Source organism: Bos javanicus, chromosome 21 (genome assembly GCF_032452875.1).
Source record: "Bos javanicus breed banteng chromosome 21, ARS-OSU_banteng_1.0, whole genome shotgun sequence".
Classification (NCBI taxonomy): domain Eukaryota; kingdom Metazoa; phylum Chordata; class Mammalia; order Artiodactyla; family Bovidae; genus Bos; species Bos javanicus.
Genome location: NC_083888.1, coordinates 20,829,068 through 20,957,528, shown reverse-complemented (window position 1 = coordinate 20,957,528; position 128,461 = coordinate 20,829,068). Strand labels below are relative to the sequence as shown.

The following is a 128,461-nucleotide window of genomic DNA, read 5'->3' as shown; positions in this document are numbered from 1 at the left end:
CTAAATCCAGCTTGAACATCTGGAAGTTCACGGTTCATGTATTGCTGAAGCCTGGCTTGGAGAATTTTGAGCATTTCTTTGCTAGTGTGTGAGATGAGTGCAATTGTGCGGTAGTTTGAGCATTGTTTGGCATTGCCTTTCTTTGGGATTGGAATGAAAACTGACCTTTTCCAGTCCTGTGGCCACTGCTGAGTTTTCCAAATTTGCTGGCATATTGAGTGCAGAACTTTCACAGCATCGTCTTTCAGGATTTGAAAAAGCTCAACTGGAATTCCATCACCTCCACTAGCTTTGTTCATAGTGATGCTTCCTAAGGCCCACTTAACTTCACATTCCAGGATGTCTGGCTCTAGGTGAGTGATCACACCATCGTGATTATCTGGGTTGTGAAGATCTTTTTTGTACAGTTCTTCTGTATTCTTGCCACCTCTTCTTAATATCTTCTGCTTCTGTTAGGTCCATACCATTTCTGTCCTTTATCGAGCCCATCTTTGCATGAAATGTTCCCTTGGTATCTCTAATTTTCTTGAAGAGATCTCTAGTCTTTCCCATTCTGTTGTTTTCCTCTATTTCTTTGCATTGATCACTGAGGAAGGCTTTCTTATCTCTCCTTGCTATTCTTTGGAACTCTGCATTCAGATGCTTATATCTTCCTTTTCTCCTTTGCTTTTCATTTCTCTTCTTTTCACAGCTGTTTGTAAGGCCTCCTCAGACAGCCATTTTGCCTTTTTGCATTTCTATTTCTTGGGGATGGTCTTGATCCCTGTCTCCTACACAATGTCACGAACCTCCATCCATAGTTCATCAGGCACTCTATCTATCAGATCTAGTCCCTTAAATCTATTTCTCACTTCCACTGTGTAATTGTAAGAGATTTGATTTAGGTCATACCTGAATGGTCTAGTGGTTTTCCCTACTTTCTTCAACTTAAGTCTGAATTTGGCAATAAGGAGTTCATGATCTGAGCCACAGTTCAGCTTCTGGTCTTGTTTTTGCTGACTGTATAGGGCTTCTCCATCTTTGGCTGCAAAGAATATAATCAATCTGATTTCGGTGTTGACCATCTGGTGATGTCCATGTGTAGAGTCTTCTCTTGTGTTGTTGGAAGAGGGAGTTTGCTATGACCAGTGTGTTCTCTTGGCAAAACTCTATTAGCCTTTGCCCTGCTTCATTCCATATTCCAAGGCCAAATTTGCCTGTTACTCCAGGTGTTTCTTGACTTCCCACTTTTGCATTCCAATCCCCTATAATGAAAAGGACATCTTTTTTGGGTGTTAGTTCTAAAAGGTCTTGTAGGTCTTCATAGAACTGTTCAACTTCAGCTTCTTCAGCGTTACTGGTTGGGGCATAGACTTGGATTACTGTGATATTGAATGGTTTGCCTTGGAAATGAACAGAGATCATCCTGTCGTTTTTGAGATTGCATCAAGTACTGCATTTCGGACTCTTTTGTTGACCAGCTATATAGTACTGTACTTTAATAGGGTTATAACAATTTTCACAGACCTTACAAAGGACTGGGAAAAGACTCTTGGAGGGCACAAATAGAACCCTGTGTGCACCAGGACCCAGGAGAAAGGAGCAGTGACCCCACAAGAGACTGACCCAGACTTGCCCATGTGTGTCCAGGAGTCTCCAGTGGAGGCTTGGGTCGGTGGTGGCCTGCTGCAGGGTTGGGAGCAGTGAGTGTAGCAGTGCATGCATGGGATCTTTTGAAGGAGGTTGCCATTATCTTCATTACCTTCTCCATAGTTTGGCCCCAGGTAAATAGCAGGGAGGGAACACAGCCCCACCCGTCAGCAGAAATTTGGATTAAAGATTTACTGAGCATGGCCCTGCCCATCAGAACCAGACCCAGTTTCCCCCTCAGTCAGTCTCTCCCATCAGGAGGCTTCCATAAGCCTCTTATCCTTCTCCATCAGAGAGCAGACAAACTGAAATCCACAATCACAGAAAACTAGCCAATCTAATCACATGGACCACAGCCTTGTCTAACTCAATGAAACTATGAGCCATGCCTTTGTACGGCCACCCAAGATGGACAGGTCATGGTGGAGAGTCCTGACAAAATGTGGTCCACTGGAGAAGGGAATGGCAACCTACTTCAGTATTCTTGCCTTGAGAACCCCATGAACAGTATGAAAAGGCAAAAAGATAGGACACTGAAAGATGAACTCCCCAGGTCAGTAAGTACCCAATATGCTACTGGAGATCAGTGGAGAAATAACTCCAGAAAGAATGAAGAGACGGAGTCAAAGCAAAAACAACACCCAGTTGTGGATGTGAATGGTGATGGAAGCAAGGTCCGATGCTGTAAAGAGATATATTGCATAGGAACCTGGAATGTTAGGTCCATGAATCAAGGCAAATTGGAAGTGGTCAAACGAGATGGCAAGAGTGAGCATCGACATTTTAGGAATCAGCTAACTAAAATGGACTGGAATGGGTAAATTTAACTCAGATGACTATTATATTTACTACTGTGAGCAGGAATCCCTTAGAAGAAATGGAGTAGCCATCATGGTCAAGAAAAAAGTCCAAACTGTAGTACTTTATGCAATCTCAAAAATGACAGAATGATCTCTGTTCGTTTCCAAGGCAAACCATTCAATATCACGATAATATAAGTCTATGCCCCGACCAGTAACTCTGAAGAAGCTGAAGTTGAATGGTTCTATGAAGACCTACAAGACCTTTTAGAACTAACACCCAAGAAAGATGTCCTTTTCATTATAGGGGACTGGAATGCAAAAGTGGGAAGTCAAGAAACACCTGGAGTAACAGGCAAGTTTGGCCTTGGAGTACAGAATGAAGCAGGGCAAAGGCTAATAGAGTTTTGCCAAGAGAACGCACTGGTCATAGCAAACACCCTCTTCAGACAACACAAGAGAAGACTGCACATGGATATCACCAGATGGTCAACACTGAAATCATATTGATTATATTCTTTGAGCCAAAAATGGAGAAGCTCTATACAGTCAGCAAAATCAAGACCGGGAGCTGACTGTGGCTCAGATAATGAACCCTTGATTGCCAAATTCAGACTTAAGTTGAAGAAAGTAGGGAAAACCACTAGACCATTCAGGTATGACCTAAATCAAATCTCTTACAATTACACAGTGGAAGTGAGAAATAGATATAAGGGACTAGATTTGGTAGACAGAGTGCCTGATGAACTATGGATGGAGGTTCGTGACATTGTGTAGGAGACAAGGATCAAGACCATCCCCAAGAAATAGAAATGCAAAAAGGCAAAATGGCTGTCTGAGGAGGCCTTACAAATAGCTGTGAAAAGAAGAGAAGTGAAAAGCAAAAGAGGAAAGGAAAGATATAAGCTTCTGAATGCAGAGTTCCAAAGAATAGCAAGGAGAGATAAGAAAGCCTTCCTCAGCGATCAATGCAAAGAAATAGAGGAAAACAACAGAATGGGAAAGACTAGAGATCTCTTCAAGAAAATTAGAGATACCAAGGGAACATTTCATGCAAAGATGGGCTCGATAAAGGACAGAAATGGTATGGACCTAACAGAAGCAGAAGATATTAAGAAGAGGTGGCAAGAATACACAGAAAAACTATAGAAAAAAATCTTCATGACCCAGATAATCACGATGGTGTGGTCACTCACCTAGAGCCAGACATCCTGGAATGTGAAGTTAAGTGGGCCTTAGGAAGCATCACTATGAACAAAGCTAGTGGAGGTGATGGAATTCCAGTTGAGCTATTTCAAATCCCGAAAGATGATGCTGTGAAAGTTCTGCACTCAATATGCCAGCAAATTTGGAAAACTCAGCAGTGGCCACAGGACTGGAAAAGGTCAGTTTTCATTCCAATCCCAAAGAAAAGCAATGCCAAAGAATGCTCAAACTACTGCAAAATTGCATTCATCTCACACGCTAGTAAAGTAATGCTCAAAATTCTCCAAGCCAGGCTTCAGCAATACGTGAGCCGTGAACTTCCAGATGTTCAAGCTGGATTTAGAAAAGGCAGAGGAACCAGAGATCAAATTGCCAACATCTGCTGGATTATTGAAAAAGCAAGAGAGTTCCAGGAAAACATCTATTTCTGCTTTATTGACTATGCCAAAGCCTTTGACTATGTGGATCATCACAAACTGTGGAAAATTCTGAAAGAGATGGGAATACCAAACCACCTGACCTGCCTCTTGAGAAACCTGTATACAGGTCAGGAAGCAACAGTTAGAACTGGACATGGAACAACAGACTGGTTCCAAACAGGAAAAGGAGTACGTCAAGGCTGTATATTGTCACCCTGCATATTTAACTTATATGCAGAGTACATCATGAGAAACGCTGGGCTAGAAGAAGCACAAGCTGGAATCAAGATTGCCAGGAGAAATATCAATAACCTCAGATATGCAGATAACACCACTCTTATGGCAGAAAGTGAAGAGGAATTAAAGAGCCTCTTGATGAAAGTGAAAGAGGAGAGTGAAAAAGTTGGCTTGAAGCTCAACATTCAGAAAAGTAAGATCATGGCATCCGGTCCCATCACTTCATGGTAAATAGATGGAGAACAGTGGAAACAGTTTCAGACTGTATTTTTTTGGGCTCCAGAATCACTGCAGATGGTGACTGCAGCTTTCAGTCAGCAACCAAGCATTAAAAATGCTTGCTCCTTGGAAGAAAAGTTATGACTAACCTAGACAACATATTAAAAAGCAGAGACATTACTTTGCCAACCAAGGTCCATCTAGTCAAGGCTATGGTTTTTCCAGTGGTCATGTATGGATGAGAGAATTGGACTATAAAGAAAGCTGAGCACTGAAGAATTGATGCTTTTGAACTGTGGTGTTGGAGAAGACTCTTGTGAGTCCCTTGGACTGCAAGGAGATCAAATGAATCCATCCTAAGGAAATCAACCCTGAATATTCATTGGAAGGACTGATGCCGAAGCTGAAACTCCAATACTTTGGCCACCTGATGCGAAGAACTGACTCATCTGAAAAGACCCTGATGCTGGGAAAGATTGAATGCAGGAAGAGAAGGGGTCGGCAGAGGATGAGATGGGTGGATAGCATCACCGACTCAACATACATGATTTTGAGCAAACTGGAGATAATGAAGGACAGCGAAGCTTGGCATGCTGCAGTCCACGGAGTTACAAAGAGTTGGACACAGCTGAGTGACTGAACATAGAAAACAAACTCAAAAGATAAAGAAAACGTTTTGTTTTTTATTTTTTTAAAATGTTTATTTTTGTCTGCAGCAGTCTTCACTGCGGTGGGCAGGCTTTCTCTAGTTGCAGTGGCCAGGCTTCTCATTGTCGTGGCCCTTTTGTTGAGGAGCACAGGTTCTGGAGCGCAGACTCAGTAGTTGTGGTGCACAGGCTTAGTTGCTCCAAGACTCGTGGGGTCTTCCTAGACCAGGGACTGAACCCGAGTCCCCTGCACTGGCAGGCAGAGTCTTAACCACTGGACTACCAGAGAAGTCCAAGAAAACATTTTCAATCTTACAGTTTAGTAAGTAACCTTACAGTACAAGTAAGTAACCTTGAAAGTACAGTAGAGTACCAGCTACATCAGTACCACAACCGCTCTTTTTGGACATCCTGGGCTTGAAATAATGATGCTGTACTACTATACGCTATACAGTACTGTAAAGTGCACAAAATCACAGTCACTTACAAAGCATGCAGGCACGTGACAACGTATGCCAGATACTTGAACTATTAGACATGTGGACTATCTTATGTGATCAGACATGGCACATTCAAATCTTTGAAAGTTCAAAGAAACTTGAAGGTTCATACATAGGGGACTTACTGTATGTGTAATAAAAAATACAACAAAGGAATAAATATAAAAAAAAAGTGAAGCAGAGTCATAGATATAGAGAAATAACTAGTGGTCCCAGTGGGGAGAGGGAAGGGGGACAGTGACATAGGGTTAGAGGATTAAGAGGTACAAACTACGGAGTATAAAATAAGCTACAAGGATATATTGTATAGCACAGGGAATATAGTCAATCTTTTATACTAAGTATAAATGGAGTATAACCTTTAGGAACTGGGAATTACTCTACCATACACTTGTAACACATAATATTGTACATCAACTATACATCAATAAGGAATTCCCTGGTGGTCCACTGGTTGGGATTCTGCGCTTTCACTGAGCCCAGATTTTATCCCTGGTCAGAGAACTGGGATCCCATAGGCTGTGTGCGGCACACCAAAAGAACAAAATAGAACAACGACAGCCATTTCCAACTAAAAAGAAAAAAGCAGGGTAAAAAAATGAAAGCAGCTCTTTACCAAAAGACTACTTGGAGCCCTTAATTTGTCATTTTGTGTTTGGATTCTCTAACCTGGGTATGCTATAGAGAATTTCTTAAACTTATTTGATCAAAGAATGAAGGTTCTAAGGAAGATGACTTGGAGAAGTATTGCTGTAGGCATTGGGCAACCCTGAAAGGTTTTGAGGGGTATAAAGCCATGGGGTCAGATTTATGTTTTCTTATTTCTTAAATAATTAATTACTCAGTTGGCTGTGCCGGGTCTTAGCTGCTGCTCATGGGATTTTTTTGGCTATGACATGTGGGATCTAGTTCCCTAATCAGGGTGAACCTGGTGCCTGGCATTGGGAGCTCAGAGTCTTAGTCACAACCACTAGGAAGTCCCCAGATTTCTGTTTTAGGCCAAGAAATTCTGTGGCCCAATTGCCAGTGGGGGAAGAAGCATAGGGAAAGGAGAAGAAGGCAAATATACAATCCACCAGCTTCATGAAAACAGAGGCTCGCATGCCTGTCAGAGAACTGACTTCAGCCACTGACTGACACGGGGAGCACTGAGCTTAGGCTTGGCTTGGTTGCTGTCTCCATACATCTAGAGGGTCTGGCAGGGGAGATGCTGAGTGCTAGAGATGGGTTTCAGGCATCCGGTGTCTGTGATAAATAAGGGGAGCCTGGCGGCTTTCTCCTCTACATACTTCCTCTGCAGGCCGGGGCCTCTCACGTTCACTGTCCAGCCTCTCAGGCCCTCCCCGCCCCCCGCCCCCCGCCCCCACCCCTGGACACTTCCTGCCCAGCTGCAGTCGGACCATCCTGCTTTCCTCTCCTCCCTTGGATTCCATGTGTGAGTCCAAAATGGCCTAAGTCGCTGTGGAGCTGCAGATTCACCTCAGTCTTCCTTGTACACCTGTAAAAATCAGATATAAGAACGTTCTCCTTGACACACCTCTATCAAGAAAAAACAACAACAACCCATAATATATGAAGAGACATTCAGCCTAACAAAGCCCTGCCGTCAACCCCCTGAGCCCTTGGAAGCGCTCAGAAGCCCCTTGAGTTCCCCACTGGAGTCTCCATCTGCTAGATGATTCTCATTAATTAAGCTTGCTTTTTCTCAAGCACCAGCTCTTCTAATAAATCAAGTCCAGGTTTCAGATCCAAAATCTTTTTTATATGTCATCCGCGGTTGTAAATTTTGCTTTCTAATTTTTACTGCAAATATCCAAGCACTTCCTCTATATAATGGATTAAATAAAAATTTCCCTGCTAGCCTGGGAACTTGATAATTAGAAATCTCTCCTCTCCTCTCTTCACCCGAGTAAAAATGTGTCTGTTGTGGAGTGTGACACTGATTTACAAAAGACCTTTTCCAGCATAACCTATCTGGGAGCTCTTAGGCACTTTCCCTAATCATATAATTGTGTATTTCCTTGTGCATTTGGTCACCCCAGGTGAACTTTCACCTTACTCTTTCTCGATCTTTCTGACATCTAACACCCGCCTCTCCTGCTTCTTAAAATGTGTCCCAATATGGCTTCGAGGGCTTGACCCCAAGGGACTCTAAGTCTGTGCTATTGGGTGGGTGTTGACTCCACCCTCGAAGGCCCAGCCAATCAACACATCCCATTTCTGTGCGTCAGTGTAGAGCCAAGTCAGGCCTGCTAGAGTCAGTGAAACTCAACTAGTTACTTGACTTACTGGGTTTCCTGTTCCTTTTTCCTGATCGGCTGTTAAGGATGGGTGCCATGGCTGCCATCTTGCTGTTTCAGTAAAGTGAGGCCAACGTGAAGGAGAGCAGAGCTGAGAAACGGGACTTAGGATTAACCGTCCTTTGATCCTCTGATCCAGCTGCACCTGAAGCTCCACCTACACTGAGGTTTTAGTTCTATGCATCAATAAATACACTTTGGTTAAATCAGTTTGGGTAGGTCTTCTGTCACTGGGGAACCAAGAGTCCTCTCTCTAATACCCGTTTGCTTCTGCATTAGTGAACCCCAAGGCAGACTCTGGGATCCTGCACTGTTGATTCAAACACCCCACTCCTCTCCCTGTCTTTGGAGGCTCAGCACTGCGTACACGTCTTGCTGAAAAAACGGGAACAATTTTTAAACAGTGTGAGCTCCAGTCTCCTCTGTACCTCCAAATAGGCAAGTCACATATGTTCCTAGGGCTCCAGCAGACACTCTGGTTGATATCTGGCAGCGGTCCTGAAACCCAGAGCAGTTTTCCTGCAGGGAGAGACAGCCAGCCTCAGGCAGAAATAGGGTGTCAGGGAGCTCAGGGTGCTCTGAGTCTCCTCATGGGCTAACTGAACAAGTTTTCCTCTTCCTGGCCCATCTCCAGAGGCAGAGAGAATTCATGCCGTGTTTGGAAGAACTGTCAATATTGTGGGCAAGGTAAGGAGAGGTTAAAGGTAAGGGCTCAGGCATCAGCCAGATCTGGGTCCAAATCCTCATCTTAGGACACACAAGCTGTGTGCCAGTGGCAAGTAACTGAGCCCCTGAGCCTCAGTGTTCTCATCTGTAAAATAGGGATAACAGGATCCTAGGGCTTCCTAGGTGGCTCAGTGGTAAAGAATCTTCCTGCCAAGCAGGATACACGGGTTCAATCTCTGGGTCAGAAAGGTCCCCTGGAGCAAGAAATGTTAATCCACTCCAGTATTCTTGCCTGGAGAATTCCGTGGACAGTGGAGCCTGGTGGACTGCAGTCTATGGAGTCACAAAGAGTTGGACACTTAGCGACTAAACTACAACAGCAACAAAAACAGTATCCACCTCAAAAGTATTGATGGGAACTGAATGACAGTAAAAGACAAAGCCTGAAGGCAATACCCACTATATGGGAAAAAAATTTATTATTTTCATCTCCAAGCTTGGCCTAACCTCTGCTGCTGCTGCTAAGTCACTTCAGTTGTGTCCGACTCTGTGCAACCCCATAGATGGCAGCCTACCAGGCTCCCCCGTCCCTGGGATTCTCCAGGCAAGAACACTGGTGTGGGTTGCCATTTCTTCTTCCAACCTCTAAGCATGCTAAAACATTCTGTTAACCGGAAGAGTTCAAAAGACAGAAAAAGGGACCTCCCTGGTGGTCCAATGGCTAAGACTCCAAGCTGCCAATGCAGGGTGCCCAGGTTCGATCCCTGGTCAGGGAACTAGATCCCGCATGCCACAAGGAAGATGGACGATTTGGCATGCTGCAACTAAGACCTAGTACAGCCAAATACATAAATAATTTTTTTTTAAGATTTAAAATATATAGGAAAGGCCAAATCTGGCTACAGTTTGGTTACCATTCAATAGGAACCATGGGATGAAGAATATGGACTTTAGCTTCGGGTAGACCTAGGTTCAAGTTGGGCTCTGTCACATACAGTTGTGTGACCTTGAACAAGTCATGAGTGACCATTCTGAGCCTCCACTGCTTCATCTGTAAAATGGGCAAATGAAAACCTACTTCAGAAACTTGTGGTGAGGATGTAATGAGCACCTGTTTGGCACATTGTTCAAACCTCCGTAACGGTGGGTATACCTCAGCTGTGTCTATGGGCAGGCTATGCAAGCGATGATCCTTATTTACATGAAGAGAGGAGTGAGGCTGCTGTAACTTTATTCAAGCAGCATTAATTATTCCTTAGACAAGGGCTGTGATTTATGATGAGAGAAGAGGAAGAGAAGAAAAAAGAAGAGGAGAGAACAGCCTGTGCTGGGGATGAAGAGCTCGGTGGAGAGATGTTATCATGAGACCATTATGCAGACTGCTGTTCCTGGAGCTGATGGCAGGAGTGCTGATCCAGGTTTCCTGAGACCTGCGTTCTAGCCAGTGCCTCTCCAGCCAGATACTCAGACCCCTTCAGTCCTGGCTGAGGCGCCTTCCTTAACTGTGTGACCTTGGAAGGGCACAGCCTCTCTCAGCCTCTTGTCCTATCAATAAGATGGGGCTGTGAACACTGGTCTCTTTCACAGGATGGCTGTGGGCATTGAACGAAATGTGGAAACACTTTAAAAACTCCAGAATCCTCTTATTGCCCCCAGTGGCCCTCATATTCTATGGTTTAGGTTCTGCCATTTTCCAGTGTATGTTACACAGTGTAAAAACACACCTTTTCGGGACTTCCTTGGCCATCCAGCAGTTAAGACTCTCTGCTTCCACAGCAAGGGTCACGGGTCTGGGAATTAAGGATCCCGCCTGCCATGTGGCAGCAGCTAAAAAAACAAAGTACAAAAACATTCATGCTTTTTCTATATCTGTTTCATGCCTTGGAGGGTGGACACCGTGGGGACCTGGGTGGGGCAGCAACAAAGAATGTGGGCTCCCTGATGGAGGAGGTGGTTAGGGTGGGGCTGTTAAAGAGGCAGTGGCTGAAGGGGTGGAATGGAGACAGGCTAATCCACTTAGGTGTCAGACAGACCTGAATCTGAATCTTGGCCCCCAGCTGGAGACCTTGGGCAGATCACTTATGAACTTTCCAGCTTCCCTTTATTCATGGGGATGAGAGAGCTCCAAGGACTAAAAGAGAAACATGTTTGAAGCACTTAGTATGATCCGTTGCTTGTTTTTGTTTTTGTTGTTCACTCAGCTGTGTCTGACTCTTTGTAACCCCATGAACTGCAGCATGCCAGGCTTCCCTGTCCTTCACTATCTCCCAGAGTTTACTCAAACTCATGTCTATTGAGTCAGTGATGCCATCCAACTATCTTATCCTCTGTCACCCCTTTCTCCTCTTACCCTCAATCTTTCCTAGCATCAAGGTCTTTTCCAATGAGTTGGCTCTTCACATCAGGTGGCCAAAATATTGTAGCTTCAGCTTAAACATCAGTCCTTCCAATGAATATTCAGGGTTGATTTCCCTTAGGATTGACTGGTTTGATCTCCTTGCAGCCCAAGGAACTCTCAAGAGTCTCCTCCAAAGACACAGTTTTTGTGCTTAGTCACTCAGTTGTGTCCGACTCTTTGCAACCCCATGGACTATAGCCCACAAGGCTCCTCTGTCCACGGGATTCTCCAGGCAAGAATACTGGAGTGGGTTGCCATGCCCTCCTTCAGGGGATCTTCCCAACCCAGGGATCAAACATAGGTCTCCCGCATTGCAGGTGGATTCTTTACTGTCTGAGCCACCAGGGACTCTTTGTAACCCCATGGACTGCAGCACACCAGTTTTTTGGTCTCCATTAATTCAGAAACAAACCCTCCCAGGGTTGAAACCACACACACAGATTGGGACTCGAACTCAGTTGCACCTCAGATGGCATTTGAGCCCAGCTAAAACTCAGACTGGGACTTGAACCCATGGGCTGGAACTTAAACCCGCTTGACTTACTGACAATCAGGTTCTTTATGTCTTAGCACAGAAAGAATTCATCAGGAGGCAAAGTGATAGGTAAAAAGTAGATTTATTAATATAGGATGCTTCTGAGGAATATGAGTAGGTAATCAAGGAGGGCTCTGCCTGGGGAACTAAGTGGGAAAGTAGGTTTATTCAGAGAGACACACATTCCATGGGCAGAATGTGGTCCATTTCAAAAAGTTGGAGCAGGCCCAAAATACAGAGTGGTTCGTTTTTACAGGCTGGGTAATTTCATAGGCTAACAAGCAGGAGGATTATTCCAACAATCTTGGAAAAGGGGCAGGCGTTTCTAGGAACTGGTTCACCCACCCAATTTTTGGCTGTTTTTGGTCAGTTAGAACTGCCACAGTGCCTGTGGGCCTATCGTTTTGCATAGGCTAATGTATCCCAGTGAGGCTCATGGTCTACTGGAAGTCGAATCTTCTGCCTTCTTGGGCTAATCATTTCTAACCAGTTTCTGTTGTATCCTCAGGGGCTATATCATTCCTTAAGGGTTGAACCATCCCCTCCCCACTTCTGTTTCAAGATGAGTCTGAGATTTTCAAATATACTTGGCTTCCTTCATTTAATACTATTTGATTGACTTAGAATGGTGAAGTGTGGACTTTTATGGTTGGAAGGGATATTAGTCAGGGCTTAATAGCTGTGGCCTCAGGAATCCTGGGCTCTGCAGAGCTGCCTCAGAGTCAGGAAGGCCCAGCAGGCAGGGTTCCAGGACTTGGTGGCTAAAAGAAGTTTGAAAACCCCATAGTCCAATGCCTGGATCCATTATGCTGTTCTTAGTGTGAGGCTGAGGAGTAATTCTATAGCAGTAGAATTCACTATCTTTCTTTACTGGAGAATTGAGTGTCCTGTCATGGTCATCTGTGTCCAGCTTTTATTTTTATTTATCTGTCTATTTTTATTTATTTATTTGTCTGTGCCATGCATCTGGCAGGGATCTCAGTTCCCCGACAAGGAATTGAACCCACACCCTTGGTGGTGACAGGAAAGCCTGGTGTGCTGCAAAGGGTCGCAAAGAGTCAGACACGACTTAGCAATTGAACAACAATCTGAGCAGTGAAAACATGGAGTTCTAACCACCGGACTGCCAGGGAATTTCCTGTGTCCAGCTTTTAGATCAGAGCTCTAGAATTCTCTATCGTTAAAAAGCAGCTTCCAGCATAACCCACTAGGAGCCCCAGGGTTCTGCCTGATTGGTCCTCCTGAGAACAGGCTGGAGGGCTGAAGCCTCATGTTGAGGAGCAAAAAGAGGAAGGAGTCCAGAATTCTGGAGAAGTCAATCCTTTTGGGGGGAGATGTGGTCCTGGAGGCCAGATGCCTCTGGGACAGAGAACTCCATCCTCTATGAAACCTCATGTTGTTATACAAAAGGCTGTAATTAATACCACCAAGGCTCCGAAAAGACATCTTGTCTTTCTAATAAAAAATGAAAGCTACTGGGCCCAATGCCCAAAGCGTGCAACCATTGCCAGCCCAGAAGCCTCCAGCAGAGGGCGTTCACAGGGACCGAGGTGTCCTCATGTCAACCACCCAAACTGCAGGAGAATGGAGCCGTGCCCTACCTAGTTCTGCTCAGCCAGAGCAGGGCAGGTACCAGGAGACCTGAGGCCCAGGGGATATGAGTCATTCAGTGAGGAAGCCTTGGAGTGTCGGGGGAGGCGGGAGATGGAGAACACGTATCAGGGTTGATTTCCTTTGACCTCCAAATTGCACATCAATTTGTCACCCATTTTGCACTGAACAGGCTTTCCACCCTGGCGCAGAGCACAGGGGCTCAGCCAGGACCTCCCCACACACTGCTTGCTCACCTGCTGAAAGCGCCCCTGGAATATATCATGTAAAAGCTCCCCATTCCATGGTATCATGTAAATGTCTCTGCCCGTTGTCAAGGCCTTTGACTATCTGCCTCTACAGTCTGCCTCATCTCTACATATGCTGTTTGCTTCGGGCAGACTGGTCCCCTGGACGGCTGCCCCACACTGCCATCCACTTTCCCTTTTGCAAAATGTCACTAGCAGGGCCCACTTCATAGTTGCTGTTGTGAGGATTAAGTGAGAGACCACATGTGAATCGCAAAGCTGGAGCATGATGGATACTTAGCATAAATGTTTGTGATGATGATAATTGTGGGCTTTTAAATATTTATTTATACATTTGGCTGCACTGGGGCTTAGTTGTCACATGTGGGATATTTAGTTAGCAGCATTTGAACTCTTAGGGCAGTGGCAACCCACTCCAGTGTTCTTGCCTGGGAAACCCATGGACAGAGGAGCCTGGTGGGCTACAGTCCATGGGGTCTCGGAAAGAGTCGGATGCAACTGAAGACTCAGGCCTGTGCTTTTGGTGTCACATCCAAGAAGTTATTGCAAAATCCAGTGTCATGGAGCATTTCTTCTCTGTTTTCTTCAAGTTTGGGGCCTTATGTTTAGATCTGAATCCATTTTGAATTAATGTTTGCATATGCTATAAAATAAGGGTCCAGTTTTATTATTTTGCACGTGGATGTCCAATTTTCCCGGCAGCATTTGTTAAAGAACAGTTCTTTCCCCACGGAGTGGTCTTGGCACCCATCATTTTGTAAGGGTTCATTTCTGGGCTCTCTAATCCACTGATTGTGTCTATAGTATCACAACATTTTGATTGCTGTATCTTTGTAAAACGTATAGAGATTGACATGTGAGACTTCCAACTTTCTTCTTTTTTTTCAAGACTTTTTTTTTTTTCAGTTCAGATTCCTTTGAGGTTCCATGTGAATTTTAGGATAATTTTTTTTTCTTAATTTCTGCAAAAAAGTCGTTGGAATTTTGATAGAAATTGCGTTGAATTTGTAGATCACTTTGGGTAATAATGACTTATATTAAGTCTTTCAGTCCATTAACATGGCATGTATTTCCATTTATTTGTGTCTTCTTTAATTCTTTCAGCAGTGTTTTGTAGTTTTCATTGTACAAGTGTTTTTTTTTTTTTTTTTGATTGTTCTTTGTTAGTGTGTAGAAATGCAACTGATTTTTATGTGTTGATTTTGTATCCTTCAACTTTGCTGAATTTGTTTATTCTAACACTTTTTGGTGTTCGGAGTCTTTAGGGTTTTCTATATATAAGATTATGTCATCTCTGAACAGAGATAATTTTACTTCTTCCTTTCCAGTTTGGACCCATTTAATTTCTTTATTTCTTATATAATTGCTCTGGCTAGAACTTCAGTACTGTGTTGAATAGAAGTCGTGAGAGTGGGTATTCTTGTCTTGTTCCTGACCTTCAGTTCAGTTCAGTTCAGATGCTCAGTCATGTCTGACTCTTTGCGACCCCATGAATCGCAGCATGCCAGGCCTCCCTGTCCATCACCAACTTCCGGAGTTCACTCAGACTCACGTCCATCGAGTCAGTGATGCCATCCAGCCATCTCATCCTCTGTCGCCCCCTTCTCCTCCTGCCCCCAATCCCTCCCAGCATCAGAGTCTTTTCCAATGAGTCAACTCTTCGCATGAGGTGGCCAAAGTACTGGAGTTTCAGCTTTAGCATCATTCCTTCCAAAGAAATCCCAGGGCTGATCTCCTTCAGAATGGACTGGTTGGATCTCCTTGCAGTCCAAGGAACTCTCAAGAGTCTTCTCCAACACCACAGTTCAAAAGCATCCATTCTTCAGCGCTCAGCTTTCTTCACAGTCCAACTCTCACATCCATACATGACCAACTGGAAAAATCACAGCCTTGACTAGATGGACATTTGTTGGCAAAGTAATGTCTCTGTTCCTGACCTTAGAGGAAAAGTTTTCACTCTTTCACCATTGAGTATGATGTTAGCTGTGGGCTTAACATACATGACCTTTGTAATGTTGAGGTTATTTCTGTCTAGTCCTAGTTTGTTGAAAGTTTTTATCATAAAATTTTGTTAAATTTTGTCTAAAGCTCTCTCTGCATCAATTGAGATGGTCAACTGGTTTTTGCCCTTCGTTCTGTTAATGTGTGATCTTTGAATGTTAGATCATCCTTTCATCCCAGGAACGAGCTCTACTTGGTCATGGTACTTAATCTGTTTTTTTTTTTTTTTGGCTGCGCTGGGTCATCATTGCTTTAAGAGGGCTTTCTCTAGTTGTGGTGAGCTGGGGCTACTCTCCGCTGCAGTCCTCGGGCTTCTCAACACGGTGGCTTCTCTTGCTGCAGAGCACAGCCTCTAGGGGACGGGCCCAGTAGTTGTGGCACACGGGCTTAGCGGATCAGGGATCGAACCATGTCCCCTGCTTTGGCAGGCAGATTCTTATCCACTGCACTACCAGGTAAGTATGGTACATAATCTTTTTAAGGTTCTGTTGAATTCAGTCTGCTGATATTTTGTTGAGGATTTTTGCATCAGCCTTCATTTGGGGTATTGACCTATGGTTTTCTTTTATTGCAGTGTCTTTGGCTTTAATATGAGGGTAATGCTGGCCTCATAGAATGAGTTTGGGAGTGTTTCTTCCTCTTCACATCCTATTGAAAGATGATGCCTAAAGCTCAATTTCTCTGTACGCTGGCACCAATTCAAATCTTGGAGACAGCGTTTTGGATAAAGTAGAAAAGAGTAGCTTTATAGCTTTGCCAGGCAAAGGGGAGTGTAGTGGGCTAAGGCCCTCAAAACCAAGTATCCCAGCTTGGGGAAGACAGTGACAGGTTTTATAGTAATTGTTCAAAGACAGCATGATCAGCTTATGGACATTCTTCTGATGGATTGGTGGTGAGGTAAGTAGGAGCCCACATCATCAACCATCAGGTCCAACTGGTCTGGCGTCTACATGTTATGGCCTACTATAATTAATTGTTACTTCTTCCTCCTGGAGATGGTTTCAATATCTGCAGAATAGCTCAAAGATATTGTTGTGTGTATCTGTTAAGGGGGCAACAGGACTTTGCCCTAAGGCTGCTCTTGACTGTTTCTCCCTGGTCTCACATCCCCTCCCTTCCCTAACCAACAACTGCTTGAATCTGCCCACTGGAACCCAGGAAAGGTCATGGAGGATGAATGAGTGTTGTTTCCTATAGTCAAAGAAATGGGGGACACAGAAAGGCCTTGTGCCCAGGAGCCCCACAGGATGCTGCATGGTATCAAAGAGTTTGATGAGGATTGGTTCTAGTTCTCTAAATATCTGATGGAATTCTCCAGTGAAGCCATCTGGTCCTGGGCTTTTCTTGGGAGGTTTTGGGAAGTTTTGTTTACTAATTCAATCTTACAATAGTTATATGTCTGTTCAGATTTCCTATTTCTTCATGACCCAAGTGTGTATTTCTAGGAATTTATCTGTTTTTTTTTCTAGGTTATCCAATTGTCGGTGTACAACTGTTCATAATATTCTCTTATAATCATTTTTATTTCTACTGAGTCTGCGGGCTCTAGAGCCCATGTTCCAGAGCCCATGGAACTGGAGAAAGCCCTCATGCTGCAACGAAGACCCAGTGCAGCCAAAATAAAAATAAATAGTAAAAAGAAATTTAAAAAAGAAAAACAATAGAAAAGAATCAACATAATTAAGAGTTGGTTTTTGAAAAGATCAACAAACCCTTAGCTAGATTCACAAGAAAAAAAGAGAGAAGACTCAAAAAACCGAAATCAGAAATGAAAGAGGAGACATTAGAAACTTGGTAACCAGTTTGATGAAAAAGTGAAAGAGAGGCATCTTAGTATATTGTTCAGTCTGTATGCTAGTGAAACAATCCCTATTAAAAAGCCTCTATACAGAGACTTCCCCGGTGGTCCAGCAGTTAAGAATTCACTTTGCAATGCAAGGGATCTGGGTTCGAACCCTGATTGGAGAACTAAGATGCCACCTGCTACTGGGCAACTAAGCCTATGCTTCGTAACAAGAACCTGTATGAAGAGCCTGTGCATTGCAACAGGAGCCTGTGCGTGCGTGTGTGCTCAGTCATATCTGCCTCTTTGTGACCCCATGGACTGTCGTCTGCCAGGCTCCTCTGTTTTGGGGATTTTCCAGGCAAGAATACTGAAGGGGGTTGCTATTTCCTCCTCCAGGGGATCTTTCAGACCCAGGGATGGAACCCAAGTCTCTTGCATCTTCTGCATTGGCAGGCAGATTCTTTACCACTAGCGCCACCAGGCAAGCCCCTAATGAAGGCCCAGCACAACCAAAATAACAGTAGAATAAAATAAAATCACAACCCTCCCCACAGCACTTCCCATTACTCGTAAAAAAAAAAGGGTGTGGGGGAGAGAGAGAAGCCTTTAGGCAGAAAAAGATGTTGATTCCAGTGTTACTTTTGACAGAAAAAAAAAATTGGGGAGCATCCTGAACTGTTTTGAGATGTGTTTCCTGGGGTAAATCCTGGAGATCTGTGGGACTAATTTATCTTAGCAGAAGCCTGACATGGGGAGGCCACAGTTACCAGCTTCTGATGGGAGAAAAGCCGTCTGAGGAAGATGGTACAAGGAGTGTAAGATCTTTGAGGACCAGAGACAGGCTTACTTCAGGAGGCCCCATCCCACATCACATGAAGCATATTAAAATGCATCCTTTGCTAAGTCACTTCAGTCGTGTCCAACTCTGTGCGACCCCATAGACGGCAGTCCACCAGGCTCCCCTGTCCCTGGGATTCTCCAGGCAAGAACACTGGAGTGGGTTGCCATTTCCTTTTCCAATGAATGAAAGTGAAAAGTGAAAGTGAAGTCGCTCAGTCGTGTCTGACTCTTAGCGATCCCATGGACTGCAGCCTACCAGGCTCCTCCATCCATGGGATATTCCAGGCAAGAGTACTGGAGTGGGGTGCCATTGCCTTCTCCAAAATGCATCTGTATCCATAATTAAATATAATTTATGTCTAACCCCTCTGTAAGAATTGCATTACAGTATTCTGCTTGACAAATATTACATTTTGTAGACAGTTAAACATTTATCATTCATGACTACCATTTAAGGTTTTGGAGTCCATCCTTTTCGTTTGCTTGTTGTTCGTGTTTTAGGTTGCAAACATTTGACTGGGCCTCAACTCTGTGCCACAGGATCCGGTGGGTGCAGCAGCGTGGGGCATGCCAAGGCCAGTGAGTGACAGTTTCAGGAGCCTGGACAGGCTCTACAGAAGGAGCTCTCTACCCATGAGAGAGCTGCCTCCACCAGAAGAGTTTCCTGTTCCTCGAAATAATTTTCTTTTAGGACAACTAAGGTCTATTTAGCACCTAGGACATGCCAGGGACTGTCCTGCTATCAGAAATGCTGCAGGGAGGATTTCTGGCTTTAATAGGAAGCAGGGAATCATGGTTTCTGGAGTCTCTTCCCAGTTTAATGATTTCATGGGCATGAAGTCCTGGCTAGCAGCTGCCACTCATTCTGAGATTTCTGGACCAGCAGCATCAGTCCGGAGCTTGTTAGAAATGTTAATCTCAGGCCTACCAATTCAGAATGTGCATTTTCACAAAATCCCAGGTGATTCCCATATACATTGCCTTTTTAAAACTCTGACTAACCTGTGTCACAATGTTTGACTACGTGGGCTGGGAGCTGAGGCTCACATGGGTGAGATGACTTGCCCATGCTTCACAGAGGGCTGCCCTGCACTCCTGACCTGAGAATGCCAACGGCCAGGGCCTGGAAGCCCTCAGGGTGATGTGGAGCAAGCGACAGGGGTGTGATGGATCTAGCAGGGACTGAAGCCAGTGGGCGTTCAACACTGGCCCTCGTGGAGCTGGCAGTCCTGGGAGTGTTAGACAAATGCCCATGTGACTCTGAGATAAGCTGGAAGATCTGGAAAGCCCCCTTGGCTGCTGGGTGGCCATGAAGTTGGCAAAGGTTGTGTCATCTCCTGGTAGGGAAGTTTTGCCATTGTAAGGATGCTCCAGGTCTCTGGCCTGCAGGACCTCTGTAAGGACTCACCCCTGATCTGCTTTATAGTGGCTTCTTTTCAGCGTTTCTGGCTATTGATTTTTACATATTTTTAATCTTTTATTCATTTATTTGGCCGCATGAGGTCTTAGTGGTAGCATGAGGGATCTTTAGTTGTGGCATGTGAGATCTAGTTCCCTGTGTGCACGCTTAGTCATGTCCAACTCTTTGTGACCCCATGGACTGTAGCCCACCAGGCTCCTCTGTCCATGGAATTCTCCAGGCAAGAATACTGGAGTGGGTTGCCATTTCCTTCTCCAGGGGATCTTCCTGACCCAGGGATCGAACCTGGGTCTCCTACATTGGCAGGGGGATTCCTTACCACTGTGCCACCTGACCAGGGGTCACACCTGGGCCCCCTGCATTGGGAGCTCAGGTCCTAGTCACTGCACCACCAGTGAAGTCCTTCGACACTGACTTTTAGTATATTAGCTTGTTATTTTGTCTTATTTTAGTGCACATCTATTTTAATTCGTTCATTCTTTAGTGTATATACTTTATTGTTTTGGTTTGTATTATTCCCCATTATTTTTCCTTTCTAAATGATCTCATTGTACCTTCCATCCTTTCAAACCTTTTATGCCTCCTGGTTTCCTTTCAGATCTTCTCTTTAATTATCTGTGTTTATTGTTATATTTCCCTTCAATTTAAAAAATCATATTTTTCTGACTCAAAAAGCATCATGCATTTTTATTGCTAAATGTTGGGAAAATATAGGAAAGGGTATAAAGAAGAAAATTAAAATATCCCATTAAGCTCTTCTCTAGGGATAACCACTGTTGTTTTATTTTATTCTTTTCAACTACTTTTTCTGTTCATAAACACATAGACATTGCTTTAACCCTTTGTCTCTGATATGTGTTGTAAATATTGTTCGTTATTTGATGTTTGTTGAAAAAAGTCTTCATTTTTTAAACAGCAAAAGTGGCATATGTTTGATGTGAAAATATCAGACAATACTAATAGGTCTACAGGAGAAATGCAGTACCTTCCTCCCCCCATGTCTGGGAAACCAGCCTGAGACAACCACCAAGAAACTGTTAGGCAGTCATCCTTCTGCTGCTGCTGCTGCTGCTAAGTTGCTTCAGTCATGTCTGACTCTGTGTGACCCCCGAGACGGCAGCCCACCAGGCTCCTCCGTCCCTGGGATTCTCCAGGCAAGAACACTGGAGTGGGTTGCCATTTCCTTCTCCAGTGCATGAAAGTGAAAAGTGAAAGTGAAGTCGCTCAGTCGTGTCAGACTCCCAGCGACACCATGGACTGCAGCCCACCAGGCTCCTCCATCCATGGGATTTTTCAGGCAAGAGTACTGGAGTGGGGTGCTATCGCCTTCTCCGAGTCATCCTTCTAGACTCTGAAAATGCCTTTTCATGTTCAGGTATTTTTCTCTCTCTTTTTTTTTTTTGCTAAGCTGCATGGCGTATGCGGGCTTCCCTGGTGGCTCAGTGGTAAAGAATCTGCCTGCCGAGCAGGAGACGGAGGGCTCCATCCCTGGGTCAGGAAGATCCCCTGGCGGAGGAAATGTTAACCCACTCCAATATTCTTGCCTGGGAAATCCCATGGACAGAGGAGCCTGGCAGGCTATAGTTCATGGGGTTGCAAAAAGTTGGACACAACTGAGTAACTAAACAACTATGGCATATGGGATCTTAGTTCTCTTACCAAGGATTGAACCTCTGCCTCCTGCAGTGAAAGCACAGAGGCTTAACCCCTTGACCATTAGGGAAGCCCCTTGTGTGCAATATTTGTACTAGACATACTGTTCCACCTTTTGCTTTTCCACTCAAAGGCACATGAAGGGCATCTTTCAACATCAGCCCTGAGCAGTGTGGAGGTGGGGTTTTGAAGGGACCACAGCCAGGACACCCTGGACGGCTGTACTTGCCAATCACTCGAAAGGTTCCCAAAGTAGTTTGCATACAAGAATCAGCAGCAGGATAAGGATCAAAGTGCCATTCATGTCATTGTTAGCTGAGCAAATGCCTGACACCAGAGAGGGCTGGGTCTGAGAAACCACACAAAATGTGTGCCCTGATGCTTCCGCCTTGTGTAGCAATTCTTCTGTACTGCAATTAGCACACGGCAGGTGACTTTCAGCCCCATGACTAGGTTTCACCCCCATGGGCTGGGAGTTTGAGAAGGTGACTTCCCCTGTCTCCTGGTTCTTCCTCAGGAGAGGTACTAGTGCAGGCAGCTGTCGAGGGTGGGGCTCTGCCTGCCTGAGCAGAAGTTTTCTGGGTCTCTTGGATTTCACTGTAATGATAATAACATCCAACAGACTTCTAAGTATGCTTCACATACACTAAACTTGGTTATTCTTCATGCATTCTAAGTCATGTCCAACTGTTAGCGACCCCATGTACTACAGCACGCCAGGCTTCCCTGTTCTTCACTATCTCCCTGAGTTTGCTCAAACTCATGTCTATTGACTCAGAGATGCCATCCAACCATCTCATTCTCTGTCGCTCTCTTCTCCTGCCCTCAATCTTTCCCAGAATCAGGGTCTTTTCCAGTGAATCTCCATTCTCTTCACATCAGATGGCCAAACTATTGGAGTTTCAGCTTCAGCATCAGTCCTTCCAATGAATATTCAGGGTTGATTTCCTTTAGGATTGACTGCTTTGATCTCCTTGCTGTCCAAGGAACTATTTTTGGATAATAATATTTTACAGAGGAGAAAACGGAGGTACAGTGTGGTTAACTAACTTTGTCAAAGGTCACAGGGCTAGCTAGATGTCAAACCTGGATTTGAAAGCAGGCAGTCTAAAACCTGTGTTCTTAACTAATATGCTACTCTACTTCACGTCCTAGTTCCTAGTGGCTTCTGGTTATTTGAGACTTCCCTGGTTGCTCAGACGGTAAAGGAATCTGCCTGCAATGCAGGAGACCTGGGTTTGATCCCTGGGTTGGGAAGATCCCCTGCAGAAGGGAATGTCTACCCACTCCAGTATTCTGGCCTGGAGAATTCCATGGACTGTATAGTCTGTGGGGTCAAAAAGAGTCTTGGACATGACCGAGCGACTTTCACTTTCACTTTCTAGTATTCTTGTCTGGAGAACCCCATGGACAGAGGAGCCTGGCAGGCTCCAGTCCATGGGGTCACAAAGAGTTGGACACGACTGAGGGGCTAACAATTTCACTTTACTTTCCGGTTGTTTACATCGTCCAGATCTAGCATCGGGGTTCACGGGATCACTTCTTCCTTCGCAGGACACCATATTGCTACAGTGTCCTCTGGTTATAAAGCAATGACTAAACATTGCCTGGGCATCCCAGGTGGCACTAGCGGTAAAGAATCCGCCTGCCAGTGCAGGAGACTTAAGAGACTTGGATTCCATCCCAAGGTCGGGAAGATGCCCTGGAGGAGAAAATGGCAACCCACTCCAGTGTTCTTGCCTGGAGAATCCCAAGGACGTAGGAGCCGACATAGGCAGACTGCAGTCCCTGGGGTCACAAAGAGCCGGACATGACTGAGCAGCAGCAGTGTGTTGTGGACGCTGTCTGTCGCAGCCACGCTGTAACCATGAGAGCATCTCATCTGCCTTCTGGGTCAGGAGGCCGAGGACAGTGGGACTAGCAGGCCTGGCCATGCTTGGCACAGTGTCTCTCGGGACTCGGCGGCAGATACCTGAAAGGGAAAGTAAGGGAATCTGAAGCCTAAGGGGATCTGAAGAAGATCAACTATTCTTTCATCTATCTAATTAATCTATTTTTAAATTCATTCAAAATATACTCATTGAGCTCAAACTCTATATCACGCAAAATTCTAGATGTCTCAAATACATCATTCAACAAAAGTGCTAGATTTACTGGAACATATTCTGGTAGAAGACACAAAATTTAAAAACTAAACATTAATTAATATATTCTTAATGTGATATGTTAGTTATAAAAGCAATGAAAAATGGGAAAGAGATGGTGAGTAAGAAGTGAGGAGAGAAACATATATTTATATATTTAATAGCAGGGAACAAAAGCTACCTTTCACATATTAATGTTGCTGAATCTCAGACAATTAATATTAAGCTGCAAAAACATGATGCAATATGATACCATATCCAAAATTCAACATAAGTTATGAAAAAAAGGATATTTATCTTGATAAAAGATTTGTTGTAAAAGTATTAGGAAAGCATGAAATGAAAATAATTGTGGTGAGTGAGAGAATTAGAAGGAACTTCCAGTGAATATCAGTAATATGCTTTCTTGATTTGTGTGGTAAACTAATGAATTCTCATTTTATTGTTGTTTTTAGAAATTATATGTCATTTTTGATAATTCCCGAAAGCACATTCTTTTAAACCATGGCACATCATGCAATCAGAAGGAGTAATTCATGAATATCTAGGTTCTCTCCTCTTTCTGTCTCCTTTCAAAGATAAAGATGGAGCGCCTAAATTCCTGTCCCTCACCAAGCTCTCCGTTTCCCAGGCTGTGGTTCGTGTCTTCCAATGAAGTTATTAGGCATTCCACATTTCCTGTTAAATTTATGCCTAGGTATTTTACAGCTGTTATCACTGTGAGCTCATGGTGTTTAAAATATAGTGCTTACAGTTTTGTGTTTTTATCTTGTCAAATCTGTCAACCTGTTCCTTTGTGCTTGCCTACTTTGATACTAGTCTTAGAAAAGCCTTCTCCACTCCAAGACTATGGAACTGTTTGCTTATATTTTCTTTCAAACCATTATGCTTTTACTTAGTGTGATTAAAAGTTTTTTGTTCACATTTAAATCCTGTAAGGGTTTATTTAGCACCTGATATGAGGTAGTGCTCAACTTTAGATTCCAAATGGTTAGCCGGTTGAACTGATGCACTGTATTGAATCACCCATCTTTCCCCCATTGATTTGAAATTCCACATTTATCACACATGCAGTTCTTATATTTATTGAATCTCTTTTTCAGTTTTCTCTTCTGTTCTATTGATCTGCTATTCCCCAACCAATACTACAAAATGACTTTATTTCTTATTAGAAAAGCAATAAAGGCTTATTACAGAAAGATCAGAAAATACACAGACATGAAGAAACAAAAAAACACCTGTGACTGTATCCAGGGAACTACCATTTTACTTGGTGTTTATCATTCCAAAGCATTTAATTTATATAAATATATATTCATAAAGTAAAACTAAGACCATGTCATATACTTAGTTTTGTAAACTTTTTCAATTTATGATGCTCCAGGAATGTTTCTTTGCCAGCAAGTACTCTTCTTTTTTAAACTTAAAAATATATATATTCATTATTTATTTGGCTACTCCAGCTCTTCATTACAGCATGCAGGATCTTTAGCTGTGGTGTAAGGAATCTAGTTCCATGACCAGGGGTTGAACCCAGGCCCCTGTATTGGGAGTATGGAGTTTGTTTTTTTTTTACCTAGTGGATAATTGTTTACAACATTGTGTTGGTTTCTGCTGTACAACAATGTGAATTAGCTGTAAGTATTTATATGTATATATCTCCTCCGTCTTGAGCCTCCCTCCCACCCCCAGGAGTCCGGAGTCTTAGCCACTGGACCATCAGGGAAGTCCCTTTTTAAAACTTTTTTTTTTTTTTCCTGTAAAATATAACGTTTGTACAAAGAGTACACAAAGTGAATGTTTTTAGCTCAGTGATTTATCATGAAATAAACACTCACGTAACCGCTACTCAAGTTAAAAAACGCATGTCAGCACCCTGGAAGCCCATCTTGTTTGCTGTTAATCACTGCTTCCTTCCTCACAAAGATAACTTCTAACCTCCTTGCTTTTCTTCCCCTAGAACTTTACCACGTGAACTTTAATTACCAAACAATATAGTTTTGTTTTGTTTCTGTTTGTTTTTGGCTGCATGATTGTGGGCTCTTAGTTCCCTGAGCAGGGATGGAACCTGTGCTGCCTGCAGTGGAAACCCAAAGTCCTAACCACTGCACTGCCAGAGAATTCTCCAGCATATAGTTTAGTCTTAGCTAATTTTTGGACTCTATAGAAATGGAATTATGCAGTCTATGAGCTCATTTGTGGCTGGCTTCTTTCACTCAGTGTTATTTTTGTAGTAGCCCTGCATGTTGTAGCAGCAGTTCATTCATTTTTACAGATGTATAATATTCCACTATACAACCGTATGACAATTTATTTATAAATTCTACTTTCTATGCAAATTTGGACCGTTCCAAGTTTTGAACTATTACAAACAGAGCCACAATCATTTTTTGTGTTGTATATCTTTTGGTGTATGTGTGTACATTTTTCTGTTGGTTGTATGCCTGGGAGTGGAACAACTAGTCATCGGGGTTACTTACGTTCAGCTTTCATACATACTGAAACAGTTTTTCAAATGATTGTACCTTCTCGTCCACTGAGAATTTTAGTGGCTTTATGACTTTAAGGTTTTTTAATTAAAAAATTTTCAGCTTTATTAGTTGACCCAAAGTATTTATATTTAAGGTGTACAATTTGATGTTTTGTTTTTTTATTTATTTATTTATTTTTTATTTGATGTTTTAATATGTTTACATTATGAAATGATCATCACGTCAAGCTCATTAACCTATCCATCACCTCACATACTATAATGTGGGAAGAGGAAAAATATTTTTTTCATCCCCTAAAGTTTTGATGACCATGAAAGAACAGAAAAGTTTGGGATACCCTACTCATTCTGGAAACTACTAATGAGATCCTGGGACAACAGGTAAAAGCTGGCAAAAAGGTAAGAATTCTTACCATGCCAGCCTTCTGCATTTCTATCTGTAGTGTCTGGTTGAGAAAGGAAGGCAAGAATTTTTCTTTGTCTTCTTTCTCTCTAAACACAGATTAATAGGAGAAAACATTTGTGTAGACCACTTCTTTGGGTTTGGGCAGCTTTGATTATTTGTTATCAATCCAATTCTCTCCCAAGGGAGGATTTAATTTTTTTTTTGTCTTTGTCTTTTGTGTTATTTGTCATAATGAAAAGAATCATAAGATAAAACATAAACGTAGGTCCTAGAAGCCTGCCGCCTGAGCTGGCCTCAAAAACAGGTGAGTTTAATTTTCACTGGACTGTCCTCTGTTGGGATGACCTATGTGGGGAGTCATCAACTTTTTAAAATATTTATTTATTTGGCTAAACTGGGTCTTAGTTGTGGCATGCGGAATCTTTCAGCGGCTGTGAACTCTAAGTTGTGGAATATAAGATATCGAGTTCCCTGACCAGGGAATGAACCTGGGCTTCCTGCATTGGGAACACAGAATCTTAGCCACTAGACCACCAGGGAAGTCCCTTATCATGCCTAATTAACCTGCTGCTGCTGCTGCTGCTAAGTCGCTTCAGTTGTGTCTGACTCGGTGTGACCCCATAGACGGCAGCCCACCTGGCTCCCCTGTCCCTGGGATTCTCCAGGCAAGAACACTGGAGTGGGTTGCCATTTCCTTCTCCAATGCAAGAAAGTGAAAAGTGAAAGTGAAGTCGCTCAGTCGTGTCCGACTCTTTGAGATCCCATGGACTGCAGCCTACCAGGCTCCTCCGTCCATGGGATTTTCCAGGCAAGAGTACTGGAGTGGGGTGCCATCGCCTTCTCCGCCTAATTAACCTAGGAGAAGGGAAATACCCAAATTTAGCAGGCTCTAGCCTTCCACCTGGGAGAAGTGAAATCCCTAACTCCTGTGCATTCTAGCCATCCTGTCCCAGGTAAGGAGGGTGTGGAGATGAAGAAGCACTTATGTATGAAGTTTATAGTTCAGACGCGCTGGCTCACTAAAACACTCAGACTTAATCATAAGACTATAGAACGCTTCTCCTCCCCTCAGGATTTAAACATTACTTAAGGCCTATTTGCAGCAGTTATTTTTAACTAAGACATCTTGCCCAGCACCAATAAAAAATCACAAGAAAAAAAGCAAAACACACAGTTGGAAGAGAGAGAGGGGAAACTTCAGAACCAGGCTCAGATATGACAGGGATGTTGAAATGATCACACTGGAAATTTAAGACCACTATGATTAATAGGCTAAGGGCTCTAATGGATAGAGTAAACAGCATGCAAGAACAGATGAGTAATATGAGCTGCTGCTGCTGCTAAGTCGCTTCAGTCGTGTCCGACTCTGTGCGACCCCATAGACGGCAACCCACCAGGCTCCCTGGTCCCTGGGATTCTCCAGGCAGGAACACTGGAGTGGGTTGCCATTTCCTTCTCCAATGCATGAAAGTGAAAAGTGAAAGGGAAGTCGCTCAGTCATGTCCGACTCTAGCAACCCCGTGGACTGAAGCCTACCAGGCTCCTCCGTCCATGGGATTTTCCAGGCAAAAGTACTGGAGTGGGGGTGCCATTGCCTTCTCTGGAGTAATATGAGCAGAGAGATGGAAATTCTAAGGAAGAATCAAAAGAAATGCTAGAGATCCAAAACACTACAATAGAAATGAAGAATGCTCTTGATGGACTTAGTGAACTAGAGACAGCTGATGAAACAATCTCTAAGCTTGAGGATCTCTCAATAGAAACCTCTAGAAGGTAATGTTAGCAAGCTGGCAGAATAGGAAGTTACCAGCCCTTGTCCTCCCACAAAAACAGTGATTTGGGGCTTCCCTGGTGGCTCAGAGGTAAGAATCCACCTGCCAATGCAGAAGACACCTTTCCATCCCTGGTCTGGGAAGATTCCACATGCCGCCAGACAGCTAAGCCCGTGTGCCACAACTACAGAACCTGTACTCTACAGCCTGGGAGCTACAACTACCGAAGCCCAAACACTGAAGAGCCTGTGCTCCACAACAAGAGAAGCTGCTGCAATGAGAAGCTGGTGCGCTGCAACTAGACAGGAGCCCCCACTCACCACAACTAGAGAAAAGCCTGAGCAGCAACGAAGACCCAGTACGGCCGAATAAATGAGAAGTTAAAAAAACAAAAAAAGCCCCAAACCAATGATTTGGTGGCCATCACAGATAACAGTGCCTTTGTGGGAGCTTTGGGATCCAGGTAGGAGTTTGTAAACCCCTAGTTGAGCCCAAGACTGAGGAGGGCCTCTTTGAGAAGGCAGATCCTGCATCCCAGTGGCCGGGCCATGGACCTTGGCCACAGCGGCAGGCCTGGAAGAGCCCTCTACCCCTGTGGACTCGGCTCCAAGCCTGCTTATCTATGGTCATGATATGGTTCTCAGCAGGGGAACTAGAGAGTGTCACACTTGTCACGCTGCTGGAATGACCCACAGACTGGAGAGCTAACTGAACGCCTGCGAGCAGGCCCTTCCGCTTTGCTCTCCCGCAGTCCTGATCACCCAGGGGCCCTGGGTGAGCCATGCCAGCCGGCACCTCTAGCAACAGGTGTGTCGACTGCAGACTTGACTGTGGGCAGCCCCACGACCCAGCTCTGGCCCCGTTCTATGACAGTCCAGAGGTAGTTGTGCCAGTCCAGGGGTCCAGCAGGGGCCTGCCCAGGCTAACCCCATTCATGCCCCAGGTAATAGGCCTGTCACCTGTGGGCCGGACTGTGGACCTGGGAGTGGCCGTGAGCCCTGGCCTCAGTCCACCTCAACCCTGGTCCCAGAGGCATTTCCCTTAAGTCTTGGGATCTTCGAGGAACCACTCCTGCCCGTGCCACTGGTAACAAGCCCACTATGTATGCATTTATGCTCGGTTGTTTCAGTTGTGTACAGCTCTTTGTGACCTCATGGACTGTAGCCCACCAGGTTCCTCTGTCCATGGGATTCTCCAGGAAAGAATACTGGAGTGGGTTGACATGCCCTCTTCCAGGGGATCTTCCTGACCTAGGGATGGAACACGAGCCTCCTGTTGTCTCCTGCACTGCAGGTGGGCTCCTTTACCTCTGAGCCACTGGGGGAAGCCCAGTAAGCCCCCTAACCAGGCCCAATTGTAGACCCAGTAACAATTCCATGACCCAGCTCCACCCTGGCTTTACCACCACCCTGGAGGCAGTCTTGTTGTCCCAGGGACCCAGCAGGAGAAAACAAGGAGAAAGACCTGCCAAAACCAGTCTGTAGAGACTAGGAGAGGTATCTGTTCCTTCAAATGCACAGACACCAGTGTAAGTCTACAAGTATCACACACACACACAAAAATCAGTTAATCATGATAAAACAAAAGGAAACTAAAGAATGCAAAAAGTGAAGAATACATTCAGGACTTACCAGTATACCATCAAATGAGATAACATACACACTGTGGAAGCTCCAGGGAAGAAGAAAGAGAGACAGAAAAGGGCAGAAGGCGTATTTAAAGAAATAATGGCTGAAAAAGCAAAGTGGAAGTATAAGTTACTCATTTGCGTCCAACTCTTTTCAAGTCCATGGTCTGTAGCCCACCAGGCTCCTCTGTCCATGGGATTCTCCAGGCAAGAATACTGAAGTGGGCAGTCATTCCCTTCTCCAGGGGATCTTCCTGACCCAGGCATTAAATCCAGGTCTCCTGCATTTCAGGTAGATTCTTTACCATCTGAGCCATCAGGGAAGCCCTACCAGGGATCAAACCTGGGCCCCCTGCATTGGCAGCTTGGAGTCTTAATCACCAGACCATGAGGGAAGTTCTCTTATTAATCTGTCTTTGTCAGTTTAATTTTCAAATCCAGCCAGGGACCCTAAGAGGGTTGAGGAGTACCTTTTATTCCCCAATAAATATGTACTTCTAAATGAAAGAAGCCAATCTGAAAAGGCTATAGACTGAATGATTCCAACTATATATCATTCTGGAAAAGGCAAAACTATGGAGACAGTAAAAAGATCAGTGGTTGCCAGGGATTTGGAAGGAGGGATGAATGCGTAGAACACAAAGGATTCTGGGGGGCAGTGAAACTATTCTGATGTAGTGGTGGATACATGTCATTATCCATGTGTCCCCACGCATAGAATGTGCAGCACCAAAGTGAATTTGAATGCAAACCATGGACGCTGGATGACAATGATGTGTAGGTTCATTAATTATAACAGATGCATCACTCAGGTGGGGTGTTGATAGTGGAGGAAGCTATGCCTGTGTGTGTACAGGAGGTATGTTGGAAACCTCTGTACTTTCCACCGAATTTTGCTGTGAATCGAAAACTGCCCCAAGAATAAAGTCCATAATTTTTTTTTAATGATTCAGTGTCTTTGCCAACCACAGAATCATTCTTATTTACCTCAGGACACTTTCAGATTCTGTAAAAAGTCAGGACATTGCGAAAATAATTGTCCTATAATTAAGAAGAAAGGAAGGGGGAATTTAATAGTGATTGCCCTAGATTTCTGATAATGGGCAAATAGGCCCCTTGAATTCCTCTTTAGAGGAAATCTACATCTTTTCTCTGTCTCCTTGAGATATACATCTTACTGAATCTTTGAAATATAAACATCCAAGGAGATAACTCTCAGCTAGCAGAGCCATCTGAGACTAAAAGGAATAAAAGGGGGAAAAGAGGCTCTTTGGAAACAAATTGAGACTTGCTTTTTCTATAGCGTTGCTGGCCCTAAATTTAGTCCACATTCTTCATAATAGTATATATCAGGACAAATAAAAATTCTTACAATTTTTCTCCAGAAAAATTGGTAAAAAGCTTTAGCCTTCATGAGCAGGTAATTTTAGCTGTTCTACTTGCTGGAAACATAATTCGGATTAAGAAAAAAAAAATAAGGCAAGCATGAGAATCAACTAACAAAAATTAGTGAAATATATGTTTTCTGTGTTTATACCTAACTGGTGGCCAAAAGAGAGAGAGGGAGGGAGGGAAGGAGAGAGGGAGAGGGAGAGAGGGAGAGGGAGAAATCTCTCGGGGGTCAAGCCAGCTAAACTGAATAGTTTTATTATAAGGATTAAACGAACTTTAATATCAATAGTGTACAAATGCAAAAGCAGATTTTTGTTTTCTTTCTGTTACAAGGATAAAATTTTCTTGGATTATTGGTCTGCTCTTAATGAGAGATTGTAAAAAGGGTGCTGTTTTTGTATTTTTAAGTACGATGAATAATTTTCCTAGGAAATACAGATTTGATGGCTTATCAAAATATAATTTCCTGTGCTTCTTGTTGACTTCATTAGGTCTTTGATTAGTTATAAAACCAAATCTTCTCAATATTAAAAGAGCTAAGGTTTTTTTTTTGTCTCAAGTATTTTACTTCCTATATTTGCCTTTGATATCTTTTATTGTCACTTTGGTAAATGAATATGTAACTATTGTTTCTTAGTGATCTATGATCCTATTTAATCAAGTGTTCAAACCTTTTGGCATTTTGACTAACTTTAAAACATAAAATTCTAAATAATGTCTTTTTGACTTCAGAGTAACTTTGAGATTTTCCAGAAGGCACCTGGAAAATCTCAAAGGATTTGTTTTCTCACCTGGTAGAAAGAGAGATGTTAAATTGATTAGATTTATTTGTGATGTTAAATTGCATGGGCAGCATTGTTAAAAAAAAAAAAAAGATGTTTAACCTTCTTTAGATTATATTTGTTGGATTTATGTTATTAATACAAATCTTTCAGGGACTCCTCTGGTTGTCCAATGGTTAAGAAACCACCTTGAAATTCAGGGGACTCGGGTTCTATCCCTGGTCGGGGAATTAAGATCCCACATACCTTGGAGCAGCTAAGCACCCCGAGCTGCAAATACTGAGCCTGTGTGCTACAACTAGAGAGTCGGTGCACCTCAATGAAAGATCCTGCATGGTGCAATGGAGATCCTGCCTGCCGCAACCAAGACCCAACACAGCCAAATAAATAAATGAGTAAATATTCTCAACTATATTTAAATATTTCAGCAATTGTGTAAAACTCCTAGAAATTTGTTAATGTACTTACTATCTATGGAAAATTCTGAAAGAGATGGGAATACGAGACCACCTGACCTGCCTCTTGAGAAACCTGTATGCAGATCAGAAAGCAACAGTTAGAACTGGACATGGAACAACAGACTGGTTCCAAATAAGAGAAAGAGTACATCAAGGCTAGTATATTGTCACCCTGCTTATTTAACTTATATGCAGTGTACATCATGAGAAACGCTGGGCTGGATGAAGCACAAGCTGGAATCAGGATTGCCAGGAGAAATATCATTAACCTCAGATATGCAGATGACACCACCCTTATGGTAGAAAGTGAAGAGGAACTAAAGATCCTCTTGATGAAAGTGAAAGAGGAGTGTGAAAAAGTTGATTTAAAGCTCAACATTCAGAAAACTAAGATCATGGTATCTGGTCCCATCAGTTCATGGGAAATAGATGGGGAAACAGTGGAAACAGTGACAGACTTCATTTTCTTGGGCTCCAAAATCACTGCAGATGGTGACTGCAGGCTTGAAATTAAAAGACACTTACTTCTTGGTAGAAAAGTTATGACCAACCTAGACAGCACATTAAAAGCAGAGACATCACTTTGCCACCAAAGGTCTGTCTAGTCAAGGCTGTGGTTTTTCCAGTAGTCATGTATGGATGTGAAAGAAAGCTGAGTGCCAAAAAACTGATGCTTTTGAACTGTGTTGTTGAAGACTCTTGAGAGTCCCTTGGACTGCAAGGAGATCCAACCATTCCGTCCTAAAGGAGACCAATCCTGAGTGTTCATTGGAAGGACTGATGTTGAAGCTGAAACTCCAATACTTTTGCCACCTAATGCAAAGAACTGAGTCATTTGAAAAGACCCTGATGCTGGGAAAGATTGAAGGTGGGAGGAAAAGGGGACAACAGAGGATGAGATGGTTGGATGGCATCACCGACTTAATGGACATGAGTTTGGGTAGGTTCCGGGAGTTGGTGATGGACAAGGACACCTGGCGTGCTGCAGTCCACGGGATCGAAAAGAGTCAGACACGGCTGAGCAACTGAACTGAACAATCCAAAAGTACTTAATCCTCAAAGAGATTCATGGAAAAGACTCTGACAAATACTCTGGAGTACAAGTTTCTGATAACTCTGAGATCTTATCACTGGACTGGGTAAGGATTTCCAGAACTCTAGTAAAGAAACTGATGGATTCATAAAGGTGGTTAACTCAAGATAAAGCAGAACAAAAATTAACTCTACACGACTGAAAAAACTGATGAGGATGACTATAAAATTGTTATGATCTTTTTGTCCAAAACTTCGCTAGTTCTTCCCAGGTGGTTCAATGGTAAAGAATCCACTGTCAGTGCAGGAGATGCAGCTTTGATCCCTGGGTCAGGAAGATCTCTGGGAGAAGGAAATGGCAACCCATTTCACTATTCTTGCCTGGGAAATTCCATGGACAGAGTGGCCTGGTGGGCTACAGTCTGTGGGGTCACAAAGAGTCAGGCACTACTGAGTGACTAAAACAAAAACAATAACAGTTCTTTAATGTTTTATTTTCTGGATATAAGGGTTTTTTTTTTTTCTTTTTTCACAAGTTATTTATAACTTACAGCAATTAATAAATTATACTATTATAAACAGAAGTAAAATTTCCTTATCAATTGCATTATAATGAACTCTAATCAGATCTTTAGTACTACCTACAGACTAACTATTTAGTGAGTGAAAATTGCTCAGTTGTGTCCGACTCTTTGTGACCACCCACCCCCATGGACTGTAGTCTGCCAGGCTCCTATGTCCATGGAATTCTCCAAGTAAGAATACTGGAGTGGGTAGCCTTTCCGTTCTCCAGAGGATCTTCCCTATCCATGGATTGAACACTGGTCTCCCACATTTTGGGCAGATTCTTTACAGTCTGAGCCACTAGGGAATGTCTGTGCCCACTCCGCCTCAGGTTGGTATGTTGGAATCTAACTCCCAGAGTGATGGTATTTGGACATGAGTGGATCATGTGGGTGGAACCCTCAGGAATGGGACTAGTGCCCTTATCAAAAGAGACTCCAGAGAGCTCCCCTACTGCTACCATGAGGACACAATGAGAAGACAGCTGTCTGTGAACCAGGAAGTGGGTTCTCACCAGACTCTAAACCTCCTAGCAACTGGATCTTGGACTTCCCAGCCTCCAGAAAGGTGAGAAGTACATTTCTGTTACTTGCAAGCCACCCAGTCTAGAGTTGGAGAAGGAAATGGCAACCCACCTTGCCTGGAAAATCCCATGGACAGAGAAGCTGGGAAGGCTGCAATCCATGGGGTCACAAAGAGTCACACAAGACGTAGTGACTAAACCACCAGTATAGAGTACTCTGTTATAGTAGTCTGAACAGACTAAGATACTACCTGATCCCTCCAGGGTTCAGAAATTCTTATTGAGCCTTGTAAACAATATACTGCTTATTTAACGTATATGCAGAGTACATCATGAGAAACGCTGGACTGGAAGAAACACAAGCTGGAATCAAGATTGCCAGGAGAAATATCAATAACCTCAGATATGCAGGTGACACCACCCTTATGGCAGAAAGTAAAGAGGAACTAAAAAGCCTCTTGATGAAAGTGAAAATGGAGAGTGAAAAAGTTGGCTTAAAGCTCAACATTCAGAAAACGAAGATCATGGCATCTGGTCCCATCACCTCATGGGAAATAGATGGGGAAACAGTGGAAACAGTGTCAGACTTTATTTTTGGGGCTCCAAAATCACTGCAGATGGTGACTGCAGCCATGAAATTAAAAGACGCTTACTCCTTGGAAGGAAAGTTATGACCAACCTAGATAGCATATTGAAAAGCCGAGACATTACTTTGCCAACAAAGGTTCGTCTAGTCAAGGCTATGGTTTTTCCTGCGGTCATGTATGGATGTGAGAGTTGGACTGTGAAGAAGGCTGAGTGCCAAATAATTGATGCTGCTTTTGAACTGTGGTGTTGGAGAAGACTCTTGAGAGTCCCTTGGACTGCAAGGAGGTCCAACCAGTCCATTCTAAAGGAGATCAGCCCTGGGGTTTCTTTGGAAGGAATGATGCTAAAGCTGAAACTCCAGTACTTTGGCCACCTCATGGGGAGAGTTGACTCATTGGAAAAGACTCTGATGCTGGGAGGGATTGGGGCAGGAGGAGAAGGGGACGACAGAGGATGAGATGGCTGGATGGCATCACTGACTCGATGGACGTGGGTCTGGGTGAACTCCGGGAGTTGGTGATGGACAGGGAGGCCTGGTGTGCTGCGATTCATGGGGTCGCAAAGAGTCGGACACGACTGAGTGACTGAACTGAACTGAACTGAACCAATATACTGAGGCAACAGGGAAGCTGTGGGGTTTCCCAGGATGAGTCAGAAAAAGCTTTGCAGTTTCTGCCTTGTTCTCTAAAACACTCTCTACTGAAGCCCTTAGACACCATATTAAATCTGACTGTATAAAATCTGACTGCCCACCTGGGAAGACAATGTGAGGGAAGCTGGGGACTACCTAGAAAAGTAGAAAACCCAAATTGAGCCCAATTTGGTTTTTAGCTATTCCCCCCAAGGCACGAAGTATGAGAATGAAACCTTCTTGGACCTTCCAGCCTAGCCCAGCTGCCACCTGAATATCACCTAGTGACCCTTGTCAATGCCATGTGGAAGCTGAAGAATCAGCCTTGCTTAAATTCTTTTTTTGGCTGCACTACGAGGCTTGAAAGACTTTAGTTTCCTGACCAGGGATTGAACCTGGGCCATGGTCACATTCTTGACCCAAATACATTAAGATCTATTTCAAGTTTTTTTTTTTTTTCTTTAAGTCACTAAGTTTCATGGCAGTTTGTTTTGCATCAATAGCTAGCTGCTGCTGCTGCTGCTGCTGCTAAGTCGCTTCAGTCGTGTCCCACTCTGTGCGACCCCATAGACGGCAGCCCACCAGGCTCCCCTGTCCCTGGGATTCTCCAGGCAAGAACACTGGAGTGGGTTGCCATTTCCTTCTCCAATGCATGAAAGTGAAAAGTGAAAGTGAAGTTGCTCAGTCGTGTCCGACTCTTAGCGACCCCATGGACTGCAGCCTACCAGGCTCCTCCGTCCATGGATTTTCCAGGCAAGAGTACTGGAGTGGGGTGCCATTGCCTTCTCCGCAATAGCTAGCTAAAACAATATTAATGTCAAATACCTTCATTCTATTTTTTTAGTTTGTTTTATTTCAGGTACATAACATTTATATTTTCTTCCTCAGTTGATTTGTACGAAGTCTCTTTTATTATTTTTCCTCCTATTTTGCTGTTCTTATAGGCACCTATGCTATAATCTTCCAAATCTACCAACTACATTTATTAAGATACATGTCTGGTCTTGAAAATATATGATATTTTATTTTTTGTACATACTTTTATTTATTTTTATTGAAGTATAGTTGATTTACAATGTGTTATTTTCAGGTGTATAGCACAGTGATTCAGTTTTATAAATATATGTGCTGTGCTGTGCTTAGTTGCTCAGTCATGTCCACCTCTTTGCTCGGCAGGCTACTCTGTCCGTGGGGATTCTCCAGGCAAGAATACTGGAGTGGGTTGCCATGCCCTCCTCCAGGGGATCTTCCCAACCCAAGGATCGTACCCAGGTCTCCCACATTGCAGACAGATTCTTTACTGTCTGAGCCACCAGGGAACCCAAGAATACCGAAGTGGGTACCTATCCCTTCTCCAGAGGATCTTCCCGACTCAGGAATCATCGACTGAGCGACTGATCTGATCTGATATACATATATAAAGTAGTGCGTGCTCAGTAGCTCAGTGATGTCTGCCTTTTTACGACCCCATGGACTGTAGCCCACCTGACTCCTCTGTCCATGGGATTTTCCAGGCAAGAGTACTGATTCCTCACCACTAGCACCACCTGGGAAGCCCAACACACCAATCTCTCTCTTGAGTGTACCCTCTCCCGCCTCACCTCCCCCAAAACTGTCTTGTGAAGGTTTCTAAGGTTTACAACAACCTTGTGTGTCATAGAAAGGACCTGGAAGCCAGCTAGATCCAACACTAGCAGAAAGGAGGAAGAACAGGGGCTAGGTTTTAGATGGAAGGATATCAGGGAAAAAGACCTAGATTCCATGAAGCAAAATGGTAAGATCTCAGAAATTTACAGTTGAGTGTAAAAAAGTAAAAAACAGGACATCATTTAAAATAAGACGTCAATTATGTAACTTTAAAAGTATGTACATGTACACCTCAAACTGGTACTACATTGTAAATCAGCTATCAGTTCAGTTCAGTTGCTCAGTTGTGTCGGACTCTCTGCAACCCCTGGACTACAGCACGCCAAGCTTCCCTGTCCATCACCAACTCCTGGACCCTGCTCAAACTCATGTCCATCAAATCCGTGATGCCATCAAACCATCTCATCCTCTGTCTTCCCCTTCTCCTCCTGCTCTCAATCTTTTCCAGCATCAGGGTCTTTTCAAATGACTCAGTTCTTTGCATCAGGTGGCCAAAGTATTGGAGTAGCAGCTTCAGCATCAGTCCTTCCAATTAACAGTCAGGACTGATCTCCTTTAGGATGGACTGGTTGGATCTCCTTGCAGTCCAAGGGACTCCCAAGAGTCTTCTCCAACACCACAGTTCAAAAGCATCAATTCTCTGTGCTCAGCTTTCTTTACAGTCCAACTCTCACATCCATACATGACTACTGGAAAAACCATAGCCTTGACTAGACAAATCTTTGGTGGCAAAGTAATCTCTCTGCTTTTTAATGTGCTGTGTAGGTTGGTCATGGCTTTTCTTCCAAGGAGCAAGGGTCTTTTAATTTCATGGCTGCAGTCACCATCTGCAATGATTTTGGAGCCCAAGAAAATGAAGTCTGTCACTGTTTCCCCATCTATTTGCCATGAAGTGATGGGACCGGATGCCATGATCTTAGTTTTCTGAATGTTGAGCTTTAAGCCAACTTTCTCACTCTCCTCTTTCACTTTCAACAAGAGGTTCTTTAGTTTTTCGCTTTCTGCCATAAGGGTGGTGTCATCTGCATATCTGAGGTTATTGATATTTCTCCTAGCAATCTTGATTCCAGCTTGTGCTTCATCCAGCCCGGTGTTTCGAATGATACACTCTGCATATGTTAAATAAGCAGGGTGACAATATACAACCTTGACATACTCCTTTCCCTACTTGGAACCAGTCTGTTGTTCCATGTCCAGTTCTAACTGTTGCTTCCTGACCTGCATACAGATTTCTCAGGAGGCAGATAAGGTGGTCTGGTATTCCCATCTCCTTAAGAATTTCCACAGTTTGTTGTGATCTACATAGTCAAAGACTTAGTTATACACCCCCCAAAAATTTTTTTTAATTATGTATACATAATAGCCTATAAGAGGAAATAATCTGAAAAAGAGCATATGTGTGTGTGTATATATGTATGTGTATATATATATATATATGTATATATATATATATATATATATATTTCTTCTCAGGTGGCTCAGTGGTAAAGAATGTGCCTGCCAATGCAGGAGATGCAAGTTCGATCCTGGGGAGGGAAGAACCCAAGGAGAAGGAAATGGCAACCCACTCCAGTATTCTTGCCTGGAAAATCCCATGGCCAGAGGAGCTTGGTGGGCTACAGGCCATGGGGTCGCAAAGACCTGGCTGCATCTTAGTACAGCACAGCATAGGGAGTGTGTATTTTTTTCACCCAGTGGTTCAAACGCATTTTAAACAGCTTCTTATTTTATATTGGAGTATAGTTGATTAACAGTTATGATAGTTTCTAGTGTACAGCAAAGTGATTCAGTTGTACATATATATGTCTATTCCTCTCAAATTATTTCCCCATTTAGGTTGTTACATAATATTGAGCAGAGTTCCCTGTGCTATACAGTCTACGTCCTTGTTGGTCATCCATTTTAAAAACAGCATACATATTGAAATGTACCATGTCAATCCCAAACTCCTTAACTATCCCTTCCCCTAGAAATGTGTATTCCTTTTTTCTTTCATCCTTTTTTTTTGACCATGCCATGCAACATGTGGGCTCTTAGTTCCCCGACCAGGGATTGAAACCACTCCCCCTGCAGCAGAAGCACAGCCATCTTAACCACTGGCCCACTAGGCCAATATTGGGAGTGTGCATTCTTAATTTTACCAAGTACTGTCAGATTACTCTGCAGACAGTTGCACCACTTTATGTCATACCAGCAAGACACGAGGGCTCTTCATCCCCCCATATTCTCCAGAACTTGATAACATCTAACTTCTTCCTTTTGTAAAGCGGTGTCAGTTGTTTTGATTTGCATTTTTCTCGTTACTGGTAAGACGGAATATCCCTTCCTGTGTTTTCTAGACTTCTGTGTTTCCCCTTCAGTGCAGTGTCTAGCTAATCCTTTGCCCATTTTAAAAATTGAGTTTCCTGTCTTTTTCTTGCTGATCTACAGTTCTTGAATGTTCTAGGTATGACTCTGCTCTTGGCTTTGCACAGATTGTTCTCAGACTACCATTAGTCTGCTCACTTTGTTTCTGGGGCACTCTATGGAACTCAAATCTTTAGATGGTCAAATCCCTTGATTTTTTTTTTTTTTTTGGCCTTTATAATTTTAAAAATCTTGTTTAAGAGTTCCTGCCCTTCCCAAGCTTATAAAGCTTTTCTTCTTCTTCTTTTTTTCCCTTCTGATAGTTTTTACCCCTGAACCTGCCACCAGACCTCTGGGACTCTGAGTCTCTCATCAGCAAGCTCCCTGGCATCGTGAACCTTTCCTATCAGTGTTCCCTTAGCCTTTACCTTCTTTCTCTAAATGAATCCTAGCTCTCCCCAGGAATGCTGCTGAACGCAAGGCTACTGATTAGACTCTAGAGCACACTGGGATAAATTAGAAAAAGGCATCACTTCTGGGTAACAGAGGCCCAGGCACCCGAGTGGTGAAGGGAGTGTGGACAGGACACATTTTCCCTGGTGACCGTCTTGCCTGGCACTCTCATGCAAGACACATTCCTGGGCAAAGTGTGGTTTTACTGTAGCCCTTGTCATCTTTTTTTTTTTTTTTTAATATTTATTTATTTCACTGGACTGGGTCTTCTTTGTGGCACATGGGATCTTCCCACTGGGGCACGAAGGATCTAGTTCCATGACCAGGGATTGAATTCAGGCCCCCTACATTGGGAGCTCAGGATCTTAGCCACTGGACCACCTGGGAAGTCCCACCTTTATCATCTTTTACCCCCAACATTTCAATTCTTAAGCACTGTACTCTCTGACCACTTCCTCCTATACTTCTTGCCCCACCAATATCTCATCCCTGTAGGAACCTGCAATGCACTGACACCACTTTCTCCATGTGCCTCTGCCATCTGGTCTTCAGCCCCCTTCCACCAGCAACCCTCATGACACAGTTTAGCCTCCAGGTATCACATCAGGATAACCACTTCCTTGAACTCTCAGCTCCTCTGGCAAAACTCCAACCCAAGTTTTTTCCAACTTTCTTCTATCTCTGTAGTTGTACTTGAACTGACTGCTGAAAATTCATGATCATGCTGAAAAGCCTCACTTTTAACGTGTGACCACATATCTCAACATCCTTACTGACTCTTCCTTCCATGAGGACTGTTCTTCCAGCAGATAGTGAATGGCTTACTCCACTGTTTAGTTTAAGGCCCTGCTCAAATCTCTTTTCTCTTGCTTTTTTTTTTTTTTAATCAAAAAATTTTCTTTTGGCTGTATTGGGGCTTCATTATGGCACATGGGTTTTCTCTAGTTGTGGCACTAGGGTTAATTAGTTGTGCCATGCAGGCTTAGCTGCCCTGAGGCATGTGAGATCTTAGTTCCCTGACCAGTGATTGAATCTGTGTCCCCTGCATTGGAAGGTGGATTCTCAACTACTGGACCACCAGAGAAGTCCCTCAAGTCTCCTCTTTAGAAAGGCCCTTCTTGATCATTCTATATAAGACCCCTCTCCCAGCATCATCTCCCTTACTCTGCTCTTTTTCATATGGTATTTCATCTCCCAACATAATGATTCATTATGTGCTTGCTGCCTGTCTTCCCTATCTTCCACCTGAATGGAAGCTCAGTAAAGCCTACTTCTCTATTCTGTTCTACGCTGTATCCCCAGAACCTAGAACAGTGTTGTCACATGAGAGGCACTCAGTAAATAATTCTGAAATGAATGAATGATGATGGTCTCCAGAATGGATGTCCCAAAGCATTAAAAAAAAAAAAAAAAAAGAGCAGGTGTGGCCATCACTGCCAAGAAGACCCTGAACTTATATCCTCCCAGGGGCACACCAAAATTAGAACTATTTACAGAACAACTATTTATAAGGACAAAATGAATATTAGCAGAAAAGACTTTCTGCAAATAAAGAAAGAAGGAACCACAAAGGGACAGGTAAGAAGTACATACATGCACCATAGTCAAAACCCATACCCCTAGGGAGGTGACCCACAAACAGAAGAATAACCACAATTGTGGAGGTTCTCCCCTGAGAATGAGAGCTCTGAGCTCTAACTGAGCTCTCGGGCCTGGGGTTCCTACACTGGGAAGACCAGACCCTGTAACAGTTGGCTTTGAAGGCCAGCAGGGCTTGCATATAGGAAAGTCTGAGGGCTGTAGAAAACAGACATTTCATGCTTAAAGAGCCCATACCAATCTACATGCTCCAAGTCTCAACTCAGAGGCAGTAATTTGAAAGAAGCCTGGATCAGACATACTTGCTGATCTTGGAGAGCTCCCCAGAGTGGCAGGAGGCAGGAGGCAACTAGAAGTCCCCTTAGAGATGTAGATGCTGGTGGCATCAATCTGGGGGAATGTGTTCTACCATGAGGACACTGGTATTGGCAAGTGCCATGTTAGAGTCTTCTCTCAGGCTTATTAGCACAAGGACATTGTCCACCCACCAGTTGGCTGGCACTAGCCCTGGGACCTTTCAGACTGTGCAGTACGAGGCAGGACCTGGCAGCCAACAGGCCAGGAGCTAATCCTGCCTAGCAGCATGCCCACAGTAGTCAGCCCCAGCACAACAGAAAAGTTCACAAAATTATAGTAATCAAATGGCATAAAAGCAGACACCTGGATCATAGAATAGAGAGCCTAGAAACAAACCCACATTTATATGGTCAATTAATTTATGACTAAAGAGGCAAGAATATACAATGGGGAAAAGAAAGCTTCAATAAATGATGCTTGGAAAACTGGACTGCTACATACAAATGAATCAAACTGGACTACTTTCTCACACCATATATAAAAATAAAGTCAAAGTGGGTTAAAGACTTAAATGTAAGACCTGAAACCACAGAACTCCTAGAAGAAATCATAAGCAGTCTGCTCCTTGACATTGGTGTTAGCCATATTTTTAGATATGTTTCTTCAGATGAGGGCAACAAATGCAAAAATAAACAAATGAGATCACACCAAACTAAAAAGCTTTTCCACAATGAAGGAAACTATCAACAAAACAAAAAGGCAATCTACTGAATGGAACAAGATATTTGCAAATTATATAACCAATGAGGGGTTAATATACCCCATAAATAAAAACCCAATTAAAAAGATGGGCAGATCTGAATAGATATTTTTTCAAAGAAGACATACAGATGGCCCACAGACACATGAAAAGATGTTCATCATTAACCATCAGGAAAATTAAATCAAAACCACAATAAGAGGGGACTTCCTTGCTGGTCCAGTGGTTAAGAATCCACCTTGCAATGCAATGGTTTCTATCCCTGATGGGGGAACTAGGATCCCACATTCATGGAGCAGCTAGGCCTGCACACCACAGCTAGAGTCTGGGCACCACAGTGAATGATCCAACATAATGCAGTCAAATAAAAAAAATATTAAAAAAAAACAAACCCGCAATGAGATATCACCTCATGTCCACTAGGATGGCTACCATGAAAAACGAACAAACAAACAGAAAATGAATGTTGGTGAGGACGTGGAGAAATTGGAATCCTTGTTGGGAATATAAAATGGTGTAATAATATGGTGGTCCCTCAAGAAATTAAAAACAGGAGACGTCCCTAGTGGTCCAGTGGCTAAGACTCTGCACTCCCAATTCAGGGAACCCAGGTTCCATCCCTGGCCAGGGAATTAGGTCCCAACTGCTGCAACTAGCAGTTTGCTCGCTGCAACTAAATATCCTCCTGCATACTGCATTGAAAATCCCACATGCTGCAACTGAGGCCTGGCGCAAATCAAATAAATAAATAAATATTTTTTAAAAAAGAAATTAAAAACAGAATTTCCATATGATCCAGCAATTCCACTCCTGGGTATATAATTCAAAATAATTGAAATCAGAGTGTCAAAGAGATATTTGTACACCCACATTTATAGCAGCATTATTTACAATAGCCAAAAGGTGGAAGCAACTCAATGTCCATCAATCAGTTCAGTGCAGTTGCTCAGTCGTGTCTGACTCTTTGTGACCCCATGGACTGCAGCATGCCAGGCCTCCCTGTCCATCACCAACTCCCAGAGCTTGCTCAAACTCGTGTCCATTGAGTCGGTGATGCCATCCAACCATCTCATCCTCTGTCAACCCTTTCTTCTCTTGCCTTCGATCTTTCCCAGCATCAGGGTCTTTTCAAATGAGTCAGCTCTTCGCATCAGGTGGCCAAAGTATTGGAGTTTCAGCTTCTACATCAGTCCCTCCAATTACTAGGTGAACGGAAAACAAAACGTGGCATATCAACATAATGGAAAATGATGGTCTTAGAAAGGAAGGAAATCCTGTCACATGCTACCACTTGGGTGAATCTTGAGGCCACTATGTTTAGTGAAATAAGCCAGTCTCAAAAAGACAAATATTGTACAATTCCACTTATAGAAGGTACCTAGAGTCATCAAATTTATGGAGACAGAAAGTAGAATGGTGGTTGCCAGGGGCTGGGGGAAGGAAGAGCTGCAAACTATTGTTTATTGGGTAAAGAGTTTCAGTTTTGTAAGATAAAAGGAGTTCTGAGGATGAATGGTGGTGACTGTTGCACAACAAAATGAATATACATAATCCCATGGAATTCTACACCTGTAATGTTTAGATGGTGAATTCAATCCTATGTATTGAATTTTTTTTTTAACACGATTATTTAAAAGGTGAGATCATTGTTCTCTTACAGCAGAATATAAAATTTGGAACGTATGAAGATTATAAATAAACAGAGGCTTAAATTGTATTTAAAATTTTAATGAAATAAAATAAAAATTAGGTTGTGTTATAAGCCAAACTTGCCTTTAATAAATTGGTCCTGATGAAACTCAAATAGTATTGTAAACTTGTAGATCTATTGAAATTTTCTACTTATACTTTCTGGGTAATATTTTCAAAGTGTAATAGTTCTGTAATTATTATAGACAATAACAGCAATACATTATATTTTAATACTTGATTTTATTTTTTGACACTCATGCTTTGGACATTTTGGACAAAAATGATTATATGTATATGTTAAATTTTAAAAATGAGTCTGTATTTGCCTATACAACAACCTAAACACAAAAGGAGAATATTGTCTCTAACTCAAAGTGTGTTTCTCTATATTCCAACCTTTGTTATACATATAAAACTCTACCAACAAATTGGTATTCTCCCTAATATGTCCCTAAGGGTATTTTTGTACATGTAATGAGCACTGAACCAAAGACAGGCTGATCCAAACTCTTGTACCTGATGTCTCCTGTTTTCCACCCATCTCCTAAATAAGATTTCTCTTCAGGTTAGCAACTAAATACATCTGCCAAAAAAGGATAAATAGCAGAAAGCCTCTACCAGATATAAACTATAAGTTCAGAGTAATGATAAATTACTAGAACACTATCACCTCTAATTTGAAAATAAATGCAAACAACTGGATCAAGTTATGCAAGTGTTTATACAATCATAGCAGAATCAGGAATTATTACTGGTACCTATCATACCTGGTAAGTCTGTTCACCATATGGCCACTGAGAACAATTCAGGAGTTATATTATCAGTGCTGATATTACATTTTATCTCAGGAGAAAACAAACAATTATAGCTTGAGTCAATATTTTTAGTGAAGGCTCATCAATTTATAAAATGAAAAGAGCAATACGTTTAAACATTGACAACAAAAGACTTTTGAAAGACCCATCCCCCAGCTGGGATGCACTTGTCCACAGATGGTATAGGCCTATGAACATTACTAGCCAGATTATAAAGGGAATCTTCATCACTTGGAATTAGTGGAAACTTTGGAATATAAGACAGGATTTAAAAAAATAAGCTGAACAAATTTTGCACAAAAATCTAATTCACATGGTCAGATGCTTTATCACTCGACAGTCAACAAAATGATAGAACTCTCCCTCTGCAGAGTCAGGGCAAAGCCCTTGTCTCTTGTCTATGGATATTTATCTAATGCAATCATATTCATTGATCTATTGAACACACACTTGCCTGTATTTTTGAACACACTGAAGGTTTTTGTTCAGATGTATTGATTGTATTTGAACATGACTATATTCACAAGAATCTTAAACCACCCCTTGAGATGTGACTCTCTGTGAAACACAACATTCCTCAAAACGATACTCTAAATATATTCACTATATTTATATATTTTCCTTATGCCATAGATTTTTTTACTTCAAAATATGGTCTGGATAAGCTAGAGTATAAATAAACTGATTACCTATAGGAGAGGAAGGGAACAGGGTGGAAGAGACAAGGGGAGAAGATATACTTGTCTGAATATACCTTGTTTTGTAGATTTGACTTTAGACTTACATGGATGTTTAACATAAAAGTAAAACAAACTTAAATCAAAATGTGTTGGCAATTTGTGTCTTCCTTTCTTTTTTTTTGATCAGTCTATCTAGAAGTTGATCAATTTTATTGCTCGTCTCAGAGAACCAGCTTTTGGCCTCATTGATTTTCTCTAATGTTTGCCTGTCTCCTATTTTATTGATTTCCAGTCTTATTTCTTTCCCTCTACTTATGTTGAGTTTAATTTGCTCTTCTTTTTCTAGTTCCTTAAGGTGGAAGCTTGATTTTAGACATTTTTTCCTTTATAATATAAATATTTACACAGCTATATATTTGCCTCTAAGAATGTTGCCTATGTGTATGTGTTTGCAAAGATTGTGTTTTTAAATCATAAACCCAAAGTCTTTACTAGATACAAGAATATTCAGATTGCTATTTTCTTCTTATACCAGTTTCAGTCATTTGTGGTTGTCAGTGGCTTTTCAAGGGACACCCTGGGTGCTCAGTGCAGCTCCTCCAGCCAGGCTGGCCGGAACCATCTCTGAGACCTGAGTGAGCTGCGGGAACTGCTCAGCTTACAGCTTCTCATAGTTGCTCTTTCGCTGCTCTGCAAAAAAGGACTCTGGGTGTGTGCATAGCTTTAAGGGTGTTACTCCTCCCAGGCTTTCTGGGTGGAGAGAGCTAAGGAATCTGTTAGTGTATTTCTTTTAAAGATTTTTTTTTCTTTTGATGTGGACCATTTTTAAAGTTTTTATAGAGTGTGGCTACTGTTTTATGTTTTGGTCTTTTGGCCATGAGGCATGTGGACTCTTAGCTCCCCAACCAGGGGTCAAATCAGCACACCCTGCACTGGAAGGCAAAGTCTTAACCACTGGACCACCGAGGAAGTCCCTCTGTGTACATTCTTATATCTGTGTCTGTTTCTTTATGTATCTATACTGAAAACCATAAATCACACAGTACCTCCAATTCCAATCCCATCCCGCAAGCTACCCTTTCCCTATTTTTAAGTGTTCTCCCTTTCCATATTTTTTAAGTCCTTTCTCTGACAGTGAGAAACTTGATCCCCACTGTCTTTGATATAATAAATTACATGGTGAATCCCCTTGTGTGTAGCTAGCCTCTTATTGCCACTGCCACCCCTCCCCATGCCCCTAGGCATCCACTCCCCTTGGGCTCCGTCACCCCTTGAAGGACCACCTTGCTCACAAGAACTCCGTCTCACCCCTTATCTCATGCCACACTGAACCTCTGCTCCACAGCCCCCTCAGCCCTGCTCAGACTCTGATGTCCCACACCAGGCCGCCCGCGGTGGGAACACCCTTCTTACCCTGCCCTGCACATTGACTCCCAAGTGGAGACACCCCTTACAAAGAGCAGGACACGAGTGAGCGACTAAGCACAGCACACAAATATCATTAACCTATCACCTAAACAAAAGTAAGAATCATGACAATAATTTATATCTAACATATACCCCTCCCCTTCATATCACTCCTTCCAGATATCTACCAAGATATCCTGGGGCTGGAGGGATAAATTCGGAATTTGAGATTAACAGATACACACTACTATATATAGAATATATACGTAAAATAGATACACAACAAGGTCCTACTGAGGACAGGGAACTATATACAGCATCTTGTTATAACATTTAATGGAAAAGAATCTGAAAAAGAACATATATATATATATATTATACATTTATAATATATTTGTAACTGAATCACTTTGCTGTACACCTGAAATATAAATCAACGATACTTCAATAAAAAAAATAATTTAGGGACTTCCCTGGCAGTCCAGTGGGTAAGACTCTTTACTCCCAATACAGAGGGGCCAGGTTTGATCCCTGGTTAGGGAACTGGATTCCACAAGCCACAACTAATACCTGGTGCAGCCTAAACAAAGACATAAACAAAATAAAATTAAAAAAATTAAAAGTGGAATGTAGTAAAATAAAGGTTAATAAAGATGGAAATCACTGCTCTGAAAAAAAAAAAAAAGCATCCTGAAGCCAATGTTCATCATTCCCTTGATTTCCTTTGTATAATTTTATTGCATTTATATGTATACAAAAAATACATATTTTTTAGTTGTTTTTCAGCTTTACAGAAAAGGCACAGAATGTATGTAACCTTTTGGGCCTTACTTTTTATCTTTGTATTTTATTTCTAAGATTCATCTATATTTTGTGTTTCACTAGAGTGTATTCTTTTTTTTTTTTTTTTTGATTTGTTTGTTTATTTGGCTGAGCCAGTTCTTAGTTGTGGTACTCGAGATCTAGTTCCCTGACCAGGGATTGAACTCAGGCCCTCTACGTTGGGAGTGCAAATCTTAGACACTGGACCACCAGGGAAGTCCCTAGTTCATTGAGTTTTGACTACTCTGTATATTTGAGTGTATGAATTTACCATAGTTAATTCATCCATTTCCCTATTGGGGGACATTTAGTTTATTTCTAGGTTTTGTTTGTTTTATAGTTTTGTCATTTCCTTGGAATTTGAAAGCTTTTTCAGGATGTGACAGAGTGTGAATCTTTTTTTTGTTGTTCAGAAAATTTTCTAACACCTGTGTGACTTTTCCAACTTGACCCTTTTTATTGTTTTCAGTCTACAGCCCCTATAGTAACTGCTTCCACATTTTTAATATTTTTAGTAATGCTGCTATGGACATTCTTACATGTCTCCGGATATGCATGTCTAACAGCGTAGGTATATATCTAAGAGTAGACTTGCTGAGTCATAATAATCTTATTGTTTTCTAAGGTTGTTGCCTGAACTTACATTCCCATCTGCAACGTTTAGGAGATATTATGGGTTTGAAAAGTGAAAGTGAAGTCCCTCAGTCATGTCCGACTCTTTGCCACCCTATGGACTGTAGCCTATCAGGCTCCTCCGTCCACGGGATTTTCCAGACAAGAGTGCTGGAGTGGATTGCCATTTCCTTCTCCAGGGGATCTTCCCGACCCAGGAATCGAACCTGGGTCTCCCACATTGCATGCTTTCTAATGCTTGATTGCATCAATCTTTTTGCTTTTGCCAATCAAATGCTTGTAAAAGAGTCTCTCCTTGTGGTCTTGATCTGCATTTATTGGATCATTTTTAAAATCTCTCTTCATATTTTGTTCATATATGTGGTTCCCACATCTTTTGCCTATTTTTCTATCAGACTTTTTGTCCCTTTCATATTAATTAATTAAACTTCTTTATCCATTTTTGAGTTGAATTCTTTGTCAATGTGTGCCTTTTATTTTCTTGAGTTTTCCTTTGAAAAAAAAATTCTAAAGCTTATGTAGTCAAATTGTCTATCTTATATTTTATTGTCAGTGTTTTTCATAGCTTGTTTGAGAAAATTTTCCCTCCTCCATGTTCTAAAGGATGGGTCTTTAAGCTCTCTGATAAAAATTTTCCCATTTTGCTTTGGAAGGTAAATTCTTAATTTTTTCTTTTTTTATTTCCTTTTTTTTTTTTTTTTGGCCACACCACAGGGCATGGGGGATCTTACTTCCCCAACCAGGAATCCAACCCATGCCCCCTACATTGGAAGCTCAGAATCTTAACCATTGGATCACCAGGGAAGTCCCTGAAGTCTTGATTTTTTGTAATTGAGTTCTACATATCATATGAGCAGGGGTTCAACTTTTCCCTACATAGATAACCATTTCTTTCAGCTCCCTTTCCACTTACCTACCACATAAAACTATTCACTCTGTCTTTAGAAATGTCCTGGCTATCTTTGGACCTTTACTTTTCCGTGTACACTTTGGAATAATCTTAACAAGTTCTATGGAAAACCATACTGAGATATTGATTGAAATGGCATCAACTGTAGATCAGTTTGGGGAAGACTGACATTTTAGAATAATATGCCTTTCTATCCATAAGTGTGATATATCCCTCTACTTATTTAGGTCTTTTAAAGTATGTTCTAATAAAGATTTATTATTTTGTCTTAGAAGTCTTTTAATATTTTCTCTTTAATTACATTTTCTAGCTGTTTACTGCTGGGGTATAAAAATGCAACTGACCTTTTGTATATTAATCTTATATATTTCCATTTTGTTAAACTCTTCTATTGTTTCTAATGATTTATCTGTAGATTCTTTTGGGATTTCTATATTATTATTTATAAATAATAAAAGCTTTATTTCTTTTTTTCCAATCATTATGCCTTTAATTTATTTTTCTCACATTATTACATTGACTAAAACCTCACATACAATACTGATTAAAAATAATGATAGTGGGCATTCTTATCTCGTTTCTGAGTTTAAAGGGAATACTTTTAAAGTATCCCTTTAGAATCATGTTTGCTCTGTTATTATTTTTGTTAATATTTATTTATTTGGCTGTGCTGGGTCTTAGTTTTGGCACATGGGATCTTTAGTTGCAGTGTGTGAACTCTTAGTTGCAGTACATTGGATCTAGTTCCTGACCAGGAATTGAACCAGGGACCCTGCATTGGGTGTGCAGAGTCTTAGCCACTGGACCACCAGGAAAGTCCCATTTTTTAAAAATAGACAGCATTGGAGAAGGAAATGGCAACCCACTTCAGTGTTCTTGCCTGGAGAATCCCAGGGACGGGGGAGCCTGGTGAGCTGCCGTCTATGGGGTCGCGACTGAAGCGACTTAGCAGTAGCAGCAAGCAGATTTAAAAAGTTTCTTTCTGTTTCTAATTTACTATGAGTTAAAAAATAATGTATGAATACTGAATTTTATCAAATAATTTTTCTGTATCTATTAAGTATTTACATGGATTTACAAATCTTTTAACTTAGTAAATTACATTTGTAGATTTTCTAATCATTCTTTCATTCTTTGGATAAATGTACCTTGGTCATAGTGTATTATATTTTTTATACACTTTGGGTTTGGTTTGATAATATTTTATTTAGAATTCTTACATCTATATTTATATTATTGTCCTTTCTCATAATCTCAGTTTGTCTTTAGCATCAGAATTATGTTGGCTCTGTAAAGTGTGTGTGAAAGAGTTTGTATTAACTTGGGTTGATCTGTTCTTTGAAAGTTTGATAGACTTTTCCTTTTTTTTTTTTTTTGATAGACCTTTCCTTAAAAACTTAGGGCCTAAAAAAACTGAGAAAACCAAAACTGTATGCCTAGGATTTACTTAATGGAAAGATTTCAACCACTGATTAATTTTAAAAAGTTACAATGATCTTAGAAAGATAGCAATGAGTGGTCCCGGAGAGAAATCTTAGTTTCCTGCCCAGGAATTGAGCCTGGATCAGTTCAGTCGCTCAGTTGTGTCTGACTCCCTGTGACCCCATGAACCGCAGCACTCCAGGCCTCCCTGTCCATCACCAACTCCTGGAGTCCACCCAAACCCATGTCCATTGAGTCGGTGATGCCATCCAACCATCTCATCCTCTGTCGTCCCCTTCTCCTCCTGCCCTCAATCTTTCCCAGCATCAGGCTCTTTTCAAATGAGTCACCTCTTGGCATTAGGTGGCCAAAGTATTGGAGTTTCAGCTTCAAAATCAGTCCTACCAATGAACACCCAGGACTGATCTCCTTTAGGATGGACTGGTTGGATCTCCTTGCAGTCCAAGGGACTCTCAAGTGTCTTCTCCAATCCCACAGTTCAAAAGCATCAATTCTTTGGCGCTCAGCTTTCTTTATAGTCCAACTCTCACATCCATATATGACCACTGGAAAAACCATAGCCTTGACTAGATAGACCTTTGTTGGCAAAGTAATATCTCTGCTTTTTAATATGCTGTCTAGGTTGGTCATAACTTTCCTTCCAAGGAGTAAGCGTCTTTTAATTCCATGGCTGCAATCACCATCTGCAGTGATTTTGAAACCCAGAAAAGTAAAGTCAGCCACTGTTTCCACTGTTTCCCCATCTATTTCACATGAAGTGATGGGACCAGCTGCCATGATCTTAGTTTTCTGAATGTTGAGCTTTAGGCCAGCTTTGTCACTCTCCTCTTTCACTTTCCTCAAGAGGCTCTTTAGTTCTTCTTCACTTTCTGCCATCAGGGTGGTGTCATCTGCATATCTGAGGTTATTGGTATTTCTCCCAGCACTCTTGATTCCAGCTTGTGAACCTGCATAGCCTGGGTGAACTCTAGGAGTCCTTGCCACTAGACCACCAGGGGCTAGCCAGGAGACTTTATCTCTGGATAAAGAGCAAAGTTCCCCTGGCTCTTAACCCCACTGGAAACAAGAATGTTTCAAGGAGGCAAGAAGTATAAAAACAGGTACAAAGTTTATCTTCAGAGACAAAGCACAACATACGGGAGAGCACACAGAGAACCAGTTTGTTTATTTAAGACAGAAGCAGGGCTGAGATAACACACCCAGAGATAAGGGCGTCCTCTCTAAGGAGCAGGAGAACAGTAGAGAGGTGATGTAAATCACTTATACAGGACTGTCCTTCAGGGTCTTATTTACCTTTGGCCTATTACCTTTTTTCTTTCTTCACACCTGAATGGTCCTAGGATACTCCCCAACATGTGTGTGCATCTTTTTGCTAAGATAGATCCCACCACAGAGGGCTGGGGGTGCACGTCCACTCTTATGGGGTGCTGCCCCATTCCTTTTTGACCTCCAAGGAGTCTTCCTGCACATGTGCAGACAGGGAAGTCTTGACCTCAGGAGTGGTCACCTTATCTCTGCTTTAACAGAGCGCAGCTTCTGCCACCAGCTTTGTCCTTGGAGTGTCTGGGTAAGAACTGAGCTTCAGTTTTAGTCCATTTGACAAACACCAGATGTCCAGCCCAGGGGTCCCTCTATCTTCTACATAGAGTATAAGACTACTCTAATTTTTCATTTCTTATTGAGTTATGATTAAATATATTTTTTTGAAAATCTGAATATTTTGTCCAAGTTCTGAAAATTGTTGGTGAATAGTTGTTAATCACAGCCTCTTGCCCTTTTAATCTATGCTTTATCTGTGATTATGTCTCTCTTTACACTCACAGTACTTGTTTGCATCTTATCTGTCTTTTCTCCTGATCAATATTGCTAGAAGCTTGTCAACTTTATTCTTTTTTAAAAATTCTTTTATTTATTCATTTTGTCAGGTTGGTTCGACATTTGGGATCTTAGTTCCCTGCCAGGGAGCGAACCTGGACCCCTTGCATGGAAGTGCGGAGTCTTAACCCCTGGAGTGCCAGAGAAGTCCTGTCAATTTTCTTCTTCTTTTTTATTGCAATTTATTTATTTTGCCTGTACTTGGTGTTCGTTGCTATGTGTGCTTTTCTCTACTTGTGGTGAACGGGCGCTCCTTTCTCTTCGCCGTGCATGGGCTCCTCTTACCGTGGAGCATAGACTCTAGGGCGCACAGGCTTCCGTAGTTGCTGCGCTGGGCTCTAGAGCACAGACTCAGCAGCTGTGGTACGTGGGCTTAGTTATTCTGGGGCATGTGGGATCTTTCCAGACCATTAGAACCTGTGTCTCTTGCATTGACAGGTGGATTCTTTACCACTGAGCCACCAGGGAAGGCTAATTTTATTCTTTTTCAAAGAACCAATATTCACTTTTTGATCAACTCTGTTGAATCCTTTTTTTTTTTTTTTAATCTTTTATTGGTTTCTGCTTTGGTTATCTTTTTCGTTTTATTTTGTTGTTCTATTTCTAGTTTCTTAATGAGACCACTTAGCTCAGTAATTTTAAACCTTTCCTCTACTTCAGTATAAATATTTAAGCAACTTGAAGCAAAGATTTGCTGTATCCCATGTACAATATTTTCTATCATTCTGTTTTGGTTATTTTAAATTTCCATGATGACTAATTGTGTGTGTGTGTGTGAGTCTCTCAATCGTGTCCAACTTCGTATGACTCCATGGACTGCAGTCCGCCAAGGCTCCTCTCTCCATGGAATTCTCTGGAAAGAACACTGGAGTGGGTAGTCATTCTCTTCTCTAGGGGATCTTTCTGACCCAGGTCTCCTGCATTGTAGGCATATTCTTTACCACTGAGCCAGCAGGGAAGCCCAGATGACTAATTGTACACATGCTATTTAGTAGTATGTTTAAAGGTTTCCAAGTAAGTAGGGATTTTTAACTTACCTTTTTGTAATTAACTTCTAACTTAATGAAGTTTTACACAGAGATTAGGATCTACATAACACCAATGCATTGAAAAATGTGTTGAGGTTTATCAATTTTTGTTAAGTGTTTTGGGTGACTGAAAAAAAAATTTGCTTTCTCTCACTGTTAGATACAGGACACTCTCCATATTTATTATTATATCAAATTTGTTAATCATGTTCACATTTTCTATATCTTTGATAAATATTCTTCTGCTTGACCCATCAATATTCAAGAGAGATATGTTGAAATCTCCCACTTTGACAATACGTTTATGAATTTCAGGAGTTCCCTGGTGGGCTAGTGGTTAGAATTTGGTGCTTTCACTTCTGTGGCCGGGGTTTAATCCCTGGTCAGGGAACTGAGATCTCGCCAGCTATATAGCACGGCCAAATAAAAAAAAAGAATTCCTCCCCCCCATATCTTTATTCATTTTGTCTTATATACTTTATTACTTGCATACAAGTTTAAAGTTGCTATAACTTCTTAGAAAATTGTGTGTCATCATATGGTGGACATCTCCCTTTTAATAACATTCTTTATCTTAAACACCATTTCATCTAATAATATGATTACACCCATCTTTCTTTTAGTTTATATTTGCCTGATACGTCTTGATCCATCCTTTTACCTTTAACATTTGTGTGTTTTTATGTTTTTAGGGGCATTTTACATGAGATTTTTTTGTTTTCTTTTGGCTTCACTGAGTCTTAGCTGTGGCATGCAGGATCTTTAGTTGTGGCATGTGGGATCTAGTTCCCTGACCAGGGATTGAACCCGGGCCCCCGCAATAGGAGCATAGAGTTTTAACCACGGACTGCCAGGGAAGTCCCTGTCCTGATTTTTTTAGCTCAAGTGTCCGTCTTACTACTCCTGACTACAGGCAGCTGCCTCTGCTGTCCTCTCTTTGCCACAAACAAGGGAAGAAAGCAGAGAACTCGTCTCCTATTCTTACTGTGGTGCTTCAACAGATCATCTTCAAGCACCCCCGAGCTTTCTTCTATTTCCCGTACCTAACATTTCAGCTTAGAGCCTCTTCAGCAGCCTTCTCTTCCATGTGGTTGGTGTTGTGGCTTCCTCCTTCAGTCTAGCCTCATTCTCCTCCGTCTTCCAAGCAGTTCCTCGTCAAGTCCAGAACACTCCTTGTTTTCCAGTGTTGCATAGTGTTCATGTGTGTACGCATACACGCACACGTGGGCACATGTACACGTGTGCGTGTCTCCCTACCTCTTGTCTGATCCAATAACTGTGATGTATATTCATGAAAAGAATGCAAGCGTGCTCAGTCACTTCAGTCATGTCCGACTCTTTGCAACCCCATGGACCTTAACCGCCAGGCTCCTCTGTCCATGGGATTCTCCAGGCAAGAATACTGGAGTGGGTTGCCATGCCCTCCTCCAGGGGATCTTCCCAACCCAAGGACTGAGCCTGTGTCTCCCGCATTGTAGGTGGATTCTTTACCCACTGAGCCACCTGAGAGGCCCTCATGAAAAGAATAATCAGTCTTATTTTTAAGTATCTAAACCTATTCTAGGACTTTATCTGAAGAAACAACAGAATAGTAGTCAGTTTTATTTCAAAGATTTCCTTTGTATCAGTACTTACATAATATAATTAATACGTGAGAAAGTAGCAAGTCAACTTTCCAAGTACACGCCTTTCTTTCTATTTGGCTTGAAGCATTCACCTGCCTAGAGGTGGAAGAGGAAGTGTGAAAAGGAGAAACAGTACTAATAAATTTCATTGTAATTCATACTTTTTAAGACTTACATTTTGGGATTTCCCTGGCAGTTAGTGGTTAAGACTGTACTTCCACTGCAAGGGGCATGGGTTTGATAAATTGTGGGAACTAAAATCCCATATGCCTCCCAGTGCAGCCAGGGAAAGAGAACGAAAGACTTAATTTCCTTCTTTGAAATTTGGGTGTGTTCTACAATCAGTGTTGACTGACAACAGTTGTTGGCTAGGCAACAGCCATAATATGATTGTCATTGTCTGCACATACCCAAAGTTGGTTTGGAAACCTATTGATATCTTCTACAAGCCTTTTTAGGGGGAGCTTCCCTGGTGGCTCAGACAGTAAAGAATCTGCCTGCAATGCAGGAGACGGTGGTTTGATTCCTGGGTCAAGAAGATTCCCTGGAGAAAGAAATGGCAACCCACTCCAGTATTCTTGCCTGGGAAATCCCCATGGACAGAGAAGCCTGGAGGGCTACAGTCCATGGGGGTGTAAAGAGTTGGACACAAACTGAGTGACTGACACTACAAACCTTTTTAAAGACTGGGGAGGAGCAGCATAAAAACTTGCAGGATTGGTGTCATCAGTTTGTAAGAAAATCCCAGAAGCCGTAGCAGATCTCTTAGAGCTGGGTTAAGAGATTCTGTGTTAACAACACTTTTGATGCACAGACAACAATACTGTGGGAAAAGACATGCTCATTACTAACTCTTAAACATTCTCTGCATCAGCTTCTTCTGTAAAGAAGTTACAGGAATACTTTCCAATTTGCTTATATTTTCCTTTTTAGCTATGCACAAGAGTGATCCATGATAAAAATGTATGTCTAAATAAGTCTAAAAAGAGCTTTTTTGATAAATATAAACCAACATTCTAAATGATAAGAAAGCATTGTTCATAACATAATTAGCAGCTTGTTTTTCTTCCTTAGGAGTACCTAAAATAACAGTGCATTTTACAACTGATGTCATTCATTTCAGTGAAATGCAAAATCGTGGAAAGACTGAAGAGAGAAGGAATTAATATCCAGCTTCTGACATTCAAAATAAAATTATGCAGCAAGATATTAGCCTTGCAAAATGAGTGTTTGTCTTAAGAGAAGTTCTTCTAAATTCTTTTCTTTTGATACTGGGCACATGAGCATTTCAACAGCCAGGCCCAGAGGTTTCAGCCTGTGGGGTCCTCTATCTCTAAGAGGAGAAGATAATCTTTCTGGCTCTGGAAGGCAGGCCAGGAGTCTTGCTGCCCCACCCTGGAGGGAGGTGAGGGAAAGCAGGGCGGAATGTCACCTGTCTCAGGCCCTGGGGAAAGTAGGAGATGAAAGCCATGAAGGAGGAGAGAAGGAGAGCAAGATAGGCAGAAATGAGACCCAAGTTTGGTAAGTCAGTAACACAGTGACACCCATGATGAAGGGGGCTATGACTCTCTTCTTGCTTGGAGCTCCTGGTGGCGGCTCCCTCAAAGAAAGCCCTATGGGACTTCCCTGGTGGTCCAATGGTTAAGACTTGCCCTTCCAATTCAGGGAGTATGGGTTCGATCTCTGGTGGGGAAGCTAAGATCCCACATGCTTCATGGCCAAAAAACCAAAACATAAAGTGGAAACAAATTCAATAAAAACTTTTAAAAAATGGTCCGCATCAAAAAGAAAGAAAGAAAGTCCTATATCAATGTGAGGTACAGTCACATCAAATTAAGGTGTAGTTTGGCAGGTGAAGGGGCCTGGCCACTGAAGCTCCCTGGGGCACTGCAGCACACTCCTGGGAGGATGGGACCCCGACCTAGCTGAGAGTGCCTGGTGGGTTCCAGCATGCTCTTGTCAATGGTTGTTCAATAGCTAGTTGTGATTTCAGCGCTCTCACACGAGGAGATAGCACATGTTCTTCTACTTTGCCATCTTGATTTGATTTGAGTGCCTGGTGAAGTTGCTGGAGAGGGTCACTGTGACGTGACATCCCCTACATTCAGAAGGGACCTGAGCCAATGACGGCGAAGGCCCCCGAGTCTCCCTTCCACCCCTGTCCTGGGGTTCCAGAAGCCACACCCTGTCCCCTTCTGCTCCTCAGTCACCATCTTGGACAGGAGTGGAAGACAGGCCATTTTTCTTAGAAAGCTGAGCCTTGTATGTAAAGGAAACTTTTTTTTTTTTTTTTCCCTTAGAGGCTGGGAAACTGACACCAGCCAGAAAATAGGAAGACAAGGGAAAATGAAAGAGCTATATTTTTTTTTCACATATCAGCCAAGTCAAGACCCTGATACATTTATAAAAATAAAAGCTTGGAACTGAAATATACTTCAATAGGAGAATGGTTTAATAAATTATTTCATAACCATTTTACATGGCTATGAAAATTATCTTTGTGGATTATTTTAATTATACAATAAGTTGATGTCACGGAATCAATGTGTATATACTGAAAGATCTCAGTTATATATAAAAAACAGACTTGAGGAAAGTCATGAAAATGTTAACAATAGTTATTTTATTTAAAAAAATATTTATTTGTGAAATCTTTTTAGTTGCGACACGGGAAGTCTTAGTTGTGGCATGTGGGATCTAGTTCAGGGATAGAACCCGGCCCCTCTGCGTTGGGAGCACAGAGGATTAGCCACTGGACCATCAGGGAAGTCCCAACAATAGTTATTTTGAAAGAAGTTATTTTCTATAATGACTGTGTAGATCTGAAAAAATAATAGATAAAAATTTAAAACAAAATCTTACAGAGCAGTGTTACAAATGGATTTCTAAAGCCCCTTGCTCTTCTCAAATCAACATACCCCAACTGCAGCAGGATGTGGGTGACATAGCTGTGGGAAATGGTCACTCTTCCCTGTTTCTCAATATCTAGTCCAAGTAGGACAGTTTGCAAGGAAACTCTTTGCAGGATATCTCTATAACACCATCCCTCAAAGCAGAAATATAATGTTTCTCAAAGATCATTGTCACACATTGTTGTTTAATACCACCCATTTAGATTGGCATGGATTCTGACAGGTCTAGGAAAACCCCTGATTCTGGCACTGACCCTCAGAGATAATTTACTTCTGCCTGGGGTATCTGCTTCTCTGGTGGCTCAGTTGATAAAGAATCCACCTGCAATCCAGGAGACCTGGGTTCGATCCCTGGGTTGGGAAGATCACCTGCAGAAGGAAATGGCAACCCACTCCAGTATTCTTGCCTGGAGAATCCCACAGACAGAGGAACCAGGTGGGCTACAGTCATGGGGTCACAAGAATCAGACATGTCCTAGTGACTAAACCACCACCATCACCATGGGATATCCAAGACAAATATTTAAATACAATCAAAATGTTACCAGATCCCCAAGCAGATAGCCTGAGAAGAATTACAAAAGGGAACTTGCCCTACTTTTTAAAGGAATATTTCATAGAACTACAACAATTAAAACAGTATTGGTACTACACAGACAGATCAGTGGACCAGAATAAAAAAACTAAGAAATATTTACACGTAGTTTCCACATTACAAAAAGAAAACTGATATGACAAAGATGGTATTTCAAATAACCTCTTAGGGATGTATTTAGTTCTGAATCAGGAGGAGCTATTATAGATTCATAAGAATTAGCTCATATTTAATCACTGTGAAGTCAGGTGGGCCTTAGGAAGCATCACTATTAACAAAGTGGAGGTGAAGGAATTCCAGTTGAGCTATTTCAAATTCTAAAAGATGATGTTGTGAAAGTGCTGCACTCAATATGTCAGCAAATTTGGAAAACGCAGCAGTGGCCACAGGACTGGAAAAGGTCAGTTTTCATTCCAATCCCAAAGAAAGGTAATGCCAAAGAATGCTCAAACTACCACACAATTTCACTCATCTCAAATGCCAGTAAAGTAATGCTCAAAATTCTTTAAGCCAGGCTTCAGCAATACGTGAACCGTGAACTTCTAGATGTTTGAGCTTGTTTTAGAAAAGGCAGAAGAACCAGAGATCAAATTGCCAACATCTACTGGATCATCAAAAATACAAGAGAGTTCCAGAAAAGCATATATTTCTGCTTTATTGACTATGCCAAAGCCTTTGACTGTGTGGTTCACAATAAACTGTGGAAAATTCTTCAAGAGATGGGAATACCAGACCACCTGATCTGCCTCTTGAGAAACCTGTATACAGGTCAGGAAGCAACAGTTAGAATTGGACATGGAACAAAAGACTGGTTCCAAATAGGAAAAGGAGTATGTCAAGGGTGTATATTGTCACCCTGCTTATTTAATTTATATGCAGAGTACAAATGCTGGGCGGGAGGAAGCACAAGCTGGAATCAAGATGCCTGGAGAAATATCAATAACCTCAGATATGCAGATGACACCACCCTTATGGCAGAAAGTGAAGAACTGAAGAGCCTCTTGAGGAAAGTGAAAGAAGAGAGTGACAAAGTTGGCTTAAAGCTCAACACTCAGAAAACTAAGATCATGGCAGCTGGTCCCATCACTTCATGTGAAATATATGGGGAAACAGTGGAAACAGTGGCTGACTTTATTTTTGGGGGCTCCAAAAATCACTGCGGATGGTGATTGCAGCCATGAGATTAAAAGACGCCTACTCCTTGGAAGGAAAGTTATGACCAATCTAGACAACATATTAAAAAGCAGAGACATTACTTTGTCAACAAAGGTCCATCTAGTCAAGGCTATGGTTTTTCCAGTAGTCATGTATGGATGTGAGAGTTGGACTATAAAGAAAGCTGAGTGCCTAAGAATGGATGCTTTTGAACTGTGGGATTGGAGAAGACTATTGAGAGTTCCTTGGACTGCAAGGAGATCCAACCAGTCCATCCTAAAGGAGATCAATCCTGAGTGTTCATTGGAAGGACTGATGTTGAAGCTGAAACTCCAATACTTTGGCCACCTGATGCCAAGAGGTGACTCATTTGAAAAGAGCCTGATGCTGGGAAAGATTGAGGGCAGGAGGAGAAGGGGACGACAGAGGATGAGATGGTTGGATGGCATCACCGACTCAATGGACATGGGTTTGGGTGGACTCCAGGAGTTGGTGATGGACAGGGAGGCCTGGCGTACTGTGGTTCATGGGATTGCAAAGAATCGGACATGACTGAGCAACTGAACTGACTGACTGATTAATCACTGTAAGCTCATATTTAATCACTGTGGACTCCATGGCTTACATAAATGCTTTCTACCTACCTGCTTTGGTCTTATGTTCTAGTTTAAAGATTTGGGGGCTCAATTTTTAAAATTTTAGTTATATTTTTGTATTCTTTATTTTTATATTCTTATAAGCACTTCCAAATATTTTATATAAAAGAACAAGACTTGTGTAGGCATAACTAATTAAAAGTCAGAAGTTTAGGGGCAATATTGTAAAGCAGTCACTCTCCAATTAAAAATAAAATAAAAAATTTAGGGGAATTCCTTGGTGGTACAATGGTTAGGATTCCACGCTTCCACTGCAGGAGGCACAGGTTCCAACTCTGGTTGGAAAACTAAGATCCCACATGCAGGGGGTTTGGCCAAAGATAAAGTCAAAAGTTCAAAAAGGCAGATGTGATAAATACAAAGTGCTATGAGTACTCAAAGGAGGTTAGAATAAGTTACAGGGGAAAGGTGGTATTCTAGATGAGTCTTGGAGGATGAGCCACATTTTAGGAGATGGAGATGGTGAGGGGATGGTGTTCCAGGTAGAAGGAACAGAAATGCAAAGGCACAGAGACAGAAAAGAACTGGGTTCTACGAGGCACAGGAAGTGGTCCTGTGTGGTCATGTATTCATTCATTTACTTATTCCAAAACACTTGTCAAGGGCCTAATATGTGCCAGATCCTTGCTTCTAGAGTTGGTTCAGTTGTTCAATGAATATCATCAGAGACTTTAGTCCTTCACAGATTTCCAGTTGTCCGTTTTCTGTGCATCAACAGTGTTCCCCTCTGGGGACACAGTGGCTGCAGCAGTCCCTAGCATCAAATCCTCATATGACAATATGCAAGAAAGCAATCTCCCCTCACTTGTCAATTATTATTAAGGGAGAAACCTCAGCAGATTTCCTTGAGGCTCAAGGGCTTTTTCCCATGCCCATCTCCAATTATTGAATTGTCTGTTTCTGCTGAGAAGACTCTTGAGAGTCCCTTTGCCGGAAGGAGATCAAACCAGTCAATTCTAAAGAAAATCAACCCTGAATATTCATTGGAAGGACTGATGCTGAAGCTGAAGCTCCAATATTTTGGCCACCTGATGCAAAGAGGCAACTCATTGGAAAAGACCCTGATGCTGGGGAAGATTGAAGGCAGGAGGAGAAGGGGATGACAGAGGATGAGATGGTTGGATGGCATCACTGACTCAATGGACATGAATTTGAGAAACTCTGGGAGATAGTGGAGGACAGAGAAGCCTGATGTGTTGCAGTCCATGGGGTTGCAAAGAGTTGGACATGACTTAGTGACTGAATAACAACACATTCTGCCTCTGATACTCTGATAAATGGAACTGGACAAATGAATTATCTATATAAGTAATAAATTGCATCCCTCCCTAAAATCAATACCAAAAAATCAACTCAGTTTATTATAGACCTGAATGCCTGGAATAAAACTTAAAAACATTTTTTAAAAATATAGGGAATATCTTTCAAATTTTAGAATAGGGAAAGATTTCTTAGACAAGATGCCAAAAAATTCTAACTCTGAAAGAAAAGATTTGTATGTTGCATTTAAATTAAGAGCACTTATTCATCAACAGACACTGTAAAAAATGAGAGGAAAAAGGGGAGAAAATATTTACAACATATGTATCCAAACAAAGAATTGCTGCCAAGAATGCATAAAGAATGTCTTCAAATCTATGAAGAAAAAAATAAACAACTTTATCAGAATATGGGCAAAAGACACAAACAGGCATTTTACAAAAAAGAAAATACATATGGTCAATAAGTACATTAATTTCCATATTAATCAGGGAAATGCAAATCAAGATCACAATGAGGTAACTTTTAACAACCATGACAAAAATTAAGAAATCTGACTATACCCAGTGTTGAAGAAGATATGGATTAATGTGACCTCATAAATGTTGCTGGTGAGTGTATACATTGATTTAACTACTTTGAAATATTTGAAATATAAATTTGAAAGATATTCCCTATATTTTTAAAAAATGTTTTTAAGTTTTACTCCAGGCATTCAGGTCTATAATAAACTGAGTTGATTTTTTGGTATTGATTTTAGGAAATTATTGTATACATTTGAGCATTCTTAAATCCTATGGCCCAGTGACTCGTAGGTGGATAGCTGAGAGGACTCTTATACACATGCGCCAAGAGACACATAGGAAGTGTTCACACATGTATTGTGCAGTGTAGTAAAAAATTAGAATTGATGCAATGCCCGTTGGTAGAAGAATGAATGAATAAAATTTGGTATATTTACACCATGGAATATTATACAGCTCTGAAAACAAATGAACTATAGCTCTAGGTGTTAGACAATAGGTATGAAGCTGGACAGCATAATGATGAGGGGGAAAAAGTACTTATCAGATGACCATATAGAATGCAATATATATTTTATAAGACTTTAAAACAAAGAAAACAATACATTGTTTGAAAGTGAAAGTCGCTCAGTTGTGTCCGACTCTTTGCAACCCCATGGACTATACAGTCCATGGAATTCTCCAGGCCAGAATACTGGAGTAGGTAGCCTTTCCCTTCTCCAGGGGATCTTCCCCAACCAGAGATTAAAGCCAGGTCTCCTGCAATGCAGGCAGATTCTTTACCAGCTAAGCCACAAGTAGGCAGCCATATATGTGATAAAACCATTTTTAAAAAGCAAGGACTATACGTATATGAAACCAGAGGCACAGACAACAACAAAAACCTACCCAATAAAACATGGGCAAATGGGAATTGCCTGGAGGTCCAGTAGTTAGGTTAGTAGTTAGGACTCCATGCTTTCACTGCTGGGGCCTGGATTCAATCCCTGGTCAGGGAACTAGATCCCGCATGCCGCAACTAAGACCTTGGCACAGCCAAATAAATAGTAAAGAAATAAATATTTTTTAAATGGTTAAGACATTAAATTTTATGTGATGTGTATTTTACCACAATTTTTTGAAATGAAAAAAAGCAAAGCAATTGTAAGCATAAAATTCAGGATGGTGTGTACTTTGGTTGTGGAAGGATGGGGATGGGAAAGGTGAGGAGCCAACTAGTTATCGGTAATATTCTAGCTCCATGGTGGATTCGTGGGGGTTCATTATAGAAATGCCTACATAAACAAATCAAAGTAAATAAAATGAAAATGATCAGGCACGGAATAAACAATGATAGTGTGATCTTATCTAAGAATTAAAATCTAAATACATGCATTTCAGGTCCAAAAAATAAAAATCATCTTTAAAATGCACTTCAACAACAAAAAAAAAGACAAAAAAATAAATAAATAAAATAAAATGCACTTCAAGCAAAAAGAAGAGACTGTAAATCACTCCCTATTTACTGTTGGAATATTTTCGCAGTCCTTCTATATATGTGTGTGTGTATATACATACATATATTTGTGCTAACACTAGAAAACGGAACACTCTCTTTTGTACTTTTATTTTTCACCTAACGATAAATTGATAACATGTTTGCATGTCATTAAATATTTTAAGAGTATTTTAAATATAGTCATAAAATTCCATTGTATGGATATACCATAGTTTAGTTAAATAAATGAATATTGTTAGAATTTAAATTGCTCCTAAAATTTCCCTGTTAGTAACATGCTAGATTTAATATTCTGGTGGTTAATCTTTGTACCTATTTTTTCTTTTTTTTCTTTTTGGCCATGCCAACAGGCTTGGGGCATTTTAGTTCCCCAGCCAGGGATTGAACCCAGGCCACTGCAGTGAAGGTGCTGAGTCCTAACCACTGAACTGACAGGGAATTCTCTTTGTACCTGTTCTTAACTCTTTCTTCTGGGGAAATTCATAGTCATTAAATAGCTGAGGCAAAGATACAGGAAAAAGTTTAAGGAGTTTGATATCAAAAAAAGTTCCATGATCCTTCAGAAAGGTTTACCAAGACTCATTCCCACCAATAAAATAAACAAACAGTACACAAGTCCATTTTCTCATATCCTCATCGACTCGGAGCTTTACGAGTTTTTAAATCCTTTCTAAAAAGTCTTATTTCTGTGAAGTTTTAATTTGCAATTCCCCGATTACAACTGACATTGAATATTAAGATGTTTCCATAACTTAAAAAATTAACTAGTTTTTAATCGAAAAAGTAATTCATGTACATGGTAAAAATATAGAACAGCATAAAAAGATACGCTGTGAAACCTGTCTCCTTCCCACCTTGGACCGCAGTCCCCTCCCTGAGCAGCCACCATGACCAGTTTCCTGTTTCTCCTTCCCAAAATATAATGTACATAAGCAAGCACACAAGTAAGAAGAAATGCATTTACGTACAACCATATTATTCTTTTTAAAAGCCAATGAGAGGGACTTCCCTGGTGGTCCAGTGGCTAAGATTCTGTGCTCTTAATGCAGGAGGCCTGCGTTCGATCCCTGGTTGGGGAACTAGATGTCACAACTGAAAGAGGCCAAGAGGCCCTTTCAACTATGCTTCATCACAGTCTGAACAGGGAGAGAAAGGAGGAAGAGTTTGTCTGCCAGTTGCCGTCCCCCATTGGTCAAAGATTCTCTCCACAGTTTTCATCCCTCTGCACTTAAGAGTTATACAAGCCCTGGTGCCCAGAGGGCCCTGGTGCCTCGTGCTTCAGCCTCAACAAGGACGCCCCAGGATAAGAGCGGGCACAAGTGACGCAGGAGCATCTGAGGCACTGTTGGGCTGTACCCACATGAAGTGAGTTGAAGCACTGGTGGTTTGTTGCTATAGCAACAGCTGGAACGGAACAAGAGGCCAAAGCCCCCAGAGACAGGTGGGGCTGAAGGTCCGACCCTAGCACGGACACTCAGATCTGCTTGGGCTGCCCCTCACCCATCTGATTGCCATACTGCTATGGGGTCTCCATTTTTGTTTTTCTTTTAGCCAAACCATGTGGCACGTGGGATCTTAGTTTCCCGACCAGGGATCGAACCCATGCTCCCTGCAGTGGAACTGCCCAGGAAAGTCCCAGACATGAGAAAAGATTCCTTAGTCTCAGAATTGCCTTCAAGATGGTAGCCAGCCACACTTCCCTGAAAAGACTTTTACTTGGGAGTCTAGTTTCCTGGTGGTGCCCATGTGTCTACTCCCACAACCCCACGGGGCCTCTGAAAGATACCGACTGGTGGCCGTGTTCTTCCTCAGTGTCCTTGGGCCTTCCTGGGCCTAGTCAGATAGTGGGTTCTCAGTCTTACATAGTAAATTCCTTCTTACATTCTCCTCTCCCTGAGCTTTGAAATCACCTTGTCAAGACTGTGTCAAGGAGGTTCTGGCATCTCCACCTCATCGTCATGTACAAGTTTTGTAGCCATCTTCACATACAGTTAAGACCAGCTCCAGGGCTTCCCTGGTGGCTCAGTGGTAAAGAATCCGTCTGCCAATGCAGGAGATATGAGTTCAATCTCTGGGTTGGGAAGATCCCACGTGCCAGGGAGCAACTGTGCTGTAGAGCCCACATGCCCAACTACTGAAGCGCGAGCCCATGCTGCACAACAAGAGAAGCCACCACAGTGAGAGGCCCACACGCCGCAACTAGAGAAGAGCCCCTGCTCGCCACAACTAGAGAAGAGCCCACACAGCAACCAAGTCCTGGTACAGTCAAAAACAAACAAATAAATTATTAAAAAAAAAAAAAAAAAAGACCAACTCCAGGCATCTTCACTATAATGTTGAAGGCCATCTCGCAGGCAAATACCAGATGGCAATACATTCTCTCAGGACTTCCCTGGTAGCCTAGTGGTTAGGACTCCACAGTTCCAGTGCAAGGGGGCATGGATTTGGTTCCTGGGAACTAAGATCCTGTATGCTGCATGGCGCAGCCAAAAGTGCCTACGTTCTCTCCAACCCAGCCACATATTTTACTCCCCTGGTCGATCACCTCGGATCCACTGCCACATGGCTTCCCTCTGTTCCAGATGGCCTGCGTGGACCAGGTCCTGTGATTCCTCGGGTGAGTCAGCTGAGTCTCTAGGAGGAGGGACTGTGTAAACTCCTGCTCAAGTTGTGGTGAGTCCTGATTTTCATTATGGTCCTGGAGACAGTGAGCGGTGATGGAGGCAGATCGTAAGAAAAGCAAATGACATCTTGAGAGGCATCTGCTTCCAGTGACGTCTGCACACTGTCTCCAGATTCCAGTGACAGGGGGCTGCTTCTGCTGGTCATGAACACTCCTGGGAATCTGTGGGATCAAGGTTTCTGTTCTCATCCACACAACACCCCCATCCCAGAGTCCCATGCTTTTCCGAGCGGAGCCTGGTTTTGACAGGAGATTTGTCAAAGCTACCCATTCAGTCTCCTTTGGCAGCACGGGAACCCTTACAATCAGCTGCTGAGCCTGACATTTAGCAGTTGGCCCTGAAGCTGCAGGAGATGAAAGTCTCCTTAAAAACTGCCATAAAGCTCTAGTGGCTTTTACACAATCTTAAGTTGGCTGTGAGCTACTCGAAGCCTATCATTTTCTTTTTTTTTGCAAGGTTTCTTTTTTGCAAGGCTCTTACTAAAAGCCAGCCTATTCTACATTTCTTATAATTATCATTGCCAACATACAATCAAATACTGTGTTCTCCTCTCCAGCTCAATCTCACCTTCCACTTGCACCTCACCCCCAATTAACCCCAGATGAAAACCTTAGTCATTCTGATACCACGTCATGCCAAGGGTTATTACCACCACCCACTTACCGTGATCAATATTGTCCCTACTGCAGTCAAAACAATAGGAACTCCAGTGTCACAATCCTATCCTTTTGTGGGATCTTAGTTCCCTAACCAGGAACCGAAGCCTCATTGGCAGCACGGAGCCTTAACCACAGACAACCAGGGAAGTCCCCACAGTCCTATCCTGAAAGTCTGCTTTTCAGGATCACCCTTGGGACCCACTGTCTCTGGGGGCCAGTGGTGCAGTGTGGCCTTGAGATGACGTATGGGGCATCGTTTCCGCGTGGAGTCAGTTGGAGCCCAGGTGGAGCTGGGTCACTACGGAGGGGCTAGGACAGGACAGGTCAAAGACACTGGAGGATGAGAGGCTCGGATATGGCATTGAGAGATGTCTGCTACAAAGGCTCAGCATAGATTTTCTTTCCAAACTAGGTTTACCCCATTTGCATGTATTGATTCGATGTGATGGATAGGTTTAGTTCTCATTCTGGCATCCTGTTTGACATTACGCTTTCCTCTCTTGAGTGCTCCCTTTGTTTTGCATCTTTTGCTCTGTGCTGGTGTGTATGTGTGTTTTCTTCAGGCTATTTTGCTGCATTGGTGGTAATTTAGCACACTATTTCTTCTGGAACCCTCAGACTTTGTCAGGGCAAGATGTGTCAGATATGCTAAAATGTGATCTGAGGCATAAAAGCCAAGAATCCACACACCCTCCGCCTCCTGCTTTGTTTTACTGTTACATATTTGTGCCCAGTGGAAATCTTGATAAATTCCATTTTTGCTTTCCACCAAAGGATGAAAAGAAATTTGGTGTGTTTATGATTACATGCACAGCTTTAGTGAGAACACTCCCGAAAGTGCTTCCATTTTGAGTAGGGTTTTTTATTGTTGTTACTGCTGCTGTTGTTTTTTTTTTTTTCCTTTTTTTCCCCCTGGCCACTCTGCACAACTTGTGGGAATCTTGGTTCCTCGACCAGGAACTGAATTAAACCCACCAGGCCCGAGGCAGAGAGCGCACGGAATCCTAACCACTGGACCACCAGGGAATTCCCTTGATTAGGGTAAATGAGAACCAAATCCTTTGCTTACAATTTTACCTGCCAAGTGGAAGAATTCTCTTGCAGCCGCTTTTGGCTCCTCAGTTTCACACTTTGTTCCCTCGACACTCCCCACAGTCGGAGCATGTTTTCCTGTAAAGGGACCCCTTGACCTTCTCCCCTGTGTCACCCACTGTGCCCTACGCCAGATGCATCATGGCACCAGAGGGTGGCAGGGCACTCCTACACCAGGACAGCTGTCAAAAACTGAATTATAGGTGGGAAGGACTACAGACCACATACATTTATTCTACAAAAAACAAACTAGATGTATCCCATGTCAGCTTTCACTCCATTATCTGACATAAGGCAAATAAAAATTTGGGCAAAAGGAGGTAGTGTTCTTAACTGACTACACCAAAATTGCCTTCTTGCCTATGAAAATTTTACAAAAGCAGATACCCACGTGAACACCTTGTTGCTGCTGCTGCTGCTGCTAAGTTGCTTCAGTCGTGTCCGATTCTGTGCGACCCCATAGACGGCAGCCCACCAGGCTCCCCCATCCTTGGGATTCTCCAGGCAAGAACACTGGAGTGGGTTGTCATTTCCTTCTCCAATGCATGAAAGTGAAAAGCGAAAGGGAAGTCGCTCAGTCGTGTCTGACTCTTTGCGACCCCATGGACTGCAGCCCACCAGGCTCCTCCGTCCATGGGATTTTCCAGGCAAGAGTGCTGGAGTGGGGTGCCATTGCCTTCTCCAGAACACCTTGTTAGGGACCTTCAAACCCTCCTTAAAAGAGACCATGGAACTGAGGAAGCTTAAACGATCTCCATGTTGTACCTTGTGTGTGCTCAGTTGTGTCTGACTGTGTTCGACCCCATGGACTGTACTACCAGGTACAGAATTATCCATGCAAAGATACTGGAGTGGGTTGCCATTTCCTCCTCCAGGGGATCTTTCCAGGGATTGAACATGAGTCTCCTGAATCAGCAGGTACATTCTTTACCACTGAGCCACCTTGGAATCTTTATGCTGTACCTCATGGTTTATAATTTAATATAGAGTCATTGATAACCCACAAATAGTTGTAAGAAAGTCCAATGAAGCTCTGCTGTTTTTTTCCCCCCATGATGATTGATGCTTTTTTAGGAAATGAATATCAGAATTAAAAAAAAATTTTTTTTTCTTGTTCTTTTTGGTTCCCTGTCTTGCTGGTGCCTGGTCAGCTGACTGTGCTGATGAAGTCACAGAGCTCAATAAGCAGATTACCCTTCCTAAGAAAGGATTTCCAGCAGTGCAGTCTAATAGGACTTTCTGCAATGAGGGAAAGGTTCTTATCAGAACTGTCCTACATGGTAGTCACTGATCACATGTTGCTAGCTTTTAAGCCCTTGAAATGTGGCTAGTGAGACTGAAAAATTGAACTTTACATTTTATTTAGGTTTAATTAACTAAAAAATCCAGATGTTCAAGCTGGATTTAGAAAAGGCAGAGGAACCAGAGATCAAATTACCAACATCTGTTGGAACACAGAAAAACCAAGAGAATTCCAGAAAAACATCTACTTCTGCTTTATTGACTACGCCAAAGCCTTTGACTGTGTAGATCACAACAAACTGTGGAAAATTCTTAAAGAGATAGGAATACAAGACCACCTTATCTGCCTCTTCAGAAATCTGTATGCAGATCAAGAAGCAACAGTTAGAACTGGACATGGAACAACAGACTGGTTCCAAATTGGGAAAGGAGTGTGTCAAGGCTGTATGTTGTCACCTTGCTTATTTAACTTATATGCAGAGTACATCATGCAAAATGCTGGACTGGATGAAGCACAAGCTGGAATCAAGATTGCTAGGAGAAATATTAATAACCTCAGATATGCAGATGATACCACTGTTATGGCAGAAAGTGAAGAGGAACTAAAGAGCCTCTTGATGAAAGTGAAAGAGGAGAGTGAAAAAGCTGGTTTAAAACTCAACATTCAAAAAACTAAGATCATGGCATCCGGCCCCATCACTTCATGGCAATAAGATTGGGAAACAATGGAAACAGTGAGAGACTTTATTTTCTTGGACTCCAAAATCATTGCAGATGGTGACTGCAGCCATGAAATTAAAAGATGCTTACTCCTTGGAAGAAAAGCTATGACCAACCTTGACAGCATATTAAAAAGCAGAGACATTACTTTGCCAACAAAGGTTCGTCTAGTCAAGGCTATGGTTTTTCCTGTGGTCATGTATGGATGTGAGAGTTGGACTGTGAAGAAGGCTGAGCACCGAAGAATTGATGCTTTTGAACTGTGGTGTTGGAGAAGACTCTTGAGAGTCCCTTGGACTTCAAGGAGATCCAACTAGTCCATCCTAAAGGAAATCAGTCCTGAATGTCCATTGGAAGGACGGATGTTGAAGCTGAAACTCCAATAATTTGGCCACCTGATGCGAAGAGCTGACTCATTTGAAAAGACCCTGATGGTGGGAAAGATTGAGAACAGGAGGAGAAGGGGACAACAGAGGATGAGATGGTTGGATGGCATCACCGATTCGATGGACATGAGTTTGAGCAGGCTCTGGGAGTTGGTGATGGTCAGGGAAGCCTGGTGTGCTGCAGTCAATGAGGTTGCAAAGAGTCAGACACGATTGAGCGACTCAACTGAACTAAAATTTAAATTTAAATAGCCACGTATAGCTAATGGTTGCCATAAAAGGCAGTAAAGATTTGGAACCATTTAAGGAAAAAGATGATACAGAAAGGGGAAGGAGGTGGTGGGGGCGGTATCCTGGCCATGGGGCTGTGACCAACCTGAGAGTATTTTGGTTGGTTGGTTTTTTAAATCATTTTATTCAGGTTTGTTTGTTTGTTGCCCCTTGGTGCAGCATGTGGTATCTTAATTCCCTGATCAGGGATCAAACCTGAGTCCCTTGCATTGGAAGCACAGGGTCCTAACCACTGGACCACCAGAAGTCCCCAGGTATGGATGACATACAAAAAGCTGTACATATTTAAGGTATACACTTCATGAGTTTGGAGATAAGTACACACTCATGAAACCATCACTACAAGCTATGCTGTAAACATATTGTCATCTGCAAGTTTCCTCAAGTCTTACTATTATTTTGTACTGTGTGTGTGTTTGTGTGTGTGTGTGGAAGAACACTCAACGTGAGATCTACCCTCCGTTAATGTTTAAGTATATAATACAATATTGTTAACTACAGGCACTCTGTAGTTATAGATCTCCAGGTATCATTCACCTTGTACACCTAAAACACTGTGCCCTTTGACTACTACCTGCCTGTTTCTCCCTCCCCCTTTCAGCCCCTGACAGCCTCTCCACTCTCTGCTTCTATGCATCTGATTATCTTAGATTCCTCATGTAAATGAGATCACGCACTACTTGTCTTTTTGTGCCTGGCTTCTTTCATTTCCAGGTTCATCATGTTGCTGCAAATGGCAGGCTTTCCTTCTTTTTTTCAACCCAAATAATATTCCATAGTATGCATATACCACATTTTCCTTTTCCATTCATCCACTGATGGACATTTAGATTGCTTCTACTTTTTGGCTGTTGTGAAAGAAACACGGGAGTGTGGACATTCCTTTGATGTCTTGATTTCAGTTTCCTTGTGCATGTACCCAGAAGTGAGATTGCTGGATCACTTGGTGGTTTTCTTTTTAATTTCATGAGAAACTTCCACAATGTCTTCCATAGTGGCTGTACCAATTTACATTCCCATCAATGCCATACAAGGGTTCCCTTTTCTTCATATCCTTGCTAACACTTATCTTTTGTTTTTTTTGATAATAGCCATTCTAACAGGTGTGAGGTAATACCTCATTGTGGTTTTGGTTTGCATTTCTCTGATCATTAGTGATACTGAACCGCTTTTCATACATCTTTTGTCCATCTGTATGTCTTCTTTGGAGAAATATCTATTTAGTTCATTGGCCTATTTTAAAAAATCATTTCCCCCACCTTTTCTATTGAGTTATGCGAGTTCCTTACATCAGCCTGGGGAGTTTTTGTTTTTTTTGGTTTGAAAACTGATTTTATTTACCAGCAATGTGATTTTGGTTTAGTGACAAATTTTATTTTAAAAAAAAAATTTTATTGGAGTATAGTTGATTTACAATGTTGTGTTAGTTTCAAGTGTACAGCAAAGTGAATCATTTCACAAATACACATATACCCACTCTTTTTTAGATTCTTTTTCCATATAGGTCATCACAGAGTGTTGCCTAGAGTTCCCTCTGCTATACAGTAGGTCCTTGGTAGTTACCTATTTTATACACAGCAGCGCACAGCGCGCGCATGCTTAGTTGCTCAGTAGTGTCCGACACTTTGCGACCCCACACTTTGCGACCCCGTGCACTGCAGGACCCGCTAGGCTCCTCAGTCCAAGGAATTCTCCAGGCCAGAATACTGAAGTGTGTTGCCATTTCCTTCTCCAGGGGAACTTCCCAACCCAGGGATCGAATCTGCGTGTCCCGGGTTCTTTACCGGCAGGGTTCTTTACCACTGAGCCTCCAGGGAAGCCATTAAACCCGTACAACCTCTCTGATTCGGACCCCGTTTTACAGAGTAAGAAGCTCAGAGAGGTTGAGGCACTTGCCCAAGCTCACACAGCGCGGATTCCAGCCTTGGTAGGTCAGTTGATCCGACACCCAAGCCCAGGCTCCTTCGTGACAGATCCCAAGAACCCCTCCCTCGGCCACTGTGAGGCCTCACCCGGGCAAAATGGGCAGCTCGGCACTTACACCACCCAGCCGCCTCTGGGGCCGTTTCCTTTTTCCTATTCTTGCTCTCTGGAAACGCATCCTATCGGAGCTGATCCTATGGGTTCTCTGAGCCTCGATTTCCCCTTTGTGGGTGTAGGGAGTAGGGGTCTCCCACTAGTAACAAGGACGAGGGAGAGAAAAGAGAAGACAGTGGCTCTCTCCCTCATCCCACCCCCACCTCCGGGCTAAGACCCCAGCCCGGTCCTCCCGGAAGCCCACTTCCCACCAAGCAAGGTCCTGCGGCAGGAATGGGGCTCGGCCCCTTTAAATCCCGCGCGGGAACGCCCGGGGCCGGGCCGCGCAGCCCGTGATCGGCCGTCGGGAATTGCCGGCCTCCGCGCGTCCTCCGGAAGCTTCCCCTCGCGCTGTCCCCAGCCCCGCGTGCCCACTCGGTTCGCCATCCCTCGAGGGCGCCGCGGCCGTGGGGAGGATGAGCCGCATCTATCAGGACAGCGCCCTCCGCAACAAGGCGGTGCGGAGCGCGCGGCTGCCGGGGGCCTGGGACCCTGCCGCTCACCAGCGGTAGGCTCCGCCCGCGTCTCTCCACCGCCTCCCGGCCCGGCCTCTGTCGGCTGGCGAGCATCTGCTTTGAATCCAGGCTCCCTGATTGCGCGCGGGGGTTGGGGTGGGGATGGCGCCACCGGGATGGTGTGCGGGTGGGAGGAAAGGCGGGGCTCGCCGAAGACCTCCGGGGCCTCGGGATCGTCTCTCACAGTGCTCCCCTCGGATCGCACCCCAGAGACACCGATCCGCGTGAAGCTCACGGACGGTCGGTCTCAACTCCTAAACGGGTCTCAAAAGGCGGTGCTTACTCACCTCCACCTTTGTCTTTACCCCGCCCCGGTGACTCCACGCACCGCCACTTGCCCTTGCCTTGTCTTCAGGCCTTTGCACAGCTCCAGAAGGACAGTGTCCTGCAGGGACGGGGACAGCGGGTGGGAGTTGGCCTGGAAGGGTTGGGGGAGCGCAAGGCCTGCCCGGAGGCCTGTTGGGTCGGGAGGGCCCAGCCCTGCCATTATGGACCCGGAGGTTATTAGAACGAATGGACCATTCCATTTGCAATGACAAAACCTAAAGAGTTTGAGCAAACTCCAGGAGATGGTGAAGGACAGGGAAGCCTGGCGCGCTGCAGTCCATGGGGTCGCCAAAGGTCGGACACGACTTTAACCACTGAACAACCAACCACCACCACCAAAGACTGAAGGGCTTAAGGGGGGTGGGTAGGGACAGGTAAGGTCCAGGGAGGTTTCATTTCATTCCCAGCCTTTCAGTTGCCCCCACCCCTCTTCCATTTCCATGGTTCCGAAGGCGGTAGTCCCTAGGTTCTGCTTTTATGAAAACTGGAATTGGGAAGAGAGGGTCCAGTTCCTCTCAGTGAGGGACCCTGTGACCTTGGGCTTCTCAGGAAACTTCTGAGTCTGGGTTTCTCCATTCTAAAAATGGATAAGAATGAGAACAGAAATAGGAAAGTGCTTTAAAACAGGTGAAAAGGGAAGATACTTTATAGCAGCTTAGACCTTAGAACCCCACCCCCAAATTTGGTTACCTAAAAAAGTAAAGTTCTTTATATTTTGTAAACGCTTAATAGTTTACAAAGCACTTTCGCAGTTTACAAGACACCTTCACGTAGGTAGTCGGATGTCACCCTCAAAGAAGCAAGTGAGGTGGTTGTTACTCGCATTTGGCGGATGTGAAGACTGAGGTTCTGGTTACAGTAACGCCCTGCAGGTGGCCATTGCACTTGTGGTTCTTTGCTGAGGACGACAGAACCAGTGAAGCCCTCATTCTCTCTCTTCCTCAGAGGAGATGGCGTCCTGCTGGAGGGAGAATTACTGGATGTATCCCGGCACAGCATCTTGGATGCCCACGGCAGGAAGGTGAGGATGTTTCCCAGGGGGCGCCCTCAGGGCACTGGCTTCAGGGTTCCCACCCACCAGGGTATCTCTCTCTGCTTGACTCTGCCAGTGCCAAGACTTGGGGTCCAGCTCTTTCCTTGTGAGGCTCACAGGGCAGGAAGAGGGTTGGCTGGGAGATTGGCAACCAAAAGGGGCCACGGATGGAAGGGATCAGTAGGGCTGTACTGGGTGGCAGACAGACCAGGGTTGGGGGTGGGGGGTGGGGACTGGGGTCTTGATGAGAAGACAGACCAGGCCCTAAACCAAGGGGTGTGTTGGGGCCAGGACTGGGAGGGCTGAGAGCAGGATGGGGTGAGGTCAGTGGTTCAGGACTCAAGCTGGGGGTCCTGAGTGGGCTGGAAGGCCCTCTGAAGAGGTCCTGTCTCCTGATGGAATAGAACTAGAATGCGGGGAACTTCTCTGGGTAGGCAGGATGAGTGGCTCTGGGCTGAGGGCCTGGCCCCTATCCTCTGGTCTGGTGGTTCCCATTGCTTCCAGACCTTGATGAACAAGGTCAGAGCAAAGTTACCTGCCTATACGGGTGCGAGGTGAACCGTGACCTTCCCCTTTGGGGTACCAGCTGTGTGGCTGGGAAATCATATGTACCTTGAGTTGTTTAGAGTTGAATTACTTTAGATGTACTGTTGGAGTCTGCTTTCAGAAGGAGCCCTGAAGCAACTCCATTTGCAGAGTGGTGAATATCTTAGCAGGGCTTTCGCATCTTTTTTTTTGTCCACTTATAGCTCGTTTTGCAGGGATCTTAGTTCCCTGACCAGGGATCAAACCCGGGTTCCCTGCAGTGGAAGTACGGAGTCCTAACCACTGTACCATCAGGGAATTCCCTTGCTCATCTTTTAATATCCCTGTGTGGCTGGGTGTTTTGGAATACTGGATTTTTATAAAGCAGGTCACCAGTGTGGACCTGGACATTCGTGTGTGCATGAGTGTGGAGCCCTGAGGTGGGAGGAGGGTTGCTGTGTTCTGGGCCTTTGTTTCCAGCTTGAATGTGAGGTCTACCTTGCTGATACCACCCGAGGCTTCAGCTCCCACGTCCATGCCCTTCTCTTCTTGTCCTCTCAGCCTCCTAGTGTCACGTCCTTTATCACCCCCTTCTCAGACGTCCATGGACACACCTGGCTGGCATTCACCATCCCCTACTAGCAAGGGTTTCTTTCCTGAGCACGAGTTCTGAAAAGCTTTTTGGAAGAAAAGCTATGACAAACATAGACAGCGTATTAAAAAGCAGAGACATCACTATGCTGACAAAGGTCCGCATCATCAAAGCTATGGTTTTTCCAGTAGTCGTGTATGGATGTGAGAGTTGGATTTTAAAGAAGGCTGAGTGCTGAAGAATTGATGCTTTCAAATTGTGGTGCTGGTGAAGACTCTTGAGAGTTCCCTGGACTGCAAGGAGATCAAACCAGTCAATCCTAAAGGAAATCAACCCTGAATATTCACTGGAAGGACTGATGTTCAAGCTGAAGCTCCATTACTTTGGCTACCTGATGTGAAGAGCCAACTCACTGGAAAAGACCCTACTCGCTGGAAAAGACCCTGATGCTGGGAAATACTGAGGGCAGGAGTAGAAGGGGGTGACAGGATGAGATGGTTAGATAGTATCACCGACTCAATGGACATGAGTTTGAGCAAACTCTGGGAGATGGTGAATGACAGGGAAGCCTGGTGTGTTGCAGTCCATGGGGCTGCAAAGAGTCAGACACAATTTAGCAACTGAACAAGTTCTGAATCTGTACCCCTCCCCCCTTCCAAATAACCCCAGAGGTACTGACCGACTTATCTCCTTGATCTCTAGAACTGAGCTCAGCAAGTTCCAGAGGCCTGTGGCTACCTGGAGCCAGTTTCTCACCCACACCCCTTGTGAACTGCCTCAGCTTCCAGCTCAGCACTAGTTTCAGGCCAGGAGATGCTTTGCTTCACCCTCCCTTCCTTAGCACGCGGGTCAGCAGGGTGAGCACCCCAGCCCGTAACCCCAGCCAGCCTGCCCAGCAGAGCCCAGCAGGACCTGATGTGGGGCTGGACTGCCCCGGCTGTCCTCTGCAGGCAGGGTGTTCTCCAGCCCCTCTCCAAACCTTCCTCCTCCTTGTTCCTAATGACAATCACTATATGCCCCCGACCACCAGCCTGCAAGCCTCCAGTCTCCTCCAGCTCTCCCCCAAGTGGGTAATGCTTGGCCCTGCAGGTTTCCTACCTTGACCATGTCACACCTCCCCTTCTATGTCCCCACATAGGCCCTTAGGAACTCAGCCTGTCCTGATTAAACCTTGTGCCCCCTCTCCTGCCTTCTGGCTGCAACCCAGCGCCGGTCCCTGCCCTGCAGCCTGCTGGTCTCCTGAAAGACATATGTCATAGTCTAGGTGCTGTTCAGAAACCTTTCAGGATTCCCTCTGGTCTGCCATGTAAAACCCAAACTCCAGATGCCAACTCAAGGCCTGTCTTATATCATCCCCCACGTGCTTCCGCAGCTCAGACTCCCCTGAGGCTTCCAAGGCCCCTCCGTTGTTCAGATGTCCACATGGGACCTTGACTTTTGTTTTCTGTGCCTGTCCAGGCCTTTAAAATCCTGCCTATACCCTTACTCGCACAGTTGCAGGTTTCTCCACACTATGAGGACTTGCCTTCCCTTTTTGTCCCAGGTGGTGGTTTCCTGTTCTTCAATCTCTAGTTTTTGTTTTGGATTATAGTGTTTATTTAAAATTTTCTTGATGTATAGTTGATTTACAACGTTGTCGTCTCCTGATTAGGACAGCTGGCAGACAGCATGTGTCGCACACTTCATGTTTACACTGTGGTTGCTCCTTTGTTATCTCTTGAATCCTTACAACATGCCTGAAAGTAGACCTCACGTTGTCTCCAGGCAACAGGGGAAACTGAGGCTAAGCGTCACATGCTGCAGGACCCACATATGTTGGAAGGGGAAAGTGGCAGCCCTCACTAGGAACTCCATCTCAGTGCCCTTTCTGTGGCGTCTCGGCTGCTACTACTCCTGCTTTGTGATATTTGGGGTCCTTGGGTTATGGTTTTCTATTCTTTCTGGCTCTGACCGAGTGGAAGCTGTGGGGTTGGGCTCTGAGCCTGCCCTCTCATGGATGTGTGGCCATGGTTCATCACGTGTGGCACATGCTGTACTCAACATGTGAATGAATGAATGATGATTATTGGGAGTGGGGGCCCTCTGGCCAGCTTGAATATCTTTTGGAGCCAAGGTGGGATTCTAGGGTAGAGAGTGAGGCTGGGGGGCTGCAGCCAGAGCACATGGGGAGTGTGTGCATTGTGGGGTGAAGGGAATGAACAGCCCCTCACTCTCTCTGCTTGGCCCCAGGAGCGCTACTACGTACTGTATATCCGGCCGAGTCGCATCCATCGCCGTAAGTTCGACCCCAAGGGAAACGAAATTGAGCCCAACTTCAGCGCCACCAGGAAGGTGAACACAGGCTTCCTCATGTCTTCTTACAGTAGGTGCCCTCTGCCCTTCCTGCCCCGGGGCCGTCCTACACTGGCCTTCCTTTGCCTCCAGAGGTCTCTTAGGCGCCACAAAGTGTCTTCTCAGCATGACTGAAGTCCGTGTCTGGTCTGAGGGACATCTGGCTGGGCTCTTCCTGCTCTCCATTCACGCAGAGGGTCCCCAGTGCCCTCCCTCAGTGCTGAGGGCCTGCTGCCTTCCCAGTGCCTCCTGTCTCCTGCAGTCTGGTGGAATCATTCTCCCCACCCCCAAGCTGAGATCAGCAGATTTGGGACTTCCAGGGTGGGCAGTGAGAGGTTGTTGGAACCCTGGCTGAGCCCCTGCGCTCTGCCCAGGCCAGGATAAGCAGGCCAGTAGAGAATCTGAGGACCATCCAAGTTTGCTGCTGGTTCCAGCAGACCCCATCCCAGCCAGGGGAGACCTCTGCCTGGTCCCTGGGAAGGCAGAATTGTGTGAAGGGCTTGAATCCTGCCTCCTCCATGGACTACTGTGTAACCTTGGGCAAATCACTTAACCTCTCTAAGCCCTAGCTTTCTCATTTGTAAATAGAGACAGTAAGAACACTGACGCCTGCTGAGGGTTTGCTGTGTGCTGGGCCTCATGCTAAGCACTTTATGTACATTAGCTCTTTCTTTTATACCTCATGTCAGTCCCATCAGGTAGGTACCGCGTTTCACCCTATTTATCAGGCACAGAGAGGTTAAGTAACTTGCCTGTGGTCACACAGCATGTAAAGCAGATGTGTACCAGGCAGCCTGGCTCCAGAGCCCTTACCCATAATCCTCTGCATGCGCTCCTTGATGAGCAGGGGCAGGATGGGAGCGCGGGTGTTTGTAAGCAGGTACAACAGTCAACCCTCAGCTGGCTTCTAAAGAGCCCTCCCAGAGTGCTTACTGTCACACTGGTAATGACCACCTCGTGCTGGTAGAAGCCCAGGGGGACAGCCGGCAGAGAGCATTTATCACACACTTCACGTTTACACTGCAGAGGTGGAAGCCAAGGGTGACTCGGACAGACTGACGCCTGAGGCGCTGAAGGGGCTGGTGAATAAGCCGGAGCTGCTTGCGCTGACAGAGAGCCTCACCCCCGCTGAGGCTGTGGCCTTCTGGATGCCTGAGTCAGAGGTGGAAGCCATGGAGCTCGAGCTCGGGGCTGGGGTACGGCTGAAAACTCGAGGCGACGGCCCCTTCCTGGGTGAGCAGTGCAGCCCTCGCTGTGGCCTGATGCCCCTGTATGGCCTGTGGGGGGGCTCCTGGCTTCCTGTCTGAGGGCCCCTCACCCCTCCTGCTTAGGGCTCACGGAGCAGGTCAGGTCCGGCCTCCCTGCAGACATGACCCCTTGAGATTGATTTCTCAGTTCTCTGGACAAGTGGCCTGGAGGCAACAGCCTGGACGTTCTGGATCCTGGGGTGCTGCTCAATCCTCTGGTTCCTGTGGGTGCCCTCTCCTATCTGGGGCCCCCGCCAGGGGCTCCCTGAGCACACTCAGGCCTAGAGGACCCCAGCAGAAGGGCCGGGCTCCACCAGGTTTCCACCACATGTAGAGAGGCCAGACAGTGTGAGGGAATTCTGAGGGAAAGGAAGGGAGTCTGAGGGAATTGTGAACTTCTTTCAGATTCATTAGCCAAACTCGAGGCTGGAACAGTGACCAAGTGTAATTTCGCTGGCGATGGGAAGACGGGAGCATCCTGGACAGACAACATCATGGCCCAGAAGTCTTCGGAGGGGGCTGCAAGCGAGACCCGCGAGCAGGGGGACGGCGCGGCGGACGAGGAGTGGGTAGGTCCAGGGTGTGGGCCTGGCGCTGGTGTGGTTTCTCTCCTGGCGGGAGTTTTGTATGGACTGGTTGCAGTTGGGTGGTAGCAGAAAGAGACAGCAACTTAACTTTACTCCCAGCTTTGGTGGACTTCCTGAGTGTGAGCCTGATGAAAAGTCCCTCAAGACATGAAGGGACCTTTCTTCCTGGTGGGCCTGAACTGTGCCAATCAACACGAGAGCCCCACAGATTTATAAGAGCAAAGGACAGGACAAAGGGAGCGCAGAGGGGAACCAAGGAGACTTAATGCCAGGAAGGCTCCAGACATTTCCACTTCACGTGAGTACATTAGCCGTGTCGAGCCGCTGAATGAACATTTCCCCCCACTCTGTTCTGGGCTTCCTGCCCAGAGTGGCTGGAAAATGGCTGACTTGGACCTTAATAGCTTTTTTGGCTCAAAGGTCAGCCCCCTAGTTGATCCTCAACCGATTCACAGTTGATTTGGTTTTTTGAGCTGCATTTCACCCGAAGATTTGAATTGGTGTCAAAAGACTCCCAAATTGAACATTTAAAACCAAGTCTCAAAAAAACGGGCTGTCTATCTAGCTGATGAAGTGAAGACATTAGCCAGAGAAAACAGGGGCAGATAGAGGAAATGGATTGTCTTTTGTCTTAATAAAGCGAGTCTTTGACTATAAAACAATGGGAATTGCCAGGCTGGCTCCCTGGGCCAACGCTAATGAGATGAGGCCAAGGCAGGCAACTGAGGGCCCGACCGGTACCACTGGAGCGAACCCTTGTTTGATGACAATAGAAGACGTTTATGAAATACACTCTGTTTATCTCTCTTTACCTCTAGGACGACTGAGGTCAGGGAGAGATGGGGTACCTCCCGGACCCACCGGCACCACTGAGCATTTCTTCCATCAACTTTCACTCTGGAGCTCAAGGGAGCAGGTCCACCAAGCCTTACTTGATTCTTCCTTATGGCCGCCATGGAATATAGTCTTCAAACAAGCTCTGCTAAAATCAAATCTAAGACCCCGATGTTAGCCGTGGGGCGCCAGGCTGTGGCTCGTGGAGGGTCACTCCCTGGCTGTGAGTCTAGCCTTCCCCAGATTTTCATGGTAGCCCTTGCCCTGAGCAGCAGGCTTGTTTGTGAAGGCAGGCAGGGGGGTGAGTCCCCCTAGGGCAGTCAGAAGATCTGGAGTTGCTGCAGAATTGGGGGGAATCCCTCATCTGTACGCAGAGTGGCTCCAAGGAGAAGTTACTGGGGCCTCCTCCTTCTGTCCTTCTATTTCCTGCTTTCCTCCTGCAGCTGCCCTCCTCCCCAGTATTCTGTGTTGGGGGCCTCTGCCTTCTTGCTCAAGCCTGCTCTTCCCTCGTGCCCTTCTCAGCCCCCAGAACTGCCAGTTCTTTTTCTTCCTCTGGTTCTCTGCTACATTGGGGGTTCCTGTCTCCTGACCTCCCTTGGCTGTTTTCCTGGGGATGCTCTTTTTACCGAGGCTGAGCTCGTTCATAGGCACGGCCAGCTCATCTCCTTCTCACTGACTCCCTCTGCCAGGCCGCAGAACACATTTTGGATAACACCTTTCTTTCTTGTTTTGTACCTTGAGAATTTTTTATGAATGAGTAAAATTTCAGGAAAGGATTCCTCTACACTGACTATTTTATTATTAGGTATAAACTGAGCTGCTGCTGCTAAGTCATTTCAGTCATGTCCGACTTTATGCGACCCCATAGATGGCAGCCCACCAGGCTCCCCAGTCCTTGGGATTCTCCAGGCAAGAACACTAGAGTGGGTTTCCATGTCCTTCTCCAATGCTTGAAAGTGAAGTCGCTCAGTCGTGTCCGACTCTTAGTGACCCCATGGACTGCAGCCCACCAGGCTTCTCCATCCATGAGATTTTCCAGGCAAGAGTACTGGAGTGGGGTGCCATTGTCTTCTCTGATAAACTGAGCAACCTCCCTATAAGAAGACAGCCATATCTTTTTTTTTTTTTTTGGCCACACCACGCAGCATGTGGGATCTTAGTGCCCCCACCAGGGATCGAACCCACGTCCTCTGCATTGGGAACTCAGAGTTTTAACCACTGGACCATCAGGGGAAGTCCCAAAAGCCCTATGCTTTTGATCATGAACATTATCTTGCAGGGTAATGTGCCCATATCCACATCAATGAAGAGAACAGGTGTTGAAATCTACATATCCTAAGAATGGGTAGGGACTTAGAATGTAGATCCTGCTTGCCTCAGGGAAAGGGGGGTGGTGGTAAACTAACGAAGTCCCCTAATGGGCCAAACACAACACTAGATGCTTTCCGTGATGATAATTATAGTCACTGACTGCGGAGGGCCTCTTGGTTCTAGTACTTGTGCCAAGCATTTGCAGTGTTTTACTTGTTACAACCATCCCAAGAGGCACAGGTGATTATTATCTCCATTTTTTTTTTCAGATGGTTTTCATGGTTGAGATCCCAGCATGTATTATCATGGTTCAAACTGTCATTTGCCTTCCCGTATATTTGAGCCTGGGCTCAACAGTATGGCTGTGAGGCTTGGGATTAATACTTCATTTAGACTGACCGAAGTTACAGGTGGCTGGAGCGCTCATGAGTCTCTTCTGTTCTTGCCGCCCTTGTCTCGGTTCACATCTTTTTCTCTCATTGCGGCTACTCTAGAAGCTGCTTCCCTAGTGTCCTGTGCCTGAATGGGGCTGGCTCACCATTGAGCATGCTGGGACCTCAAGCACGTGGTGGCCAGGGAGGGCTTAAACAGGAGGAGGACTGGGTACACTGACTTGGGGAGAGGCACCCAGGGAGGGCACCCTGCTGCCCAAAGGGTAGGGTAAGCTCCTGTGGGCAGGCCACCATCCTAAATAAGCAGGCACAGTGTGTCAATCGGGAAGCCGGGGGCAACAGCTAGGTTCCGGGATCTCAGCAGGTTGGGGAGGGGCTCCTGGAGGAAAAGGCTATCATGGCTGGAGCTCAGAGAGTGATGGGAGTGGAACTGCGTTGGAGGTGAGGCTGGAGGTCAGGCATGGCATCTTCAGCATGTTAAGTGTTGATGTTTTGGGACATTATCCTTAATATCTTGGAAGCCAGTGATCCCAGGGAGAGTAATATGATCTTATTTGTATATTTCAAAGATTGCTTGACTGCAGAGAAACTGAAGGCAATGAGCCCAATAGGAGACTGCTGCTGTGGTGGGGGTGAGAGCCTAGAGTGATCTGGTCTATAGCAGCGGCAGAGGAGATGGAAAAATATTCAGGCAGGCAGGTGGAAAGGGACTTTCCAGCAAGAGAATAGGACCTACAAAGCCATGGAGATAGGGGAGTGGCCTGACCTTGGATATACAATTTCTGTACATGGTTACTGCAATATTATACCAACACATAAAATTTGATAATCCTTTTTCAACTGATGTTATATAACCATTGTCTATATTGCCACATAGTCTTCATACATTGTTTTTAAGATTGATTAACCTTAATGAAGATGCCCTGGAGGAGGTCATGGCTACCCACTCCAGTATTCTTGCCTGGAGAATCTTACGGACAGAGGAGCCTGGACAGGACTGAAGCAACTAAGCAGCAGCAGCAGCCTTAATAGTTCTGTCATTTTCCAAAATTTGGGTAATTAATTGATCCCTATTTGGAGCTATGTCAAAAACAATTTTAAGTTACATAGTTCTCTCACCTGCCTGCCCCTCCCCCTTGACTATATTTTGGGGGTAATTTCCTTAGGGATGGATTCCCAGGAGACAGATTACTGGAAATCTAGGGATTCTTTGTAAAGATCTTGTCATATTGCCAGATTGCTTTACTAAATTATCTCACCGGCAAGGCAGAAAAGGACTTATTTTCATGCTACTCTTGCCAGATTTGGATGTGATAATATTTTAAAAATGGATATTGATAAGGTGAAAATAATATTTTAACTTTAAAGTTAATACTTTAATTTTAATTAGCCTTTTCCCCCATTAATAGTGAGCTTAAATATTTTTTTCATCTTTGTTTCCTAGATGTATATCCTTGTTTGTTATTCAGTACCTTTGCCTATTTATTACTGAGGGCGAAGGTCTTTTGGGTTGGTCAGTTATATTTTAAATATAACCATTTTCCATATTTAAAAAACTTTTCCATTAAAAAATTGATTTACAGACATAAAAATTTTATATATTAGTAGCTATGCTGTTGCTAAGTCATGTCTGATTCTTTTTGACCTCATGGACTGTAGCCCGCCAGGCTCCTCTGTCCATGGAATTTCCCAGGCAAGAATACTGGAGTGGATTGCCATCTTTTCCCCCAGGGCATCTTCCCCACCCAGGGATCAAACCTGCCTCTCCTGCTTGGCAGGTGGATTCTTAACCACTGAGCCACCACGCAAGCCCTTTTGTGTATATACTTCTAGTCTTTTACAAAGTACAGTGTCCCTGTACATACTTCGTGTAATCTTTCCACTCACAGCTATGCCATGAACATTTCCCTAGACATAAACCTTTCACAACATGATTTTTTATAACTTTAATATTTCTCGTATGCACGTGGATCAATGCATTTAACCAATTTCTCATTTTGGAATAATGAGTTGTTGCTTCCCATTTCCCCCGAAATAAGACTACTGAGATGCACGTTCCTGAGGGTAAATCTTTTCACACATCCACAGTCGTTTTATTATAAGTTCTAAACTGCAAATGCTGGGTCTAATGTTCAATATATTTTAAAGGCTTTTTTATACGTATTGTCAACAGTCCTTTGGGCAGGTAATTCCCATTTGCAGCTCTATCTGCAATATAAGGACGTGCTCCACTCACCCCCACTAAGGTATTAAAAGAAAATACAAACCCTACCAATGTGGGGTCGCAGGTACCTTTTAAAAGGAATTGCATTAAAGATCCCTTAATTCCACCATTCGCTATCTACCATGGAGAGACAGCCCTTTTGCACGAGGAGGACTTTTGCACGAGGAGGCACATATGTAATTCACTACAGCACTGCTTGTAATACCAAAAAGTAAAGATGTTCCCTAATGTTCGGAACGCTCTGCAGTGTCAAGCGAAAAGCATGACCGTGTGTGTTGACGCAGACCCAGATAAAAAGAGGCGCCCGCGCGTCTTCAACCGCGCTTCAAAAGAGCGCGGCTGCTTTTGCGGTTTCTGCTTCTCCATCCCATCCTTTTCCGACTGGCTCGGCTTTGCGCAGGGCCGGGATTCTGCGGCAAGCAGTCGTTCTAGACAAAGGGCAGAGAGCCGCGTTCGCGCCCTGGCCAGACCCTAAGTGGGCAACCGACGCCGGCCAAGGTGACGGCCCTCCCCAAATTCGGTGTTCGCAGGAGCCTTTCCCCGCCAGCCAGCCTCCCATCCTAAAGAGCCTTCCTCCAAGGCTTGCCGGGAAGCCGGACTCTTCGTGGTCAGGTCCCTGGGCGCCGGGACATGTTTCCGGGGACCACTCTCAGCAGCGCACCAGCCGGAAGAGTCCTTGTTGTGGCGGAAGGAGAGGCTCCTCTGGAAGCAGCCGGTGGTGAAAGGAGCGTGGCGGGCAAAGATGATTCAGGCGATTCTGGTTTTCAATAACCACGGGAAGCCGCGGCTGGTCCGCTTCTACCAGCGTTTCGTGAGTGCGCAGCTTCGTCACATCCTTTCAGGGCGCCTGCGCCGCCTTCCCTTTTTTGGGGCCGTACGGCGCTCGCGGGCAGCGGCCGCTGACCTCGGGGTCCAGCAACATGAGTGACCCCAGACTCAGCCTTCCGCGGACGGCAAGTCCCGGAAGGACTCTTCCAGTCTCAGGCCTTGGGTCCCACGCCCCGCTTCACCGGCTCTTCCCTCCCTCTTCCTGGACCCCGACATTTCTGTGCTATTCTGTGACACTTCTCCTAGAGTCTCGGGGCACTTTAAATGATGGTGGGGATGTGCCTCCTTGACGGCTTGAACGAAGTCTTATTAATCTTGCTGGTCGCTAAACGGAGTTTCCTGAGGAGGAAGAAATATGCAGCCTTTTAATGGTTTTGCTTTAGCCAGAGGATTTGAAAAATGCTTTCTTGGAATTATTTTACTTCAGTGTAGGCTAGGAGTGCCCAGGGACTAGACAGCCTTCATTCTGTAGAATTGAAGAAAGTTTCAAAGTGGGAAATATTGAGAAATTATAAATGCTGCCGCGTGGGGGCTCAGTGAGTGAGAATGCGAGTTATCACTCACGAATTTTCCAAAGACGTTCCTCTGAAAAAATAAGCATCATCATTTGCCTCCTGCACCCCGACGTTTTATTTCTTCGTGGCTAGGTTTCAAAATGTTACGTATATAATTGGTGGACTGAGAAAACCATAAAGGGGAAAGTGTCAGAAAACTTAAATTCAGGCCTCAGCAACACCTTCTTTTTTAAACCCTTGTGTCAAGTTAACAAACCTCTTTCAGACTTTATTTCCTCTTGTTAAATAGAATGAATAGAAATGAGAGAAATTTTCGGGGGGTACCTTTTAAATAGACTTGTATAGCTTGGTTACATTTTATTAAATCATACCGATTTATATTAACATTCAGTAACTATTCCGTTTGCATTTGTGTGTCAGTTTTTCTCAGGTTTTTAAAAGTGTTATTGTGATATGTTACATACCTACAGTTCACCTTTTAAAAATATACAGTGGAATGGTTTTTACTACTTTAAAAGTTATGCAACCATCACCACAATTTTAGAATATTTTCATTATCCCCAAAAGGAATCCCTACCCATTAGCAATTACTCTGTATTTCCTCAATTCCCCTAGTCTTAGGCAACCAATATCTATTTTCTCTCTCTCTAAATTTGCCTGTTCTGGACTTTTACGTAAAATGGGATCATACAATATGTGGTCTTTTATTACTGACTTCTTTCTTTTAGTATAATGTTTTCAAGGTTCATCCATGTTGTAGTGTTACCAGTTCTTTATTCCTTTATATTGCCAAGTTACATTCCATAGATAGGTTTCCCAGGTGTTGCTAGTGATAAAGAACCTGCGTGCCGATGCAGGGGACATAAAAGACCTAGGTTCAATGGCTGAGTGGGGAAGATCCCCTGGAGGAGGAAATGGCAACCCACTCCAGTATTCTTGCCTGGAGAATCCCATGGACAGAGGAGCCTGGTGGGCTACTGTCCACAGGGTTGTAATGAGACGCTAGTAAAGTGACTTGGCACATATCCCATTGAGTGGATCTATCACATTTTGATTATCCATTCATTAGATGCTATTTCTACCTCTGGCTCCTGTGAATAATGCTGCTACAAACATTCATGTACAAGCTTTTTGTGTGAGTGTGTATTTACATTTCTCTTGGGTATGTATCTCGGAGTAGAATTGCTGAGTCACGTAGTGACTTTGTAGTTGTCATTCGGATGAACTGCCAAACTGCTTTCTAAAGTGGCTATGCCATTTTACATTCCTATCAACAATATATAAGCAATACAGCTTGGGACTTCTCTGATGGTCCAGAGGTTGAGAATCCACCTTCCAATGGAGGGGACTCCTTGATTGGGGATCTAAGATCCCATGTGCCCTGGGGCAACTAAGCCCATGCCGCAGCTACTGAGCCTGTGGGCTTCCCTGGTGGCTCAGACGGTAAAGCGTCTGTCTACAGTGCGGGAGACCTGGGTTGGGAAGATCCGCTGGAGAAGGAAATGGCAATCCACTCCCGTACTCTTGCCTGGAAAATCCCATGGACAGAGGAGCCTGGTAGGCTACAGACCATGCGGTCGCAAAGAGTCGGACACGACTGAGCAACTTCACTTTCCTTTTCTTTTGTGTGCTGCAACTAAGACTCAAAGCAGCCAAAAATAAATATTTTTTAAATTCTAATTTTTCTACCTCTCTGTCAACATTTTCTATTATCTTTTTGATTAAAGACATTTTAGTAAGTATTAAGTGGATTCTCCTTGTGGTTTTGGTTTTTTTCTAATGACTGATTTTTTTCCTGCCCTTACTGACATTTGTATATCTTTGAAGAGAGGAGGATTTTTAAGAACTAAATTAGCTCCTTAGTGAAAATAACCTTGGAAACTGCAAAGTACTAAAAGATATGAGGGATTATGAAAATCACTGAGAGATGTAAGCAGTTGGTAATTTGCTGTTTTGTTGAATTAGAAATTAGGTAGCCTCAGCATTTCACACTGCTTACCCACTGACTACCATCACTTCCCGGTAGAGTCAGATAAAAGGCTTTAGTTTTCAAGTTTTCTTTCAGTTTAAAAATGCTAGTGCTTAGCATGTTTTGTATTTCTGGGTACCCAGAGTTAAGCCTTTACAGCATCCTGGCATCTTTGAACTTTATGAGTTCTTTAAAATGGGAACCAGAAAATAGTGATTGATTTACTTAAACTTACAGTGTCCAGTTATTAGCAAGTTTTATTATTCATCCATTCATTAAATGTGGAGAGCCACTGTGTACCTGTGTAAGTCAAAGTTTTGAAACATAATTGCTCCACAATGATGTTTTTCCTCTTTTTTCTTCTGTTTCTTTTAAATAACCACTTCTAGCCTAAATTCAGTGCTGTGGAGGGAAAGGGGTTAATGTTACTTGAGTTTATTTTCTAACTCTGAGGGTGAGTCCAGTCTGACAGTTTTCTTAAGCTTTGCTACTCAAAATGGTTCTCAGATCAGCAGCGTTCTTATTACCTGGAAACTTGTTAGAACTTCAGTCTCAGGACCTACCCCAGACCTACAAAATTAGCCTGCATTTTAACAGTATTTCCAGGTGAATCATTATTCAAACTCACTGGGTGGTTGTTGCTTTTTTTTGGCTGAGACACCTCGCTTGAGATATCTTAGTTTCCCTGCCAGAGACTGAACCTGTGTCCTTGGCAGTGAAAGCGCAGAGTCCTAACCATTGGACCACTGGGAAAATCCCATTATACATTGAGATTTGAGAGCACTGGTTTATAGCTTTTAATTACTTTTGTCTCTTTTTTTTTTTGACCAAGAGACACATGGGATCTTAGTTCCCTAACAAGGGATTTGAATCCACACCCCTAGCAGTGGAAGTGCAGAGTCTTAACCACAAGACTGCCAGGGAAGTCCCTGTTTTTGTTTTAATAACTGATTTCTCCCTCTCCATATCCTTTTTTTTTTAAACATACTTAATATGAACCTCATATATATAAATAGAAATCAAATGTGGGTCATCAAGAGATCCCATCACATTTGAGCTTTCTGGTGTGTAGTAAGTGAATAGTAAGTGAAAAAAGGTATTTATAGATCTGCAATTGTTCAAGATTCAAATCTCTCAATAGAATATTTTCTGCTTTCTCAGTAGTACTTTGTTGGTCACACAGCATCTTATGTATAATGTCTGTATTACCGGTATTCAGTTCAGTTCAGTTGCTCAGTTTCCAACTCTTTGCAACCCCATGGACTGCAGCACGCCAGCCTTCCCTGTCCATCACCAGCTCCCAGAGCTTGCTCAAATTCATGTCCATCAAGTCGGTGATGCCATCCAACCATCTCATCCTCTCTCGTCCCTTTCTCCTGCCTTCAGTCTTTCCCAGCATCAGGGTCTTTTCCAGTGAGTCAGTTCTTCGCATCAGGTGGCCAAAGTATTGGAGTTTCAGCTTCAGCATCAGTCCTTCCAATGAATATTCAGGACTGATTTCCTTTAGGATTGACTGATTTGATCTCCTTGCGGTCCAAGGGACTCTCATGCAGGTTTTTAAAACATGTACATGACTACATCTTGACTTCCTTACAGTGGTAGATCTATTGACATTTGTTATTTGTCCTGGCATAGATGTTTTCTAGGGTAATATAAAATATTTCAGGACTGTGCCTTCTAGGTATTTTTTAACCTTGTATGAGAATTCTTTGACGCTGTATGAGAAATATCAGCTCACCTAGCAGGACAGTAATGGTTAGGGACTAGATATCTAGGTTAATATACCTTATTTTATTTCCTGTAACAGAGCCTTTTCCATTTGCTATAGATTCTCCTTTTATTTTTACCTCCACTCATCATTTCTGTCTTTTCAGGAAACTGGTACCAAATGTTCAGATCATTCCTGTTTGGAAGGGGTATAGTTTTTCAGGCTTTCCCACTGACTCACTTTATTTCTTTTATTCCATAGCCAGAAGAAATTCAGCAGCAGATTGTTCGAGAGACCTTTCATCTAGTTCTCAAGCGGGATGACAACATCTGTAACTTCTTGGAGGGTGGAAGGTAAATCATCAGTTTTCTCCGCATATATCCACTTTCGGGTGGCCTTCATCATGCCATTATTGCTTCTTCACGCAGTGCTTAAGTGTCGGGCAAGTATCTGATGCAGTTGATCTGAGCTGAGCATAGTCTGCTCAGGGAGAGACTCAGCTCTGTTTGGGAAGCTATTAAATGATTGTGCTTCAGATATTTAAATGTTTGGTTCCTGGGAGAATGCTGCTGCTAAGTCACTTCAGTCATGTCCAACTCTGTGCGACCCCATAGATGGTGGCCCACCAGGCTCCCCCATCCCTGGGATTCTCCAGGCAAGAATACTGGAGTGGGTTGCCATTTCCTTCTCCAATGCATGAAAGTGAAAAGCGAAAGTGAAGTCGCTCAGTCGTGTCCGACTCTTAGCGACCCCATGGACTGCAGCCTACCAGGCTCCTCCGTCCATGGGATTTTCCAGGCAAGAGTACTGGAGTGGGGTGCCATCACCTTCTCTGTCCTGGAAGGATGGGTAGAAGAAAAAATGAAGTAAAATGGCTTTAGGCACCTCTGCCAAATTTGGTTGCCCTTCACCTGGTAGAAATGGCTTATTGTTTGGCCTACCCTCCTCCTTTGTTTTGGGCCCATTTTCATTCCTTGGCACAGAGCTTCTCTTTGATATGTTCAATTCCAATACAAGCTTTTAAATGTTTCCCATCCTCCGCAGTTTGATTGGTGGCTCTGACTACAAACTGATTTATCGGCATTATGCTACCCTCTACTTTGTATTTTGTGTGGATTCCTCAGAGAGTGAACTTGGGATCTTGGACCTCATCCAGGTATGTGTAGCAGGTAATGATGGTAGCCACTTCAGAAAGTTTGGTCTGGATTTTTAGTAGCTAAAAATCTGTAGTAGCTAAAAATTTTTGATCTGTATGTAGATCCTAATTTAGTCAGTCTCTTTATTGATACTGGTAAACATTGCTGCATGTCCACCAGGTGGTGCTCTGAGAAAGCGCCTTAGCAACCCTCGACCATTCTTAGCGCTTTTAGGTTCTCTGCTTCTCCAGCTCTCACTGCCCTTGGCTTTCTTATGAGTCTGACACCAATTCCTATATGTATACTCCCCCCACCCCACACCTGAAGCAAGTAACTCAGTTCTCCATGGACACTCACCAGGGGTCCCACAAATTTACTCAGCTCTGACACTTATCTACCCAAAGATGGACACCGATGTCAGGTCCGAGTTGTCTGTCGCCTGTGCATTTGACTGACAGCCTGTAGATTGACTACGCCCAAGATTGCCTCCTCGCATGATTTCCTCCTCAGGTTCAGTTGATTTGCTAGAGTGGCTCACAGAACTTTATAGAGAAACATTTTACTCTGCTAGCTTAATGTGAAAGGATATAACTTAGGAACAGTCAGATGGAAGAGATGCATAGCACAAGGCAGGGGAAAAGGGCGTGGAGCTTCTGTGCCCTCTCCAGGGGTGCCACTCTCCTCAGATCTCCACTGTTACTAACATAGAAACTCTCTGAAACCTATCCCTTTTGGGTTTTATGGAGGCCTCTTTACATAGGCAGGATTGATTGAGTCATTGCCTGAGGCTGCATCCCCTCTTCCCTCCCAGAGATCAGTAAGTGGGACTCAAAGTTCCCAGTCATACAGTAGGTTCCCATGGCAACCAGCCCCCATTCTTTGGTGCTTTCCAGAAGTTAACCTTATTAGCAGAATAAGACAACCCTATCACTTTGGAAATTCCAAGGTTTTTAGGAGCCAGCAACAAGGATGAATACCAAATATTTGTCATTATAAATTATACTATCATGTCATGTTTTGAAATATTTTTTTAAGTATCAAACTAAATGATATTTTAAAATACATACTTTATATTTTCACTTGTAATTCTAGCCTGAAACAAAGGAACTTGATGTTTTATCTAATAAGTACAGTCTTGACATAGGTAAACATGATTTTTTAAGGCTTCTTGAAAATTAGAAATGGCTTACAGATTTGTTTTCATTACTTTCATGGAAATTGAGGTATGGGGGACCCTATACTGGGAACCATTAATTAGGACAATAATGGGTACAATATCATGTACCCATTATTTGTTACATGATATTCTAGATAGACTTTGTGTGACTTTAACAAGTCACTTAAGTTGAAAGCACTCAAAAAGAGCATGTGTAAAACCTAATAACACCAATTATAGAAAACTCTAGCTATAAAATACAAACTTTACTTGTTTACAACTATATTTTATTAAGATAAAATTAAAGAAGCTAAATTTAATAAACTTTAGGATAAAGAAATGGAAATTTTGAATGTGTATTTTTATTTTACATATACTATACTCTTCCAAAAAGTTATATTCTTGGATATAGTAACTTTTCATTTTATTTATATATTTTACCCATTCACATTCAGAAAATGATTTAGTAGTAGTTTAAAAATTTCATGTATCATATTCACTTATCATATGTAAAAGTATAAATAAATACTGGAAACAGCCAAAAAAGACTCATCTCTGTGGTAATTTTAAATGCTTTCTTAACACCTGAGTCAGATTGGATATTGAGAGTCAATGTGGGATAACAGAAAGAGCTCAAGATCTAGAATCAGAAAACCTAGGTGTGAGTCATGGATCCCCCATCTGGTATAGAAATCTTAGGTTGTTAGGATGGAAACAGACTTGCAGAGAACAAATGGATGTTTGTCAGGGACGGGGGATGGAGGTGGAAGGCAGCACAGGCAACGAGGACTGAGAATACAGACCTCTGGGTGTCAAACAGATGAGCCGGGACATAGTATACAACTTAAGGGATGTGATCCGTAATATTGCAGTAACTGGGTTTGCAAACAGATGTTTACTAGTCTTATTGTGTTGATTGTATCATAATATATGCAAATGTAAAATCACTATGTAGTATATCTGAAGCTAACATCATGTTGTATGTCAACTATATTTCAACTAAAAAAATCCAAAATACTATGTCATAGAATTCAATTGTGACAATGTATTAAATATTTTACACTATAGAATGCCAAGGAGTATGCATGTAACACATGTATTAGAAAATAAATGAAATATAGCGATAATATATTTTTTAAATTGAGATGCAGTTTTTGGAGGAGATGCACTTCAGATATCTATGTTAACAAGACAAAGAGAAAATGTAACTTTATGATATTACGGACATTTATTAAATACTTAGGGTGCATTGGATTTGGGAAGATAGATAAATAAAAAGTGAGAAAAATAGTAAGTAAGAGGTTTGATCTTTTAAAAGACAATAAAATCAATAATTAACCTGATAAAAAGAATAAAAGTCAGAAAAAGAAACCATCAAAATGTTTTTAGAGGTTGAAATACATAGTTATAATGCCAATGTATTTGAAATAACTGACTCCAAAAAATAAATACCCAAAGTAGGTCCACAGAAAGACCTTGAATCCACAGAAAGACCTTGAATCCAATATCCTGATGAAATAAGAAAGGTTAAATGAAAAACTGACTCTCTAATAGACTCAGTAGATTTTTTAAAAATGTTAAAGTACAAGAAAACCTCTATTATGTAAGTTATTTTTTAAACTCAGACTAAAAAAATCGTCCTGTTTAAGTGTATTTTATGGAGTAGATTGGTTATGATCCAAAAGCCTCTCAAAAAGAAAATATTAGTCAGATATGACATATTACTATTGGACAGAATTGTTCAATAAAATCTTAGCCAGTTATTTGTTGAAGCACGAGTCATGAGACCTGTCTCTTGTTTTAGATTCTCCCATTAACAAGCAGTATGATCTTAAATCATTCATGTTTTGTTGGTGTAAGAATTTTTGTTTCATGTTTTGGCTCTGTGTGTATAAGCATTTGTTTTGATTTATAAGTAAGATGTTCTTTTTTAAGTTTTTTCCTCTCTGGAATACTGCATACTAAAAGAATTATTCAATATGTCCTAATAGTCTTTATTCCAAGGGTACAAGTCAGTTTAACAATGAAATATTCTTGTGTATGTGCTTAGTCGCTCAGTCATGTCCAACTCTTTGCAACCCCATGGAATGTACCCCGCCAGGCTCCTCTGTCCATGGGGATTCTCCAGGCAGGAATACCGGAGTAGGTTGCCATTTCCTCCTCCAGGGGTTCTTCCTACCCCAGGAATCAAACCCAGGTCTCCTGCATTGCAGGTGAACTCTTTACCATCTGAGCCACATCTCTGTTACAGCAATAAGAAAGATAGTAGAAACTAATGTAATTTCATCCAGTAGATGCTCAGAGAAATAATTACCCAAATTATTTTTCTGAAGTACTCTTAAATTGGAATAGGAAGTATTTTTACTTGGGTATTCAGTGTTTATTGTTGAAGAAATAATACACTTATGTGGCTCAAAATTCAAAAGGTATACCAAGAATATAGTGCAAACATCTTTCTTCTCCTCTCCCCGTCACCCAGAAACAGCCAATTTTAGTTTTAAAACCAAGAGCCAGAGTGTTCTCAGGGGAGAAATCTACAGGCATTTATCAAAAGGGTGTTTCTTACTGTTCACTCTAATTTGAGCAAACATTTTAATGAATGATTAAAAAATTAAGTGGACCCGCACTGTTCAAACCTGTGTTGTCCAAGGATCAACTGTGCTTCCAGCTTATAAATTACTAAAAACCCAATCAGAATCCCAATAAGATTACTGTTGTTTTTAAGTAATTTTTATTGTGAAACATGTATACATAACAAATACGGAAAACATGCCTATATAGTTTGAAGAATACCAATTTAAAGAAGAAATTGTCACCCAGATTAAGAAATAGTACGTTGCTAGGGCCTTAAATCTCCTATATGTCCCTCCTCAGTTCTATCCTTCTCATTCAGTTTTTCATACTTTTAAGTTGATCATTGCTTTGCTTCTCTGTATTGTTTTATCATGTGATATGTATTCCCTAAATGATACTTTGCTAGTTTGGAAAAACTTGAGTGTAAGTAGCAATGTAAGGAAAGGATAATTTGCCACCTTTTATGTAGATTCAGGGGCTGGCAAAACTAAATTGATGGCAGGAGTTAGGATGGTGGTTACCTTTGGAGAGGGGGCTTCTAGGGAGCTCTAATACTGCATTTCAGTATCAGGATGGCATTTATATGGTGTGTTCATTCTGAACTCATTATCATTTGTACACTTTTCTGTTTAAGTCTTATATTTAAAGGTAAATTAAAATTGTTAAGCATGTTAATTAAGTTGATTCATGGAAAAGTATTTTGAAGTTAACGTTCATTGAAATTAGCCGGATAGATCTGTTAACACCATCATAATGAAAAATTCTTTTGCATGTGTAAGTGGTGGCTTGGGGAAAGGACATAGTTAAATAGTTATTTTGTTATTCTTTTGTATATTGATAAATTAGCATCTTATAAAAGGGGAAAGAAAGCCATATGTGTCTGCTGGTTGTGTTGCTATACTGACAACAAGGTGGTCCTATCCTCAGTTGCCCCCTTCAGATTGGGATAAGTAGGGAGATCAGCTGGAAGGTTTGGAGTGCATTGGGGTTTTTTGAGGGTTTTTGAGATCTATCATAAGGCAAATAGTATCTTGACTGCCCCCTTTACTTTCTCATGTGACATTTTATGAAGATAGGAATTGTGTATCTATTTCTCCTTGTTTCCTAGGTTTTCGTGGAGACTCTGGACAAGTGTTTCGAGAATGTTTGTGAATTGGATTTGATCTTCCATATGGATAAGGTACTACTCTCCCAAGCCAGGGTTACTGGGAAGCTAAGAACTTTGACCATCTCTAGCCACCTGTACACTTTCATGTACTTCTTCTTTTTTTTTTTTTTTACTTTGGAGATAGTCTTAGAACTTGTTTTATTTAGTAACTTAAGTTTATAGTTTTGGGAGTACTTTGCTAAGATTTGTTACCAGTTTTAACACACACAGGATTATTACTGGGCCTATATTATGGTTCATTTTTCACAGACAGACTTGTTGGTTTAGGACAGTGATGGCTACCAGGCCAATGGTGAGATAAGTAGGTTTATGTTGATTTTGAAATGAGTTTCCTAGGTATAGTCCAGTCACAGTGAAGCTTTGAAATAAACACTGCGTGGAGTTATTTTGGGTTTTTTTTTGCTGCTCCGCAGGGCATCTTAGTTCCCTGACCAGGGGTCAAACCCATGCTCCCTATACTGGAAGCACAGAGTCTTAACCACCAGAACACCAGGGAAGCCCTGACACAAGGGTTTTTGACTTAGTGAAATTTACATTTTTCCTAAAGAGTAATGTAGTGACTGAGACATCAGTAACATGTTTTGAGGTCAGGTGATTGATATTCTATAGCCTGCCAGGCAGAATTGAAGTGGGCCAAAGTACATGTCCGTAGTTACGAGTTGTTAGCATCTAACAGTGACATGGCTAACATCCTTGTGTGAAAAATTATATGTGGGAGATAGCCAGCAAGGGGATAGATAGGGGCTTCTTTTATCCAGCTCAGCACACGCTGTACCCAGTGCTGTTCACTGGTGGAGGTGGGTATATCTTAGGTTTGCTTGGCTCTGGTCTTTCTCCCACCGATTATCATCTCTATGATCCATGGCCCTTGGAGGGAGATAAAGATGTTTAGGAGACTATTCCTCATTGCTGAGCCATGATCCTTTATTAGTCTGTTTTCATCATGACAAGGCAGGTTATTTTTAGATCCATCATTGCCATCGTGAGGACTTTGACATCTCAGTAGAATCTTCAGTCTCGGTTAACTTTCCCAGAGTTTTTCTGGGGCACATTCTGGGCCAGTGCAATGGGTGTTGGAATGGAGTAACGTTTTCTCTCTCAGCATCTGGCTTGGCTGTGTGGCTCCCTGAGCAGCCTGGTACAGGAGAATCACAGAACCTCATTCCTTTGGTATTAATAGGTACTTAACTTGGGGCTCCCTGATAGCCTCACAAGGCTTCCGGGGCTCACCAATGCTTTTGAGGTGGTCAGTCTCTCTTTTCATATGAAAGGATCTTAGAAACTTCAGAGACCTCTTACCCCTCCTCTTTGCAGCTAATAAGAGTTGTTGTAGACCGGGCTTCCCTGGTAGCTCAGCTGGTAAAGAATCCACCTGCAATGCAGATGACCATAGTTCTATTCCTCGGTTGGGAAGATCGCCTGGAGAAGGGAACGGCTACCCACTCCAGTATTCTTGCCTGGAGAATTCCATGGACAGAGGAGCCTGGCGGGCTACAGTCCATGGGGTTACAGAGTCAGACACGACTGAGTGACTTTCACTGTTGGTTGCTAAAGATGCTGCTCTCTGGTAATTTCTGTCAAGGAGAGGCATAGCTCAACTCCATTTTCCTTCTGTACCAGTGGGGAAAAAGGTTAAGATTAAAGAGACTTGAGAATATGGAAGGAATCGAGGAAAGCCATCCATAGGCCTTATTGTTACTATTATTTTAAAGCAATTAAAAAAAAATTGTGAAATACAAGGTGTTACCTTGGGGTTACCACCTGGTTTCAAAGTGGATTCCTTTTCAGTCATCACCTGTTGCTTACCAAGCCGGATCCACATCTCAGATCACAATTTAAGGGGTAGATTTTCTCAGGGAAAGGAAATTCCCAAGCAATAGAAGAGGAGGCACTGGTCTTATCCTCCCGTTGTCCCCATGGGGAGGGCCTGTCTCTGCTGGTATCGCCCACCTCCCCCCCATACCCTCCTCCTTCTCCCAAGGCCCTCTCTTTTTATCACGCAGCTAAGGGAGCAAACTTACTAGTGAGATACACAAACTGCCTGGATACTAGACAATCTGTGTTTGGGTGCCAGCTTTCTGTAGAAGTTGTCTCAGAATGCCAGCTGCCTAACACCTGAAAACTCAGGGGCCTATGGGATGATATACCTGGAGGAGGCAATTGAGGGTCCTGTGGGAAGTTGAGCTTGGGTCCTTTGCATTTTAGTTTACAATTTAGGGTCAGTTTTTAAGTTACACATGTGCTCATGCACACACACACATGCCTGCTGGAATTTTGATTGGAATTGCATTGAATCTATAAAACATTGAGGAGAATTTACTTTTTATAATATTGTTTTATCCATGTTATGGTATATCTATTTATTTAGGTCTTTGAGGTTTCTCTGAACTTTTACAGTTTTTCCCATAGAGATTTTACATATGTTTCATTGAATTTGTTCTTAGATACTTGTTTTTTTAGGTACTGATGTTTTAAATATTCATTTTTTCCTTTATTGCTGCTGTCGTCATATAGAAATCACTTTATTTCTGCATGTTGATGTTCAATTCAGAATTATGTTAGACTCTTACTAATTCTGATGTTTTATCTGTAAACATTCTGCTCCTTTCTTTTCAATCCTGTACATTTCATGTCTTTTTCTTGCTCTACCCTACTGACTAGGAACTCCAATGTAATGTTGAATAGAAGTGGTGATAGTACTCATCTCATTTTGATCCTGATTTCAAAGGGAAGTTCTCTTCCTGTCAGTATTTGCTGTATATATAGTATTTGAAGTATAGTAAATTTGGAGGTAAATGTTCTTTATTAGGTTAAAGGAAGTGTCTTCTCTTTTTAGTGACTAAGAATTTTTAGTCATGGAAAGTTGTTAAAATATATCAAGAGCTCTTTGTCCATCTCCTGAGGGAAACACTTTTTTTCCCTGTATTATTCTAACATTGTTTTTTAATTATTTATGAGGATACTTGCTAAAGCAGTAAAGTCATCTCAGTCCCATCTATTTTATTGCACATGACTTTTGCAGGAAATAAAAGGCCATAAAAATATTGTTCTTTCTCGTATGTCTTATCTTCACATGAGTTCTATACAGTGTTTTGCTGTGGCTGCACATTTCTTTTACAGGTTGTAAAACTGTTTTATTTTTAGTTGCTCTATGACATCAGGAAATTGCTATCCATATCTCCTAAGGCTTTTGAAAAGTGATGATCCAAGGAACCCAAATCTCACTCTACTAGCCGTATAATGTCAGCAGGTATCTTCCAACAGGTGGCTTTCTTTCAGTGGGATTTCAGGCTCACCTTTGCCCTCAGTGTAGAGCAGCTGCTAATCCAGGCGTAGCTTCTGTTGATAGAAGAAAATGGTCTTTTTACTCAGATAAGTAAAGGATCTATCAAAAGACAATAAGAATGTCACCTTTAATGCCATCCTTCTTAATTGAAGAGTCTGTCCACCTCAAGTCAGGATTCCCCTCAGATGGTTTTACACTGTGCATTGAGTCGTCACGGGGAGCTGCCCCATTCCTCTATGCAGTGGTGGCTGGAGCAGGAGGCCTGTGTAAGGACCAGAAATGACTGAATTCCTGCGGTCCTAGGAGTTGTTTTTCTTCCTAATCTTGAGATTTCTTTCTCAGCTTCTAAGTTATTTTTGTCAGTGTCCTGTTTTTATTACTGTGGCTCTCTTCACCTCTTCTCTCACCCTTTCTTCCTGTATTAAAGAAAGTGTAATCCATTCCATTTCTAGAACTAAGTTCTCTTCCTGTCCCTAATATGCATCATAAATCTCACTTGTTCAGCTCATCTCTGAGATGTCTTTATTTGCTCTTTCTTCTGTAACTGCAAATTTCCCCAGATTGCCCCAGTCTCCCACAGAATACAGCTCTCCCATGCTTCTGCTGCTCCTTCTAGCTGTCATTTCATTTCCATCATTTCACTGAAGGTAAACTTCTTCAGTACGCAGTCTTGCATTTCTACTTTATCTGTTCTTTTTCTGGAGCCTATAGCCTGGTTCTCACTTCTACCCAGAATTCATTGATTATTTCCTAAATCCATTTGCCAGTCATCACCTTCTGTAATGTTTCTGCAGCATTTGATGCTGTTGATCATTCCATGGAGCACTGCCTTAATCCTTTTCCTGCCTTAGTTTCTGTCACATAGCTCTCCTGGTTTTTCTCTTATCTCTTCCCACCTTCTACCAGTAAATTACGATGTCAGTCCTCTCTCGCTTTACTCATTTCCTTCTCATGCTTCCCTCTTAGGTCCCAGTTGCTCAAAGACATTTCTTTCTCATTTCATTCTAGTGTGTTGTTTCTTCTTGCCACTTCTTATCTGTAGCCAGGTTCAACATGTGTCTCCTGAAAACTGTTTCTTCCCTTAGCTTCCCTTTTTTGGTGGCAGTACCGGTATTCTGTGTCAGGTACATGCAAAACCTTTCCTCCTTCTTTCGTGCCCCCAACAGCCAGCCAGTCACTAAATCCTGTGCTTCTTTCCATAGGGTCCTTCTTATATCTTGTTCTTAGATTCACTGATTATTAACATTTGTCACACTTGTATTTGTATTAATCTCTCTCTAGATGTATACGTTTTTTTCCTGAACCATTTGAGAGTTGCTGACATCATAACTTTTCAACCCAAAGTACTTCAGCAGACATCTCTTAAGGACAAGGACGGCATGTTATATAATACGTTGTGTATAATTCTCTAACATACTTAATTACAGCATAATTAATTATTAACCACAACATAATTAACTCTCAGGAAATTTAACATTAATAAATACTGTTATCCAATATATAGTTTATGTTTAATTTTCCACATTTGTTCCACTAATGTCCTTTATGTGTATGTATATTTTATGATCCTAGTTTCAGTTATGAGTCAAGCACTGCCTTTAGTTATGGTAGCTCTTGATTTCAGTTGTGTCTGTCAGATTTTCTAACTGTGTTTTCTCTTATTGTTGGTCCTACACACTGGAATTAGATTCATTTTCTTTCTTTTTTTTTTTCTTAGATGTTTTCAGTTCATTTATTTATTTTTATTTATTCATTCATTCATTTTTTTGTGCCATGTGGGGTCTTAGTTCCATAATGAGGGATTGAACTAGTGCCTCTTGCAGTGGAAAGCATGGAGTCATAACCACTGGACCGACAGGAAGTCTCCTAGATTCATTCTCCAAACACTTTAAACAAGCTCCCTTGATCACAAACCTTTTTTGGTCCCCCATTGTCAAGCTTTGACACTGTGGCCGGGCATGCAAGGTTCTCCACCATTTGTCCCTGTTCTATCTTGTCCTCACTTACCATTACTTCTAGCCAGATACCTTCTGCTCTAGCCAGACTGAATCAGTCTTTATGTCTTTGTAATTCCTGCTCCAGAGCCTCTGCCTGAATTGCCTTTCAACATCTTAAACAACTGAATCCAGCTTGTCTTTTAAGCTCAGCTCAAGTCCTACCACCCTAAAGATTGTCCTGGTTACTCTGACCCGTTGTCATCCCTGTGAACAATACGTAGTGCTATTTCTGATTTGTGTACCTTAGTTTATGTAAGTTTGTATGTTTTTCCTTCTTCATTAGACTGTTCTTTTCTTTGTGTTTGCCCTTTTCTCCCTCACTGGATCTAGCGTGGCCCCTTTCACTGTGGGAGTGTCTCCAGGTGTATATCAATAAAGAGTTCTCATGCCTCTAGCCTCACAAATTTCTTCATGACTTAAAGTGCTGCAGGTTGGAGTCAAGTTTGTTTTCATAACCTCTGGCATAGTCCCCAGCTCTCTAGACTGTGCCATTTGGAGCTTATCTTGCCTGGGGCAGTTGGTTCCCTTCCACTTTCAGAAATCCCACCAAGTACATCCTGGCTGAAGTGGGAATTGGCGTTGATCTTGGTGAATTGAGTTTTGTTCAAAGAAAGTCATGTGAGTAGCCTCCTATTCTGTTCTACTGGTGTCTTAGCAGCAAAGCTGGAACTCAGTTGTGCTTTCACAGTTTTGGTCATCAGAGTCATCATTTAGTGGCTGTGTCAAGGGAGGGCATCTGGTTTTTATAGATTTCAGTCTGCAATGGGCTGTCTCAGGAGATTTGGAACATATGTTTTGGGGCAGGTCTGAACCCAAGAAACCTTGTAGTATAGAATTTAAAATCTCTGCTAAGTATAGGCTGCTGAAATGGGAAAATGCTGACGGCTCAAAATTGAAATGAACTGTTGAGCCTTAAGATGAAAGGATTGTAGATAGTAATAATGCATGGTGCTTCTTAAATGTCCCTTCTGAAAACAGATGCTGTGATAAGAAAGCTCATTAATGCTCTCTACACCAGTGACATTTGAAGGAGATATCCTGATTTCTGTCTCAAAAACTGGAGGAAGAATAAAGGACACACGTTTTGTGTGGTTTCAGTGAGGAAGGAGGGGCTGTTTGGGCCCAAAAGGACAAGATATTCTGTTTGAGTTTCAGTTCTTATGTAGGGTGGTAGTTGGCATATCTGGCTACCTGTGTTTCTGTTTCTGAATGGTCCCAAGAGAGTGGAGGGGAGCTGAGGCCTGTCTTTTGTCCCATTGCATTCCCAGGCCCTGATGCTTGAAAGAGAATTTTGTGGCAGAATATTTTTCAGAGGCCAGTATCTCTTTCCATCAGGACAACTCAGAGATTAGCAATAATGATTTCTTAAATTTCTAACATTGCTATACTTGGTTTAAAAAAAAAAAAAGGAAAGAAAAGCTTAGTTCAGTTCAGTTCAGTCGCTCATTCGTGTCCAACTGTTTGTGACCGCATGAATTGCAGCATGCCAGGCCTCCCTGTCCATCACCAACTCCCGGAGTTCACTCAAACTCACATCCATTGAGTTGGTGATGCCATCCAGCCATCTCATCCTCTGTTGTCCCCCTCTCCTTCTGCCCCCAATCCCTCCCAGCATCAGGGTCTTTTCCAATGAGTCAACTCTTTGCATGAGGTGGCCAAAGTACTGGAGTTTCAGCTTTAGCATCATTCCTTCCAAAGAAATCCCAGGGCTGATCTCCTTCAGAATGGACTGGTTGGATCTCCTTGCAGTCCAAGGGACTCTCAAGAGTCTTCTCCAACACCACAGTTCAAAAGCATCAATTCTTCAGCGCTCAGCTTTCTTCACAGTCCAACTCTCACATCCATACATGACCACAGGAAAAACCATAGCCTTGACTAGACGGACCTTTGTTGACAAAGTAATGTCTCTGCTTTTGAATATGCTATCTAGGTTGGTCATAACTTTCCTTCCAAGGAGTAAGCGTCTTTTAATTTCATGGCTGCAGTCACCATCTGCAGTGATTTTGGAGTCCCCAAAAATAAAGTCTGACACTGTTTCCCCATCTATTTCCCATGAAGTGATGGGACCAGATGCCATGATCTTCGTTTTCTGAATGTTGAGCTTTAGGCCAACTTTTTCACTCTCCTCTTTCACTTTCATCAAGAGGCTTTTGAGTTCCTCTTCACATTCTGCCATAAGGGTGGTGTCATCTGCATATCTGAGGTTATTGATAGACTGCTCCAAACTACACTTAACATTGGGTACAGTACACACTATCACTTTACTTACTTGAACTTTGCACTGCCTCAGCATGCAGTGTCATTGATTCCCACTTGAAATCGCAGAGAACCCTTTTGGTTTGTTTAATTGTTCCTTATTGCCGGTTAAGGGCATTAGGATGACAGTGTACACAAAACAGCCAGATTTGACCTTTAGAGCTATCTGTTTGTATCCGGCCTTTTCAGTAAAACCAGTGTTTGATAAGATTGTAGTTAGACCAGAGCGTATTACCGATGATGTTACTTGGTTGTGTTGCTGCTGCTGCTGCTAAGTCGCTTCAGTTGTATCCGACTCTGTGCGACCCCATAGATGGCAGCCCACCAGGCTCCCCCGTCCCTGGGATTCTCCAGGCAAGAACACTGGAGTGGGTTGCCATTTCCTTCTCCAATGCATGAAAGTGGAAAGTGAAAGTGAAGTCGCTCGGTCGTGTCCGACTCTTAGCGACCCCGTGGATTGTAGCCCCCCCAGGCTCCTCCGTCCATGGGATTTTCCAGGCAAGAGTACTGGAGTGGGGTGCCATTGCCTTCTCCAGGTTGTGTTGCAGGTAAATTGTATATCCCTTTGATAGCTAATGTGTAGGTGCCCTAGAAGTTTGGAACAGAGATTTAGTTGTGTTGTTCTTGCTGTTATCCTTTAGGATACACAAGAGGATTGGCCTGCTCTGAGATAAAAAGCAGAATTTCTTGATCCCTAGTTGAGAACCCTTTTTCAGACTTGATGTTTGTATCAGTCTAGGTAGACTTGGTCACGTGAGCTGTGTGTGCTAAGTTGCTTCAGTTGTGTTCAACTCTTTGTGACCCTGTGGATTGTAGCCTTCCAGGCTCCTCTGTCCATGGGATTCTTCAGGCAAGAATACTGGAGTGGGTTACCATTTCCTTCTCCAGGGGATCTCCCCAACCAAGGAATCGAACCCATGTCTCCTGGGGCTCCTGCATTGCAGGTGAATCCTTTGCTGCTGGGCCACTGACTTTAATTTTCAATAGCTTACAGCAGAAAGGCTCACTTCTCACTCATGCTGTGTGGCCATTGTAGTGTCTCTGCCACTGTAGTCACTCGGGTCCAGGCTGATGTAAATCTTCATCAACGTGCACTTCCACCTGGGCACTTGATGTGTTGGCTCCTAAAGTGGCATATCTATCACACTCACATTTCACTGGCTAAAGGCAGGTCACACGGCCACGCTTAAAGACCTGGGGAAGTGCATTCCTACCCGTGTGCCCAAGACGGGGGAGAACCTGAAATAGTTTTGAATATACTAATGACTACTACAGGGTTTTTTTGTTGTTGTTGTCTTCATTTATTTTCTTAGGGGAAAAATAAATCTGACATTTGCTTCAGTATCACTTTATAGGTGAAAACAGAAATTTTTAGTATCAGAAAAGTAGAGGAACACACTTGTAAGAAGGAAACATCATTGACTCTTAGTAAAAGGCATCTAGTGTAGCCACTTTTCACTTTCTCTAATGAAATACTTGGTATTTTTCTCTTCTATAGTTCTCCAATGAATTTCAGGTGACTTACCAAATTAAAATTCCCTAATAGAATAAACTGCTTCCATATCTGCAAATACTATAAGATATGATGTGTAAAAATTTACTGAATTTGTTGATTTCTGTTTCCAAAACCAGAATTTTAGGAGACCAAATGGTAGGAACAAAGGTTAAAGGTATGGCAGGGGATAAGGAGGCATGGGAACATTGCGGGTGAAGACCACTGGGACTGGGAACTTGGCATCAACTCCGGCTAGTCAGAGGGTCTGCCAGCAGGGGCACTAGTGGCGTTCTGGTGCAGTGCAGTTTCTCACTGAATTGCTGATATCCTTGATCCCCTCTGCTGAATGCCAGTGGGGCCTCTGCCTGATACATTTCCAGATGCCCTCTGGGATGGGAACAATGCTGCCCTAGATGAAGAGCAGTGAGTAAGAGTATGGAGTTGGTCAGAGAGAAGTTTGAAGAAGTAGTTGATGATCAGATTGTGGAGGGCCTTGACCCTTGAATTTCTTGAGTCCAGTGTACACTCCCCATTGCCCTTCTTGTTAAGCACTTTTGATATTTCCTCATTCTTAAACTATTCTTTGTTTCTAGTTTCCATGGTACCCATTCACCTGATGTTTTTCTACCTTTCTGGCTGTTTGATCTGGCACGTTGAGCTTCTTACCTCTTAAATGATCTCTCTTTTCTTTTAGACATTCACTTCTTAGGACATCTCACACAGTCCCATGATTTCAGTTATCTTTCTGCTGGTGGTTCCTAAAGTACCATCTGAACTCACTTCACACTCAGTTATGTCCAAAATAGAATCTCTAGCCCCTTCCATTTCCAGACTGACAGTTCTGGAAAAGTTTTTAGGGAAACCTTTCTTGGCATTCCCCTTCCTGCCCGTAGACTGAAATAGGTGTGTGCATGTGTGTGCTCAGTTGCTTCAATCGTGTCTGACTCTGTGACCCTATGAACCGTAGCCCACAAGGCTCCTCTCTCCATGGTATTCTCCAGGCAGAAATACTGGAGTGGGTTCGCCATGCTCTCCCCCAGGAAATTTCCCGACCCGGGGATCAAGCCCTTGTCTCTTACGTCTCCTGCATTGGCAGACGGGTTCTTTACACTAGAGCTGCCATTTCCCCAGCACCCTCAACTGCTTTTGCTGTGACATTTAACACCGTGTATTGTTTTTGCTTACTTGCCTGGTTGAGAGCACACACCCTGTGTGTGTTGGGACCTGATTCCTGGCTCTGCCACTTAAGAACTGTATGGCTTGTGCCTTTGGAACTTATATGTGGACAGGAACTCGTGATAGCACCTAGCTTTTATGGTGGATAGCAGCTGGCTTATATGGAGCATTAAATGTACAGCAGGTACTTAGAACAAGGCCTGTACATAGTAAGTATTTTATTCTTTTGTTTGTTGCCCATCCCCACTTCAAGATACTGTTAAGGTAAGGACCAGACTGTCTTGTTCACCCCCCTGTATTTCCAGATAATAGCACAATACTTGACACGTACTGCTTATTTATTGTTGACTTCATTTGTCCGTCTGCTAATAGGGAAATAGTTAATCAAACTTTCGTTTTCTCATGAACCTTTTATCTACTAGAGAGAGAGAGACAATAAATGTTAGGTGGTGATAAGTTCAGGGGAGAAAATAAGCATGCTAAGGAGTGGGTTGGTAAGGCTTGATGTTTTATACAAGGTGCTTAGGGAAGGCATCACTGATACAGTGGCATTTGAGCAAAAACCAGCAGAAAGTAAGAGAAGTCAGAGATAGGTTCTTCCCTGGGGAATTCCAGGTCAGTGGATCCAGTCCAGAGACCTTGGGGCCAGTATACCTGAGTGGAAGTGAGAAAGGGGGAAAGTAGCAGGAGATGAGGGAGGGATGGGGAAAGTGGGGCAGGTAGGTCATCGTAGGTTATTGTTACAAAAGAGATTGACATGACTCCCTGCCTCTGGAGAGGGCAGCTGGGTAAGTGTGGGGACTCACTTTTCCAAAATGTTGGGCCATGTGCATTTATTGCCGGTTTATCACCCTGGGGCTTTAGGCCCAGTGCACTGAAGAGAACAGTCCTCTCTCGGTTCAGGCTTTATTGCCTAGGACAGCAAAGAGTTTAGATTGCTCTCTGCTGCTCTGAGACAAAGTCTGAGCTTGAAGCCAGATAAGTTGATAGGTTGTCTGCAGATGACCCCTTTCCCCTAGCCTAGGAACTGTGATTAACTCCAGAGGATGAGTGGGGAGGGCTAGTGAGTGTGCACAGCAGCAGTCATGGCCCTGAGTACACCTCAGGACCCAGTTATGAGTCTGAAAGATCGCTCCTGATTGGGGAAAACAATACACTGCATCTTGGTCCTTGATAAATCTTTGTGGCTTTATCTGCGTATGACCTCAAAAATTAAAGTCCACATTCTGTAGAGAATAAGTTGGTCTATTTCTGAAGGTAGCCAAGTCTGCACCACGAGACATTTTAAGTAGCTTAGGGGTGGAGGGAAGCCCAGGCCCGTCCACCTGAGATTTAACTCCAGACAGCCCTGAAGGGAGGTCACCCTGTCATAGCCTGGAGCCAAGCACTTGCTGTTTTTTAGCCCAGTCGCTACGCGAGTACTGCCTTTTAGATTTTCAGGATCCATGTATCTGAATTTACCCTACAGCAATCATGTTCATGTTGATTAGAGAAACCTCAGGAAAGGAGTGGACAGTTCCTTGCTGACTGCGCCCGACCCCTTGGCTTTTAAAGCTGCTGCTGCTTATCCTACTCACAGAGTGAGAGAAATGGGCACATTCTGCACAGGTCTGTCCCTGGCACCCTGCGGGCTTTCTCCTCATACCTTGACCCTTGGGCGCTCGTCTGCTTTGATGCAGACAGGGAACAGATCCGCCTCTTGTTCTGGCCCAGGCTGAAGGCCTGTGTTTCTGTGGGTGCTCAGTGCCTTCCGTCTTTATGAGCTGGCGCCACTTCCAGCCTCATGTACGCCCACAAGTCCACTCACTTTCTCCTCCCCCCTCACCTCCTTTCCTGCTCCCCTCCACCCACTTACCCACTGAGTCACTGTCTTCCCATTCTGCCAGTGTATCAATACCGTCTTTCTTCAGAGTATGAAATCTCAGGGATGCCTGCTTTGCTTTCTGTTTCCAAGTGGTGACAAAATGATACTGGTTCTTTCTTCAGGTCTGCTTCCGCCCACCTCTGCCTTTCCTTTCCCTTTCCTTTTCCTTGCCAGATAACTAACAGATCAGCTCTGGGTAACTACAGCAGCTAAGCCAGTCTTTCTCCCAACTGTTTTCACTTAGTCTAATCTTTCATAGAAACAGTTTCCCCATTTTCCCTTCGGTCTACATTCTTCCCTCTGGTCTCAAAGGATCTCTGGCTTGTGGATTCTCTCACTCCTGGGGCTCCCTCTGCGTTAGAGCATGGACCCCCCAGGCCCATCGGGCACATCTTCCTGTTTTCCATATGTACTGTGATTCATTCCCACCTTTCTGCCTTTGCCCATGCCTTGTCGCCACCCTGAAACATCCTCATCTTCCCCCCAACAAGCTTTGGAGATTTCAGAACCCAGCTCAAGTTTTACATTTGATGAAGTCTTCTTTGAACTCCACTATTGTAGATCTCCAACCTATTTCTCTTCTTACTCATGCTTTAAAGTTTGTATTCCTAATTCTTTCCAGTAGGTTTTAAAGTCTTGGAATAATGTCAGTATGTCATTCTTTGTTGGTCATCTGAACAGGACAGGGCACTCAAATATAATCTATGGGTTGATTATTACGGTTGATTGATTGTCCAAATTTGGTGTGTTTTCAATTTTCAAAGCACTTTTCAGATATAATGTCTGATTCACACAGCTAAAGGCTTGTTTTTAAAAACTGGTTTCTAATTAGACCTCCACTTTCAAGATTATGACCTATGTGTGCCCACTGGTTTCAGGGCATACATCAGCTTAACTTTGCCTTTGCTCCCTTGGGAGGTAACACGTGGTGGGCTCAGGAGGAGCCCTGTGTTCCTTGAATGGGATTCTGCCTGAAATGGCTTCGTGGGTTCTGGCTCTGACAGATTCTGTGTGACTTAGGCAGCCCTCTTGAAACCTTCTTGTACCTCAGGTTTTTTGGTTGTAAAACAGGGGTGACACCATCTTTACTTGACTCTTAGACCCCCCTTTTTTGGGTAATATTTATACTTTAGCATATCAAATCCAGTTTGCCTTACAGGCAGTGGCATTTCATAGTTCACTCGCGTTTCAACATTATCTTTTTTAGTGATACATAAAATAATGGTATGATTTATAATCAAAAACTCTTTGCTTTGATTAAATACATTAATATTCACCATTCATGGTTATTTTGAGGATTGAAGTTGGTGAGTAATTGCTTAGCTTAATAAATGATGACTTCTGTCTTTATTTTTATAGTTTTCCTACTGTTCTCTCTGCTTTCAGAATTACCCCCTTAAATCCATCCTTTACACACCTGCCTAATGACGTGTTACAGGTGTGTTGAGACTGACTGCCTCCCCTGTTTGAATTATTCAGTGGCTCTCTCCCCCCACAGCAGTGACTCTTCCTGGGAAGAGGTATGTGCCTCATTCCTTCCCCCACCGTCCTCAGAACCCTTGTGAATACTGAGTGACACTGGCTGCTAGAGAGAAGTGTGTTCTACAGGTGAAATTTGGTGAATGTAGGAAAAGAGCTGGGGACCACTGCCATAAGGATTGAACTAAGGCCCTTTAACATCAGCTGCAAAGACCTCCAAGACCTTCTTCAGCCTGCCTCTCGAGCCTCACCTCCTGCCATTTCCTCCTTGAACTCCGTGTTCCAGCAACACTGACTATTTATATAGCTTGCCTTTAGGGATGTTATAGCTTTGTAAATTTTTGACTCAGCATATAAAGGGCTAGAGAAGATGGGCAAGGTCCAGGGCCGTTCCAGGAGCAATGCTTTAGAAGGAACAGGAACTGTGGGGATGGGGATCATCTCCTCAGAGACAGGATTGTGGACCCAGGCATGGCATTTGGAACTTTTTCTTGATGGTCAAATAAATTGTGCTTCCCTTTCCTGACTGCCTGCCATTTGTTCAGATTAGAGAGAATGATAATAGTTCTCCGCATTTTATAGTCGAAGAAACCGAGTTTTAGAGCTGAGATGACTCAGTAAGTGGCAGAGGCAGAATTCAGACCCTGGACTCTGGTTTCAGAGCCTGTAGTCTCACAGCTATGCTACCTGTAGTGTCCTCTTCTGATTTAGCATTCTCAACGTGGTAAGAAATACATTAAGCTCATGTTTTGCTTTTTATGATTATTATTATTATTTTTATTTGGTTTCACTGCAGCTTAGTTGGAGCATGTGGGATATAGTTCCCTAACTAACCAGGGATCGAATCCGGGCCCTGTGCATTGTGCATGTGGAGTCTTACCCACTGGACCAGGATGTCCCTAAGTTCATGTTTTGTTAGTAGATAATCAGCCAGAGAGAGGATAAAATTGAGGAGAACAGGCCTGGACCATTTTTTTTTACCCAGTGTTGTACTTAGTGCATTTGGGACCAGTGTTACAAACAGGCAGGAAATGGCAGAGGATGAAACAGTAGACAATAAAGAAAAGGTCCTGCTAGAACATTTTTATAAATACTTTAGAGAGAACTCTGACTCATGATGGGAAGTTTTTTTAAAGGAAGGAATAATATGCAATGAGTATAATTTGCTAGTCAGCGATATAGATGTAACGGCACAAAACATGAAACCTGCGCTGAGGGACTCCCTGGTGGTCAAGTTTCACAGTCCGTGTTCCCACCACAGGGGCCATGGGCTCCATCCCTGCTCGGGGAACTAGGATTGCACATGCTGCACAGCCTGGCCAAGGGAAAAAAAGCAGAAAGCGAGTAATCCTATTTTAAAGAAGAAGAATCACTAGCAGAGCACACAGAATAGTTAATGAGTTACTGGGTAACTTTCTATTCCCCTGTCTGGATAGCTTCTCTTTCATTTACCAGTAAAGGCCCACCCTCATCCAGACTTCATAGCATTTTATACTTGGGTCATAGTACTTACCACTTCCTTTTATTATAGTTAATTCTATACATGCTTTATCTCCCCTACTTGACTATAAGCCCTTTGAGGACAGGGTCCAAATCTTATCTTTATTTCTTCCTTCTGGCTCTTAACATTCTGTGATGTTAAGCATATTTAAAAATAGACATTGTTACAGATCACGTTATTTTGGTGAAAACCAGTGATTACTTGAATCTAATACATTATCTGGTGTGTGTGTGTGTGTGTGTGTGTGTGTATACAGTGGACTCACATACAAATATTTAGTTTATACAAAGTCATCTCTAAACCATTTGGCAAAAAGAAAGAGAATAAAAATCGTAAATACAGAATGATTCCGCCCACAGTTCTCCTCCCTCAGTCTGTGTCTGGAGTGAGTGTGAGATGGAAGGTTTGAATCTTTGCCTCTGCCCTCATGTGCCTGTCACGTGCCTCCCATGAGCAACTTAGGGTCTCTGGAGTGATTTTAATGCTTAAAGATACAGTGCAGATTTTCAATCTGTGTAGTCCTTTAAGAAACCAACCACTTCATCTAGCACTTAACTGGAAAAAAGAAAAGAAAGGTCTGGGTTGGACCTTAGGTGATTTTAAGGGCTTTTGGCCATGTATGGTTTCCATCTTACTTCCTTAGAACTTGAACCTTATATAAGATGAGACTCCACTATTTTCTCATTTTTTTTTCATTGAAAATATGTGTGATCATGTGAGTAAAAGAGAATGAAAGGCAGGAAGTCAGGGGCTAAGTATTGAGTCTTCTGGAATTTCATGACAAGTCATCTGAAGAAAACTGTGGAAAAAGTCCAAAGACCAAGGAAGTTCATAAGGAGTTCAGGAGACACTAATAGCAAGGAAAAGAGAAAAACAGAACTTTATTAAACAGATTGCTTTGTTTACCTGTTTTCTTTAGCAGAGGATGCCACGTTTCTGGAAGGTGTTTTTATGCCCTCTTCCCCTTTTTCATTTCTTTTTAAAATGGATAATACGGGAACTAGAGACTGGCTCTGGGCAAAATGATTCAGACGGTTTTCCCTTCCCCTGTCAGTGAGGGTCCTCCTACCCATTGACCTGTTAAGAGCCACCACACCCGCTAACACAGACAAGGAGATGATGCATGCATACCCCATCTTACCTAGAATCTCTTCCTTCCTTACTCTCTGGAGGCGTTTCCTAGGAATTGATGAAACCAAACAGGCTTTGTGACTTGGGGTAGAAAAAATTATCAGCACTTAGCTTTTGTATAGTAGACTAAATGTTTTATTAGTGATTAACAATTCTCTTTCAGAACTTGAGTGTTGCAGTATTGGCATCCTCCTGTTCCAGTGCAGCAGACTCTGTGACCATGCTTTCTTGTTTGATTAGTGTCTTACTGTCTTCTCTGTGGTGATCGTTGTTTTAAAAAAGATAGGAGAGTATGGCTAGCCAGTGGGGATGTGAGCACTTGTCTTTTGTGCATGGCAGGCTTCTGTCCTCCAGTGTGAAATACTTGAAGAGGATTGATCTAGTTGAGAGGTTTCTGTGGATATAAGTGAACTTGCAGCGTGGTATGTGTTAACGTCCCAGTAGTGTCCTGGAAGATCTTACCTCCCGCCTCTGCCTGTGGAGTTCCTCCAGAAGGGTTCCTGCCGTCCCCATATAGAACTGCATTTTACTGTAGGAACAGTGTTACTCATGGTGCTTCGTTGTCACTGCACGGCTGCTCTGTGGTACCACGTCCTGAGTCAGCATTTGTCCTACTGGCATGAGAGCCTTGTTTATTATATCTGTAGAAAAATACATTGTTAAGTTTAATACTTAAACGTTTGGAATATGGCCCACAATCCCTGGAGACAGTATTTTTACTGGAGGAAAAAGAGTAATGTTTGTTACCAGGCTCCAGATCACTTTGCTTTTAGTGATTCCTGGAGGACCAAGGGAAGGAGAAGTGCCCACTCAACTGAGAAGGTATCTTGAGACTGAAAGACAAGGCGGGTGGCTCTATATAATCAGTGGATCAGTTTATTATTATAGGGTAACTTACTCACAGGGTGGGGTTAGGCAGACAGTGCTCCAGAAGCTTTTGTAGCTGCAGTCCACACAGCTGAGGGGCCACTGAGACAGTTTCATAGCTTACCTAGTGCAGGAGAAGGTGTATGCTTGGAAACAGTCATGCATTCCTAAATCATGACTTATGAATGGGTTACTAGTCTCATGGGTGTTAAGCATAAGTGAGCAAAGGTCTTCATCATTGTTTGGGGACTAACAGAACATAGAGGCCACCTGGTTCTAATGATTATTAAACACTATCTATTACGTACAATTCCCAACAACAGAGAAGGGATTACCACACAGTACAGTCTTGGGAAGGGTCAGCAGAAGGACAGGAGGATCTGTGTGGGCTCAAGATGGCATCAGTTACGCTAATGGCCATAGACAGTGGTGGCTTCTGTTCACCTGGAATTGGATTCAGGACGTTTTTTACTTCAGTGAGAAACATAACCAAGGATGAACTTTTGAAGATCCTAGAATCCTCTGTTCTTGGATAGGGTTGTTGAAAGTAACTTGCCTCCATTCCCTGCAGTTCCAGAGCTGTGTCCCCAAGGAGCACATCTGTCCTTGAAATGACACTTTTATTTTCCCCCTTAGATTGCATCAATCCTGACATGAAACAAGCAAGCTCATTTTAACCCGCTTTTACTTGTAGAGGTTAACTCCTCTATGTCCAGGCAGTAGAGGGTACTTTTCAGTGCCAGAGTGGGAAGCCAGGCCAACTCAGAAGGCCTGTGTCTCCTCAAAATCAGGACTTGTGAACCATATAAGCCCCTTTCATCCATTCAGCCAGATTTGTGAAGTACCGCTGTAACCACCACAGCGCTTGGCAGTGCAGACCCAGAGATGAATGTGACATAGACTCTGCCCTCAAGATCATGAACTCCTTATTGCAAAATTCAGACTTAAATTGAAGGAAGTAGGGAAAACCTCTAGACCATTCAGGTATGATCTAAATCAAATCCCTTATGATTATACAGTGGAAGTGACAAATAGATTCAAGGGATTATATCTGATAGACAGTGCCTGAAGAACTATGGACAGAGGTTCGTAACATTGTACAGAAAGCGGTGATCAAAACCATCCCCAAGAAGAAAAGCAAAAAGGCAAAATGGTTGTCTGAGGAGGCCTTACAGATAGTTGAGAAAAGAAGAGAAGTGAAAGCTTTGCAAAGGAGAAAAGGAAAGCTATATCTATCTGAATGCAGAGTTCCAAAGAATAGCAGGAGAGACAAGAAAACTTTCCTCAGTGATCAGTGCAAAGAAATAGAGGAAAGCAATAGAATGGGAAAGACTAGAGATCTTTTCAAGAAAATTGGAGATACCAAGGGAACATTTAATGCAAAGATAGGCACAATAAAGGACAGAAATGATATGAACCTAACAGAAGCAGAAGATATTAAGAAGAGGTGGCAAGAATACACAGAACTATACAAAACAGATCTTAATTACCCAGATAACCACAATGGTGTGATCACTGACCTAGAGCCAGACATCCTGGAGTGCAAAGTCAAGTGGGCTTTAGGAAGTATCACTATGAACAAAGCTAGTGGAGGTGATGAAATTCCAGTTGAGCTATTTCAAATCCTGAAAGATGATGCTGTGAAAGTGCTGCACTCAACATGCCAGCAAGTTTGGAAGACTCAGCATTGGCCACAGGACTGGAAAAGGTCAGTTTTTATTCCAGTCCCAAAGAAAGACAATGCCAAAGAATGTTCAAACTACCTCACAATTGCTCGCATTTCACACACTAGCAAAGTAATGCTCACAATTCTCCAAGCCAGGCTTCAACAGTACATGAACCATGAACTTCCAGATGTTCAAGCTGGATTTAGAAAAGGCAGAGGAACCAGAGATCAACTTACCAACATCCATTGGATCATAGAAAAAGCAAAAGAGTTCCAGAAAAACATCTACTTCTGCTTCACTGATTTTACTAAAGCCTTTGACTGTGTGGATCACAACAAACTGTGGAAAATTCTTACAGATGGGAATACCAGACCACCTGACCTGCCTTCTGAGAAATCTGTATGCAGGTCAAAAAGCAATAGTTAGAACTGGACATGGAACAACAGATTGGTTCCAGATTGGGAAAGGAATACGTCAAGGCTACATATTGTCACCTTTTTTATTTAACTTACATGCAGAGTACATCATGCGAAATACCAGACTGGATGAAACACAAGCTGGAATCAAGATTGCAGGGAGAAATATCAGTAACCTCAGATATGCAGATGATATATCTGTGACCCTTATGGCAGAAAGTGAAGAGGAAGTAAAGAACCTCTTGATGAAAGTAAAAGAGGAGAGTGAAAAAGCTGGCTTAAAACTCAGCATTCAGAAAACTAAGATCATGGTGTCTGGTCCCATCACTTTATGGCAAATAGATGGAGAAACAATGAAAAGAAGAAACAGTGACAGACTTTATTTTCTTGGGCTCCAGAATCACTGCATATGGTGACTGCAGCCATGAAATTAAGACACTTCAAAGAAAAGCTATGACCAACCTAGATAGCACATTAAAAAGCAGAGACATTACTTTGCCAACAAAGGTCCGTCTAGTCAAAGCTATGGTTTTTTTCAGTAGTCATGTATGGTTGTGAGAGTTGGACCATAAATAAAGCTGAGCACCAAAGAATTGATGCTTTTGAACTGTGGTATTGGAGAAGACCCTTGAGAGTCCCTTGGACTGCGAGCAGATCAAACCAGTCAGTCCTAAAGGAAATCAACCCAGAATATTCATTGGAAAGACTGATGCTGAAGCTCCAATACTTCAGCCCCCTGATGTGAAGCACTGACTCACGGAAAAGACGCTGATGCTGGAAAAATTGAAGGCAGGAGGAGAAGGGGATGACAGAGGATGAGATGGTTGGATGGCATCACTGATCGATGGACATGAGTTTGAGTAAGCTCTGGGAGTTCGTGATGGACAGGGAGGCCTGGCGTGCTGCAGTCCATGGGGTTGTAAAGAATGGGCACAACTGAGCGACTGAACTGAACTGAAGGTCTCCCTTCAAGGAGAAGAACAGACAAGTGAAAAATATGACAGTGCACTGAGCTGAGTGCCTCGGGCGAGATGCATACTGGACACAGCAGTATCACTGAGAAGAGGTGATTGCCTCAGCCCGGAGAGGTCTTCAGTCTTTCTTGAATTTACTTCACCAAAGGCTTGGGTGTTCATCACCTCAAATCTTGGAAGGCTCCTTTTGCAATCTCTGATTTTTATAGAACTGCTTAAGAAGATCAGCATGAAGAATAGTGGAAGGTAGTGAGGGTTAGGATTAGCAGTTCTCAGCAGAGTCGGCAGCACCATAAGCCCTTGTTCCAATTAGAGAAGTGCTTTCTTTCCATCAGGAAGTCCCAGCAGGTTAGACAGTCATTTAACTCTCCTTTAATACCTCCCAGGGCTGTTTTCCCCTTTCTATGCATTTTCACAGTGCAACTGCTTACCAAGCCTTTGTTGGCACAGAACCTCTGATTCAGGTCCTTCAGAACAGAAGAATCACACCTTCCAGGAGTCCCAAAGCTATACCTAAGCACTAGTGAATGCTCAGCATGCACCAGATTTATTCTTCTTATTTTCTATATCAGTAAACTGGGTCACAGGAAAACTTCTGAGAGAGCCCAGGGTACAAACTTACATTCAGGTCAGGACCTTCATCTTGCCTCTAGGGAATGAGACGGAGAAGGCCTCAAACAGTTAGCTTATACAGACAGAAAAGAATAGAGGGGGCCACACTGGATGCCCAGCGGGACCAGTTATAGAAGCAGGTGCCTCCTCTGGAGGGAGGGTGATGTGACAGCTTCCTGGAAAAGAAAAATGGGAGACAGATGTCCACGTGTGGGGGGAGGGGAGAGGGAAATAGTCTTGATAACAGGTTAGATTGCTTTTCAGAGCTATACACCTCTTGACTTCTAGTCATTCCTGCTTTTTGACTGTTGTGAGGGGACTCTCGAAGAAGTCTGCTTTCTTCTGTTCTTGTGCCCCCTCCCTGATCAGGTTTTGGATTTCTTCTTCCTCTACCTCCCTTTGTTGATTTGATCTTTAACTCTCAGTGTTCTCTGAGGTTTTACCTATTGCTTCTGGCATCCTCAAGTTCAGTCCATCAGTCAGCTCGTGTCGTTTGTCAGAACCATTCTTTATGATTTGTTACCTATAGTTTTTTAGGTACATGAGTTTGGTGCTGATTCTCCACTGTCTTCTCCCCACATTCATGCTTGGCAACCTCCAACTTTCTCAAGGCTCCTCTGTCTCCACTCAGAGAAAGCTCACCCACTTTCCATGGTTCGCTGCAGGTTCAGTGAAAGAAGGTCTTCACCGACTTGTCAGGTTAACCTGGGCATCTCGTGCGCTAATCCCCCGTGGCTCATCCTTGACTCGTTAACACCACATGAGTCACTGTGGTTACCAAAGGTCAGTTGTGATAGCTCCAGACCTGTTGATGCCAGTTATATTGGTATTGTGGGTAAGTCATTTATCATAATTAATAATACACAGATAAACCATACGTGAGAAAAGAGATTTGTTCTATAAAACTTATCTTGCTTTGGAAAGGCAAGATACTTAAAAGAGGAATGAAGTTGAAGTTGGTTTGGGCAGGATAACTAAAGGAGACCAGAGCAGGAGGACTCCTAAAGTCTAGAAAAATTCCGTACTTCCTGTTTCACAGAAATCTGAGTCCTCCCTCTCCTTTAGAGAAACTGGAAATTGTAGATGATGCATTATGAGTGAAGTGTATACAAGAGAAATTGCATAGACGTTGTTTAGTTGCTAAGTCGTGTCAGACTCTTTGTGACCCCCATGGACTGTGGCCCACCAGGCTCCTCTGTCCATGGGATTTCCCAGGCAAGAACACTGGAGTGCATTGCCGTTTCCTTCTCCAGAGGGAGCTTCCCAACCTGGAGGTTGAACCCGTGTTCCCCGCATTGGTAGATGGCTTCTTTACTACTGAGCCGGCAGGGAAGCCCCCACTGATGTCTAACCGGTAGAAAAGAGCCTGTGGGCTCTACACCAAAAGTTTGGTGGCTCTCAGAGTAGTGTCTGTAGTAGATGGTTGTAGTAGAAGCTTGGACTTTGAGGGAAAAGTCACAGTCAAAGTCAAAATAACTATCTTTATTACATGAGTTGTTGGTTTTAAATGCTCTTCATTGGGGTAGAGAAATCAGTGTTACTAATCTGCTGCCTCCCTCTTTTCCCCCCATCTTCCTAATTCTACTAGCTCTCGTTTTTCTGCATTGTCAAAGCATATAGCATTGACATTCTCTTGTCACTCTAACCCCACTTATCTTAGTCCTACCAGTAAGGACTGGCAGTGAGCACTGCCAGTCTTTTTGCCACGGTTTTTCCAGTCACCTCTTGGTTGGCAGAGTTTTTTCTTCAAAACAGAGGAATTTCTCTTCTGTTACTCTTAATTGACGGTCACCTAGGTGTAAAATTCTTGAGGTTACCTTTTCTTTCCTTGGGAATTTTTGTAAATACTGCTCCTTTTTCTGCCAACATTGAATTTTACTGTGGGAATTTTCAAGCTTGTGTCCCTCTTTTAAGTGATTTGATCATTTCACCTGCTTGTGGAAATTGAGAAACCTTACCTTCAAGGTCTGTCTCAGCACTGACTGTTCTGGGTCAGTTTTTCCCTGGAATGCAATGTGCATTTTCGGGAACATCTTGAATTACATTTTTGCATCATCTTTATGAGCTGAAGGAGAAGGCAATGGCACCCCACTCCAGTACCCTTGCCTGGAAAATCCCATGGATGGAGGAGCCTGGTAGGCTGCAGTCCATGGGGTCGCTAAGAGTTGGATACGACTGAGTGACTTCACTTTCACTTTCATGCATTGGAGAAGGAAATGGCAACCCACTCCAGTGTTCTTGCCTGGAGAATCCCAGGGACGGGGAGCCTGGTGGGCTGCCATCTATGGGGTCGCACAGAGTCGGACATGACTGAAGCGACTTAGCAGTAGCAGCAGCAGTTATGAGCTGAGTCTTTACATCCCTCTTCTGTTCCATGTTACAGGTCTCTTTTACATTATGTTTTATCTCCTTGGCTGTCTTCTGTAACTTATTTTCTCCCTATTGCTGTTAATTCTTCTTTTTGTCTGGTTCCTTTTATTTGCTTTTTAAAAATTTCTCTCCTTTTTGCTCCTTCCTGTGTTTTTAGCAGTGTCTCTTCTCCCTTTTCTTCCTTCCAGATTCTTCTTCATTTCTCTGTGTTTTTTTTTCCTTCCATTTATGTCTTCTCTTCTTGTCTCCATTTCTCCCATATAAGCTCTTACACTTTGGCTTTGAGCTCTTGCTTCATAGTTTTCTTTTTTCAATTCTGTAAAATATTTTGTTGCATTTTATGTGCTCTATGACAGCATTTTTCTGACATGTAGTCTTAGTCTGCCCTTTGGTTTTCTTGTATCTTTCCTAATTTTTTTCTTGTTGTATCTTTATATAGATCCCATGCAGATTTCATTTTTATAACTCATCTTTAAATAGGTGGGTTTTTCAGGGACCAGCTATTTGCAGGATGCTGTTTAGGGGAAGTACCAAGTCTGTGTTCCAGGCTGACTGCAGTTGTTCTCATGATTTCAGGTTCCAGCCGAGTTTCTTTACTTTTATTTCTACCCAGCCAAGAGAAGTGGACATCTGTGATTTTTCTACCATGCAAAGACTGCCCTCTCTGCTCCACAGAGACCAGCTCTGTGAGGCAAAATAGAGCTCATTTGGATGATTTCTCATTTAGCCCCAACTTCAGGTCCAAGGAAGCGCTTATCTTCCAAAAATCAGGAAACTATTGGGTCACAGAGGGTGTGTCCCTCACCTACAAGAAGCATGTTTTGCAGGCCTTCCTGAGCTCTCCAGCTCCCATGCCCTCTCTCTGTAGCATCCTTTCTTTTCAAAAGGAAAGGAGCCCTTGCTTGGGCTCCCTGCTTTTGACAGCTTTTACACCCACTTAGTTGGCTCTTCGCATCAGGTGGCTAAAGTATTGGAGCTTTAACATCAGTCCTTCCAATGAATATTCAGGGCTGATTTCCTTTAGAATTGACTGGTTTGATCTTGCTGTCCAAGGGACTCTATATAGAGAGTCTTTCCCAGCACCACAATTCAAAAGCTCAATTCTTCAGCGCTCAGCCTTCTTTATGAGCTGACTCTTACATCCATACATGACTACTGGAAAAACCATAGCTTTGACTAAACAGACCTTTGTGGGCAAAGTGATGTCTCTGCTTTTTAATTGGGAGCCTTGGATTATGGTTATCTTCAGTTTGTTGAAAATGGAGTTTGCATTTTTGTTTATTTCTCCTTCTTGCACTTGAATACCTTTTTGAATAATATTTAAAAATTATGACTTCACAATGCAGTGTTCAAATCAGACTAATGTTTTCTATTAACCAACCACTGGTCCCCTTATATCCTCTGTTAGGCCTTTTACTACACCTTCCCCATGAAGCCTCTCCACCACACTGTTATCCATCTTTTAAGCACTAAAGCCCAAGGAGGATTCTGTTCAGATTTATGAAAAGCCTGTTATTCATTCAGCACGCCTACTCCACACTGGGCATTGGTCTAGGCCTTGGGAAGAAAACATGGAAGAATTCCTGCTTTATCTTTGACACACCAAAGGCAAGTCCTAAAGCGATTCCATGTAGAGTCTTCCTCTATGTTTAGAAGAAGAGAGTAAAAGACTCAGTTTGGGATTTTGAGGAAGTATGGTGGAAACATGAACTCTGGAGTCAGACCTAGATTCAGTGATCAGGTCACTAAATATGACCTGCTAAATATGTGAGGTTGGGACAGTTTATTGACTTTCCATGTATTAGTTTCCACATACCAGTTTACCTCAGGTGGATGTTATAAAGTTAAAATAAGTTACATATAAAGTGCTCAGCACATAGTAGATGCTCAACAAGTACCACTCCCCCCATGAAAAAGGCATTCTTTACAAAGAATAAATACTAGGAGTACAGGTATAGAGACCCCTATTTTTTAATTGTGGTAACATTTACATAACATAAAGCTTACTATCTTCATTTTTAAATGTACTGTTCAGTAGTGTTAAATGAGTTCACATTTTTGTGCAGCCCATCTCTAGAGCTCTTTCTCTTGCAAAACTGAAGCTGCATACCACTGAAGAGCATCCCCATTCCCTCGTCCCCACAGCTCCTGGCAGTCACCATTCTACTTTCTGCCTCTATGATTTTGACCACTAGGTACCTTATATAAATGGAACCATACTGAATTTGTCCTTTTATGTCTGGTTTATTTCACTTAGCATGATGTCCTCAAGGCTCATCCATGGTGGAGCACATTGCAAGATTTTCTTGTAATGCTGAATAATATTCCATTGCCATGTATATGCCACATTTTATTTATCCGCTCACTCATTGATTAGGTTGCTTTCTACTTTTGACTATTGTGAGTAATGCTGCTGTGAAGATAGGTGTACAAATCGCTCTTTGAATCTTTTGAGGATAATCCCAGAAGTAATAAGGTAACTCTATGTTTAATTTTTTAAGGAAACATCATACTGTTTTCTGAAGCCTATTTCTTGATGGGGAAGTATAAACAGTGTAGTTCCCCAGAGACTAATTTTAAAACCAGCTTGTTTAATGTTTTATAAACTATCTGTATATGAGAGTTTCACTATTAAATCTCCTTTGCATATAGATAATGAAATAGTTCATATTGTGTAAAATATAAGAACACCTCATATGAGTATAGACAGAAAAGTGGTTAATAAGGCTTAATTAGTGTAGGGAAACATATTTGTATCTGAATGTATGCTTTAGTATCCTCCCTCAAGGTCAGAAGTACTCTAGTTGCAGCTGTTAGTGTATTTCCCCACTTACTGTGAACAAAACATGGAGAACTGATGGGCCAGTAAACTTCATATGTCAAAAGTACACAGACACACAGACATGTCTTTTTTCTTGACTCTCCATACTGTGGAGTATATTGGCCGTCAAATCCTCCACAGTCTAGTCTAGTCTAGACCAGTGTGGTCTCAGCTGAAGACGGTTGTTGCCCCTGCAGACATTTGGCCATACCTGGAGACACTTGTGTTGTCTCAGCTGAAGGGGTGCTCTGGAATCCAGTGGACAGAGACCAGGAGTGCTGCTCCACCTGCCACAGTGCCTGGGGCAGCTCCCCACCACAGAGAACTCTCCAGCCCCAAGTGGCAGCTTGAGAGACCTTGCCCTAGACCCAAACTACCTCCTCAGCATTGTTCTCAGCCTCTCTCGCGTGTAAACCTGACATTCCAGCCAGACCCGGGTGCGCCTCAGACTGTACACCAGCTGAAATCCTCCTCCCTGCTTCTCTGGTGTCAGGCCCAGCTTCAGGTCTCTCACTGTCTGTGAAGCTGGCTCTGGCCTCTCTGACCACCACTGTCTCCCCTCTTGGACTTCCTGTAGGGCTGTCCCACTAATTTGGCACTTGGTTGACCATACAAGGTGGTCTCTTTCCAAGTTGACTAAAGTGCCTTGAAGGCCATGTTGATATGACTTGATGTGAAATGTGACATACCAGCCCTTACATACCCCAGTGGGCACCTCTGACCTGACCCACCTGGGGCTCCATGAAAGCTTCCCTGCATGCATAGTGTAGAGTTGCTGAATCAGCACAGTACTCGACCATCACCGCAGTCTGAGAACTGTGAGCTGGGTGGAAGGCCCACATGGGAGCCCCATGACCAGAGAGGTGTTCCTGCTGAACCTGGTTTCCTCTCTAAGCTAGAACATATGAGGGGGGTGCCAGAGGATGGGCCTGTTATGACCTAGCTTATGAAGCCTGGAGGATAACGTATTTCACATGGAAATGTATGCAGACAGGAACTGTTCTGTCATAGCTGGGCTAGTTGAATACCAGTTGGTATTTATGATGATCACACTTATAATGAAAACCATCATTATTTATTTAGAGCCCAGTGTGTGCCAGGCACCACGTAGGTGCTTTATACAGCTTATCACATTCAGCCCTTACCGCAGTCCTGGAAGGAACCTGAAGCACTAAAAGGATCATTTGCCCAAGGTCACTCAGCTCACAAATAGTGGAGCTGAAATTTACACACAGTCTGACTTCATGCAGCATCACCTTGCCTTGAGTGTAGCCAGGCCCTCCTGCCACTGGTCCTGGGGGACATCTGTGTCTTGACACACTGAAATGTGGCCTCACCCGGGAGGTGGGTGATCCACGGGGCGGAGGCGTTCATTGCGCATCAGGTGCCAGTGTCGTGTCTGGCCTCTCTGCTGCTGCAGGAGAGCCCACAGGGTTTGCTCTGGGGCCACAGCCTCACAACCACAAGGGGCTCTGACCCTTCTCACTTCTGCTTCCCCTGCAGGTACACTACATCCTTCAGGAGGTGGTGATGGGTGGGATGGTCCTGGAAACAAACATGAATGAGATCGTGGCTCAGATTGAAGCCCAGAACAGGCTGGAGAAGTCCGAGGTGAGACACTGCTGGAATTTTGCCGTGGCTGGTTAGAGAAGACCTGGGCAGAGGGAGGAATGGCTGCTGTGTGGAGTTGGATTATTGTGGAACCTTAGGAGTATTTTCTGCTCCATCTTCTTTTTTTCCCTGACTCAATTGACACTCATTTGGTTGTTCGAAGATTAAACAGGTGAGAATGAGGCTAAAAGTGTGAATGGAAAGCCAGGTGGCACAGGAAGGCAGACCGCTTCTGGCTTGGGGGATTATGTGGGTTGTAATTCCTCCTTTCATGACCACATGTTCCCTGGGGGACCCAGAATCACCTCAGATTCCAGTGTGGTTTCCTAGCTTGTGTGCCTGAGAGTCTGGCTCCAAGCAGCCACTTCTTGTGGTGTCTGTCAAACCTGAGTGGCCAGTTTCCAGTTAGCCTGATAAAAAGCTACAGTAGAGTTTGGGCTGAGTTTGAAAATAGCTTACTCCCAGGTCACCCCCTGATAGTGCTGTCTGATACAGATGCTCCCAGTACGTTCTACCCTGTTCCCCTGAGGTCTCTCCATCACCTTCGTCAGCAGTACCAGGGAGCAGAGGTTACCGGCACACACCTTCACAAATGGGACAGCAAGCACGACAAATTACCTCTGTAGTTATCTGAGGGTCTTAAAGAACTTCACCACTTTGTGTATCAGAGCTTGATCTTGCGAAACCAGGGATTCTTTGTGAGGACTGGCAGTCCTGCTGAAGAAGCTTTTCCAAACCGCAGCTATTGTGACAACTAGAGTTCTCTTAGAAATGCAGGCTGGGAAGCTTCCAGGAATAGTAAGTGAGTCAGAGGCCAGAGGTTTGGAAACTGGAAGAAACAGAGACTTGCTGGGCAAGGGTGGGATTGGAGTCAGGATCCTGAAAGTGGAGGAAATGGTTTTGAGAATGTCCTCATCAGCTCTGCCCTTCTCCGCACGCCTGGGCCGCTGGAGGGCTGGGGCTCACCGCAGGTACCCTGCTCTGTCTCCAGCCCTTCCGTGTCTGTGTGTGCTCCACCTCCTCTGTGGCCTCCCCCGTCTGTGGCCACATGTCATTTCCAAAGCCAGCTCTTCTCCATCTCATGTTATTAGTTGGCAAGCAGTTGTCCTAAGCTGGGACATTCCTTTTTCCATTAAGAATGTCCCTGTGACTGCACTCGTCTGTTAAGAGTCTTCAGTTTCTTGAGGAAAGTGTTGTATTTTTGTTTTGTAACCTGAAAAGTGACCCTGATACTGAAGACAACTTGGTTAAACCGAGCTGGTTATTTCAGCGGGCATCTGTTGGGCAGCCCCTGTGTGCCAGGCACTGTGGGCGCTGGGGCCAGGAAACTGCACGAGACACAGCACGTGTTCTGGGGTGCAGAGTGTGGGCCCCTTTACTGCGGGACCCACTGACCTAAAGAGTTGTGTTGGCCACCTTTGAGGTATAGGATGGAAAAATCAAAGCTTGAGTTACATGTACTCAGTTTGGACATTTTCTCTCCCTCTTTCACTTGTTTTTTTGTTGTGAAAACATTAAGCAGATTACAGTGAGTTTATCACACAGCCGCCTTTATACCTCTGCAGGGTGGCCTTTCAGCCGCACCTGCCCGGGCGGTGTCCGCTGTGAAGAACATCAACCTGCCAGAGATGCCCCGGAACATCAACATTGGCGATCTCAACATCAAGGTCCCCAACCTGTCCCAGTTTGTCTGAGAGTGGAAGACAGCCGAACTGAGTCCTTGGAGCCAGCAGAGCCTAGCCAGCCCTGCAGCACAGTCCGCTCTGCGCCCTCAAGGAGTCCAGCCTCGGGCCCTGGCCCCCACTGTCCTGGAGCAGGAAAGAGCCCTGTGTCCACTGCCAGCCTTCTCACGTGTGTGGCCTTGCCCATCTCTCGGACACGGCGACTGTGGATGTGAGGGGCCCTGGCTACCTCAGTGGGGGTCAGGTGCCCGAGTCACACGCCCCCTTTCCCTCCTGTGTGCAGCCACTCCCAGGGATTGGGGACTGTAGGGAGAGCCCTCTCCCCACCCCAATCCCAGAACCCCCCACGAGGATGTGTGCTGACTCGAGGCTTCAACCTTGAGTTGAAGGCTCCCTGAAATCCTGCAGCATTGACTGTGATGGCGAGGTGCTGTAGCTGGGAACGGATTGACCCTCTAGATCTGGAAACATGGTGCATGGCAAACAAGGACAGGAATTGAAGGTGATCCAGAGTAGCCTGCTGGCTCTCCTAGGGTTGGCACACCTAGAATCCTTGGGCACAGCCCAGTCTTCTCACCCCACCTACGTTCCCCACAGCCACAATTCCAGCTCTGCTAGCCTAGCTGTGTGTTTACAGGACACAGTCCAAATTGTAAGCCTGTTGCTTGCCTGCCTGCACACTTCTGCCCATAGGGAGGGTACCTCCCACAGCCAGAGCGGGTCCCGTCAAAGGGGTGGGGCCCCATGTCTGTAGAAGGCAAAGTTGACAACATGTGGAACATCTCAGAATTGTGACTGTTCCAGGTTTAAAATACATTCTCCTCCCGAGGAGCAGATGGGTCCATTGCTGTGTTCTGAATGATGGGTGCTCTCTGGGTGGAAAGCCACTGCAGTCTGCACCAGCTTGTGGAGCATGAGAGCCTGTGCCGGGGCCCCCTGTTCTGGACCTGGGGACACAGGGAGCGTGCTGGCTGAGACCTGTGGCAGCACAGCATCTTTTCCCCACGTTCAGAGGGTCCCTCCCTGAGCTTGCTCTGGGCTCGCCCTGTGCCCTAAGGTGACAGTTCACTAGAGCTCACTGTGGAAACCTGTAAATATTTTCCATGTGGTGAGGGTCTTTGTGCCTGTGGTTGGTTATCTTAGAGCTGGAGCTGCTCCTCGGAGCGCCTCTTACCCCTGCACTGCCTTGGGGCCAGGCTCAGGTGCCTTGTTGAGCTGCCTTGAGGTTAGGGAGCTCGCTGTACCATGCTGTTAAGTCTCCCAGCCTGGGGACTTCTCGTGCCTGCTGGCTGTGGCCCAGACTGTTTCCTCAGGCCTCCTGATGTCACAGAGCCTGTCTGAGGTGTGCCCACCGAGACCATGTGTCAGGTCACGTCTTCTCCCGCTTTGAACAGTGCTTCCTGTGGTGGGTGTCCTTTATTCCCTGTAGCCTCTTAACTTCAGTCTTTTGGAACCTCTCCCAATAACCTCAGAGATGGCAGTGTTGCTCAGAAGATAGACGCTCTTATGTGGGAAGAGGGAAATGTAAGTAAATATATCTATCCAATGTCAAAGCCTCTGATGTTCTTTTAAAAAGTTTTCATTTTTTTTTTAACAGACATTTCAGCCTGTTCACATTCCTCTTTCATAATTTGCTTAAAGTGAAGTAGGAAAATGTTATTTATTTGATACTTTCTGTAAGATGGCATGAGCAAGATCCTTCCGCAGTCCTTACAACAGACATTAATATCTCTCATTCTGCAGGTCAAGAAAGTAAGACTCAGAGGGGTCAAGTAACTTGCTTTAGGTCACACAGAGCTAAGAGTTGAGACTGACTGCCCAAGTCCATGGTTCATTTTTTTTTCCCGCTGCTCAAAATGGCTTCTCCCAATTTTATTTTCTTTGTTATGGATAAGGAAACCTCAAAATTTGTAGATAGCTTCTCAGAAGCTGTGATTAAAACAGGTTTGGTTTTCTAAAGTAGCCAGTGAAAGCATGAAAGAGTATAAGAACTAGAAGGTCCTCCACATGCCTGCAGTGACCTGATGAGGAAACCGAAGCCCAGGGTGTCATGTTGAGGGTCACAAAGCTAGAACCAAGTCTCTTCTCCTTTTTAGAATTTTTACTGGAGTATAGGTGATTTACAGTGTTGTGTTAGCTTCAGGTGTGAATCAGCCATGTGTACACTCACCAAGTTGTTTTTCTTGTTTGCTTTATGGCCCATTGCATTGCTACGGCACAGCCACATGTCCTGGATTTCCTGGGATACTCTGAATGTCTTGCCTGCCAGAAACCAGTGATTTCCCCCAAACCATTGACTGGTCTGGAGACTCCAGCAGTGGAAATTCCAGCCTCATCCCTTGCACTGCCTCTAAAAAATGACATAGAACTTGAGCCTGGTCTGTGGTGTGGAACACTTGATCCCTTTGGATGAGCCACAGTAATTGTTCATTAGCTACTTGAGGTTGCCTGTAAATCAACCTTTCTGGCCTGGTATCAGCAAAGCCATAAACTTTAATAATAAGGAAATCCTTATTGGCCTTTTTTCGGAGAGGGACACAGATATTGCTGCTGAGAGACGTCAGTTGTGTAAAGGGGCTAGGTTTGAATTTGGGGGTCCTTGGCCCTGCGTGTCTCACACTGAGGATTTCCTAAAGTGGTATAGAACACTGGGTTTTCAGTGCTCACTGCCACTAATAAAACTCATATTCTTCCATCATTCAATTTCTAAGTGCCAGGCCAGTTCTAGGCCCCCAAAGATAGAGAGAAAAGAGGCTCTGGCCCCTGCAGCTGTCTCTGCTGTGTCTAATGTTCAGGTTGCATCTGGCAGCCTGAATGTGGAGACAAGTCAGTGACTTTGTGTTGCATGGAGTATTTAGCAGACAGTAACTCGTCTCCCAAGCCCAGCTGACCCTACTGTGCCCTGCTGTCCCTGCTCCAAACAGCCTGTCTTCAAGCTTCTATCTCAAAAATACCATAGGCCGGGTAGCTTAAAGAA

General features: G+C 43.4%; 2 protein-coding genes and 1 non-coding gene across 8 annotated transcripts; 2 read left to right on the top strand and 1 right to left on the bottom strand.

Moving 5' to 3' along the window:
- Positions 1 to 73,143: 73,143 nt before the first annotated feature.
- ARPIN (actin related protein 2/3 complex inhibitor) lies at positions 73,144 to 82,074 on the top strand. Of its 5 annotated transcripts, none has more exons than XM_061394456.1 (7): positions 73,144 to 73,162; positions 75,095 to 75,170; positions 76,508 to 76,796; positions 78,529 to 78,661; positions 79,657 to 79,863; positions 80,283 to 80,446; positions 81,283 to 82,074. In XM_061394456.1, exons 3-7 carry the CDS (start codon positions 76,794 to 76,796, stop codon positions 81,289 to 81,291), a joined length of 516 nt encoding a protein of 171 aa, XP_061250440.1. In that variant the 5' UTR covers positions 73,144 to 73,162; positions 75,095 to 75,170; positions 76,508 to 76,793; the 3' UTR covers positions 81,292 to 82,074. The 5 variants fall into 5 exon arrangements, with proteins under 5 accessions (XP_061250440.1, XP_061250441.1, XP_061250438.1 ...); XM_061394457.1 differs by lacking the exons at positions 73,144 to 73,162; positions 76,508 to 76,796 and adding exons at positions 73,594 to 73,815; positions 77,002 to 77,156; XM_061394454.1 differs by lacking the exons at positions 73,144 to 73,162; positions 76,508 to 76,796 and adding an exon at positions 73,607 to 73,815.
- TRNAG-UCC (transfer RNA glycine (anticodon UCC)) lies at positions 75,953 to 76,025 on the bottom strand. The gene has a single exon. It is a non-coding gene; the product is annotated as a tRNA-Gly (tRNA).
- A 3,809-nt stretch (positions 82,075 to 85,883) lies between the features above and the next one.
- On the top strand, positions 85,884 to 127,037 carry AP3S2 (adaptor related protein complex 3 subunit sigma 2). Of its 2 annotated transcripts, XM_061394460.1 has the most exons (6): positions 85,884 to 86,036; positions 90,507 to 90,598; positions 91,290 to 91,401; positions 96,220 to 96,291; positions 123,695 to 123,802; positions 125,368 to 127,037. In XM_061394460.1, the coding sequence occupies exons 1-6, from the start codon at positions 85,968 to 85,970 to the stop codon at positions 125,494 to 125,496; spliced, it is 582 nt and encodes a 193-aa protein (XP_061250444.1). In that variant the 5' UTR covers positions 85,884 to 85,967; the 3' UTR covers positions 125,497 to 127,037. The 2 variants fall into 2 exon arrangements, with proteins under 2 accessions (XP_061250444.1, XP_061250443.1); XM_061394459.1 differs by lacking the exon at positions 96,220 to 96,291 and having other exon boundaries at positions 85,888 to 86,036.
- The last annotated feature ends 1,424 nt before the right edge of the window (positions 127,038 to 128,461 follow it).

Excerpts from the sequence above, each read along its gene's own strand:
- ARPIN (XM_061394454.1), top strand. The coding sequence starts at position 73,724 with ATGAGCCGCATCTATCAGGACAGCGCCCTCCGCAACAAGGCGGTGCGG. Across the intron at positions 75,171-78,528 it reads TGGATGCCCACGGCAGGAAG|GAGCGCTACTACGTACTGTA; the intron begins GTGAGGATGTTT and ends GCTTGGCCCCAG. Across the intron at positions 78,662-79,656 it reads CTTCCTCATGTCTTCTTACA|AGGTGGAAGCCAAGGGTGAC; the intron begins GTAGGTGCCCTC and ends TTTACACTGCAG.
- AP3S2 (XM_061394460.1), top strand. The coding sequence starts at position 85,968 with ATGATTCAGGCGATTCTGGTTTTCAATAACCACGGGAAGCCGCGGCTG. Across the intron at positions 90,599-91,289 it reads AACTTCTTGGAGGGTGGAAG|TTTGATTGGTGGCTCTGACT; the intron begins GTAAATCATCAG and ends CATCCTCCGCAG. Across the intron at positions 91,402-96,219 it reads GGATCTTGGACCTCATCCAG|GTTTTCGTGGAGACTCTGGA; the intron begins GTATGTGTAGCA and ends CTTGTTTCCTAG.